Below are 136,430 nucleotides of genomic sequence, written 5' to 3'. Positions count from 1 at the left end.
ATGTGAAGGTCTCTGCTTACAATAGTATGTTCTCTCCGAGTCTACGGAGAGAGGCGGCATACAAACCGAATAAATAAATAAATAAATAAATAAATAAATAAATAAATAAATAAATAAATAAATAAATAAATAAATAAAGAAAGAAAGAAAGAAAGAAAGAAAGAAAGAAAGAAAGAAAGAAAGAAAGAAAGAAAGAAAGAAAGAAAGAAAGAAAGTAACAAACAAACAACAGTAAGAGGTAGAAATATGGGAGTGTTTCTCCTAAAGTCTGCCACCATTTCTACGGTTTTCAGCGTGCTCAGTTTCAGATTGTTTTGGTCATACAACAAGGTTAGCTGTCCAACCTCCCCTATGTATGCGGATTCATCATTGTCTCGAATGAGGTCAATCACTATTGTGTCATCTGCAAACTTCAATAGTTTAACAGATGGATCGTTAGAGATGCAGTCACTGGTATATAGAAAGAAGAGGAGTGGAGGGAGCACACAGCTCTCGAGTCTGGGATGCTAGCCAGAATAGAGTCATAAATCTCCGATACTGATGTCTCTGCTTTAATTAATTACTCACACAGTCCAGAGGTATTTTACAATTCGAGCCAAAACCAGGAATCCAAAATCCAGGGGAACAGGAAAGTCTTTTAGCTCCCAGGCTCTGTCCCCCATTGCTGAATATTGCTTACCTTGCCCCTTTTCCCCATCAACCAGTCTTTATATAGTCCCAAGTTGTGGCCAAATGTCCCATAGATCTAATCAATGCCAAGAACCTCTTCTAGAGAGATATTCATGTCTGGATATCAACCTCCTTATTATTGCATCTAACAGGGGTTCCTGATCTTCCAGGTCACCATCATCCTCTGATTCAGACAATACCCTAACTAGGGGTCCCACAGTCTCCAATTCCCTTTCACTCTCACTCTCAGACTCAGATGTCAAGAACACTGGTCTGTGATGCCAGTATTTCTCCATTTCCTGGTCCTCGAAACCCGTGACCACCTAAGCCATGCGTGGACCACTCACAACAGATAATAGAAACAGAAGCTAGAAATATGGGGACATAAAGAATCAATTCTCAACAAATGAACCAGCAAATATGTGGAAAACTCTCAAAAACATCACCGGTTACAGCAAACCACCTTCCCAAGCTGAAGAAGATCAGCAATTGGCAGATGACCTGAATGTGTTCTACTGCAGGTTTGAAAAGAAACCACAATCACTTATCTCCACAACCTCCATCCCAGACACACCAACAACAGCTAAAACTTCTATGACTGAACCCATCCCATTGGGTTTACAACCCCTAGTGATCACAGAAAAGGAAGTGAAAGATCTGTGAAGTGAAAGGGAGTGAAAGGGTCTGTTCTGGGTCCTATTCTTTTTAATATGTTTGTGAGTGACATAGGGGAAGGTTTGGTAGGGAAAGTTTGCCTATTTGCCGATGACTCTAAAGAGTGCAATAGGATTGATATTCCTGGAGGAGTCTGTAATATGGTAAATGATTTAGCTTTACTAGATAAATGGTCAAAGCAATGGAAACTGCAGTTTAATGTTTCCAAATGTAAAATAATGCACTTGGGGAAAAGGAATCCTCAATCTGAGTATTATATTGGCAGTGCTGTGTTAGCAAAAACTTCAGAAGAGAAGGATTTAGAGGTAGTGATTTCTGACAGTCTCAAAATGGGTGAGCAGTGTGTTCAGGTGGTAGGAAAAGCAAGTAGGATGTTTGGCATCATAGCTAGAGGTATAACAAACAAGAAGAGGGAGATTGTAATCCCGCTATCCCCATGAGGGGATTCCAGGGGTGGGGCTTTGACATCACAGAGACTCCTTCCTCGGCCAGGAAGTAGCTCTGTGATGTCAAAGCCCCGCCCCCGGAATCCCCTCGTGGGATTTCCCACCTCCTTTTGCTTGCAGCGCCACAAGCAAAAGGAGGTGGGAAATCCCACGATGGGATTCCCCACTCTGCTCCCAGGCAGTGGCATTTCACGGTGTTCGGCCAAACGCTGAACCTGAACCCGAACTTTACCTGAACTTTTAAAAAAGTTCGGGGTCAGGTTCGACATGCCGAACTTTGCAAAGTTCGGCACGAACCCAAACTTTGCAAGTTCGGTTCACCCAACACTAATTATTATACATATGCATAGACAAGAAAGTTATAGGTACTACTATGTATTTTGGATTGGAAATGATTAAGTAGTTTTTATAGTAATTGTGTTACAATGAGAATTGTGGTCCGGTAGTTTGTAAGACATCTCAGCAGATGGCAGCTGATAACAATAAAAACAATAATAACAATAAATAACAATAAAATAGATAAAATTAATACCACACTAAAAAAAAAAAGAAAAAAAGAAAAAAAAATCTAGGAAAGAAAAAAGGAAGAAAAATAGAATAGAAAAAATATAATAAATAAAACAAACGTATTGCCTTTTTTGTATTTTTCTTCCTTTTTCTTTTCTGGACTTTCTTTTTTGGTGTTGTATTAATGTTATCATATTTACTGTAATTTTTAATGCAATTACTATAAAAAGATAACTACTCAACCACCTCCAGTCCAAAATAAACCATAGAGCATGCAACTTTCTTTTCTTCTCATTAAAAATAATTGTCTATCCAGAGAATTGACATAACAGAGCTTATTAGTGAGATGTTCCCTTAAAAAGTATACTTTATGTAACAGCACCAAGGGCCTTATTAAAACTTCAAGGAAGTTTCTTACATAAGGTAGGATGGGGAAGAGAAAACTTATTTATAATTTCTCAGGGGAGACCTCTTTGTTTTAAAATAAGCAGACTGGTCCCATGGGTGCTGGAAAAAAAAGGTTTCATTTAATAAACCAGAAAAGAGTTACAATCTGAGATTTCCACATTTAATAAGAAAATCCCATGTTTATGTAGATAAAACTTTTAAGAATAAATAAAATTTCCAATTAGGGTGCACTAATTGGAAGCACTGACAGGATTTTGTTTAGCAATTTCCACTGGTTTACAAAATGTCTAAAACATTCAAGTAGATGTGGCCTAAACTTAAGCATCCTTTCTTTGAAAGATATCTAATTCCAATCCTCTCTTGAAAAATGATAGAAATCTTTTTCACAGGAATTTGTTCCGGCATTTGGCCCTACATTTAAGCACGTTTAACCATGTGTTTAATGAGATTTTTTAAAGGATTGAAAAGAACATAGCTATTCAATTGTGGCTATTGTATCTATCGCATCTATAAAACACAGTGTGGACGGTGGAATACTATGGCTTCCTGCACACCTAAAGTGGGACTAGAACTCATGGCTTCCCACTTTCTAACCTGGTTTCTAATCACTACATCAAGCTTAGCTTTATTAGGGATGAGTTCCTCCCAGTTCAGACCAGATCGCTCAAACCGTTAGTGACCCACTGGTGACTTGATGATGGTGTCACAGATCCTGGTTCATGCAGTGCTGCCATCTTTTTTCAGGATTTCTCCTGAATTTTTCTGTGATTGAATGGCTTTTCCTCTTTTGCTGCTTGAAAAAGAGCTCTCCCACCTGGTCCTGGATTAAAACTAAAGTTTATTTCTTCGCCTGAAGCACAGCTGATCAGCTCCTCAACAGTGTTTCGGACCAAATCCTGAAATTGAGCATGTACAGAAGTGAAATCATGTGAAGGGACGCATGCGCGAAATATTGAGATGCAAACAGATGCCAAAGGTAAGTGGAACCCACTCCCGCTTTACATAAACTGTTAAAAATGTGACCAGTTACGATCTGTTATACTGTACATTGCTATAACAGGATTGCTTCACACTTCTACTTATGAATGTTAAGCTTCAACCGCAACAACACAAGAGCACGCAACAGATTCAAACTTAATACGAACCGCTCCAAACTTGACTGTAAAAAATATGATTTCAACAATCGAGTTATCGAAGCGTGGAACTCATTGCCGGACTCAATTGTGTCAACCCCTAACCCCCAACATTTCTCCCTTAGACTCTCCATGATTGACCTCTCCAGGTTCCTAAGAGGCCAGTAAGGGGCGTACATAAGTGCACTGGTGTGCCTTTCGTCCCCTGTCCAATTGTCTTTCCTTTCTCTCACTTATCATATATATTTTCTTTCTTTCATATATCCTCTCCTCTAAGTTCACTTTACCCTTATATATATATTACTACATGTCTATTTTTCTTCCTATGTATTTGTGTATTGGACAAATGAATAAATAAAATAAAAATAAATAAATAAGTATAATGCCAAATAATGCTAAAATTGGAATGAGTGGATGCTAAAGGATAAGGGTAAGCAATCTGTGATCAAAATGCTGCATGTATGCTTCCTGAGACTTTGGTACAATTCCAGAACAATTTTCCTTCCTCATTTCAGTAATCAATTCCTCAATTCAGCTTGATGGCTAGGTAATGATATTATTGATTAATAATACAAGGGTTATCCGGAAAGCAAGTGTGCCATTCCTCTGTTTTGGGGTCAAAGATTGAGATGAAGATGAGATAAGATGAAGCTTCTTGGATGAGAAACAAAATGTCTTCAAGGAAAAACAAAGAAAGTGTTAAGATATTCATGAACTGGGAGAGCCATGGTAACAAGGTCACCCAATGAATAGGCATAGCAACTCAGTCAGCCAATAGGAGCTAACTACTTCTGAGTCTGTGCAGAGAATCGAAACTGAAATTTAAGCTTAATACTGGGTGTGGCTCCACTCTGCACTCTGTCTCTGTATTCTTCCTCTCAGATCTCTGCTGTAATGAAGCTAACTCTTGTTTGTGTTTATCTGCAACTGACTGAAGAGAAATACTCTGCTAATGATATTGTAGATTCATCTGTTATTATGTTTATAAAGAAGTTATTGAATCCAGCTGAATCAGTCATCTGTGTGAGCTTCTGGTTTTGATTTTGCAACAGACTTTAAGAGAAAGTCCAGTTGCCTTTCGAAAAAGCACCTTTGAGAGAACCACGACCAGGATGACTGAGAATCTCCATAGGCATAAAGAAGTAAGAATTCTTATAACTCATTACCGGACTCCATAGTGTCATCCCCAAACCCCCAACACTTTACCCTTAGATTATCTATGGTTGACCTATCCAGATTCCTAAGAGGTCAGTAAGGGGCGAGTACAAGTGCACTAGAGTGCCTTCCGTCCCCTCTCCTATTGCTCTCCTATATCTCCTATACCTTTCTTCTATTCCTATATCTCTTCTTCTATTCTTTCATTGATATGTTCTATTACTATACCTTCTTTTCTATTATTTCTTAGATATATTTTACTATGAGTATCTCCTCTATAACCTTCATCATGTATTTTACTATGTGTATATAGATATATACCCACTAAAACCCTCATTGTGTATTGGACAAAATAAATAAAATAAATAAATAAACTTGCAAGCCCCCCAAAAAGACCAAGCGAGTGCTGCCATCTGCTGAGATGTCTTACAAACTACCGGACCACTATTCTCATTGTTTCCAGTTGTCATCAGAAATGTTAAGAATGAAGTTCAGCAACATCTGGAAATGCTAGGTTGTGAAAGGCTGCATTGTGGGAAGAAAGAGGAGGAGTCCATGTGGTCCTCTGTATGTGTTCAATTATAACACATAACAGCTGGGCCAGAGGCAGGAGATGCTGGAATATGTGGTTTCAGCAACATCTGGAGGACCATACTTCCTCTTGTATTGTTAGCTTTTCAATTAGAGAGGTTTATTGTTTTCAAGATCAATATGCGGCTGGTGCATTAAAGCTGCTTGTTCTTTGCCTTTCAACTCTGATGGTTTCTTCTTCACTAGCCACTTTGTATTCTGAACCAGAGAGGATCCATCAGAGAAGAGGCATAGGAAGCAAGTGGCTGGTAGCTAAACTTGCCATTTTAGTGGCTGAAAGTTCAGTGTTATGTTTGCAAGTTATTAGAATAAAGGTGATCGCTGATTGGAGCAGGTGCGACCAATGAGAAGCCCGCTAGCGCAACCAATGGGAAGCCAAGGCACGACCAATAAGGAATCGCCGGGCGCAACCAATAGGAAGCCCCGGCGCGAAGTCTTGAAACATTGTCACCAATCCCAGCGCTGGTAATAAAGTATATAAGGTGCTGTTTTGGCCGCTTGTTTTAAGTCACTACCTGCCTGCGAGCTGGTCACTTTAAATGTTCCTGATTATTAAATAAAAGAGCTGTTACCCTCTTCATCGGCCTCAAGCCTCTGATTTAACATTCAGCAAGGAAAAGACTTCTCTGACACAATCTACCAAGGAAACAGGGCTTGGATTGTATACTTTTAACTGAGGATATGAGGTGGGGTGGGATGATGAAAATGTGAAGAAAGCAACTGATAGACTTTACATTGTTATGTATTAATTGGGTTTTTTTAACCACATAGAATAGAATAGAATAGAAATCTTTATTGGCCAAGTGTGATTGGACACTCAAGGAATTTGTACATAAAAGATACAATTGTCATGAATCATGAGGTACAACGCTTAATGATTGTCATAGGGCACAAATAAGCAATAAGGAAACAATCAATATTAATAAAATTCTTAAGGATACAAGCAACAAGTTATAGTCCTACAATCATAAGTGGGAGGAAATGGGTGATAGGAATAATGAGAAAAAACTAGTAGTAATAATAGTGCCAACTTAGAAAATAGTTTGACAGCGTTGAGGGAATTATTTGTTTAGCAGTGATAGCATTCAAGAAAAAACTGTTTTTGTTTCTTGATGTGCAGTGCTCTGCAGCGATGTTTTGAGGGTAGGAATTTAAACAATTTATGTCCAGGATGTGAGGGGTCAGTAAATATTTTCAAAGCCTCTTTTTGACACCTGCAGTATACAGGTCCTCAGTGGAAGGCAGGTTGGCAGCAATGTTTTTTTCTGCAGTTCTGATTATCCACTGAAGTCTGTGTCAGTCTTGTTGGGTTGCAGCACCAAACTAGACAGTTATAGATGTGCAGATGACAGACTCAATGATTCTTCTGTAGAACTGTATCAGCAGCTCCATGGGCAGTTTGAGCTTCCTAAGTTGGCACAGAAAGAACATTCTTTGTTGTTCTTTTTTGATGACGTTTTGATGTTTAGGTGACCATTGTAGGTCTTGAGATATGATAGAACCTAGAAATTTGAAGATCTCTATTCTTGATACTGTGTTGTCTATTTATTATGTTTGCTTCATAACCAACAAACATAAGTTTTGCAAAATGAGCTGCTTCTCTTTGAAATGCCAAGCAAACAGTTTCAGGGATCTTCCAACAGCAACTTTCTTACCTCTTCCTGAAATTCCAACACCTACTCCATTTTCTAAGTTTACATTTATCTGAATTGGAGAATAAATCAAAACCACCACCACCCATCTCTGTGGTTACCCACGGTACTGGAAGACAACTATTATATCATCTTTAATCCTTCTCATTAAGCTAGGCATACTTAATTCCCTTAACCTTAAGGTTCAGGAGGGAAGTGTTTTTAATAGGAAAGTGAACACAAGAACAAGGGGACACAATCTGAAGTTAGTTGGGGAAAAGATCAAAAGCAACGTGAGAAAATATTATTTCACTGAAATAGTAGTAGATCCTTGGAACAAACTTCCAGCAGACGTGGTTGGTAAATCCACAGTAACTTAATTTAAACATGCCTGGGATAAACATATATCCACTGTAAGATAAAATACAGGAAATAGTATAAGGGCAGACTAGATGGACCATGAGGTCTTTTTCTACCATCAGTCTTCTATGTTTCTATGTTTCTATCATCATATGATTTAGCCTCCAGATCCCTTAGCATCGTTGTTGCTCTTCTCTGCACTCTTTTTAGGATCTCGGCATCTTTTTAAAAATTATGGTGACAAGAAGTATATGCGATATTCCAAATATGGCCTCATTAGTGCAGTATTAGAATAGTACTATCACTTCTTGTGATCTTGATGCTATCCCTTTATTGATGCAGCCTAGGATGGTATTGGGTTGTATTTTTGTTTTGCAGCTGCACCATATTTCTGGCTCATACTTGATGATCCACTAGATCGGACACCCAGATCTCTCTGAGTTACCACTATTGAACCAGATACTGTACTGCAAATTCTATACCTGTGCATTGGGGGTTTTTTCTGCCTAAGTACAGGACCTTACTTTTCTTACTGTTAAAGTGCATCTTATTGAATAGGGTTCATTGCTTTAATCTGACATGATCCTTTTAAATCTTAAATTTTCCAAAATGTTACAAATTCCCTCAAGCTTAGTGTTGTGTGCAAAGTTGACTAGCTGCTCTCGTATGCCTTCATCTAGGTCATTTATGAAGATGTCAAAGAGCCTTGGGTTCAAGACAGAATGTGGAGACACCCCACTACATGCTCCTCTCCAGGAAGATGTAGTTCCATTGAAGTTACACACTGAGTCCAGTTGGTCAGCCAACTTCAAATCCATAGGGTGGGAGTACTATCTATTTCAACTAACTTACCAAGAAGTAGGCTGTGGTCCACTTTATCAAATGCCTTACTGAAGTCCAAAGTGGGTGTTGACTATTATTAGTACTATAGAAGAGATGACTACCTTGTTTGCTTTCCTCCTAAGGTGCTCATAGTCCATAGATATTTCCAAGCTCTTGGTTCTATTGTTAATCCAGCATGAAAGATGAGAAAGGGATAATAATCATTGGGCTTGATTATTTTGGGAAGCCTCTTTGGTGCATTTTTTATCTTAGCTCCAGGCAGATAACTTACTTTTTTTACTACCGTAGATTATCTAGTCCAGTGATGGCAAACCTATGGCACATGTGCCATAGGTGGCATGAGGAACCATTACCCTAGCTCACCTGCAACATGCATGTATGTGTCAGCCAGCTGATTTTTGGCTCATATGGAGGCTCTGGGAGGGCATTTTCAGCCTCCAGAGGACCTCGGGGGGGGGGGCAGGAGAAGCAGTTTTTGCCCTTCCCGGGCTCTAGGGAAGCCCATGAAGCCTGGGAAGGGCAACAAATGGGCCTCCAGGGCCACCAGAAGTCGGATAATGGGCTATTTCTGGCCTCCAGGGGGGCAGGGGGGGCATTTTCACCCTTTCCAGGCTCCAAGAAAGCCTCTAGAGCCTGAGAAGGGTGAAAAACAAACTTTGCGGGCCCACCCGAAGTTGGGAAATGGGGGAGCAGGGGGGATCATGTGCACATGCAGTGGGTGGGGCAGCATTGAATTATTGATGTGGACACTCGAGCGTGTGCAATAGTGCACATACACACACTTTCGGCACCCAAGGAAAAAAAGGTTCTCCATTGCTGATCTAGTCTATAGATTTCTAGTTCTGTTCCTCTGAGAAGTGGAGGACACTCTCACCAATATGCACCTTTTTTTTTCTTTGAGGAAGCCTGAGCTACTTGAAGGAGAGCCTTCTCCTGAGGTTTGGATGTTTTCCCCTATGGGGAGGTTATGAAAATTATTGTTCAACTCCAGCAATTGTGGAAACAGTCTTCCAAATTTTTTGTCCCACAAGTGACATGCTGCCAATGGTCCAGCTTTTGGAGTTCACTTTTTCTGATATTTCTTCACTGCTTTGCTTCTTTTGGATACAGACCTCTCGGGGTTCATTTGTCCTAGTAGTTCTTTCTTTATTAGTTTGTTCAGTTTCAGTACAAATATCTGCCTTTACCAGGCGTTCATAAGCACATAATTCATAAGCACATAATAGGTGCTTAGATGCTGAACCACAATTCCAATACTTTGTAGCCTTTGGGCATAACACTGATGAGAGTAGGAGTCTCTTTCTATTGTAGATACACATTCAATTTGTGCCAGGCGATGTTACTGTGCTTTGATGGTGGTGGGGTAATGAAATTGCTCCCATCCTCCTTGCCTTTCGTAAGCTACTTAAAACCCACCTCTGCCGCCAGACATGGGGGAACTGAGATACTCTTTCCCACTAGGCCGTTACAATTTTATGCATGGTGTGTCTGTATGTCTGTTTGGTTTTTATTATAATGGGTTTTTAATTGTTTTTAGTATTGGATTATTATTATATGCTGTCTTATTGTTGCTGTTAGCAGCCCCGAGTCTTCGGAGAGGGGCGGCATACAAATCCAATAAATAAATAAAATGGAACTGACTGTGCATATTCCTATATTGCTACATTAAAAGAATTTGTGGAAAGAAGAACATACATTATCACTCAATTTCTGATTTAAAAAGAACTTCAGATTAATGTGAATCTGAATGTACCAGTGTGGTATAGTGGTTTTGGTGCTGGTTTGACAATCTGGAGACTTGTTAGTTTCCATTCTCACCCCGAGTCATGGAAACTCTGTGTGAGTTTAGGTCAGTCACTGTATCTCACCCTAACCAACTTCACAGGATGTAGTTGGGGGGAAAACACTGGAGGCAAGAATTCCATGCTTGCTATCTTGACATCCTGCAAGAAAGGGAAGATAAAACTAACAAGCAAAGCAGCTCAGTTTGAAAATGTTCAAAGGGGAAGGCATTGGAATCAACAGGTGGGATATAACAATTAAATCAGCCTTCCCTAAACCTACTATGGACCAGATTTATTGGGGCTGCAAATTCTGAATTGTCAACCAGCATGACCAATAATAGCTAGGACTGCTGACAATTGGAGTCTTGATATAGCTGGCAGGTGCCCATTTGTGAAAATATACTAGATGCATGCAACATTTATTTATTTATTTATTTATTTATTCATTCATTCATTCATTCATTCATTCATTTAATTTATTGTCATTGCACCTTGCACAATGAAATTAAATGTCATCTTCAGTGTACTTTATAACTATAAAAATAAAACACAAACACACATCCCTCACATTCTATACAATTGAACTGAAAATATGAATTGAACAATTCTATACAATTGAACTGAAAATATTCCATTAATATTGCACTGTACAGTAGAATATAGTTACTGGCCTGGGATAGAAGCTGTTTTTCAGCCTATTTTGTCCCTTTTTTTATTGTCCTGTATCGTCTGCCAGATGATAATAGTTCAAAACAAAAGGGTGCCCAGGATGAGATGGATCTTTAAGAATGTTTTGAACTTTCTTAAGGCAGCAGGAGCTATAAAGCTCTTCCAAAGAGGGGAGAGGGGAACCATGATCCTCCGGGCAATTACGTTTACCCTCTGGAGTGCTGTCCTATCTGCCACTGTGCAATTGGCAAACCATACACAGGTGCAGTAAGTTAAAATACTCCCTATGGTGCAGCGGTAGAAGGCCACCAGCAGTTTTTCATTCAATTGTTTCCTGAGAGGTCTCAGGTAGTATAATCTCTGCTGAGCTTTTGATCAGTGCCCAAGTCAGGTCCTCTTTTATGGTAACACTTGTTGCAGTATATAGCATGAATGTTAGAATAGGATTATATCATAATTATATATATATGGACCTCTAGCATAAAAATGCTCTGTTACCGTGATTCTATAAGCCAGGATAGGACGGCGCTAACTTGCCTAGTCTGTATTCCTGGTAATTACAACAGGGAAACAAAAGGGCTCAATAAACATCTCACTGATAAACAAGTTTACATCACTCCAGGCAGGATGTTATATGATCAAAGGGGGAGATTTACATTGCCTGAAGCTTACACAGGACGAGAGGGTGATTAAGGAGATTAGTTGTGATAAGGCAGAAGGCTTCAGAGAAATTAGGTGTGAGAAACATCTGCTCTGAGGAAGTGTTTCTAGGAAATTGTTTTGTGATATCTGTGGGAAAGGAAGGACTCAAAAATATGTCATATTTGAAGTTATGTTATTGGATGTTTGTGTATCGCTTGACATGTACGTGTAATTATCCCCATTTCCCTATGCTCCCAAATAAAAAGAGGTACATGGCTCCATACCGTGTCACTTCACCCAGAGAGAAAATGTGTCCAAGTCTTCTTTCTAGGATTCGCGTTCGTGAGTGATCCCACACGGATGGATTGCTCTTAGCCCCATTGAAGACATTGTCTTCATCAGGGACTTTGACAGCATCCACAAACACTGCCTTCTGCTGCATGAATCCCAGTGACCGGTGAGGTCCCACTGAGTCGGCCTTCTCCAGGTCCCGTCAACTAGACAATGTCACTTCTGCTGATGATGTAGGCCTTCCCTCTTCCCCATTACAAAGCACTGTTGAAAATTGACTACAATTACTACCACCACTCGTAAGCTAGTTATTTTTTTTTTTAATAAAATTTGTGGCATCCAATCAATGTAACTACAAGTATCAAAACAAATGTAATCAAAGGCTGCTCCCCAATATATATATTAGACTCATGCATCATTCATTGCTGTACCAAAATATGTGCTGAAAAGAATACTTCTGTTAGACAACAGAGGCAGGGAAAGATGGGTATTTCATTACATTCTTCATATCACAAAGGGGACCAAGTGAGACAAACTAGAGGACTACGAGTTTAGGTGAGAATTTCCCCTCAGACATAAATAGAAAGGAGCTATGAGGCACTTAGTGTGTGTGTGTGTGTATGTGTGTGTATGCACACACGTGCAAGTATATGCATGCATCTTATAAGTAGGATATTCAGAAATTTGAGGCCAGAGGCTTGAAAAATCATGTACAGAACCAATGGCAAGAAAAAATGGAGGGAAAAATCTTTGTGAATTGCAGCACTCACCTGCATGTGAGTGCCATGTCTGAGGAGATTTCTCTTAGATGCCACTGAGCTGTAATATCATCTGCATTTTGGGCTATCCTTCATACAACACTGACCAATCTTGTGACAAAAATATATAATTATAGGAAGAGGCACCACCAAGACCTGACTGAGGCTTGCTAAGTAAAGCAAGCACACCTGTACATGCTGGGGCATTCTGTACCATCTCCAGAAGCTCAGTCCATGGTGGGAACATCAAAATTGTACCTTGCTTTATCCTACATGGTAAAGGAACAGTCAAGCTGCTAGAGATAGATATAGATAGATAGATAGATAGATAGATAGATAGATAGATAGATAGATAGATAGATAGATAGATAGATAGATAGATAGATAGATAGATAGATGGGAAGAGAGAGGGGGGGAGAGAGAGAGAACTTTACATCAATTCTGGATCCTGTGGGACTTCCACATTAAGACAGGTAAGCAGGTACTAGCCAATCGATCAGACATCATAGGTCGTAGACAAGGGCAGCAGTGGCGATAGACGCAGCAGTACCAATTGACAGCATCAGGGAGAAGGAGAAGCTGGAGAAGAGGCAGGGCCTGAAGGAGGAGCTACAGAGGACATGGAAAGTAAGACCGAAGTGGTCCCAGTAGTGATAGACGTACTCCTGACTGCTATGCTGGCTGAGGGGCTCCAACAAATCCCAAGAGGAACATCAGATCTCTCTGTCCAGAAGCGTGCGGTGCAGTGCTAAGATATTATTTAGGACTCTCAAATTATCAGGTCCTAGATCAGTAATGGCGAACCAGGTGCCGAAAGGGTGAATGTGAGTGCCCACATCCATAATGCAATGCCCTCCCCCGTGCGCATGTGCACAATCCCTGCACTATCCCCAGTGAAGGGCTACCAAACTTTTTACTACCACACTGTGGGCGTGGCTTATGCAGGATGCCTTCATGTTCTTTCAACATCTTTCAGTGCAAATTGGGGGCTCTGAGGTGGAGCTCCATTTTCGCTACCCCACTGCATCCCCTCCCACATCCGGGCAGTAGCCCACCCCATGCATTTGCACAACCCCCCTGCACTGCCCCCCACCCATGCGCACAGGCCTCACGCACAGGCTTCATTAAAGCCTTTGGACTTTCAGTAGGCCCATTAGGCCATTTTTCGCCATCCCCAGGGTTCAGGAGGCTTTCCTGAAGCCTGGGGAGAGCGAAAACAGCCAAAAAGAAGGCCAAAAATAAGCTGGCCAGTGTGTGCATGCACGCTAGAGCTGGCATAGGGTAATGCCTTGAGTGCCCTCAGATATGGCACGTGTGTCATAGGTTTGCCATCACTGTCCTAGATAGTAGACTCAGGATTGAGGAAGATGCGTACCACCCATCGGGCTGAGAAGGGGATTTTTAATAAGCTGTACCAAAAGTCAGACCTTCATAGACAATTTACAACATAAATTATATTAAATATTTGAGTTGGTTACCATTCTCTTCTAAACATTTACTTATTTGATTCATGACCTTTGATTAATAAGATCTGACTTTTGGTAACCCATATTTGAGACTTTAATACAACCAAGGGAAGGTGGGGAGAGGTCAAGATTCTTCTGGAAAGAGATATGAAACTGTCATTGGAAGGACATTTATATAAAATTAGCCGAAATATTTTTTTTACTGCCTTAAACCAAGTGGAATGGTTTTGTCTGATACGAAGCATCGTGGCATCGAAACCTGCTAAGCTGAGCTGCCTCTGTTCAACATGTCACACTCCCAACATGGATAATTCATGTGAAAGGCCCATTATTAAGAGAATAAAACTTCTCAAATGAGTACTGCCAGACTGCCTCTGCCCCACATTCGCACACAGAACAGGAGAGCAGGAGATGGTAGAAGATGCCACCATTTCCATATAGGGTTCCTCAGGTTGCAAAGGACTGAAGCTTCCCGTAGGCACTGCCAGGAGGTATGAACGCACCCCACTGTTGACGTCTGAGAGAATCAAACCATCAACCCTGAGATGAAGAGAAAAGCTTCCCCTTGTGCTGTCTCTCTTCTGGTTCCCCTTCTTCAGGCATCCACGCAAGGTCATAGCTCATCCCGGGCTGTCCTGTCAAGTGAGGACTGGAGCACGTCAGAATTCCTGGCCTCATTCCTCAACTCCTGCTGCTCCTTCATCTTCTGGGACTTGGCCCGGTCCCAATCTGTTTTCATGCGCTCATTGTTCCACACCACGGAGGTCTCTGTGTCACTGACGTAACCATCATCCCCTGTATAATGTGTTGGATAAACCAGCAGGGGCTCCACGGAGAAGGCCAGCAAATTCCGGTTGTCAAAATGTTCCATGTATTCGGTGCTGTTGAATAGGAAATGAAAGTCAGGTCAGAAAAGTGCTATCCGTGGATTTGGGATTGCTACAAAATACACAAGAGAGTTAAGAGCAAGTATAGAAAACTACAAAATAAGGTATTTGGGATGGGAGTGGGGATTGGCTGGACAGGAGTCATAGCCCATATTCATTTCAAATTACAACAAGAGCAGAATAACCTCTATCTCCTAGTTTTTGTGTAGAATTATCACCTTTCTAACTATATGTCAACTCAGTCAGAAAGGCCACTGTAACAACATTGCCAAAAAGACACTAAGAGTTACTAATTTAATCTTGCGTAGCTTCTTCTCTGGCAATATTACACTGCTAACCAGAGCATACAAAACATTTGCTAGACCAATTCTCGAATACAGCTCACCTATCTGGAACCTGCACTGCATTTCTGATATCAATACAATTGAGAGAGTCCAGAAATATTTCACAAGAAGAGTCCTCCACACCTCTGCTCACAACAGAATATATTATTATTCCACCAGACTTGAAATTTTGGGCTTAGATAACTTAGAACTTCATCACCTTCAATCTGATCTAAATTTAGTTCATAAAATCATCTTCCACAAGAACTTATCTTTTATTTTATGTACACTGAGCGCATATGGCCACAATTATAAGCAAAAAGAAGTCTTTGAAAGTTCATTGAAATAGGTTTCAAAGCTGCAAGGTTATCAGATAGGCCTCCGGGAAAGACACCAGAGTCAGGGCTAATTGCATTCCAACAAGATAAACCAGGCGTGAATCATAGGTAATACAATTCAGCTCACCACATTCTGACAGGCAGGCAGCTTCTAGATGAGTTTTGCAGGGCAGAAAACAGGTATTTTGGGGAACATTTCTGGAGCCCAGATCTAACACAGCATCCATGAAAGCAACATTGAAACTCCACCCAGAATTACCCAGAAGTCTTGGCTTATATACCTTCTGGGAATGTTCAGCAAACCCCTAGAGTTAAAACTACAAACTACTTCCTTTTACAATACAAGTGTTGTTGTCTGCTTTGTAATCTCCTGAATCAAGCATCTAAGAATGGTTCATTATCTCTAATGTCCCCTTCATCCTCTGAGTCAGACCAGTCCTCATTGACATATCTGACATCTCTGGTGGTCTCTCAGGTTCATGCAGATCTATTTCTCCATCACTATCACTCTCTGCATCAGCAGGCAACCCCACTGGCCCAGGACACTCAGGTGGGCTTAGCTGATCCTCCTCAGAATCTATCATTACCAGAAGTGGACGAGGAGCACTCACAACAACAATCCTAGGGGTTCCCGGAAGGCTGCACAAATAAGGCAAGGAGTGCTGATTGCATGGCCCATCCTGCCCTACTAGATGGAAGTCATAGGAGAATATCTTTTAGTTCCATTGTTAAGAAATACAAAACTTATGCAAACATCCATAAAGTTCCCGTTTTGTTTTTTTTCAACAAAAAGGCAAGCCTTACACAGGGTGTTTGTTAAACATGACTGGAAGAAACTCATCCACTGGTAACATTTTGGAGAGGGGCTCAGCATCCAGCAGTTTCTTGGCCCCTTGGAGGGAGATGACATAGCCCAGGGTCCAGTAGGAGTAGTCAGCTTCCACCAGATTGCGGATGAGGGGCACAGCTTTCTCTGGATGCTCTACCTGCATGCGCTTCCGTCCAATGTAGCTAGAGGGGGATAGAGAACAAAAAGAAGAGGAGGCATAGAGTACATGAAGTCAATGCTTTAAAAGCATAAGTAGATGTCTCCAACAATTGAAAAGTTCCTTTTGAACATTGTCCCTGATTGTTGATAAATATAACAGTGGGATTTAGGATTTCCTGATAATGCATCAAGAAAAGGGAGGGTCTGTTTAGAACCAAAGGTGCTTTTTCAAAAGGCAGCTGGACTTTTCTGGTAGAAAGTCCAGTTGCTTCTTGAAAAAGCACTTTTGGGACAATCATGATCTGGATGACTGAGAATCTCCATAGACAGTCTGTTTAGAACTTAATTGCCACCCTCTCCTTTCCTTTAAGATAGCTATTAGGTTTGAAATTAATACAATTTCATTCATACTTTTCATTAATGTTGTTGTACCTACTCACACTTTATTCTGTTAATTTTTCACAATAAAATTGTTTTAAAATAGTTTTCATTGCTATTTGACTGCTGCAATGACAGCGTAATCATCATGTATGGTGTTACTCTTTAAGCAAAATGTTCTGAAAACTGGTTGTCAACCATCTTATTTTGGTACAACTCCAATTCATATGTTTTGGACTAGTCTATGAAGAATCCCTGAAATTCAACTTATACCATCCTGTACTAGAATTCTTGTTCCAATGTGTGACTGAAACGGCTCTCATTGAGTTTATGCTTTAATTCCAAATTTCAGCCAGAGCTTTCTTAGAAAAAGTGCATTGCTTTGTCCCCACTGTGGTTGATTTTAACATTTAAGGTGCCTATTTTAATCATACTCAACTCCAGGCACCTGCATTTACAGATCACTAGTTCACTCATTTTTTTGCTCCAATGAGGTGGTATATTTGCAGAAGGAAGGAGAAAAAGAAATCTGCCAAGATTTCCTAGCCACCAACAACCTCAGCATGTTTTGCACTCACATTAAATCCCAGTCCAGGCCCTCTTCCTCTAAATCAAACATGAGGTTCATCATGCGCCGTTTGAAGAAGATCTCAAAGCGTAGGTCATCCTCAAACACCACCGACTTCTCCAGGCCTCTCTCAACAACCTGTCAAAGCAACAGGACGATGCTTAGCTCCTTTTCTGAAAATTTCCAAATGTAAAATAATGCACTTGGGGAAAAAGAATCCTCAATCTGAGTATTGTATTGGCAGTTCTGTGTTAGCAAAAACTTCAGAAGAGAAGGATTTAGGGGTAGTGATTTCTGACAGTCTCAAAATGGGTGAGCAGTGTGGTCAGGCAGTAGGAAAAGCAAGTAGGATACTTGGCTGCATAGCTAGAGGTATAACAAGCAGGAAGAGGGAGATTGTGATCCCCTTATATAGAATGCTGGTGAGACCACATTTGGAATACAGTGATCCCCCGTTTATTGCGTCCCCAACCATTGCGAACAGGGTACTTCCCTATTTTTGAACCCGGAAGTCAAAATACCATCTACGCATGCGTGCCCGGGGCACGCATGCGTAGATGGCAACCGGGAGATCAGCTGCTGGGCGGCTTCCCTGAGTCTTCCCCCTCTTGCTGGCGTCAGCGAGGAGTTTCCCCACCGCCCACGCAAACTCCTCGCTGCCGCCCGCCCTTCGCCCGCCCACGCCGTTCATTCTCGCCGCTTTTGAGCTGAGTCCGGAAGCGAATTCGCTCCCGGACTCAGCTCGAAAGCGCCGATAGCAAGCGCCAAGGAACGGCTTGTCCACGCTCGTTCTTGGCTCTTTCGAGCTGAGTCCGGGAGCGAATTCGCTCCCGGACTCAGCTCGAAAGCGCCGATAGCAAGCGTGGACAAGCCGTTCCTTGCTGCTTGCTATCGGCGCTTTTGAGCTGAGTCCGGGAGCGAATTCGCTCCCGGACTCAGCTCGAAAGCGCCGATAGCAAGCGTGGACAAGCCGTTCCTTGCCGCTTGCTATCGGCGCTTTTGAGCTGAGTCCGGGAGCGAATTCGCTCCCGGACTCAGCTCGAAAGCGCCGATAGCAAGCGTGGACAAGCCGTTCCTTGCCGCTTGCTATCGGCGCTTTTGAGCTGAGTCCGGGAGCGAATTCGCTCCCGGACTCAGCTCGAAAGCGCCGATAGCAAGCGTGGACAAGCCGTTCCTTGCCGCTTGCTATCGGCGCTTTTGAGCTGAGTCCGGGAGCGAATTCGCTCCCGGACTCAGCTCGAAAGCGCCGATAGCAAGCGTGGACAAGCCGTTCCTTGCCGCTTGCTATCGGCGCTTTTGAGCTGAGTCCGGGAGCGAATTCGCTCCCGGACTCAGCTCGAAAGCGCCGATAGCAAGCGTGGACAAGCCGTTCCTTGCCGCTTGCTATCGGCACTTTTGAGCTGAGTCCGGGAGCGAATTCGCTCCCGGACTCAGCTCGAAAGCGCCGATAGCAAGCGCCAAGGAACGGCTTGTCCACGCTGGTTCTCGGCGCTTTTGAGCTGAGTCCGGAAGCGAATTCGCTCCCGGACTCAGCTCGAAAGCGCCGAGAGCCAGCGCCCCCCGGACCCCCAACCCGGGTTTGGGGGGCTGCTAGGAAGCCCTCCATGCCGGCGGCAAACAGCCGCGCCGCCCCCAATCTTCGGCTCCTCGCTAGCGCTGTGGGAGTAAAAACGCCATCTGCACATGCGCAGATGGTGTTTTTACTTCCGCAGTGCTACTTCGCGAAAACCCGCTCGTTGCGGGGGGTCCTGGAACGGAACCCTCGCAACGAGCGGGGGATCACTGTACTGTGTTCAGTTCTGGAGACCTCACCTATAAAAAGATATTGACAAAATTGAACGGGTCCAAAGACGGGCTACAAGAATGGTGGAAGGTCTTAAGCATAAAACATATCAGGAAAGACTTAATGAACTCAATCTGTATAGTCTGGAGGACAGAAGGAAAAGGGGGGACATGATCGAAACATTTAAATATGTTAAAGGGTTAAATAAGGTTCAGGAGGGAAGAGTTTTTAATAGGAAAGTGAACACAAGAACAAGGGGACACAATCTGAAGTTAGTTGGGGGAAAGATCAAAAGCAACGTGAGAAAATATTATTTCACTGAAAGAGTAGTAGATCCTTGGAACAAACTTCCAGCAGACATGGTTGGTAAATCCACAGTAACTGAATTTAAACATGCCTGGGATAAACATATATCCATCCTAAGATAAAATACAGGAAATAGCATAAAGGCAGACTAGATCAGTGATTTTCAACCTTTTTTGAGCTGCGGCACATTTTTTACATTTACAAAATTCTGGGGCACACCACCAACCAAATTGACACAAAATGACACTTTAACACAATACATATTATACATATAGTTGATAATATAGTTTCTAAATGTATTTATACTCACTTAGTGTGAAACCTGGGCCTGTTTGGATGAACACAAAAGGGAGATCCTGGCAGGAATGGTAGTTTGGGGACCCATGTTTAATTTCCCCACGGCACACCTGACTATGTCTCACGGCACACTAGTGTGCCACGGCACACTGGTTGAAAAACACTGGACTAGATGGACCATGAGGTCTTTTTCTGCCGTCAGTCTTCTATGTTTCTATGATTTGACGTATTTAACAGAAACATTCTCTTCTTGGCTTTCCCAGCATGTTTAAACCACTCAGCTTTTTTTCCCCTTATTTCCAATTTCAGTTCAATAAACGGGATTGGCCCACCTCGTTCTGACACAAAAAGGGTCTCCCGCAGACCCTGTCTGTCAAGAAATCTCAGGTCAGAAGAGCTTTTCCTGCCACTCATTTGACCTTCTGAAAAGGCCTTCAAGCCAGGCTCTGCCATTGGCTTGTGGCCCTGATGAGGACACTCAATGCTGAAAGTTATTGGGTTGGTGCAGTAACAGAGAAGATGCCACCTTCGCACTATTTGTGCTCTTGGTTTTAAATATTTATTTAACCAACAAAGTAATTTAATTCTTTTTCGATCTTTATGTTTTTATCGTATTGTAATCTGCCCAGTTTGGAAAGCGAAAAGGGTGGCATATGTATTTAATAAATACATAAATAAATAAATCAGGGTTCTATAATCAAGTATTTCATTACATTTCTCGTAAGTCCTAAAGCTACTACCTAAAGTTGAAAGCCTACCAACTAGTTTTATTTAACTTATTAATTCAATTTTTATGCCACCCATATCTAAGTAGCTTATTTATTTATAAATGGATAAGCTGAAAATTAATAAACTGGTTGAGCTTTATGGTATGGAAGTTGGGGAATATTCAGAATAGGGAGGATTAGGGTACCCTCAATCACTACATTCATGCATCTTGCAGTTAAAAAAAACCCATAGGGACTGCTATTTGTCATTGATGCAACAACTTGAGCTGGCCAATAGATGGCAGCCCAAACCAAGAAATGTAATCAGTTTCAGATCCAATGAATTAGTTCCTGAGTCTTCCTGTATTCTTCTTGCTATTTTGGCAGACAGCGAGAAATCCCAACCACAGTTTGGCTTTTCTGCCGAAAAGAGCCAACACCCCAGCAGTGAGAGTACACCATCTGCAAAGTTTCCTTTCAGTGCTTACAATCCTGAGCCTGAAACAGCTTCTTGTTCTGTTAGCTTCTCTCTGCTCAATGAAATACTTGACACAATTTATGTAGAAGGCAACCAGAACATCCTAGATCCGTGATGGCGAACCTATGGCATGCAAACCTATGGCCTCCGTGATGGTGAACCACAGGTAGCATGAGGAGCCATATTGGAGGGCACGTGAAGCATTACCTTATGTCAGCTCCAACGTGCATGCGCCCGCTAGCCAGCTGATCTTTGGGCTTGGGGAAGGCCGTTTCACCCACTTCAAGGAAGCTTCCCTGAAGCCCCAGAGTGCAAAAAACCACCCAACAGGCAAAACGGAAGTTCAGAAAACTGACTTCTGGTTTCCCATTGTGCTGTTTTTTGCTCTCTGGAGGCTTCGAGGAAGCTTCCTGAAGCCCTGGGGTGCAAAAACAACACAATGGGCAAACCGGAAGTTCAGAAAAATATACTTCCGGTTTGCCAGTTGTGCTGTTTTCACACTCCAGGGCTTCAGGAAGCTTCCTTGAAAACTCCGGAGTGCGAAAAATAGCACAACAGGAAAACCAGAAGTCCATTTTTCCAAACTTCAGGTTTGCCGGTTTGGGTGTTTTTTCACCGTCCCAAGCTTCAGTGAGTTCTGTGCCCATACGCGGGGATGGGGTGGGGGGATAAATTGTGTACATGCACAGAGGCAGCGCAGGAGGTGCACATGTAGGGGGGGGAGGGAATAGGTGTGGGCATGGGCGTACGTGTTAGCACACTCACACACACTCTTTTGGCACGCAAACAAAAAAAGGTTTACCATCACTGTCCTGGATCAAAGATTTTGAATAGCTTTCATCCATTTTTAGGCTGGTTTATGACTGTAATAAATACTTCATCCAATTAAATCCATTCATTGAAATCCTGATCCTCACTCCACAACAAAAAGGGCCCTAATTTGGCAAATTGTGTTTGCATCATTTATTCTGTATAATTTCTTTTGTTTTGCTAGACAATTGAACAATACCTGGCTCTGGATCCCCAAACTCTAGTGGAATCCTCTTATTCTAAGGTTTCTTTGTAGGTATTCAGCAAGCATTACTACATAGTGCCTGGCTTAATCATCAAGTCACAGATTGCTTTTTAAAATGAACGATGGAGATTTTGGGGGAATTGGATATAGAGCTATCCCAATGCTCCATAGTTCTCACTGCATGTCTTTGTGTGTCTGTTTGCAGATGTACAACATACCAAATCCATCTTTTTTAAAAAAAAAAAGATAATGTTTTCTGGCTTTTATTTTACAATATAAACATCCTTTACCTCTTTCCAAATTTTATAGTGGCTGAGGAAGCAACCCAATTCTCCCTTTGTGAGTGGACGTCCGTGGTAGGGGTCCTTGTAGCCTGGCAACATCTTGATGCCCATGGCATCCACTTGGCTGCTATTCATTGCCCTAAACCAAAGAGAATTTTAAAATGAAAAAAAAAGTGTAATTGACAGGAAAAGCACTGAGAACTGGATGCAAACCCAGCATAGTTTAAATTTCCACGTCTGTCAAAGACACCTGCTGGTGAAACAAAAGTAATAATTTGCAGAAAAACAATTCTATCTAGATTAGCTTTAGGAAGGTGTCAAGCTGGAGAAGCCCGCATATCTCGCCTTCAGATGGAGCAGAAGCTTCCAAAATAGCAGAGAATTCTTCACCCAAGGAACTGAATCTCAGTGCGAAATTCGAGATAACACAAAAAATGTGGAAGATCATTTGCCAACCACCACCTGCTCATGGGCTAAAGCAACAAGCTTCTGATTCTCTCAATTCAGATGAAGAAAATATGTTGCTGTTCATCAAACGTTTTGCTCTTTATGAACTGTGGCTCTCCAAAAGGAAGCTTTGGCCCAAAAGCCATCACTGACTTAGTGCTTCTAGCAACCCCAGAGAAGCATCTTCCCTGGTGAAAAGAGTAGCTCAGCAACTTCTACATGGCCACCAGTTGCTCACCTATACCACAGTAAGGAAGAGGTGGTCTTCCTATCTGCTGATTGACATAAAAGTGAGGGAATCAGCATAGGGTCTTCAATATATGTAAGCTGGGAATCTCTCCCCTAGATTTGAGCTTGTTCTAATTAGTGCATGGTTAAGAGTTGCATATTCCCATTGAGTGATCTAAGAAGCTTCAATCACTGTGAGGTTGAACCTGAAGCTCCCTATGCTATTCTGCGGACAAAGGCAGCTTTGAATTTTCTAGCGAGGCTTTGTGTGACCGCACTCACTTCCCATCCACGGCTTCAACAATCTTGCAGTCAATCTCCTGCTCGTAGAGGGTTTTCAACATCCGTTCCCGTCGATCGGTCCGACGTTTGAGGTTAATCATGAAGACCTGGGGAAAAGGAAAATGACCACATGGTAAACAGAGCAAAGGACACCCTGGGCAAAACTAACAATTTGGTAATAATTAGGTAGAGGAATTCCACAGGAATAGGCTCCCTACAACTTTCAGCAGCTCTGGCTGGCATTAGAAAGGGATGCTATGAGGTCATAATCACTAAAATGTCACAGCTTTCTCCTTTACATTCTAGAAACCTTCCCAATGCAGCAATTTATTTGCAGGTGTCGCTTTTATGCAGAGATCCTCCACATTCTAATTCAATGTTTATTAACCACAATTAGAGTTGGCAACATTCGTTAAATGAAGCAGTCGCTGAGTGAAACTGTAGCTATGCTTATGATCTTACTTCAGCTTTCCTATGCTTTAGAAATCTTGGTTGTAAGGGCAAGGCAAAGTCGTCTGGTGGGTCCCAGGGGAAGAGCCTTCTCTGTGGCGGCCCCAACCCTCTGGAACCAGCTCCACCCTGAGATTAGAATTGCCCCCACCCTCCTTGCCTTTCGTAAACTCCTTAAAACCCACCTCTGCTGTCAGGCATGGGGAAACTGAAATAACTTCCCCAGGCCTATATTGTTTATGTATGGTGTGTTGTGTGCATGTTTTTAAATTATGGGTTTTTAGTTTAAATTATTAGATTTGTATTACATATTGTTTTGCTACTATTGTTGTGAGCCGCCCCGAGTCTACGGAGAGGGGCGGCATACAAATTTAATAAATAATAATAAAAATAATAATAAAAAGGCTAGACCATATTTTTCATCATAATTGTAAGCGGTCACTAAACAAGAGCTAACCATACTGCATCCTAAGAATGGCAGACCTATATTAAGAGGCATTTTTCACATAAATATTCCCCAATCTGAGATCTAATTATGTAAATTCCAAAATATCTAAAGTAGTCCTTGGCCAATTCTAGCAAAGAGAGAGGAGTCTGATCTCCACTCTGATCTGGCAATACAGCTCAAAAACACAACATAGCACAGAGACATAATTTTAATATTTGATCACAGTTAGGGGAGCTAGATTAGGCAAATTAAGTTCTACTGATTCATTTGTCCCAATTATTGATTTATAATTTCTATAAATGTATCAGAATTTTTTATTTCTTACCTCATCAAATCCCATCTTATCTCGGACTTTGGGAACCACAGACAAATGCCGAGAAAGTTCCACGGGAGGATTCTTAACTGTAGAGAAAGTCGATAGAGTGAGATTCAAGGTTTCTTCCATGGAGACATTTATTTTTTTAAGGAGAAGCTGCTCCTCCCAGATTCTTGGACCAATTTTAGGCATACAGTAAGTACATAAAGCACAGTAAGAAGACCAATTAAATCTTTCTCTATGAATAGCAATGAAGCCAAACAGCCCATGAGGCAAATTCAGATGAGATTTTTAAAAATGGATTTCCTACTCAAAAAATGAATTTTTAATTTTTTGAAGCTTGGGACTCTAGTAGAGTCAGGTTTACACCAGGACCGTAAACAGAATTTTGATGCCTAAATTAAATTATGTACAAATAAAGCAGTGAAATTTTATAGAAAGTAAAATACACGTAACATAAAATTATGTTGATACATTTTTTTTAAAAATCCTGTAATTTGATAATATTTTTATTAGGGCTAATCAAAATGACACAAAAGACAGTATGTACAACTGGGTTTTAAACCAAATATGTTCCTAACTGAACTTCCAGTTTGAACATAGACCTATTCAATTTAGGAAGGCTTTTAATGTGGACTAGAAACATTGATGGACTAGGACAAGGCTTATTTGAAGATATACATTACCAAAAAAGGCTGCCCTCCCATAAAGTGGGAAACCTCAAACTGGATGGAGAGTTTGTCCTTAACCATCATTATACAAATGACAAATTTCCTCAGACTGGAGGTTCTTCCATTTCAAAACAGGTTCCTTTAGCAAAGACTTTCATAAATGTACATCACACCATTTTCTTTCCTTATCTTCCTTGATTCAAACTGTTAGCACCCATTATGGTTTTTTTCCCTCGTCAATGCCTTCCTACCATGAGAAATTGTAATTTTATTCAAACCTGCATAAATAAAAATCTATCCAATATTAAAACTGAACATCATATCTTTGTGGAGATGTATGGACAAAACAATCGAGATGCATTAAGAAAACTGATTCTTTTCAAAGAAAAGGGTTTGAATACATGCTATCCATTCATTCACTGCGTGCTAAATTCTTTCACCTAAAATTAATCCAGGTAGCCCCCCACTTACATGATCACTTAGTGAACATTAGAAGTTACAACAGATTTCCCTAGGATTATTTATGACCTGAATCAAACTTCCAATGGCTACCCTTCCCGAGATTATATGATCATATTTTGGACACCTGGTAACTGGCCTGCATTGATGGCTATTTGTCATATCCTGCAGTCATATGACTAGTATTTACCATAGTTTTTGCCAGAAACTGGCATTTATTTTGGTTTCTGGCAAACACACCTATTATAGACAATGTATTTGCTTAGCAACCACAGCATTTAGTTTACACCGATTAGATCCATTTTATGACTGCCACAAAAATTGGTGCAGTCACATGGTGACCCATTTAATGACTAATTTCCTCTGTAATTTGGATTCAATCATGGTTGTAAATTGGAAAGCACCTATATTGCAGTTTATTGATAAGCACAATAATAAAAAAAGCCTCTACATATTTACATACAGCGGCAACGGAACATTAAAAGCAACCTCCACTGATTGTACAGTGAAGTCTACTGAACTACAGAAATGCTCGAAATAAACAAATAAGGGAATGTCCATTTATCAGTTTTGTTTTTCAAAAGGAACAAGTCTTTGAAAAAAAAAAAATTCCAACATCCCAGAGCTTGATTATTTGCTCCCTGATGGTCTCTCAGGTTTCATGTGCAAGAAAGTCTTGGACATCTGAAAGCTTCTGTGTAGCCTAAGTATATCTTAGGAAACATTTGTTTTATTTATTTATTAATCGGGTTTGTATGCCGCCCCTCTCTGTGGATCCGTCTATTCAAACATCCTTTGAATAGACTCCCTATCTACTGAGCTTCTCATTCAATAGGATGATCTGTTGTGTTTAGATTTCGTGAATTCAATGTAAACGGACAAAGTCAGCCACAAAGGGGGGGGGGAGATATTTGACATACTGAAGCACCCTTTCACTTTGCAAAACAAACAAGTTATCAATGAAAGGTGATTGTCCTTTGAGCTAGCTCCTCTTCCACATTCAACTGTATTTTTTCAAGTGATGGCAAATTCCCCTTTAAGGGCAGTTGAATTTTTATAAAAGGATCATTGTGGAGCTGAGAACATACAAAGAATGACTGTGAGACATCCCCACAAGGAAAATTCAACCAACTCCCTCAGACAGCCAAGATGGCGGGTTGTCTCAGAGGCCTCCCTGGCAACAGAGAAAATTTCCTAGAACAGATCCAGACTGTCCAATGGCTGCCATGCTCTTTGGCCTGTGAATCTGCCAACTGGAGGTGGTAGAGGAACGTGATTGGCCCTTTACAGAAAAAAACTTGCCAAGCCCTTATCTAACCCATCACATCCTTCCGCTGATAAACAGGAGGAGAATTATACAAAACAGGAAAAATGAAAATCTTATTAGTCATATAAGCATGGATAAACAACTCAGCTTTAACAACAACAAACCTGAACTGCAGCAATGCCAGATTATTATTCCTTGATCTGTGCTCCGTGGTACCCATTTCTAGAGCAGAGGTGGGGAATTACGGCCCCTTTAAGACTTGTGGGCCATGCTGCCTCAAGAATTCTGGGAGTTGAAGACCACAGGTCATAAAGGAGTCATTGTTCCCTAGCCCAAGTTCTAGAAGAATCCAGTGGTGATATCACAGTAGCGGCTGGCTATCTTGCTCTTCTTTAGATGAAGTTTCATAACGATCTTTGTCTTGTGGAAAGGTGGTGCTTCATCAAGGATCTGATTTCCGTAACTGCAATTTCCCCCTTTAAGGTAAACTAATATTTTACAGCACACTCACCCATGACCTCCAGCTGCACATGCATGAAGCTCTCAATTTCATCACGCAGGGTGCCGTGAGATCGTAGTGGCACTGGGAGAAAGCCATATTCTTCTTTGTTGCACACATACATCTGAACTTCTAAACAGATTGGGATGGGTGAAAGGGTGAATGCACAAAAGGAGATGACACCATGAGGCAATACAAAATCCCTATGCCCTTTCCCTAGCCAGGACTGATCAACATCATGTCTCATCTCTATTTAATAAACTCGGGCAAATGATTTAAAGTTATTCCCACCACACATTCAAAAATAAAGAAACCTGACTCCGATTTAGGTGGGTAACCAATTAAACCCAAATACAAATGCTACCATATTTCCCACAAAATAAGACCAGGCATTATGTTAATTTTTGCTCCAAAAGACACATTAGAGCTTATTTTCCAATTAGGTCTTGTTTTGGAGGAGATAGGCTAGAGCAGTGTTTCCCAACCGTGGCAACTTGAAGATATCTGGACTTCAACTCCCAGAATTCCCCAGCCAGCACTCACTGGCTGGGGAATTCTGGGAGGTGAAGTCCAAATATCTTCAAGTTGCCAAGGTTGGGAAACACTGGCCTAGAGAACAAGAATTGTTAAAGCTGGACATGAGACGCCATTCTGCAGGAGGTCATCATGCAAAAGGATGAAGGGAGGAAATCCGCTTGAAAACCTATTTCTTTGGGAACTTTTAGCATGGCATACAGAAAATCCCACTGACACCGAGGTGTAAAAATTATAGTCTTTAGCATTTTTTAAATTGCATTAGCAGATTCCTAATCATTTTGGATTGATAGGTATTTTTTAGAGGCTGTCCTAAATTGAATTGAGTCAGGCAGCAGATAAAGCTGGACCACGCTGCCCTTCACATATCATTCTTTGTCCTTGCTGTTACCACTCAAGTCTCATACTATTACAGCTCTTTCTCTCTCTCTCTCACACACACACACACACACACCTTCATCCAGTTAAAGCCAAAAGGGTAACTGAGAAAACATAAAGGTATTTTGGCAACTGCATTTCCTTTCTCTTAGAAGGAGACCTGCAAGGTTTTAGATTTCAAAGCAAGACAAATTAAAGCCATCGCTTGCCAGAAATCTGCTGTTTACAAGTGGGAGAAAACAGTCCAAAACTGCTGAACCATCTCTCCCTTTGACAGCCTTCCATAAGCTGAAAGAGGATGAGAGTTGTGACACCCCAAGAGAATTGGGGAAGACTGGCCAGTTGCAAATGGACGGGATTGAAGCTGAGAAGCCAACTTTAGCTTGGGATGACAATCGTACTGGGATTGGGACCGCCTTCTGCCGCACGAATCCCAGCGACCAGTTAGGTCCCACAGAGTTGGCCTTCTCCGGGTCCCGTCGACAAAACAATGTCGATTGGTGGGACCCAGGGGAAAAGCCTTTTCTGTGGCGGCCCCGGCCCTCTGGAACCAGCTCCCCCCAGAGATCAGAATTGCCCCCACCCTCATCGTCTTTTGTAAGCTCCTTAAAACCCACCTCTGTCGTCAGGCATGGGGGAACTGAGATATCCTTTCCCCCTAGGCCTATACAATTTATATATGGTATGTTTGTGTGTGTGCTTGTTTGGTTTTTAATAAGGTTTTTTTTAGTTATTTTAAATATTAGATTTGTTATATGCTGTTTTTATTATTGTTGTTAGCCGCCCCGAGTCTACAGAGAGGGGTGGCATACAAATCTAATAAATAAAATAAATAAATAAATAAAAGCCCTGTGAGGCAGCCCTCCCAATCAAAGAGATGATCTGCTCTAACAACCAATATCTCTGGCTTAGCTCCCGAAAAAAGGGAGATGCTTGTTGAGTAGATTGACCAACAGGGTTGATTATGTCCTCTTGACCAAGTAAAGGCAGCATTTTGCTCACCTGCCTGTCTGCAGGCAAAGGCAAAGACGATGATATCATCAAAAGCCCAGGTGTAATCTGGGTGGGGAGGGTAGAAAACAAGGTTTTGAGAGGCCTCTTTCTGTAGGTTGATGAGGAAGGTAGAGTGCACCATGGGTACAGCAAAGCAACCACGGCGATCCCGCTTCCGGATGGGGATGTAAGCAGGGGTGCGCTTATAATAGCCCTAAAAGAAGGAGAAAGAAAAATTACAGGTGAGCTTCGCTGCAAAGAAACACACATGGGGACCTCTGCCTAGGACAACTCTTGTTAACAGCAACAGCTGGAAAAGAAATACAAAGCCCCATCATAAATGTAAATAAATAATATTTTAACTCTATCATCTTAAGAGTACATAATCCAGCATAGGAAGAATCAACAGGCCAAGGTAGGCTATAATAATAATAATTATTAATAATAATAATAATAATAATAATAATAATAATAATAATAATAATAATAATTAGATTTGTGTGCCGCCCCTCTCCCAAGACTCGGGGCAGCTCACAACAATAATAAAAAACAATATAACAGTGAACAAATCTAATATTAAAAGAAAAAGATATATAAAACCCCAGCAATTAAAACCATACAACACATACATACTAAACATAAAATATAAAAGCCTGGGGGAGGTGTCTCAGTTCCCCCATGCCTGGCTATGGGATGACAATGTTTCAAAACCATCTCATTAACTATCATTTCAAAGCATCTCAGAAGCCAGGGCTATGTCAAGAAAAGGAGTGATTAGAGTGGAGCACTGCAGGCTACTTCAGCTAACTGCTAGCTGTAGTTCAGCAGTTCAAATCTCACCACTGGCTCAAGGTTGACTCAGCCTTGCGTCCTTCCGAGGTGGGTAAAATGAAAACCCAGATTGTTGGGGGCAATATGCTGATTCTGTAAACTGCTTAGAGAGGGCTGTAAAAACAGTATGAAGTGGTGTATGTGTCTAAATGCTATTGCTATTCAGTCTGGAGTGGCCTACTGACCTTTAGGCAGGTGGCATGTGGAGCCATATCTGCTGGCAGGCGAGCCATTGCCCTAGCTCAGCTCCAGCTGATTTTCAGCTCACTCAGGGGGTGTTTTTAGCCTTTAGAGGGTCTCTGAGGGGGAAGGGGGAGGGTGTTTTCACCTTTCCCAGGCTCCAGGGAAGCCTGTGGAGCTTGGAGAAGGTGAGAAATGTCACGGTTTGTAAGTGATTAATGTCCGTTTGAACATTAACCCCCATGGAGGAGATGGACGGAAGCCCAGTCATTTGTTAAAAACAATATTTCTTTTATTATAAAAGTAGAAAAATAAAACATGTCACGAGGGACCACAAACAAATATGTCTTCCCATGATAGAGGTAAAAAGAAGAATGGAGTTTCAACATGAAGGAGGAGGAAGTGATGTTAGTTTTGGCAGGATATTACATCATAATAGGAGGATCTTAGTAAAACACACAAAGTTAACTTTAATTACTGAATGTCTCTGAGGGCTGGCAATATTTAGCGTGACAAGAAATAGGCCTACCAGGCCCACCAGAAGTCGGGAAACAGAAGGGGGGGGTTCTCATCCGCACATGCACGAGGGTAGAGCTGTGCAGGGGAGAGGGCATCACACACGCATGCGCAGGGAGGCGGGGCACGTGTAGGACATTGAAGTAGGGGGCGAGCATACACTTTTGGCACCCGAGGAAAAAAGGTTTCGCCATCACTGCCTTGAGGCATCACTAAGATCTGCATGAGCAAGGATGGTGGGGTTTAACTGGTACCAATTATCCACAAATTACTTTGCAATGGGACAGCACAATCAATCCTGCAAGGTCTCCTAGCATGGAGAATGACACCCTTGTCCAGTAGTTTTACATGTCTGCAGCTGATATGGAGAGTTCAGAACAGATTAGGGCTCTTAGGGCCTATTGCCAATTCTGCTTCCCTGTTAGTTGGGCTGTAATTCCCTTGAGTAGCAGTGGAGTCCTTAGGACTTAGTGGAACTGGGAATCGGCTATTCATGAATGGCAGATCGATCAAGGAGAATTAATTTTTTGAAAATTCATTGTTGAAATAGCGATATTAGTTAAACAAAGAGAATTAAGAGGCTTCAAAGAAATAAAAACTGCAGCATTGGAAAGCGCTCAAGCGGTAGTGGTATTGGGTTGGAAAGAGCCTAAAAAATGGACATTACAGAACATTGGTACATGGTGGATCACATTCATTTTGAAATCATGGAAATAAGATTAAACAATTTTGATGAAAATAAACTGGAGAAGCTGATGGTACGATGGAATAAGGTGAAAGATTATATGTTGAGTAGAATTTGCGACGAAAATGTGAAAAATAAACTCCAATCACTCTTTGAATAGTAAACAAATGCAAATTAGAGCTAAGGAAATAAAAGAACATAAACCATTAAATATTTGAACCCCCCGCAATTGGTGGTGGTGGTGGTGGGTATTGTCAGTCGGGTGATGGGCACATGCACTGTGCACTGTTTTATGTTTGTTTTATGTTTTTTTCAAATGTGCAAAACCAATAAAAATATTATTAAAAAAAGAAAAAAGAAAATTCATTGTTGTCTCCAGACTGGGGAGAGCATGCATTCATGCTCCATATGTGGGGTAACCACAACAAGAGAATGCTATAGCTCCAGGTCTGGCTGGGAATAGCTCAGAGGTATTTGGCTAGCCATTAGGAGAAACAAAATACTGGATTAAGTGGACCCAGCAAAACTATTCTTGTGTTTCCATCCGGGATCATCCTGAAGAATCCCTGGTAGCCATGAAACCAGGTGAGTCAGTGAGCATTGGCTTGACCTTGCAGGTTGTTGGAAAAAAGGAGAATGCAATCTGATTAGGTCTACATGGCCATCATTGGCTATGTTCTCAGCTACACCCACCCACCCCAAAAAGACTTAGAATTCGGCCATAGCTTCTGAATTTGCATACCTGTGAGGTCATCCCGCACCAGAAGTTTGAATAGGCTGCTCGCGAGTCCAGCATTGGTGCCGCGATAGTCTTGTTCTCAGCTATCAAAAGGCCCAAGGTGTCGGGGTTTGTTAACAGATTGTCTGCATCCACAAACTGCACATTGGAGCATTAAAAAAGAAAGAAAGCAAAGTGAATTCAACATCAACAACTTTCCCCCAGGCTCTTTTATACTTTGTTTTATGTTTGGGATGAATGTGTTGTTTGTTTTTTTAAATAATGATAGGGTTTTATATGTTTTTTAATATTAGATTTATTCTACTATAATATTGTTTTTATTATTGTTGTGAGCCTCCCCGAGTCTCCGGAGAGGGGCGGCATACAAATCTAATAAATTATTATTTTTTATTATTATTATTATTATTATTATTATTATTATTATTATTATTATTATCAGTTATTTCTGTAATAACTGGTTAGTATGCAATCTTAGCTGATTGAGTACAGATCAAGTGGGTGATTAAGACAGAGGTCTTCAAACTTGACAACTTTAAGATTGTTGGACTGCAACTCCCAGAATTCTCCAGCCACCATAGCTGCCAACAGATCCAGATGCAATTACTGTAGGTACTACTGCTTTTCGCGCATTGGCATAGCATAGCTACCATAGCATAGCTGGCTGGAGAATTCTGGAAGTTGAAGTCCACCAGTTTTAAAGTTGCCAAGTTTGAGGACCTTTGGATTAAGACGTTGGGTTAAGAGCAGGGAGACCCAGGTGAAGTCCATCCTTAGTCACCATGTATTTAAACATACGTCAAAGTGTCTTGAACTATATTAAAGACACTACTACTAATACTACTAATACTACATTCTTGTGGACCAGTCATTTTTCTCAGACCAAGTTACCTTATACATAGCTTTTCATAAGGCAGTAACTGGTATGGAAACAAAGGTTTACAAATGCAGAGAAGGATCTCTCTCTTCAAATGTGGAGTAACCGAAAGGCATGATTATGCTGCACTTCAGCTGTAGGGGATACCCTGCACAGCCTGTTCATAAATCTCAGACCATGAAAATTCATTCAAAGATGACGCGATGCAACCGGAGCCCTGGTTCTGCTTCCAGAAGCTGGGTCACCATGTGCACAATGGGAGTTCTATCCAAATAAACCTGCCAGTGTGAATTCTACACACACACAAAAGAAAACCCTCAAAGAAACCTGCTAGCAGATCCAGATACAATTACTATAGGTACTACTGCTTTTCGCGCATTGGCAGAAAAAAAAACATAATCTGTATTTAGCCTCAGTGAGATCCATTTATACAAGTTATCCACTGCCAAACATTTCTGGGCTGGAGACCAAGTCTTCATTCCAGAACGGAAGTATCAGTTATGACCAGCCAAGAAGCCGACCCCATCAAGGCCAGCTGTTCTACTGGCTCCCTCTATATACTCTGAAATTTCAGGGCAGCTGCTCTTGTTGGGAGAGACAACACAGAAAAGGAATGGGAGGGGGGAGGGGAGGGGAAGGGAAGGGAGTACACACAATGGACAGGCTAAGGAAGCTCAATTGCATTCACAGACCATGAAGTATCCGGCCCAGCCAAGCTTGAGTAGGTAATATCCAAACCAAAGGAAAAACAATCAGCCTTCAGCCCTGAGTGATATTAAATTCCGTATATTGTGAAAGTTAATACCGCACAGTACATGCACTTGTCATACTCTACATCTGATTTCTTTGGGATGATTTTGACGGTCTTTCAGAAAACATCAAATGGGCAAAAGGAGTGAAGTTGTAAAAAGCACGATTAATACAGAGGGACCATGACTAACGGACATGAAATGACAAGAGGTTTTTTAAAATTTTATTCCCAAGTTCCACTCTCAGATATTTTCTATCTCCTTCATTCTCTCTTTTTTCTACATGGCAGAGAGAGAGAGAATTCTATCTGTCCGTCCATTACCCTGGGGGGGGGGGAACTATTGACCCCCTCAGAGAGGGTCCGCAACTTGGGCGTCCTCCTCGATCCACAGCTCACATTAGAGAAACACCTTTCAGCTGTGGCAAGGTGGGCGTTTGCCCAGGTTCGCCTGGTGCGCCAGTTGCGGCCCTATTTGGACCGGGAGTCATTGCTCACAGTCACTCATGCCCTCATCACCTCGAGGCTCGACTACTGTAACGCTCTCTACATGGGGCTACCTTTGAAAAGTGTTCGGAAACTTCAGATCGTGCAGAATGCAGCTGCGAGAGCTATTATGGGCTTCTCTAAGTATGCCCATATTACTCCAACACTCCGCAGTCTGCATTGGTTGCTGATCAGTTTCCGGTCACAATTCAAAGTGTTGGTTATGACTTATAAAGCCCTTCATGGCACCGGACCAGAATATCTTCGGGACCGCCTCCTGCCGCAAGAATCCCAGCGACCGGTTAGGTCCCACAGAGTCGGCCTTCTTCGGGTCCCGTCGACTAAACAATGCCGTCTGGCGGGACCCAGGGGAAGAGCCTTCTCTGTGGGGGCCCCGACCCTCTGGAACCAGCTCCCCCCTGAGATTAGGATTGCCCCCACCCTCCTTGCCTTTCGTAAACTCCTTAAGACCCACCTCTGCCGTCAGGCATGGGGGAACTAAAACATCTCCCCCTTGCCCATGTTGTTTTTGCCATTTGACTGATTGACTGTGTGCCTGTTTCTTTTATATTTATTGGGACTTTTTATGAATTTATGAATTTTAAATTGTAATTAGATTGGTGGGCATTGGATTTGTTATTATGTACTGTTTTTTATTATTGTTGTGAGCCGCCCCGAGTTTGCGGAGAGGGGCGGCATATAAATCCAATAAATCTAATCTAATCTAATATCCTGTGATACTTGAGAAACGCACCTGGATGAATTTGGCTTCCCGGCCAGTTAAAGAAAACAGGTAAAATACAATACAAAATAGAAGACTGATTTCAAAAATATCCACCGCATTCCAAGCAAAGATATTTATTCCTCTCCAGAGCCGAGTTCCAGAATTGGTTAGGAAAACCAGTGTCCTCCAATTATTTTGGATAATAATTCTTATAGTCCCCTACTGCTAGCTATACTATTTGCAACTAATAAGAGCTAAGTCCAAGATAATGCAGGCTACTACTTCCTTGCCCCCTACTTAGGCAGAAATTTACAATGCAATAGACTTGAGTACCCAGCTCCTAACAAATCTCTTTCTCAGTTGCCATGTCTTCTGTTCTTTAACTAGGGTCGCATCAAAAGATGCTAAACTGGAAGCAAAGAAGTGAGTGAACACGTATGTGCAACACGCACACATGATGGTTGTATTGCTGAGAACTGCAAATTGGCAAGCATCATCAAGGGAAGCAGACCCAGGAAGAAAGACTTGACAAAACCTTTGCCTCTGACAATGCCCACATGCAAAAAGCAACAAAATGCACTCTTGCACCAGAAATATTTTTTGACCTTATGCAACACCCATCCAATCACCCATCCCCACACACATTTATTTTTTATTATTTTATTTATTTTTATTTTTATTTATTGGATTTGTATGCCGCCCCTCTCCATGGACTCGGGGTGGCTAACAACAGTGACAAAAAACAGAATGTAAAAATCCAATACTACAACAGCTAAAAACCCTTGTTATAAAACCAATCAGACATACAAACATACCATGCATAAATTGTAGAAGCCTAGGGGGAAAGATTATCTTAATTCCCCCATGCCTGATGGCAGAGGTGGGTTTTGAGGAGCTTACGAAAGGCAAGGAGGGTGGGGGCTATTCTAATCTCTGGGGGGGAGTTGGTTCCAGAGGGTCGGGGCCGCCACAGAGAAGGCTCTTCCCCTGGGCCCCGCCAACCGACATTGTTTAGTTGACGGGACCCGGAGAAGGCCCACTCTCTGGGACCTAACTGGTCGCTGGGATTCGTGTGGCAGAAGGCGGTCCCTGAGATAATCTGGGCGGTGCCATGAAGGGCTTTATAGATCATAACCAACACTTTGAATTGTGACCGGAAACTGATCGGCAACCAATGCAGACTGCGGAGTGATGGTAAGATGTGGGCATTTCTTGGAAGGCCCAAGACTGCTCGCGCGGCTGCACTTTGGACAAGTTGAAGTTTCCGAACACTCTTCAGAGGTAGCCCCATGGGCATATTTAGGGAAGCCCATGATTGCTCTCGCAGCTGCACTGATTCAAGGGCTGGGTTTACACGCCTGGCCCAAATTAGGATTTTTTTTTTCATTTTTTAAATTATTTTATTAGAAAAAGTGAATTCATATACAATATGGGTAACCAACAAAAATACACACAAAACTTTAAAAACTAGAGAGATAAACTTGCTCTCTCTTTCCTTACGTATTATCCCTTATATAATTCTACATTGTTGCAGATTTTCATATTGGTATCATTCATGCTGTTCCAGTTTAACTCTATTTCTTATATAAGTAGTACCCTGTTTCCCCGACAGTAAGACACCCCCGATTGTAAGACGTTTCGGGGGTTTCAGGGGGGTCGGCTAATATAAGCCGTACCCCGAAAGTAAGACATATGTCTTACTTTCGGGGAAACACGGGGGGTATTGCCGCCTCCTGCCCACGTCCGCACCGTCCCCCTCTCCATACGTCGCCGCGCCGTCCCCTGCACTTCTCACTGCCGCCTCTGCAAATTTACTCGGGCACGTCCCTACTCCAAAGAAACCTCCCCCCCCGCCCGTCACAGAAGGTAAAATGCATATACACTAAAAAAACACATTTTACAGTTTTTTTAGCTGTCAGTGCCCCTTTAACAATATAAGACATACCCCGAAAGTAAGACATAGTGGGGCTTTTGGGGATAAAAAGAAAGTAAGACACTGTCTTACTTTCGGGGAAACACGGTAGTAGTAACTTAACTTCATAATAAAAACTTGAATATTTATTATAAATAACAATCATTCTAAATCAAATAAGTATATCTTACCAAGTCTTAAAATATCTAACATTTAACTAATTCTTACCTATCTATATTTTTGCATATCTAAAAAAGGTTCCTGTTTTTGTTCTTACAACATCTCCTTGTTGTGATGTAATTTAACTAATTTTCCCCTTTCTTGTTCTTTTTTGCAATCAATTAATAATAATAATAATAATAATAATAATAATAATTATTATTATTATTATTATTATTATTATTATTATTTATTAGATTTGTATGCTGCCCCTCTCCGCAGATTCAGGGCGGCTCACAACAATAAAACAATGTACAATGTGACAAATCTAATGTTTAAAACACATTAAAACCCAACATTTAAAAACCATGCAACACAAGCATACCATACATAAAACTATATAAGCTTGGAGAAGATGTCTCAACTCCCCCATTCCTGGCGATATAGGTAGGTCTTAAGCAATTTATGAAAGACAAGGAGGGTGGGGGCAGTTCTAATCTCCGGGGGGGAGTTGATTCCAGAGGGCCGGGGTCACCACAGAGAAGGCTCTTCCCCTGGGGCCTGCCAGATGACATTGTTTAGTCGACGGGACCCGAAGAAGGCCAACTCTGTGGGACCTTATCGGCCGCTGGGATTCGTGCGGCAGAAGACGGTCCCGGAGTTTATACCATTTGTCCCAAATTTTATAGAAGACTGAGTTTTCTTTCTCCTTTATACGCATACCGTAGTTAGTCTATTCATTTCTGCCAATTCCATTATTTTATTAGGATTTTTTTGTGGCTCAGTGAGTTGTGCAAGCCCAACCTTATTGACATGATGCATGACCCTGGTACTTCAGCTTTAATATTTGACGAACAGTGGGCCGAATCTAAGCAGCTAATGTAACGGAGTGAGCTGGTAAAGTTTAAGCCTTATTTTAAAAGTGGGCAGGTCCCAGTGCCAGATAGGGACAGCCTGGAGTCTCTCAACCTCTCTGCAATCACCTAGCTGAGCAGAGGATCAAATACAAACTCCAGGGCGACAAACACAACCTGTGCTAATGATCCCAGAAAGACAATAATCCAATCAGAGCAATGCACTCAGTCCTGCCACTAAGCTTCCTTTCTAAACTTTCCTTACCAGGATGTAGTCAGCCCAAATGTCTCGGGCGGACTGCAAAGCTGCTTGTCGAAGCTTCATGACATAGTCATAGCGTGAACTGGACCAGTCCTTGGGGCCTTCTTCATCTGGGTAGAACCTGCAAGGAACAATGACGTTTGGGGCTTTGTAAATAATAATTATCTATCTTAGGACAGACGTAAAAGGTAGGATTCATAACCAGTAATAAGTTCTGGTGTGTTTCTAAGAAGAATTCGCTCAATGGTTAAACTGGATTTATTTCTCATTCAGCATTGTTCCTAGTTTTTATGTGAAAATCACAGAAATTAACTTCTGTTCAGAATTATTCCTACCCACAAAGTACACAGAAGAAGCCAGGAGAAAAACAAGACCCAAATCAATATTTGAAAAGGAGTTATTGGGTTTCAAAACCCCTCAATTGGAATACAGTTGTACCTCGAGATACGAGTTTAATTCGTTCCGGACCTGGGCTCTTAAGTCGAGCAGCTCTTATCTCGAACGACTTTTCCCCATAGGAATTAATGTAAATAATTTTAATTGGTTCCAGCCCTCAAAAAACTCACAAAGTTAGTCTAAATTATGCAGAAAGACATGTTTTTAATGAAGAAATGTACATGTACATATAAATGAATAATGAAGTTTCTTTCACTTAACTTGTAAACTTTCTTAAACTTTTAAATTTACATATGTTCAACTTCTCTGCCACCCAATCCTGTAGGACAGAGGTCCCCAACCCTTTTTGCACCAGGGACCGGCTTTAAGCGATCAAGAGAGGAATGGGTGAATGAATGGACGGAGGGTGGGAAGGAAGGAAGGAAAGAGGGAAGGGACAGGAACAGAGGAAGGAAGCAAGGAAACTTATGAAAGGGGAGAGTAAGAGAGGAATGAGTGAAGGGAGGGAGGGAAGAAGGTGGGAAGGAGAAAGAAAAGAAGAAATAGAGGAAGGGAAGGTAAAAGAGAGAAAGAAAAAGAGCAAGAAAGAAAGAAAGAAAGAAAGAAAGAAAGAAAGAAAGAAAGAAAGAAAGAAAGAAAGAAAGAAAGGGGGAAGGGACAGGAACAGAGGAAGGAAGCAAGGAAACTTATGAAAGGGGAGAGTAAGAGAGGAATGAGTGAAAGGAGGGAGGGAGGGAAGAAGGTGGGAAGGAGAAAGAAAAGAAGAAATAGAGGAAGGGAAGGTAAAAGAGAGAAAGAAAAAGAGCAAGAAAGAAAGCTGTAAGCCCCCCCCCCAGGCCGGCTGCAACCTTTTAAAACACGCGCGCCGCTTCGCAGCTGTCTCCTGAAGCCGAACGCGGAAGTTAGCGTTTGGCTTCAGGAGACAGCTCCTTGGCGCTTGTATCTCGAATTTGGGCTTGTAAGTAGAACAAAAATATCTCTCCCCTCCCAGCTCTTATCTCGAGTTGCTCTTAAGTAGAGCAGCTCTTATGTCGGGGTTCCACTGTATCCCAAATTTTGACTTTAGACTTAAACAACTTGCAGTATCGAATGTACAATAGTTCATTCCAGTCTTCTGGGACATGTACATTCACTGTTTGCTGAATTCAGCACTGCCTGAATTATGCAATTACTGATTCATTTGTGGGTTTTTTTCTCCTTCCTTTTCCAAGTTCCTATTTTTCCTTCGTTTCTCCTGGGTTTTTACTTACAGTAATCCTTTGGTAAACCTTTTCTATCTCATGCATTTTAATATTCTGAATGATAAAACTGTAATCTAATACATTTGGAAGACATCGGATTCAGAGAGGTTGGTGGTGGAAACTTTTATCTCTTTTTTAAAAAATGAATATAAAGACCACTACAGCAAAACAAGCACTAAAAATTATATCAGAGAAACAAAACCAATAACTATAAAGCTAAATTTCATCAGAGGAAACTATAGGTTGTCCTTGACTAACCATCAAAGTTGGGACTAAATTTCTGCTCCTAAGTCATTAGGGTCATAAGTCAAGGCATTGATGTGACTAGACCCGATTGTTTTGTAGTGGTTGCAAAGTGAATCAGTGCAGTCCTTAAGCAAATCCATGGTCATTACGTGAATATGATCATGTGACACATACACCCATTCTGTATGGGGTTTTCTTCCAAAACTGGCGAGATAGGTTGCTATGATCTCATGACCAACACGTCACTGTAACAGTTGTAAACTTGAGCCAACTCCCAAGAGTCCTAATGCACTCATGTGATTCCAGGATTGGGTGGGGGGGGGGGGGTTGACATTTTACACCCCACAGTCCATAAAGCCAGTAAAGCATTCTTCTGGATCACTGTAATTTCCAACACTCTTTAAGTGACTGGTTGTAAGTTAAGGATTACTATAACTCCAAAGGGTCGCCTAAATAAAATATTCAAGAGTCAGTCACAGATTAAGTAGAACGGAAGCATCAGGAAACTACTTTGGAAATTATTCTATCTATTTAAAAGTCCTTTCTTACAACCAGATGAAAGGGCATTGAGGAAGCTGAGTTCCTGAATGTCAGAAATTAATGAATGTGGATGAATGCAGAAGATGTACATTTAATTTTATAAAACTTTACGTATTTTTTTAACATTGTGCTTTCAGCTCTCACGACCACATATTCACTTAAAAAAACTAGTAACAGCACCTGCTGAAATCTGAGAAATTAAAAGAATAGTTTAAGGACAATTGGCAATAGCAAATTTGACAGTTAAAACACATTAAGCAAAAGAACACAAATTCCAGGTATATGTGCTAAATAAAATGACCAAGATACATACAAAGTCACTTAATGTATTTCTACAATGGCTTTTTGTGGTGAAAATGCAATTATTTGGCATTTAAATTTATTTATGTGCTTTAGTGCAAGTAGCCTTCAAATAATCTTATGGGATTTGGACACTCTCTTCAATTCACTCAAAGCTATATCAAATAGTTTTTGGATAGGCTAGACGCAGGGGTCCCCAAACTTGGCAACTTTAAGACTTGTGGACTTCAACTCCCAGAATTCTCCAGCCAGCATAGCTGTTTTGAAGACCTCTGGGCTAGAGGTTAATCTCTGCTTTATAATCTTGTATTCCTTGTCCAAAGATCCCTCAGTGAAAAATTGTGCTAATCCCAATCTGACTGATTTACACAATGTTGACATTTCTCCATTCCAACAAGACTGTAAAAATTGAACACATTTGCAATTATTTCAATTTCTCCTTGAGAACTACCATAATTCCATTTTGAATTCCAGCTTCCATTTTCTTTTTGACCTTCCCTGCATGCTAAGGGGCCAATTCCTGCGCCATCCATCCCAAAGCTCACCTGGGATGATCCAGCGGCCGCCACTCCACTGAGTGATACATGCTCTGAACATTCGTAAGCCATTCCCGAAGCACTGCAGTTGTGTTATCAATGTTGTGATCCGTGGCCACCCTAAAGAAAGAGGTTTCGAAAGATGAAATACCGTCCTGCACTGAGCAGTTTTGCAACCTATATCAACTGCCAAGGAAAAGCCCTTCCCCCCCCTTCTCATCTCCATGGGGGTCAGATTTAATATCCGATTTGTTTTGTGCACCTGATGTAGTTTGGAGGGCATGCTGAATCTCAGCTTTGAAAAAAGAGGATGTGCTTTGGAAAAGGGGCAGTCACGCATGTAGCATCCGTTGGCAATACTTCTCTGACATAATGTAGCATCTGCAAAGGTCAGCCATGCAATTCCAGGAAAAGATGTAGCTATTCCTCAATGTACAACTACAAATAAGTCCTTTATGCTAAGTTAGTATTTCTCAATTATTTTCTGTTACGCCCCTGTGCTGTCCCCAGAGACAGAGATAGTTGGACTGTATTTAGGCATGTTTCTTTAAGATATTGCATTAGGGGAAATGTAGTGAAATTGCACTCTGGGTAATGTAGTTTTACATGTGACCACATTTGTGTATTCCTATTGGCTCTGACTCGGGATGAGGGGTAATTGGAGAGAACATTCCAGAGGGTCTTTGTCTTCACTCACTAAGCCAGCCAGCATGTAGATGCTACACCTAGAGCCTGGGTCAATTCAACCTCTTTTTACCTGCACAATAGGAAAGATTATACAGTACTGCAGAAGAATCACATCATAACTATGAGTTATTGTGAGAATGCCTGTAATAAAATTATCTGTTATACCTTATTGTGCTGAGTTATCTGACTGGGAAAAGTTGAGCCTATACCAGAACAGCCCCCCTCCCCCAGAAGAAGTAAACATTTCACAGCCCCCCAACTCTCCACTGGGACGATTGTTTGCAATATTCAGCCCGTTTTCGCTGAAAAAACTCAAGAGGCTTATCTGCGTGGTTGGGATGTAATGTGTTTAAGTAACGTCTTATTTGGCTTCATGCTGTTGTCGGCCAACGTTTTTAGACACAGTAAACATACCGGTCTTTCCTTGTCTCCCACCGTAGTCACAGTGAAGCCAACCGCTATATAGGCTTTGTCATATTTCCTCATCTTAGCTTCCAGGAGACTTACATTTGTCTCATTATCTCCGTCTCTCTCCTCCTTTCTTTTCATCCCTGTTAAATATTTTTCCATGACTTCTCTTAAGGGTTTGTTATGTGCACTTCATATCTCCTGCTCTGTGCTGCATGCTATTGTTCGGTGCAAAAAAAAAAAAACCTTACTCCCTTGCGACCAAAAAAGCACATTCCCTGGGGTCACATACCCCCCCTAGCCTCGCTCCGTGCTCCGTTCAGGGGGACCCGCCACACTATTTGAGAAACATTGTAAGCTAAGTGAAACATTTGTGAAGTGAGTTGCCTTTTGCCATGTTCTTAGGCGACCCCTGTGAAACGTTGTTTGACCCCCAGGTTGAGAACCACTGCAATAGTGAGTTGCTACCGGTACAGTAGAGGGCGGTGCACTGGTAACACACAGTGCGCTATGTGCACAGCTTCACTTCTCTTGCATGCATGTATGTCCTAGCGTATTTTTGATTCGTGTGCATGCACAGGAGCAAAATCTTGCGAGGGGACACATGCGCAAGAAATTTTTTATCAATTTTTTGCCTCTGTGCATGCATCTGTTATACGTTGGCCATCCATCCAGCTTCAGAGAGGGAAGTCTAGGGGCATTGTTTCCCAACCTTGGCCACTTGAAGGTATTTGGACTCCAACTCCCAGAATTCCCCAGCCAGCGAATGCATTCGCTGGCTGGGGAATTCTGGGAGTTGAAGTCCAGATATCTTCAAGTGGCCAAGGTTGGGAAACACTGATCTAGAGGATCCACTGAGGTTTAAACGAGTAGCTAGGGTCTCGCCAGCCAGCAAATCCTTCCCGTCCCCAAGTGGATCGCCTCGATCCAAAGGGAAGAGAGAGAGAGCGCTGGGAAAGCTACACGTGGAAGAAGGTAACGTCATCTGCAAACTCGGGAAAATTCCAGGCTGGGGTGGAAGCCACCACCCAACACCACACACACACACACAAACACACCTTCTTGTTCCCCCACCAAAGCGCAGCCTTCTGGCGCCGCGGCAATGGGCGAGCGGCGAGCGCAGGGTCCGCCCGCCCGCCTGCCAGTCACTCACTCACTCACCAGAGCGCGATGCGGTCCTTGGGATAGCTGAGCCTCTCCAAGCAGCCCAGCGTCGCCGGCAGCGAGTGAGCCGCGTTGCGGGCCAGCAGGGCCAGCAGGACCCGCGGAGGCCGCATCGGAGATTCGGGCACCCAGCGCTCCTCCGGGAAGTAAGCGCCCGACCGGCGGGCGCTCCATGTCGCCAGAGCCAGCAGGCAGAAGCAGAGCCACCGAGGCGTCATAGCCGCCGCCGCCGCTGTTCCCTCGCCTGCCCTCCGACAGGAAACACGGCCTTAAAGGGGCAGAGGAGAAACTCCTCCCAATCCTGCCCTCCGACAGAAACGTGGAAGGAAAAGGCTGTTGCCGAGGGCGGTGGGCAGTTCCTTTGAGGAGGAGTTTTTGTTCGCCCCGGAGCGGCTCGACAGCTTTAGTGTTGGCTTCTGTCCTCAAAGTCAACCGTGCAAACTTTTTTTTTTGAGGCTTATTTGGCTGCAAAAGCCACGCTGGCGAGGGAGGAAGAGAAAAATAGAACAGAGAAAGATGGATAGGTAGACAGATAATAGATGATATAGTTGGAAGGAAGGAAGGAAGGAAAGGCAAGATTAAAGAGATAGATGGATGGATGGATGGATGGATAGAGGGACCTCCAGAACTGTCTTTTCTGAGTTTTAAAAGCTAAGTCCTCTTTAAAAGCACACAGTTAGTGGCTTTCAGCAAGTCTTGATCTTGTGGATTCTATTTTTCAGTCACCTATGATGGAAGTTCTTCAGTTCAAAATCTCCTTTCAATCAACTTCTAGTGGATGGCTGTGACCCTAGGGGTTTTGAGAGATGGAGAGAAATTTCTATTTTCTTACCATCCATATTTTTTTCTCCCTCCCTGTTCATTTCCTCCATGCTGTACAAGGTTTAATTTGCACACTTGGTAAATGTTTTCCCCACAGTTAGTTGTTTTCTGAGCATGAGTGTTCCAAATCTTCAAACTTTTTCTCATCAATAAAGTTCTTCAGCCCGTGATTTACCTTCATGATGAATCCTGACATTGAGTTCAAAACAGGTCTCTAGAGTAGGGGTCCCCAGCATTTTGGATCTTTGGGATCACCAAGATCATACTTTTATCTCCCGTGGACCACCAAATATGATTTTTGAAAAAGATAAATACATTTGTAAAATAATTATCAGAGAACTTCCATTTTATTAATATGAAATGCACCTATTTAACATACCAAAATTATAAATGCTTATTTAATTATAACAAAATCTTTAAAGGTTCTTTAATTGTAACAAAATCATAAAAGGTAATGTAATTATTACAAAATAATTGAAGCTTATTTGATGGTGGCTTGCTGCTGTTGTTGGGAAAGTCAGTCTCATATTCCAGAACTATAACACTGGTCTCTTCCCCTCTCCTCTCCTTTCCTTTCTTCTTCCTGGACTGGATTAATTGCTCTTGGCCATATCTGGCCCAGGGGCCAAGATTTCTCCATCGACCACCAAAATTTTCTTGCAAACCACCAGTGGTCCACGGACCACAGATTGCTGACCTGTGCTCTAGAGCAGTGTTTCCCAACCTTGGCAACTTGAAGATATCTGGACTTCAACTCCCAGAATTCCCCAGCCAGGGAATTCTGGGAATTGAAGTCCAGATATCTTCAAGTTGCCAAGGTTGGGAAACACTGCTCTAGAGGGTCTACAAGCTATAACTGAAATAAAGCAGATCTGAAAACTTCTTATAAAGTCTTTTTCTATGTCCTTCTCAAATCAGAACATTTAATGAGCTTCAGAAGAATTCAGATTGAAGGTCTGTTTCAGACTTCAATCTGAATATCTCTTTGAATCAGCCTGATTTGATTCAGCATCAGGTTAATGTTGTGGTTAGCTCTGGCCCAGCTCCTGCCCCAAGGACTGTGGATGTGGGGGAGACATCCACATGCTGCAGGTCTGTTTTGCTCCTGGTAGAATCTGCTGATGAAGGCTCCTCTGACCAAGAAGACATGAGTGACAGGGAGTGTGGCAGACAGCTCAGAAGGAGATCAATTATCTAGCTCCTCCTTGGATTCAGAACAAGAGTTAATGATACAGCCACGCATGCGGAGAGCGAGGCATAGGCAGCAACAACTGAGAGATTATTATCAAAGAAAATGAGGCCACCTGTGGTTGGGTGGGGCTGTGGTAATTAGTGAGGCTGCTATAAATAGCAGCCTTTGGGTTTGGCCATTGTGGAGGATTATCTGATCATTGTGTTTCATGCCTGCTTTGCTGACTTTGACCTTTGTGTGCTGATGTTTCCCTGCATTGAAACTAAACCAGAGCAAAGTGTGTTTCACTTTGTGAAAGAAGAAGGACTATGAATTGCCTCACAGCTGCAAGCTAAGTATCACAGAACTGATAAGGGACTTGCACAAATTTCCAGTTTGTTTGAAGACGAGTGCTCTTTGCTATACAAAAAGAGGGCTTAGTTTAAGTGAATTTTCATTATAAAGAACATTGTTTTGAATTTTCAAACGTGTGTGTGTGTGAAATTTGTACCTGTGAATTTTCGGGAGGAGTCTACCAGAGAGCCCAACAGAACAGGTTAAATACCATTTTCTCTGATTGGTGAAAGCTGTCCACGTTTCGGGAAGCAAATTATCTTTTTCATCCTCATCCAATCACTTTGGCTGGAAATGTATTTATTTATTCAATTTCTATAGCCACCCACCTCAATTCAATGGACTCTAGAATTGCCAAAAATAAATATGGAATCCAGTGGCTATAAAGATAGGCTCAGTCATTGTGATGATGAATTAATAATTCACAATTCATATATCTCTCTACATATTGGACTGGTTAATATCGAATATTTAACTACTCTACAGATGATCCCCAAATCCAATAATTGTTTAACTTCTGCAAACATGCTAGTAGATTTTGCATCCAAGTCCAGAATCTGGAGAAGTATTCCATTGCTCTAAAATTTTGATGCCAATAGTCTTGTAAAAAACTAACTGGGAAAAAATACAGGATGAATTATTTGAAATTGACCCCAATGTGGACCTTGGGTTTTGGAGCGTTTTAAGATTTCTTGTTGCTTATAAAATCTTTTAACTAAACATTTTTTCCACTTTCCACAACATCTGTATTGTTAGGAACTGTCAGACATTTTCAGCCTCTTGATTCATTTCTTGGAATTGGTGACAGAAGCTGCAGCTGCAACCAGCATTACCATAATAAACCCAACCCCAGTTAATCAGGTGGGTAGCAAAGCCATTGAATCAGATGTTATGAGCAAAACAAAATCATAGTTGGCCCAGTTGAACATCTGAAGTTGCATCAGAACAAATTTGTGTTCCAAGCACACACTCTTCCAGGAGACTCATAACAATTCCCTTATTCATCTCCTAGAACAACAATTTCTTAGTTATACACATCAAAAGGTTGTCCTATCCAGTGCCTCCATGTTTTTTTTTTAAACAGCTTAAAACACAAAAAGTATTTTTAGCCGCAACCAGACATGGATTTCAGCAGGTTCTGACCACTTCTAGAGAATTCATAGCAGAAATTTTGAGTACGGTAGTTTGGAGAACTGGTAAATACCATCTCTGACTGGCTCAGCCCCCTAACCCTATTTTCTGCCTCTCGAGTCTCAGTTGATCAGGAAGAAATGAAGATTTTGCAGTAATCTTCCCTTGGAGTGGGGAGGGAATGGAGATTTTACAGTATCCTTCCCCTGCCATGGCCACCCAGTCACATGCCCACCAAGCCACGCCTACCCAGTCACATGCCCACCAAGCCACGCCTACCCAGTCACATGCCCACCAAGCCACGCCTACCCACCAATCAAGACAGCCATAGAACCGGTAGTAAAAAAAATTGAAACCCACCACTGGGCACAACAAACTATTTATCTTCAGTTAATTATCTTATGTAAAAAATCTGCTCAGAGGGAAACTGCGTTCTTAACACTTTGTCCTATCCCTGATTAATTAAAAGTAAGTACTGCACAATTTAAAGTTGCCTTGTTGTAAATTGAGAACTACCTATAAGTGTATTGTGAAGAACATAATAGATGCATCCTGCAGAATGATGGGGCCTTACTTTGGCCATTCTTGAGGAACCAAAGCCGATTGTCAGGGAAGATTTCAGTTGACCGAACAATGTGATGTAATAGAGCAGACAATCCCTTTCTTTCTCCTGTTCCAGATACATTGGATTACAGTTTGCAGAAATTGGCACCATTTGAGTCAGGATGTCATGCAGAAGAACAAATTTATACAAATTGCACTAGTTGGTGTGATGATACAAAGGACTTAATTTCTGTCATTTGAGTAAATAATATTATTATGCAAATGGCGTAAGTCACAACAGAAATACTTTCCCCTTGTAGTGTCTGTGACACTGAGGTACAGTAGTATCCTTGAGCAAATAATGTAGTTTGACTGAAAATTTTTGCAAAGCCAATGGCGTTAAGTTACACAAAGCATTTCTTAAAAGTAAAGAACTAATGCATCCCTCCTGTAATTTTCCATAAAGTAAAAGACAGAAGAGCAAAGCAGCATAAGAAGGGAATGGAAGAAGGAATTTAGCTTCCTGGTTTGCCCTATTGTTAGGCAACTGACATACTATAGGTCAATGGTTCTCAACCTGGGAGTTGGGACCCCTTTGGAGATCGGATGACCATTTCACAGGGGTCGCCTAAGACCATGGGAAAAGACAAATTTCCCACGATGTTAGGAACTAAAGTGTCTATTCTGTCAACTTGGAACATATATTTTTACAATCTGACCAATCCGGCGTTTACAGTGGGGGTGTCCCTCTGACCTTCCTGCCAATCAGCTTAAAGCTCTATTGGGAGAACTACCACTACTAGATTTGGAGCCAGTTTGATCTAGTGCAGTGATGGCAACCCTTTTTCTTCTTGCCTGCCAAAAATTGGAGTGTGCACCCACGCTAGTGCACATGCATGCCACCACAAAATCACTTCCGCACATACCACACTGCTCATGGGCGCATACACCACCACCCCTGGTTGGGCCATTTTTCAAGCTTCTGGAGTGCAAAAAATAACCCAATGGGCAAACCAGAAGGTCAGAAAAACAGACTTCCGGTTTGCCCATTGGGGCATTTTTAGCACTCCATAGGCCTCCTGAAGCCTGGGGAGAATGAAAACGGCCTCCTGCCACCCTCCAGAAGGCTGAAAATCAGCTAGCTAGCACACGTATGCACACTGGAGCTGACATAGGGAAATACCTCACGTGCCCTCAGACACGGCTCTTCTTGCCACCTGTGGCACACATGGTATAGGTTCACCATCATAGATCTAGTGGTTAAGACACCAGGCTAGAAAGCAATGAAAGCCTTTGGGCTAGTCAGTCTATTTTAGCACAGCCTACCTCACAGATTTGGTGGTTGTAGGGAAAATACTACCTGAAGTTATTTGTAAAATAATAAATAAATAGATAGAAATAAAATAAATAAATGTCTTGGGCTTAGCTCAGTGAAAACTCCTAGTTTGGAAGAAAAAGCATTGTTTGAGCTTCATGCATTTAACATATAATTCTGAGCCACTATTCTGTTCATGGTATCAAAAGTTGATGCCATCTTCTAGAATAACTGTTATTTCCCAGTTTTATGTTCCCACCAAAAGAACCAGCAGGTTCTATTTTTAAATCAGCATGAGGCTATTAAAGGATTAAAGATTATGGGAAACACAGAGGAAGCTTTAGCAATGTTTACAGGTGGGGAAGGCAGGGTACGTTCAGATAAGTCTGGTAATCCACAGTGAGAAACAAAAGGTGAAAACACAAAAAGGTCCCTGTTTCTCTCTTCAAAACATTGGGCCATCTGAACTTGTGTACTTTGCACTTTCAATTAGAAGTCAAGCTCCTTCCAAAGGAATCTTTTTTGAGAAGATTATGGCTCCATAGCTTTCTTTCTTTTTCTGACCAGTTAAACTTACATCCTAGCCAAATTCATCTTTGGCACAATATCATGGCTTTTAAAAACAACAACCATTGAGGTCTTATACAACAGAAAAAACCTTATGCAACAGATAAAACCTGTTAGTAAATCTATATCTTGGACTTCAGATAATTCTGAGTTTACCAGTATTTTTATGCTGATTTTTAATAATAGTGATTAAAACTGTAGTCAAATCAGAATTATAGACAATATTGACACGGTAATTATGGATGGCTTAGGGTTTTTTGGCATCGGGAGGCCTTCTCCAGCTTCAGCCTTTTCAGATATATTTAAGAAGAACATGACTTGGCACTGGAGAAGGCATTTCCTTAACATGTTCCTGCTGGAGGAAAAGCAGTCCTGAAGCAAAATAAAATGAATCTCTTTCTTAAGTCATTTTTTGGAGGGAATAGGTGTCAAACAAACTTCTACTCTTTCTCCACTGAAGGAACAAAAATTATCCTTGGTGTTGTGGTTAGCTCTGGTCCAGCTTCTGCCCCAAGGACTGTGGATGTGGGGGAGACATCCACATGCTGCAGGCCTGTTTTGCTCCCGGTGGAATCTGCTGATGAAGGCTCCTCTGACCAAGAAGACATGTGACAGGGATGAGGAGAGTGTGGCAGACAGCTCAGAAGGAGATCAATTATCTAGCTCCTCCTTGGATTCAGAACAAGAGTTAATGATACAGCCACGCATGCGGAGAGCGATGCATAGGCAACAACAACTGAGAGATAATTATCAAAGAAAATGAGGCCACCTGTGGTTGGGTGGGGCTGTGGTAATTAGTGAGGCTGCTATAAATAGCAGCCTGTGGGTTTGGCCATTGTGGAGGATTATCTGATCCTTGTGTTTCGTGCCTGCTTTGCTGCGTTTGACCTTTTGTGTGCTGATTTTTCCCCGCTTTGAAACTAAACCAGAGCAAAGTGTGTTTCACTTTGTGAAAGAAGAAGGACTGTGAATTGCCTCACAGCTGCAAGCTAAGTATCACAGAACTGATAAGGGACTTGTACCAATTACCAGATTGTTTGGAGACCAGTGCTCTTTGCTATACAAAAAGAGGGCTTAGTTTAATTGAATTTTCATTATAAAGAACATTGTTTTGAATTTTCAAACGTGTGTGTGTCTGAAATTTGTACCTGTGAATTTTCGGGAGGAGTCTACCAGAGAGCCTGACAGAACACTTGGTATGCTTTGGAATATTGTTTCTAAATAATTTTGCTCCAGTAGTGAGTTCCACTTACCTTTGCTATCTGTTCAGAAATGGGAGCGCACAGGCACACATGCAATGCTTCACATGCACAGAGCGTTTTTGATGACGTCCAGGTGGTTGGATGGAGCCTCCACGGCCGCCGCTATCAGTCTGACGAACTGGTAGCAACCCACCACTGTTTTGCTCACTCTGGGCAAATGACATCACTGTCATCTCATTCCCATTGCTACTGTTTAATTTTGCACAGAACAAATAGGTTATAATTGGAAACTGATTAGATGTTTAGGACGTTCCCATTCAGAGGGAAGCACATTGGCGAAGGTGGGTCTAGGTGGCTCCTTAGGAAGAGCCAAAGAGCACCTCAGCCAAACCAGTTGAATGAAACAAGCCATCTTTTTCTGATGTAGCCATATGTTGATGGACATTAAGAGAGATCAGCACTATCACAATGGAGGACTGCTCATAGCTCAACAGAAAAGCATGCTTTGCAGGGACATTGCTGGGGTGAGTTTTAGTCTTTGGTGTGATGGAGACTTTGTAGAGATGCCATGCTGGTCCAGCATTTTGATCAGATCATAGCCTTATAAACATAAATATACCAAACTAGATATCAGATGAAGAAAATGTAGTACTCTCCTGAAAATACAGAATCCTTCGGGAGTTGGGCAGCATATAAATTAAATAAATAAATAAATAAAATTAATAAATACACATTTTCTTTACTTAAATATCACCATCGCCAGAGAACATTTTATTCCAGAAGCTTGCAGCTACGGTTTCAGAAGCAAGTTAATCCACTTGAAGTTTGCCACCTGTTTGGCCAATGGTGAGATGCAGGCCTTCCGTTAGATTCCAGTTATTCTAGACTGGCATTTTGCAATTAGAAATATAATCCTTCCAAATTGTTATACAATGTCATGAAGAACAAACATGTTTCTACAATGATGCACCACATGAGTCAAAAATCACAGAAGAATACACCTGGCTGGCTTACCTGCAAAATATAGAAATGGTTTATATACGGATTGCTTAAAAAGATATAATTTTGTGGTGGTTGCAGAGGTAAACCCTAAACGTGTATCTTGGTAATTTTCAACTTTTATAATCATGCTGAAGTGATTGGTACCAGATGATTCATAATTATATGATGAGTGAGAGAAAATGATTGTTTTCCCCATGTGCCTGAAGCCAAGGTCCAATTTCTGTCAGCTAGAAGTCACACTATCCTATTTTCTATTTCTGTGCCTAAGATAACTTCTGCAACTCAGTGTTCGCTTTTGTTAATATTATTACAGGTGGTCCTTGTCTTACAACACTTCATTTAGTGACTGTTCAAAGTTACAACAGCATAGAAAAAAAGTGACCTAGGACTTTCCCCCCCACAGTTATAACCTTTCCAGCATTCCCTATAGTCATTTGATCTAAATCCAGACTCTTGGAAACTGGTTCGCACTTACGACCGTTGCTGACTCCCAAGATCATGTAATCCCCTTTTACAACTTTCTGAAAAGCAAAGTCAGTGGGGAAGCCAGATTCACTTAACAACTAGGTTACTAACTTATCAGCTGCAGCGTTTCACTTAACAGCCGAGGCCACATTTATAATATCTTAAACCTTAGGGCAGTGCCTCTCAAATAGTTTATTTTTTTTATTTTTTTATTTTGTCCAATACATAATACACATTGAAGAGAAAGATATGTAATAATATAAAGAAAGAAAAGAATAGAAGAAAAGATATAAAAGTATAGGTGAACATATTTGAAAGGAAGAAAAGATAAATGAGACAAGGAGAGACAATTGGACAGGGGACGGAAGGCACACTGGTGCACTTATGCACGCCCCTTACTGATCTCTAAGGAACCTGGAGAGGTCAATCATGGATAGTCTAAGGGGAAAATGTTGGGGGTTAGGGGTTGACACTACTGAGTCAGGTAATGAGTTCCACGCTTCGAAATCAGTTGCTGAAGTCATATTTTTTACATTCAAGTTTGGAGCGGTTAATATTAAGTTTGAATCTGTTGCGTGCTCTTGTGTTGTTGCGGTTGAAGCTGAAGTAGTGGGAGGCACCCTCCTGGAGGGGGGAGAGCGCAGAGCAATGACCTTAGGGAACATGCTTTTTTTTTTTTTGCCACAGGGAATAGGACACGTCTCCTACCAGTTCTTCTGTCGTGCTTTTTGGTGTTGTGTCCAGAGCAGCGCATTCTAAAAGAAAACATCTCATGAGTTCAACCAAACTTCTTGAACTCGCGAGATGTTTTCTTTTAGAACAGGCTGCCCTGGACACAACACTGTAGAACACGATGGAGGTACCGGGATAAGTGTCAGTAGGATGCACTTCTTGCTGTGGGGTGCAATTGGGGAACTATTTACAGTTGTGATGGAGAGTTGAGGGGTGCAAAATGCTTACTTCTTCCTTGGGGGGGGGGGGCGTAACAGAAAACAATACAGAAGCACTGCCTTAGGGGAATGTTTGCCAAGGTCTTGGAAAGATGCTAATGCTATTGTTTGTCATTAACACCAAATGTTAAGGACCAGGGTATCTACGAGACCGCCTTCTGCCGCATGAATCCCAGCGACCGGTTAGATCCCACAGAGTTGGCCTCCTCCGGGTCCGGTCAACAAAACAATGTTGTTTGGCGGGGCCCGGAGGAAAAGCCTTCTCTGTGGCGGCCCCGGCCCTCTGGAACCAACTCCCCCCGGAGATTAGAATTGCCCCCACCCTCCTTGCTTTTTGTAAGCTCTTTAAAACCCACCTCTGCCGTCAGGCATGGTGGAACTGAGATATTCTTTCCCCCTAGGCCTCTACAATTCATGTATGGTATGTTTATATGTATGGATGTTTGGTTTTACAATAAGGGGTTTTTGTTGTTTTAGTATTGGATTTACATGCTGTTTTTTGTTACTGTTGTTAGCCACCCCGAGTCTACGGAGAGGGGCGGCATACAAATCCAATAAATAAATGAATGAATGAATGAATGAATGAATGAATGAATGAATGAATGAATGAATGTAACTGGCCTTTGCAATATTTCATGGCTATGAAACCATTTTTAGTTTAATGTTAAAAGTAGTCAGGACTGCGCTGAAACTTTTTTTAATGCATGAATCTTCTTTCTTCCAGTAGTCACACCTGGAAATAACTTTACCATAGAAGCCATGATGCGTACACTTTTTAGAATATAATTTAATCAGAATTAATAACCCCAGTTTATGGTCTGAAGTGTGTTGTAGTGCCACCAAAGAATAAAAAAAGAGTAAGTCTTGCTTGCAAGATTCACTTAAAACATTCAAAGCAGAATTCCATATTTTGGCCACTAACACCACTACAAGTCAATGCATTAAAATAAGTAAATAAGGACGGTATGGGAGGCAAGCTTCATTTATGATTAAAAATGCATTTTAAAATTTCAAAGCATCCATTAGGAAAAGCTACTTGTATTTCTAATGCAGATTGATACACAAAATTAGCACATTTAATTTTTACAGTTTTAAGATAGGCAAGCATTCAATGAAATGAAATGGCCTCTATTGTGGTTCAGCCTGAGGCTGCTCAGGGACCAGCTGTGTCTCTGCTGGCTCCATGCCCGGAGGAGGATGACAGCGCAGAGGAGGGGGCTGAACAGTCGGACAGGGGAGAGGAGAGTCAGGAATGGGATGAAGGAGAACAGCATGAGAGCCCGAGGGGGGGGGGTGTCTCCCCAGCCAGTAGCTTGGAGTCATTAGGTGATGACGCACAAGCTGTCATTGACATGAGACAGAGACGTTCAGAGCAACGAAAGGAGCAGTTAAAGAAATATTTTCACCCTTGAATTAGAAACAGCTGGGTTTGGGTGTGGTCCTCATCAGCAGGGTTTAAAAGGCAGGCAAGGCCTTGAAGCCATGTGGAGTGTTATCAATTGGAGTTGCGGTGACCTGTTTTGATTCTCAGCGTCTCTGATCTTGGCTTGTGGCCTCACAGTCTGGAAGACTCGTGGGAGGCGTCTGTTTGCTATCTACAGCTTCGTCTTGGCAGCAAGAATCTGGTATTGCTTCATGGACTATTCCCTTCGTGTATATATTTGAAGTTCCAGCGTTTTTCCTGTTTGTTAGGACATTTTCTGTTACCTGTGTTTTCCTTGAATTATATAAACTGCCTTTGCCTTTTACCAGTGTGTCTGGCTTCTCTTTTTGGGTTGGTATTGGCTTCTGGAGTGACCCAGACAGAACAGCCTCCATCCCAAAAATGTATTTTTGTGTACTATAAAAGCAACAAAATTCATCTGACAAATATTTTAATATCCATTGTATCTTTCCATTAATTGAATATCTCCCTTCCAGTTTAAACGAACGTACCCGTTCTGAAATCCATTGATTACAGCTGGCTTGGTGTATTGCTGCTAGTCTCCAACCATTTAGTGTCAAGTGAGTTTAGCTGCTTTGCTCTCCTGTTACAAGATGGAAGAGAAAGCAAAGCCAGAGGAATCCATAAATCTTTTCCTTAGTTTAGCTTGCAATACCAGTAGATGTTTAAGGGCAGGTGTAGGAATGGAGGCAATATAGTTTATGCTGGGAAATTATATTTTTGACACTTTGAACAAGACCCAAATTTTCTTGATGTCCATAATCCTGGCAAAGGTAGAATGAAAGGGAAGAAGAGGCTGACCAGCAAAAGCAATAGGCTCAGTTACAAGCAGGATCCATGTGCACCATTGGAAAACCTGAAGGATCTGATTGGAAACCTCATCTTTAGCAAATCTATCTGTTCACTAAGAACCAATAGCAATTTAATGCATATAATCAAATGGCATTTTAGCGCAGCCCCCTTAAAGAGACTACAATATACTGTAGAGAAATTATGGGAAGCAGAAGGAGATAGATACTGTATGAATTGAATTGAATTAATTGGGTATGATTTGAAAAGAAGGGTGGATAAAGTTAAACAGGAATCTATCCTCCAAAGAATTTAGCAAACATGACGTCTACTAATGGAAAATACTAAACTAAATAAATGTCAACAGTGGATACTGGTGCCAAATCATTACAAACTACAGAAAAATGAAGTAGGATTGCCCAACAGGGCCATCTAGTGGCCAATGGTGGAAATAAACAATTAGAAACTTTTAAGGGGGACAACCTGTACTGTATTTAATATGTTTGAATGAAAACTGCTTTTCCCAGAAAATGGTCCAGAAGTTACTAAAAAAAGTGGAAGTTGGGGGCGAGGAAAACATTCTTTCTGATAAACTATTTATATGCTTTTATCTAACAAAAAATCAGGAGTTTGGTAACACATTTTTGGAAAGGCAACAGCTCAATTCATCAAATTCATAAATCACTAGAATGACATTGTAGGAGATCAATTGGGATGGCATGGGAATAAGAGGGGGGAAAGGGGGAGTTAAGTTAATTGTGTGCATGTAGGTTATATGCAAGATTTACTCTAAATGAAAATCTGTTTACATTTAACATGTTAAATGTGAAACATGTTAAAAACTTGTGTCTCTTGAAATCTGAGATTGCCTGAAAGTTTAGTGAAGTTCCGATTAGTGAAGTCAACAATTCCTTGATTAATTATGTTGTAAGCCCCAATTTTATAAAACAGCCATTTTGCAGTCTGCTGTGGAGGGCCCTAGGAAGTTGAAATGATAATCTGTGTCCTTCTTTTGAGCCCTGATATCAAATTTGTCCATGTATCCTTTTGTACAAAGGGTGTCGCTGAAATTTCACACGCCCCCTTGCGAGATTTTGGTGCGTTTTTGCTTTCTGTGCATGCAAGATGACTGAAGCTGTATGCACACGCACTATAGTGATCGGTAATAGCAATCCGCCCCACTAGGGTCCGCATGCAAAACATTGCAATACGAACCGGTGGAGAAGGGCAGCCTAAAAATTGAATGAATGAATGGAGGGAGGGAGGGAGGAGGAAGGAAGGAAGGAAGGTAAGAAGGAAGGAAGGAAGGAAGGAAGGAAGGAAGGAAGAAAGAAAGAAAGAAAGAAAGAAAGAAAGAAAGAAAGAAAGAAAGAAAGAAAGAAAGAAAGAAAGAAAGAAAGAAAATAAATTAAAGTGGAACCCAATCCTGGTGGTGGGATTCAAATACCATTCAAAGCCAATTTTCATTTAAATTTTGATCAGCTGTAGAAGCTTGTTTGGATCAAATACTAAACTGTTATAGTAATGCATGACATTAATCCAAAAATAAAACCACATTATGGTTTAACACATGATGTGAGCTAGATGAGCGGCATCATGCATTCTTGATTTCACTTTTCACTTAATAGATTTTTAAACATTGGCAGCTGCCAATATTCTTAGCCCACAGAAATAAAGATAAATGATGGATTTTTTTTTACCTCTTCTTTAAGATTTAATTGGATTTGTATGCTGCCCCTCTCCGAGGACTCGGGGCGGCTCACAGCATGTACAAAAAAACAAGAAACAGTAATATTGTTATTGATTCTTCCTGCCACATCAGATGTTTTACCTGTCTGCTGCATTTACAGCTATCCCTTGATTTACAAGTTTGTTTAGTGACTGTTCAAAGTTACAGTGGCGCTGGAAAAAGGTGACTTATGACCATTTTTCAGAGTTACAGCAGTTTGCAGCATCCCCATGGTCATGTGATCAAAATTCAGACACTTAGCAACTGGTTCATATTTATGACTTTTGCTGTCTCTCAGGGTCAACTTTGGGGACTTCTGATGAGCAAAGTCCATAGGGGAAGCCAGATTCATTTAACTGGGTTACTAGCTTATCAACCACAGTAATTCACTTAACAACTGAGGCAAGAAAGATCGTAAAATCGGGTAAAACTCACTTACAAACGTCTCACTTAAAAACAGAAATATGGGCTCCATTGGGATCGTAAATCGAGGACTACCTTTACTTTTAAAATTATATATTTGGGGTGTTAAAATGGTTGTCCACTAGATGACAGCAATGATTTAGGATTTTCTGTATCTCTTTGCCGGTACATAATGGTCCACTGGATTTTCATTGTCCAGATGTGGTAGCCCTTAATTAAAGAGACTTGGCTTCTCTTCAATTTTCCGTCCAAGCCTTCATCTTCCATTCTGCTGTTGATCCTTTGTTGCATTACAAAAGAAGCCTAGGAGACTACCATGCAAATTTACCACAAGAAATATAATTTAAGACATAAATCCTTGGAAATACATAGGTACCAACCATTGGCTACTATATTGTAAATATTTACTTGAGGCCATATATTAACATTTAAGATTTCATTTCCGAGTCTAGTATTTTCTAAACCAGTTGTCTTCAAACTTGACAACTTTACGATTTGTGGACTTCAACTCCCAGAATTCTCCAGCCAGCTATGCTTCTGGGAGTTGAAGTCCACAAGTCTTAAAGCTGCCAAGTTTGGAGACCCCTGTATCTAGACCAGTGATGGCAAACCCATGGCACGGGTGCTACAAGTGGCAGACGGAGCCATATCTGCTGGTATGTGAACTGTTGCCTTGGCTCAGCTCCAACGTGCAAGTGGTACCGGCCAGCTGATTTTTGGCTCGCACAGAGGTTCTGGGAGGACATTTTTGGCTTCCAGAGAACTTCCAGGGGTTGGGGGAGGGTGTTTTTACTCTCCCCTGGCTCCAGGGAAGCCTTTGGAGCCTGGGGAGGGTGAAACACGAGCCTACTTGGCCCACGAGAAGTTGAGAAACAGGCCATTTCTGGCTTCCAGAGGGCCTCTTGGTGGTGGGGGAAGCTGTTTTCGTCATCCCCAGGCATTGAATTATGTGTGTGGGCACTCACGCAATAGCGCGCACACATCCTCTTTCAGCACCCAAGGAAAAAAAGGTTCGTCATCACTGATCTAGGCTTTCCTGTCCAAGCACTAACCAAGTGCACCCCTTCCTATGGAGAAATGTTAGATGTTGCTATGAAATATAGACTGCTGAAAAAAATAAAGGGAACACTCAAATAACACACCCTAGATCTGAATGAATGAAATATTCTCATTGAATACTTTGTTCTGTACAAAGTTGAATGTGCACAACAGCATGTGAAATTGATTGTCAATCAGTGTTGCTTCCTAAGTGGACAGTTTGATTTCATAGACATTTGATTTACTTGGAGTTATATTGTGTTAAGTGTTCCCTTTATTTATTTATTTTTGAGCAGTGTATAATTACAGTATTGCATTGTTTGACTTTTAGCTTCATATATTTTGTACAGTTCCACCAGAGAGCCTATATATCCTCTCTGACTAATGGGTTTATAAGCTAAAAATATGCTTGGTAAGTTCATGACAGTCTGGACTTGTTACATGCACTTTACATGACTTATTTCAGTTTGCTATGAAAATCCAGAAAGTTGGATTAACTCAGGAAACCATGTTTGCAGTTCTGCTTATAGTTTGTAATGCCTAGATTTAAATAAATAGCTCTGTTAATCCGTTGGTTCACAATCACTTTCCTGGGAGTGGAAAGCTGGGATTCTCCAGATTAGTGGGTTTTAAAACTTTTTTAGGCTGTAGAATCAGTACTGTAATTTAAAAAATAAAACAAAACCTTGGAACACCTAATTAAGAGGCAAAATTCTAGTATAGAAAATGGACATTTCAGTTTTATTTTATTGCTCTTTGTCTCTTTCTATTGGAATACCATCAAGTTGTTATAGAAGCCTAAGGGTGTTCTGGAATACTGTCTAAAACAATACATGCTCTGATTGAGAAATTATGGGAGTTGAAGTCCACAAGTCATAAAGTTGCCCAGGTTAGAGACCCCTGGTTCAAAAAACCCTGTTCTACATGCTAGATTAAACACCCAGCATCCTTGGCCATTTGCTCAGCTGCTTCAAGTAGAAATTGAAGTCCATTAGGATTGTAGATATCTGACCAGGGAGGAAGTGGGTAAGTCATAACATAGGGTGGCAACTGGACAAAATTATACTTGGGTTTGAAGCGGGCTCTTCTCCTTTTTGACAGGTAAATACATTTCCTATATTGCTTTCTATTCCAAGTATCTTTTCGGTCTTTTATTTATTGTATGTACTATTTACTGATGTAAGCCGTCCTGAGTCCCATTTAGATTGGGCAGTGAAGAAGTCATTAAATTAAATTAAATTAAATTAAATTAAATTAAATTAAATTAAATTAAATTAAATTAAATTAAATTAAATTAAATTAAATTAAATTAAATTAAATTAAATTAAATTAAATTAAATTAAATTAAATTAAATTAAATTAAATTAAATTAAATTAAATTAAATTAAATTAAATTAAATTAAATTAAATTAAATTAAATTAAATTAAATTAAATTAAATTAAATTAAATTAAATTAAATTAAATTAAATTAAATTAAATTAAATTAAATTAAATTAAATTAAATTAAATTAAATTAAATTAAATTAAATTAAATTAAATTAAATTAAATTAAATTAAATTAAATTAAATTAAATTAAATTAGCTCTTCTTTAACAGACACCAATTTGATGAGATTACTAGTTCAATTTTTTGAAGAAGAAAAAAACCCTACATATATAGTGCAGGGTGAAATGCTCCTAGTTTGCTCGTGCCCGTGAATCATCAGAGAGCCAGTCATGAAGGGACCGCGAAGCTTGGCCCACACTCCTAGATATCGCCATTTCGGTTATTTTACCCTCTGCGCGTGCACAGAACACTTTACGCATACATAGAGGATAAAAGAACCCAAATGGCGGCACCCAGGCAGGTGGGCGGAGCCTCAGCGCTCCCTTCATGACCGATTCTCCGACAACTCATAGACACGAGAGAACTGCGAGCATTTCACTCCGGATAGAAACATAGAAGACAGATGGCAGAAAAAGACTTCATGATCCATCTAGTCTGCCCTTATACTATTTTCTGTATTTTATCTTAGGATGGATATATGTTTATCCCAGGCATGTTTAAATTCAGTTACTGTGGATTTATCAACCATGTCTGCTGGAAGTTTGTTCCAAGGATCTACTACTCTTTCAGTAAAATAATATTTTCTCATGTTGCTTTTGATCTTTCCCCCAACTAACTTCAGATTGTGTCCCCTTGTTCTTGTGTTCACTTTCCTATTAAAAACACTTCCCTCCTGGACCTTATTTAACCCTTTAACATATTTAAATGTTTCAATCATGTCCACCCTTTTCCTTCTGTCCTCCAGACTAGACAGATTGAGTGCATTAAGTCTTTCCTGATACGTTTTATGTTTAAGACCTTCCAGCATTCTTGTAGCCCGTCTTTGGACCCGTTCAATTTTGTCAATATCTTTTTGTAGGTGAGGTCTCCAGAACTGAACACAGTATTCCAAATGTGGTCTCACCAGCACTCTATATATAATCTCCCTCTTCCTGCTTGTTATACCTCTAGCTATGCAGCCAAGCATCCTACTTGCTTTCCCTACCGCCTGACTGATATAGGGCATTCAGAAAGTGTATTGAATCTCCTTTTGTTTTTGTCAATTTTGTTAAGCTGCAGCCTGATTCTACAGTTGCTGAAATTCATTTTCCCCCCTCATTCATCTACACTCAGGCGTCAAGACCCCAAAATGAAACAGAATTTGAGAAATGGCTGTAAATTTATTATATATTAAATTGCCGGTACATTGGCATAATATTCAGACTCTCCATTCAATACTTTGTTGAAGCACCTTTGGCAGCAATTGCAGCACGAGTCTTTTGGGGTGCGACACGCTAGCTTTGCATACCTGGGTTGGAGGATTTTCTGCTATTCTTTCTTGCAAATCCTCTCAAGCTCAGTCAGGTTGGATGGCGACCATCAGTGGACAGCCATTTTCGGGTCTCTCCAGAGATGTTCAATAGGGCAGTGTTTCCCAACCCTGACAACTTGAAGATATCTGGACTTCAACTCCCAGCATTTGCTGGCTGGGGAATTCTGGGAGTTGAAGTCCAGATATCTTCAAGTTGCCAAGATTGGGAAACACTACAATAGGGTACAGGGCTCTGGCTGGGCTACTGTAGGATATTCACAAAGTTGTCCCTAAGCCACTCCTGTGTTGTTTTAGCTGTGTGCTTAGGATCATTGTCATGTTGGCAAGCAGCGGTGGGCTATGAGCCGGAACGCTAAATTGTGCTTGCCGCCGTGGCTCCTAAGTTCTTGCGGAACCAGCGCGATTTTGCTGCTGCACCTGTGGAGGAAACAAAATCTCGCACAGAACCGCAGGTGCGCCCACTCACAAGACCTTATGAGCCGTTGCGGTGAGCGCAATTTAGCATTCTAGCTCGTAGCCCACCGCTGTTGGCAAGTGAACCTTCGGCTCAGTCTGAGGTCCTGAGCACTATGGAACAGGTTTTCATTGAGGATATCCTTGTACTTTATTTTTTGTTTGTTTGTTTGTTTATTTATTCTATTTTTATGCTGACCTCCTTAGACTCAGGGCGGCTTACAACATGTTAGCAATAGCATTTTTTAACAGAGCCAGCATAGAGCTAGCCCCCACAATCCGGGTCCTCATTTTGCCCACCTCGGAAGGATGGAAGGCTGAGTCAACTTTGAACCGCTGATGAGATTTGAACCGCTGACTTACAGATGTACAGTCAGCTTCAGTGGCCTGCGGTACAGCACTCTACCTGCTGCGCCACCTCAGCTCCATTTGCTCCATTCAGCTTTTCCTCAACCCTAATCGGTTCCTGCTGCCCCTCCCCACCCACAGCATGATGTTGCCACCACCCTGCTTCACTGCTGGGATAATATAGGGCAAGTAATGAGTAGTATGTGGATTCTTCCTGATGTAACATTTAGAATTGAGGCCGAACAGTTCAATCTTGATTTCATCAGTTCAGAGGACATAAGAAAAAGAGCCATGCTGAATTGGGCCAAAGCCCGTCGAGTCCAGCATTCTGTGTCACACAGCGGCCCACCAATTGCCCATGGGGATCTTGAGCAGAAAGAGAAGGCAAAACTCTCCCTTTCCCTTGACCCCCAACAAATGGCACCCAAGGGAATCCTGCCTGCCTCAACCAACATAGAGGCGGCACATGGACATCTGTTTCAATAATCACTGATACACTTGGCATCCATGAATCCGTCTAATCCTGCCTTGAAGCTATCCAGGCTGACAGCTGCCACAACCTCTTCTGGAAGTGAATTCCATAAACCAAATACTCTCTGGGTGAAGAAATATTTCCCTTTATTTATCCTCACTTTCTTACCTATGAGCTTTAGGGAGTGCCCCCTTGTCCTGAGTATTGTGTGATAGAGCAATACCACTGTTGACCACAAGTCAACTCCAATCAAGGAGTAGCAACTATCAAGAGACGTGGGAAGCACCGGAGCTAAATTTTAAGTGTAGCTACAAAGAGTCTGAATAGTTACGCCAATGTGATATTTCAGTTTTTTTCTTTTTAATAAATGTAGACATTTATAAAATTCTGTTTTCACTTTGTCATTGTTGGGTAGTGTTGTGATTCAGCCTGAGGCTCCTCAGGGACCGGCTGGATCTCTGCCGGATCCATGCCCAGAGGAGGAGGACAGTGAACAGGAGGGGGAGGACCAGGCAGACGGGGGAGAGGAACGTCAGGAAGAGGAGGGAGAGCAGCCTGAGACCCCCGGGGGGGGGCTCTCCCCAGATAGTAGCCTGGATTCATTGGATGAAGACGCACAGGCTATAATAGACATGAGGCAGCGACGAGCAGCTCAAAGACGGGCCAATTAGAAAGGTATTTCCAACCCTGAATTGGCAACAGCTGGGTTTGGGTGTGGTTCTCCTCAGCAGGGTTGAAAAGGCAGGCCCGCCCTTACAGTCTTGTGGAGAGTTATCAACTGGGAGTCCTGTGACCTTGCTTCGATTCTTGGCGTCTCTGATCTTGGCTTGTGGTCTAGAAGTCTGGAAGACTTGGGGGAGGCGTGGGTTTTATTATCCCTAGCGTTGTTTTTGCCAGCAAGAATCCTGTTTTATTGCTTGGCCTTCGTGAAACCTCTGTGAAGCTTCATAGTGTTCCTGTCTGTAAGAACAGTTTTTGTTACCTGTGTTTGCTTTGAATTATATAAACTGCCTTTGCTTTTTACCAGTGTGTCTGGATACTCTTTTTGGTTGGTGTTGGTGTCTGGGGGGACCCAGACAGAACAGGTAGGCAGTGTAGATTAATGAGGGGGGAAATGAATTTCAACAACTGTAGAATCAGGCTGCAGCATAATAAAATTGACAAAAGTGAAGGCAGTCTGAATACTTTCTGAACGTACTGTGTATATATAGTTTCCTTTATACATGATGTGATGTATAGAATATTTGCTCTATATACAAAAGTAAACACAGCTGTTTTAAATCTGAGACTCATAAACTGTTCTCTACCACAGAAAAAATATGTGCATAAACCAAAGGAAAAAGACCAATTGTAAAGAAATCCTCATTCTTCTTCATCAGCCAAACTTTTGTTAAGTAAGCTTGTTTAGGAAATGTAATGAGCTTTTAAGTACCAGAGTGGGAAATGTCTCCTGAACACTGGACTGGAAGCACCAGCCAACTTGAGTAAACAGCAACAAAAATCTAAGGCAATCTTGAATTAACAATTTGGAAAGACTGGACAAGATTTCATGTGGTTTCTCACAGGAAAATATAGGCTTCCTGCCTCAGAGTAGCAAGTAAAAGCTTCAATCTACTCCTTTATTTCTACCTAGTGCAACTTTTTCTGTATCTTTTCCCTTAACATGCAACATTTCCTATTATTTTCATGATACAAACTCTTTTTACAGAGGAAAAACTAGGAGAGACATAATAAGCAAGAGAGAGAAAAATTCTTTAGCAGAATTACTTGCTTACAAAGGAAGTTGTTGTTGCATTTCTGCATGTTAATAGTCTCATCATGATTCTAGCATCTCAAATAGCACATTCAGGAAAAGTTATTTCATTTACTAAAAGCATCTGAATCTCATTCTTCATCCAAAAACTTCTTGGACAAATCGGACAGTTAGTTAGACTGTCAAAACATACCTTTGACCATGTCTTCATTTCCAAAAGACATTTGAAATAATGGAAGTTAGGATGTGATTCTGCATAAATTGCTTGTTTTCTGCAGCAACTTTCCCTATTGTGGAGGGAAATTACAGATGGTCCTCAGTTTACAACTATTCATTTAGTAACTGTTTAAAGTTAGAGAGGTACTGAAAATAGTGACGAATGACCATTTTTCACACTTGATAGTTGCAGCATTTACCATGGTTCTGTGGTCAAAATTGAGATGCTTGGTTCACATTTATGATGGATGCAGGCTCCTAATATCTCTTTTTGCTACCTTCTGAGAAGCAAAGTGATAGAGAAAGCAGATTCACTTAACAACTAGCAATAATGCCTGGGATAAACATATATCCATTGTAAGATAAAATACAGGAAATAGTATAAGGGCAGACTAGATGGACCATGAGGTCTTTTTCTGCCATCAGTCTTCTATGTTTCTATGTTTTTAACTGTTTTACTAACTTAACAACTGCAATGATTTACTGAACAATGGTGGGAAGAAAAGTCACAAAATGGGGCAAAACTCACTTGACAAATAACTTGCTTAGCAACAAAAACTTTGGGCTCAGTTGTGGTCCTAAATTAAGGACTGCCTATATAAGACTCTTTATATTAAGGATAGGAAACTAGTTCTGCTGAGGTGGTCGGACTGTAAACCACAGCAGTCTTTTCTAATATAACCACTGGTGAGAGATACAACAACTGGGAATTTATTCAGTAACATTTGCAGGGCCTCTAATTTTCACCCCATATGTTCCCCTATGAAAAATTCCATCACTTTCATATTCCACCCCTATACAGCTTATATAGGACCTCATCGTCCTTTGGTAGATTTGACTGAGGGATTGGACTACCATAGTGGCACAATTGTGGTTTTGAACCTAGGTTTCCAGTAATAATACAACAATTAAATTGCCATAGAATTCTTATTTTTAATGCTCAGGTGAGGTATACCTGCCCTATATTAATGACACTATATGCCAGTGATGGCAAACCTTTTCAGCACAAAGTGCCAAAAAGGGAACACTTTGCACATGCTCATCTGGGCCTCGACCAGGAACAGGAGTTGCCCAGAAGGCATGAGCGTGACGAAAAATTTACTTCCTGTTTCCAGCACCCACTTCTCCAGTTACTGCCATGCATGCAGTATTGGACTTAAAGAAAGTGAAGATGGGACTTAATCCTTGGATAGCTAGAGGTATAACAACCAGGAAGATGGAAATTGTGATCCCACTATATAGAGCGCTGGTGAGACCACATTTGGAATACTGTGTTCAGTTCTGGAGACCTCACCTACAAAAAGATATTGACAAAATTGAACGGGTCCAAAGACGGGCTACAAGAATGGTGGAAGGTCTTAAGCCTAAAACGTATCAGGAAAGACTTCATGAACTCCATCTGTATAGTCTGGAGGACTGAAGGAAAAGGGGGGACATGATCGAAACATTTAAATATGTTAAAGGGTTCAGGAGGGAAGTGTTTTTAATAGGAAAGTGAACACAAGAACAAGGGGGCACAATCTGAGGTTAGTTGGGGGAAAGATCAGAAGCAACATGAGAAAATATTATTTTACTGAAAGAGTAGTAGATGCTTGGAACAAACTTCCAGCACACGTGGTTGGTAAATCCACAGTAACTGAATTTAAACATGCCTGGGATATACATAGCTCCATCCTAAAATAAAATACAGGAAATAGTACAAGGGCAGACTAGATGGACCATGAGGTCTTTTTCTGCCGTCAATCTTCTATGTTTCTATGCACATGCCCCGAACAGGTGGCAGTCACACATGCTCTCAGAGCAGCTCTTCGATTTTCCGGCACTGCCACTTGCACAAAGACCAAATGCACACCAAAAACCCGGAAGAGAAGCGGCCAACGCCACACGTACCAGGTGACCTGGCTCTGCGTGCCACTTTGGGCATTGTGCTATAGGTTCGCCATCATGGCTATATGCCGTGAAATATGGTATTCCCCATTACTGTCTTATAAACTAGCAACTATTGGGATTTTAGATTCTAACCTACAAGTCTGAGAAAGATTGACCATGTATTTCTGTGGCCCTCCAAGATTTCTAGTATATGCAAGTTTTCCATCACAACCAAAAACATTTCATCAGCAATGAATAGCTGGACTGTGCTTTTTGTCTAAAAGCCTCACATGTATAAAAAGGAATTGAGCTGGATGGTACTTATTAATTTTCCATTACTCAACTGCTAATGAAATATATGTTCAGCCTCATAATATTCCCAGAAGCTGCCCACCATTTTAATTCATTCTTCCTAGTCTAGTTTAATTAATTCCTTTTGTTAGGAGTCCTTGAAAGCTGCTAAGCAGCTAATGAAAAACACTGATTTCCATGCTCTCTAAAGCCAGCCATTTCCACGCTTCTCAAGAACATTTCAGGAAGTACTGCAACTTGGACTTACAATGAACCAAATCTAGGGCAGCTTTTAATAGACCAGCCTTCCCTACGCAATCACCTACCAGAGATGCTAGATCTGAAATTTACTAGTTGAGTCAGGGAATTGTGGTATTTGATCTAACAAATTTAATGCTGCTGGTGTGAGTCTTAGTGGTCTTTCTTCGCTCCCTTTATCAGCTGCCTGCCCATGTTTTTTTTTTAAAACAAAATCATCCTGCCTGTATTATGTTTATAAATACAGTGTTCCCTCGATTTCCGCGGGTTCGAACTTCGCAAATAGCCTCTACCACGGTTTTTGAAAAAATATTAATTAAAAAATACTTCGCGTTTTTTTCCCTATACCACGGTTTTTCCCACCTGAAGACATCATATGTCATCGCCAAAGTAATAATTTTTGCAAATAAATAACAAAAAAATAATTATTGTTCATAAATAATTATGTTTATAAATATCAGGATCACTAAGTGTCTTATTCAATGGTGAGTACCAGTAATAATGGTGAGTAAATGGTTGTTAAGGGAATGGGAAATGGTAATTTAGGGGGTTTAAAGTGTTAAGGGATGGCTTGTGATACTGTCCATAGCCAAAAATGGTGTATTTACTTCCGCATCTCTACTTCATGGAAATTCGACTTTCGCGGGCGATCTCAGAACGTATCCCCCGCGGAAATCGAGGGAACACTGTAATTCAAGGTGATGAACATACCAAACACTCCTTTCTCCTCTTATTTCCCCCCTCAAAACAACCCTGTGAGGTGTGTTCTGAGAATTGATTGGCCCAAAGTCACCTAGCCAGCTTTAATGCCCAAGGCAGGAATGAAACTCACAGTCCCCTGTTTTCTAAGCTTTGTGCCTTAACTACTAGACAAGAATGGCTTTTAACATTTTCTGGAAAGATTTTGTGTTAGGGACAGCCTCTTAAATATTGGGCCAGCATATATGGGCTTTAAACACCAATCCTACACAGTCAACTAGATGGTAGCAAAAAAGAGGTAGAAAGTCGTAACTTTTTTCTGCCGTTAACTATTATCCAGATTTTTGAAGCCCAGAATAGGATAGCTAGATGGACATATCCAAAACGTAATAAGTACCTGAACTTAGCTTGAGGGAATTTTTATCTTTGCTTTAAACAGAACTTGGCTGAAGCACAATGGATATAAAGAAAACACTGGAAGTTTATGGAAGAATTAATTGGACTGATAGTGTTCAATGAAAAAAAACAGACAAGCTAACAGATATGCTGAAGTTATGAGATACAAGTCACTATGACACAGGACAGTTTCTTCCACATCTCATATTTTTAAAGTCAAAATTTGGAATGGAATATAACTGAAAATGCACAGGCAACCTACAGAAGCATCTGACAGGATTTCTGGAATGTTGACCCATCCTCCAGATATGTTAAAGTGCAATTGTCATGGTTCCTGATCATTGTTCAGATTCAGAAATGGAAGCTGTGTTCTAATCCCTAAGGAGTGCATAGGTGTGGTAAGATGCTAATATGCGAAGTATTAAATACAGTGATACCTTGTCTTACAAACTTAATTGGTTCCCGGGCTACGTTCTTAAGGTGAAAAGTTTGTAAGACGAAACAAGTTTCCCATAGGAATCAATGGAAAAGCGATTAATGTGTGCAAGCCCAAAATTCACCCCTTTTACCAGACAAAGTGCCCGTTTTTGCACTACTGGGATTCCCCTGAGGCTCCCCTCCATGGGAAACCCCACCTCCGGACTTCTGTGTTTTTGCAATGCTACAGGGGAATCCCAGCAGGGGAATCCCAGCATCGCAAAAACAAGCGCTTCACTGGCAACGGAAGTCCGGAGGTGGGGTTTCCCAGCGAAGGGAGCATCAGTGAAATCGCAGCATCGCAAAAACACCGAAGTCCTTGAAACCCCACCTCCGGACTTCTGCATTTTTGCGCTGCTGGGATTCCCCTACTGGGATTCCCCTGTAGCATTGCAAAAACACAGAAGTCTGGAGGTGGGGTTTCCTATGGAGGGGAGCCTCAGGGGAATCCCAGCAGCGCAAAAACGGATGCTTGGCTGGCAACAGAAGTCTGGAGGCGGGGCAACCCAGCGGCAGCGGAGGGTTTGTAAGGCAGTGTTCCCTCTAATTTTTTTTTGGGGGGGGGCGGAAAAGTATAGTGTCTGAGCGGCAGTCCCTTCGGGACTGGGCGGCACAGAAATAATAAATAAATAAATAAATAAATAAATAAATAAATAAACAAACAAACAAACAAACAAACAAACAAACATCCCACCCTGTTTTGCCTCAGAGAATTTCAAAATAAAATACTGTACTGTGTGTCTATAACAGTGAGCTCATAATAGGGCAACTCTATCAATATCAAAATGCCACTTAAATAGTTGAGCTAGTTTCAAACTAGATTTTGATTTTCTTTCTCTCTTCCTTACTCCCATTCTTTTTCTTTCTCTTTTCCTTCCTCTCTTTTTTCTATCTGTTTCTCTCTCTTCCTCTCTTCCTCTCTCTCTCCTTCCCTCTCACTCTTTCCCTCTCGGCTTCTGGGCAGGTTTGAAAAACTTGATGATGATTTTTAAGTGAGCGATTGCTCACTGCTCAGCTTAGAGGGAACTATGTTGTAAGGTGAAAATAGTTTGTAAGATGAGGCAAAAAAATCTTAAACCCGGATTTGTATCTCAAAAAGTTTGTACGACAAGGCGTTTGTAAGACGAGGTATCACTGTATCTACAGATTCAACATTAAAAAAATATATAATCTGCCATGGCAGATACATCCCAAAAAATACAGTAGGCCTCATCACTCCCATTACTTAATAATTAAGAAAAACCACAGAGAGGAACACATTGTGCCAGCATTGAGTGGCTTTAATTTACACCTTTAATTGTGCATCCATTTTACACCACATTAGACCATTCACATGATAAAGACTGTAACCAACTCTCTTGATACCTAGTAGCTGGACCCAAGCATTTCCCATGTCACACTTTGCCCTAGTTAAGCAATAATCATATTTGTTACACCGTGCTCCATAAACTTACACTTCTTAAAATGTAAAAAAATAAAATAAAATTGGGGAGGGAGGAGGAAGTAAAGAAAAAAAAGAAAAAGACAGTGTTAGTTTAGTGCTGCTCCTGAGCGCTACGACCAGACGTGGAGACCGTGACCTGGAATGTTAGAGGGTGGGGCTCTAACCACACCCCCGTACTTGGTGAACCACTCCCAACCCCGGAAGGCTGCAAGACAGGAAGCTCCTACAAGATGGAATGCTTCTCAAAGGGAATGGTCAACTCCTTTGCAGCTGGCTCATCCAGGAACCAGTAAAGCTTCCCAGTATGTGGCTGGACGAGGGCAGCCGGCAGTGGGTTTTCCTCGTTCCCTTCCAAAATACGCTGTGGCAAGAAAGAAAAAGGTCAGGCACCCGTGCTTTCAAAGTCTACAGTTCGCATATGGTATTCACAATGCTAACAGAGCTATTTTAAGTTGTGGGCTGCCCTGGCTCCCTTTGGAGTCAGACAATGTGTAAGAAAATACATACATACATAAAGGTTCTCCCACCCTCGTTCTTTGCTAACAGTCTATTTATTTATTATTTATTAGATTTGTATGCCATATGTCTCTCCGCAGACTCGGGGCGGCTCACAACAGTGATAAAAACCCAGATGAAGTCCCAGGTGAACTACCGTCAAGGGAAGAATCTGGCTCTTTCTTTGGAAAACAGAAAGAAAGGTGCAGCCATCATTAAAAAGCGAATGTGTGCACTGGACAAAGCCACAGTTCAATTGGAAGCCAACCAGTTTGGTTCCTCAGTGTATTAGCTCAGCATGACTAATTACTCTCCAGCTCAGCAAGCCAAGGAGGAATGGACAAAACCTTTGTTAAGAAACTTTACAAGAAAAAACAGGAGTGGCAATCCCTGGCCACAAGCTATATTTATAGCTTCTCTACAGCGGCCCCTAGAAATTTTGTACCATCAACATTTGGGGAATTCAATGGCATGCCATTGTTCTTAAGGAGGGGGGCGGGGGATGCCTGAGAAAATAAAGGAAGGATGAATGATTTCAGGTTTTTTTAATAAATCTTACTCCCTTATAAAAATATACACTTCCAAAAGGCTATTTTGCCCCACCCCCCTATGATGACCTCACTAACATATCACCTGCAGCACTCAAAAGTTGGAGGGAGGGGAGGAAAAACACAGCCCTTCCAAAGGAAATACCTTTATCACTGCAGCCTTGTTGTCCCCCGTGGCAACGAACACCACACTCCTTGCTGCGTTCAGCACAGGTAAAGTCAGTGTGATCCGCTCTGAGGGGGGCTTTGGGGAATCGCTAATGGCAGCCACAATTTTCTCCCGCTCCTGAACCAGGAAAGTAAATATGGACCATAGTGAAGGAAGACAAAGGCAAACTTTGGAAACAGCATGAGCCAGAGCTAGGTTTATACCATCTTTATCCATTTGGGGCTCTCCTGATATGTTGACACTATAACTCCCAGAATTCCCAGGCCAATGCATGAGGACAGCATTAGGTAATGACAGCTAGGCCCAAAGAATCAAAAGCAAACTGACTAGGAACTTGACAATTCACGTGTCTGGGCAAAAACAAAGCATAGTATTTAATTCTTAAGGTCTTTCACACAACAAATTATTGTGACTCAGATAATTTATCAAATGATCTTGACAAGGTTGACTCTATCCTTCCGAGGTCCCAGATTGTTGGGGGCAATGTGCTGACTCTGTAAACTGCTTAGAGAGGGATGTAAAGCAGTACATTAGTACACAAGATATTGCTTATTGCTATCTTGCAAGTGTGCACAGCTCAAAATTAAACAGTTCTTGGAATGTTTTGTTTTCAAATGGTCCTTGATATAGAACATTTCTGGGTTCCCCATGTCCACAAATCTTAAAGTTGGCAAACTTGGAGACTCCTGCTCTAAGAGGATTTCCCCATGGAATATAAGAATAGATTATCAAACACTAAACAAGATTTAAGGAATTAAAATTATTGTTTAACTAATTAATGCTTTAACTGTTTGGAGGTCAGTCTCAACTCTACTACTAGTTAACTACACTCATAATTTATTTATTATTTTTAATTTTTAATTATTATTTAGATTTGTATGCTGCCCCTCTCCGCAGACTTGGGGCGGCTCACAACAAGATACAGCAATTCATGACAAATCCAAATAAATTTAAAATATTTTAAAAGATTTAAAAAGAACCCCATTTACTAGCAAACACACACACAAACATACCATGCATAAATTGTACATGCCCGGGGGAGGTGTTTCAGTTCCCCCATGCCTGACGGCAAAGGTGGGTTTTAAGGAGTTTACGGAAGGCAGGGAGAGTAGGGGCAGTTCTAATCTCTGGGGGGAGTTGGTTCCAGAGAGTCAGGGCCACCACAGAGAAGGCTCTTCCCCTGGGGCCCGCCAACCGACATTGTTTAGTTGACGGGACCCGGAGAAGGCCCACTCTGTGGGACCTAATCGGTCGCTGGGATTCGTGCGGCAGAAGGCGGTCTCGGAGGTATTCTGGTCCAGTGCCATGAAGAAGAAGGCCGTCTCGTGCGGCAGAAGGCAGTCTCGGAGGTATTCTGGTCCAGTGCCATAATACTGGAAGTCACTTTAATTTTACTGTATTATCATATTATGAAACAAACATACATTTCCCTCCTTCTCAAAATCATACTATGACCTTCAATTTGCCCAGTCACCATTTTCTTCAAAGGTACTTACATCGAAGCTCCGGTGTTTACATTTTAATCTAATTTATGTATCATTTATAGGAGTGAAAATTAAGCAGTCCACCTCTAAATTGGTCAGTTCCAAATATTTCCATCTCAATAGAGTCTAAAGGGTTGCTTAAATCAGATGAAGAAAGGGACAGAAATTATAGGAAGAGACAACAAAAGAACAAAAGGAAACAATGGAAATTGATTTTTTTTTATTACTACCCACAAGAGAAGCCTATCCATGTCTATTTCACAAATCTCTATGGCTTCTCCAATGGTTGGATATTCTACTTGTCACTAGATTTGGTCACTTGTATCTTTGAACCATCTGTGAGAGAAGTGCAGGGAATCAATTGTGCTTATTTTCACAAGGTGTTACGTTTTGTCATTATGACTTTCTTGATGGTCCATTAGAATGCTAGAATGGTCAACATTTGAGGTTTGGAGGGCATGATGACTAGGATTTGAACATTAAGTTGTAAGACCTCCTCAAAATGGTCCTCATGGCAGGAGGTCTTCTCTATTCACCAAAGAACTGCTCTGAGCAATGTGGACAAAGGCAATACACTTGTGTAACAGAAAGCAAAATGAGGAAAATGCTCTATTCTGCCCTGATCATCTCTGGCTGTTCTCTGGTTTTTGGTTCCATTGTTCTCTGTTATGGGTTGGAAATTGAACTATGGATAGCAGAGGCAAAGTTGTCTCCTATATCTCTCCAGACAGATCAACCATACTGACAGATATCTTGATACCTCACAATAGCCACTGAAGATTAGCTCTGGCTCAAGACATCTTTAAAAAGCCAGACTCTCAAAATTAAGGATAGCTCTTGTTCTCAATGTTCATTTGTCCAATTAATTATTTCCTGCTGCAGCCCAAGGAAAATCTATTTCAATAGACTGTTACAGCATCACTTTTTAAAAGGATAATCTGTCACAAGTAAATTACAATAGACTTTAATCTGATTATTGTGAGCTTTCTCAAAATAGCCGGCAGGATTTTTGCTCTTTCAATCTGCAACAGCCTTGACTCCCTGACAGGCTCTTCAACCCAAGCAGCAGCAGACAAAAACATTCAATTACAGTTCTTCTCTTTGGCTCACCTGTAGTAGAGGATGATCTGGAAAAAGAGAGCAGGTATGTCCATCTGGTCCTACTCCTAAGATCAAAAGGTCAAATACAGGCATATCTTCACCCTGGAAAGCCTGTGTAACAGAAACACACTTGAAGGTTTAAGTATCATATTCACTTATCTACCTATTCAACTTTTATGCAGCCACTTGGTATATTGTTATTAGCTTTCAAAGAAAAATATATTGTGAATATAAACACGGAGATCACTATCTTTCCTTCCAAACACAATCTTAGAAAAATAAAAATGTCATTGTATTTAAAATGTACTAAAATATGAATCATTCAGCATTATTTTGTTAAAGAGTTTCCATGATCTAGTCATTATGAATTTTAATCCTTCAAGGCAACATGTTTTTCCACAATCTGTCTTCACATTGTAATTGTCCTGAACTTGATCTGAGATTTCAAGCATTTGGAGGAATTATCCTTATTTGCACTTGTTAATTTATCCCAAGTAGTCTGATTGAAAAAGACAGGGCTTACCTTATTCTAACACAGCATCATATGGAAGATGCTATAAGGATTACAGTTTCTGGAACTCAGAGCTAAAGCACTAAACACAGCATAGTTGAATTGTTGTAATAACTTTGTTCAGCATATTTTCATTTTAATCTACCGGTATATTGATCAACTTGCCGCTAACTTTTCAGTTGACCCAAGACCTTTGAAAGGACATCAGCTATAAATTTACAATGAGTGGGTCTGAGCTCAAAACTGTGCCATGAATGTATATTCAAAATTAGTGGCTCATCAACTTTTTGTCAAATATCGGGGGAACTTTTATGAGTCCTGAATGTCAAAACAGCAGATCAAACCAAGGGGAGCTGTTGAAAATAGGGAATTCTTGAGAATAAAATCCAACTTTGCCTTTAAGTTTCTAGTACTCTGCAAGAAAATCTGACTCTCTCTAGCAAATAAAAATACACCAACTCCCAATGCCAATACCTTTTTCAGCTTTTCAGCATAATCTGTCGCTGCCTCTTCTACTGGTAGCGAAGGATTGATAACAACTATTTGGTCATCAGGTATAGCAATTTTAGAAAGGAGGTATGTCTGAAACAAAATACAAATCACTATTACAGAGTGACAAAAGTTAACAGGATTCATAGAAAGGGGAGGCTGCTGTCTATGACGGTCTTGGTATATTCGGGTTTCTTCCCATGTAGGATTTGGAAATTTCTGGCGACGTTTCGATGAGGTCTCACTCATCATCTTCAGGCTGGTGTTTCTGTCCTTCTTCTCAGGCAAACAGTGCGAGACCTGAGCTGCATTCCTTCTATAAATACTGGTGGCTGGGTGTGGTTTGATGGCTCAGCAATTGCCTGCTGTGTAGAAACTTCCTGGTGAGTCAGTGGGGTAACAATTGGAGTCAGTGGGGTAACAATTGGGGTCGTTGATGTAGCTGAGGTATGCTGATTAGTTAATGGTTGTAGATTAGGCGTGATATCCTGAGTAGTTGGAACTTGCAGGCTGCTTGATTGCTTTACAATGTGTGTTCTGAGTCTGGTTTCTATGGCTGGGATATGTTTGAGGGCTGGTTTCCAGATGTCTGGTAAGCGAGAGGTATCATCCCTCTTGTTCATATTTTGGGGATGTTTTTCTATCTCGATTGCTTCCATGATTATTCTTTTGCTGTATTGTTCTGTTTTGGAAATATATATGTCACGTTTTTGCTGAATTTGAAAATTAAGGGAGACTCGGATAGATCTATTCCGGCCTTATTTTGGCGGTTTCTTCCCATGTAGGATTTGGAAATTTCTGGCGACATTTCGACGAGGTCCCACTCGTCATCTTCAGGCTGCTGTTTCTGTCCTTGTTCTAGAACAAGGACAGAAACACCAGTCCTAGAACAAGGATAGAAACACCAGCCTGAAGATGACGAATGGGACCTCGGTGAAACGTCGCCAGAAATTTCCAAATCCTACACGGGAAGAAACCCGAATATACCAAGACCGTCATACCTGTACCCGTGAAAATCTACGAAAACAAATATATATACCGTATATATATATATATATATTTATATGTTTTAAAACTTCAATAGAAATTTTTTAAAAAAGAAATGGGATGAAATAGGATGAAACAGATAGGAGATTCATCTCCATCCACTGCTGAGAGCATTCTGTTTCCTCTGGGTAGAATAAAAGCAGGATCAGATTTATGCAATTATCACCTGACATGCACTTCTTCCTATTTCAGTTCCTATTTTCACTATAAGTAGAAGCTCTGTGAAACTTGAGTTTGATATTTTATTGCTATTTCCTCCCGCTTGCAGGTGCCATTGTTCTAACTCATGTAATAAAAATAAGAAAATAAACACCCCAGGGTGAAATTCAAAATGTTTCCCTACCTGTTCTTGTGGGCATGGCTTGGGGAGTGTGACAAGGGAAGGATACTGCAAAATCTCAATTCCCTCCCCTCTCTGGGGGCCAGCCAGAGAAAGTATTTGCCAGTTCTTCAAACTACTCAAAATTTCCACTACCGGTTCTCCAGAACCTGTCAGAACTGTGAATTTCATCCCTGAAACGCCCCACAAATGAACCTTCCCCCATTATTGTATCTCCATGCTAGCATACATTTCCCTGTGCTAGTGTGATCTTCCATGCACCAATTAAAGATGTAAGATTCCTAACAAGAAAAAAAAAAACAATGGGTAGCTTTGCCATGGTCATCTACAGATAGTCCTTGACTTATAACAATCCATTTAGTGACTTTTTAAAATTACAAAGACACTAAAAAAAACCTGCCTTATGACAATTTTTCACACTAATGACTGTTACAGCACCCCAATGGTCACAAGATTAAAATTCAGATGTTTGGCAACTGATTCATATTTATGACAGTTGCAGTCTCTGGGATGATGCGATCTCCTTGTGCGATCTTGTGGACAAGCAAAGTCAATGGGGGAGCCAGATTCACATAGCAACCATTTTACTCACTTAACAATTGTAAGTGATTCACTTAATAACTGTGGCCAGAAAGATTGTAAAATGGCGCCATGTTCACTTAACAAATGTATTAAGGCTGTAAAGTACTACCTGCTGTACTCCTAAACAGAGCTCTGGGAATCATCATCTACACCTGGAAGTATTGGATTTATGGAAGAAAAAAGCAAATCTTCCAGAATCTGGGAGTGTCTCCTTCAGAACATTATTTAATCCAACTGTTGGATTACTAAAGAACAGAAATGACTTTCTGCTTTTCCACAAAAGCAGACAGAAGATAAACTAAGCACACCATCTTCCCCTTGATCAATATGTTTGACAGCTAATTGAATCCCCAATCTGACAAAAAATCTCGAGGCTATTTAGACTGGAGTCTGACATGAGCATCTATATGCTAAATTTTCTATAGTTTAAACATGTTCCTGCTCTACAAATTGCCTACCTATGAGCATATACTAAAAAAAAAGGAGAAGTCCCTGAGGGAAGTCAACCCACCCTAAAAAGAATTAAGCAACCAGCTGCAGACACTCAATGCAAGCCAGATTGCATCCAGCACCATGCATGGCTTGAGTTGGGCGGCTTTTGTATCGACCCCAAACTCATAGGCATTAATCTGTTCCATCTTTTTACAAATGAAAAGCAACAATTCTATTTAAAGATGGTTGCTGGGGAGGAGGGGGGGCGTCTCAGATAGGATGTTTGAACAAAGGAGATTTCGGTCCGGGCTCCGCAAGGCGGTTGCAGCACACACACAAAAATAGTTCTTATTTATGCATGAAGAAGCAGCCCGGACAGGTATCTCTTTGGTTAAATCGCAATCCGCGGGGACTGCAAGCGTGGGGAGGGGGGTTGAAAGCTCAAAGCCGAAAGCAGCCCATCCCTGCAGTCTTCAGGTTTACCGACCCATCATCACCCGAGAGAGTTCACGCCCAGCCTTCCTGCCGGGAAGGAGAGCCGCGGCCAAGGAAACACGCCTCCCAGCCCCCGCCCAGCCCCACCCCGGGGGATCAGCCCCAGCACCCCGCAACCCGCCTTGGGGTACCCTTTTCGAGAGACACCTTGTAGGCACCGAAGTTGCTCTCGGGGTCATTCAGCGGGACCCGCCGCTCGTCCACGAAAGCCAGGAGCCATCGGGCAGGGCAGGCAGCGACGGCGGGCAGCTCCTGAGCCAAGATCCGCACTAGGCTTCCACCTGACAGGCCCAGGGAGAAGCGCCCACCCGGTCCGGATTGAGCTTCCCGCTGCGCTACCAGCTGGGCCAGCGCCGAGCCCAGCTCTTGCGGCGAAGGGAAGACCGAGATTTGGGGAGCCGGAGACGCCGCAGCGGCCGGTCCGCGCCGTGGCACCGATGAGCCGGGCATGGCGAGCGAGGGGAGGCGGCAGCTGAAAGGGGGAACGAAAAAACCCGGCAGCGAAGCCGAGAGGGACCCATGGTGAGAAGGCGAGGAAGGCCGGGCGGAAGCGGCCGCGGTCGTCGATTGGCACGCGGGCGGAAACGCTCTCCGGAGGAGGAGTTAAAGGGCAAAAAAAGAAAAAAAGCGACGGAAACATATGCCAGAAACCACCGGAAGCCGGTGAAGCCGGCATTCCCCTCCCCAATATTTATGGGCAGGTGGAATTCTGACCTACTGCAGAGAACGCGAAGATAGAATTTACTCCGGACCGAAATATTCCCGTATGGCTGCATTGCGAAATGAAATAATGGACTAAAGTTGGGGCTATATTGGAATTCCTTTAACTTTTCTTCATTAGAGGCCTAATGTGGGGCGGGAAATCAAGGATGAAAGACGGTAAGAAAGGGGGGTTTATTTATTAAGGTTTAGTATAAGACGACTCTCTCTTAGCTTTTCTGACAGCTTTTTAAGACTGAATAGGGTTGAGCGATGGCCCCAAAGTAGGCCTGAACCTAGGTGAGTCCTTCTTTCCTGGCCAACATCTTAACCACTCATCAGAGTGAATGTCCTGGATTTGCTAGGAGGGTTTTCTTATTTTCATTTGGTAACTTTCAGATCTTTGCTTAAATAGGTCTAATAGAAACCCCAGCATTTCCCAGGTATTGCCACATTGGGCACCAGTTACTCAAAACCAAAAATTTAGCAGGGTTGTGCTGTGAAGGAGCAGCTGATTGGGTTTTTTTTTGAGGTTGTCTTGTGGATAGATAGCTTTTAACTCAGACACTGACTGGAGTATTTATTATAGCCCTTTCATCACTAGAAATAATTTATCATGACAAACATCAGGCTATGATTTTGAAGGCTCTAGTAGAACTTTCTATGTCTTTGATATTTATATTTAAGCCTATTGTGTTGTTAAATCTTAGCTTCTGTCCTCAATTTATGATTCTGGGTATTGGTGAAATCCAGAAACTGGATTGAGTAAACTATGGTTTATTTAATCATTGGTAAATAAACAGTATATATAGCCTGCGTTGAAACAGCAGTTCCATAATAGCCACATCAGCACAGAAAATTCAGGGTGACTGATGAAATATTTACATCTTAACTAGAAGAAAGCATACACTTCTTAAGCAAGTAAAATTAGCATACTGCAAAATCATACTGAGGTGTAATGCAGTTTACATATACCCCGAGTCTTCGGAGAGGGGCGGCATACAAATCTAATAAATTATTATTGTTGTTATTGTTATTATTATTATTATTTATATTTGCCTCCAGTTAATAAACTTCAGATATTAGATATTGCTATATTACTTGGATTGAATAGGGAACATACCTGTAAATGCCTTGGGAATAACAAAGAAAATAAAAACAAACTGTCCCCAAGCAAGGGAGTTACATTTTGGAGAATTATAATTCAAAGGTTTTATAAGTTTCAAGTTGCACAGAATCCTATAAACATACTCTTGAGTGACAATTAGTAATTCTCTGTTCTCAAGACCCCTTTTGGACAGAATAGAATATTTTTAAGTGTGGCTGTGTTTCTTTGATGTACTAAACAAGCATCTTTCGTTTCTTCACACAGAAAATCATGTTACCAAATTCAAACAGCTCCCCCAACTAGGTTTATATGGATTTGCCTTTACTCTTAAGATAAGCCGGGGAGGAAGGATTTATGTCTCTAAGTGTGGCAAATTAATTGTGCTCTATTAAAGCAATGTTAGAACCAGATTAACAAAGTAATTGAGATGAATGGAACTTGAGCAGCTCAGAAAAATGCAACATTTCAATAAAATCACTTTCTTGGGGGAAGTCTAGAATAGACATGAACCCTTACTTGGCAAAAAGACTATAGAAAATCCAGTTTGACGGAAGAGTGACATGTTTTGCAAAGGTGCAGCTTACGTTACAGTCATGTCTATTTTTATTTGGAAGCAAGACTTGTTGATTCCAAGAAAGTTTACTCCCAAGAGGGAGGGGCTATTTAGCTGCCAACCAAAAGCTTCTGAAATAGATGTGAACTCTGACGCCAAAGCTGTGATGTTTGCCTTGTATCAATCCATTGTACAAGTTATATTTCTTGGAACTAAAGATTAACTTGGAGATGGACATCTTACCCTTGGAACTGCAACATGAATTGGCCTGGCAAGAATATAGAATTATTGCCTACCCCTGTATTAATGACCTACTGTATGGATTGAGCTAAACCCTTTAGTAAAGTTATATTTTTATGCAAATAAGGGAGACATAAGAGCTATACTTTTTTGCTTGGCCAGGTTAATAAAACTGAGAGAACAAACAGCAGACATTGGAAAATGAAACAACACCCTGAACATATTCATTAACAGAGTAGGTATACACATAACTCAATTATGTTTTTTTAAGGTTCTTTATTTTTATAAGGTTTTTCTCGAATTAATGTTATATTTTGGCAATAGTGACTCCAATAACAAAATTTAACATTGCTTCAAAAAATTTAGTTAGACAATGCATGATTCTTAAAACCAGGAACAAAATTAGTTTTTCCTTGCTTTTTTAAACAAACCTTTTTCTCCAGATCAAATTCAGTTAGCTGTAGGTATGTTTATTTATGCAAGAACTAATACATCTTATGTTCATAACAGAAATGTTAACTTATTTTAACTCGTTCTGAAAATGGAAAAGGCACATTCTGGATCTTATAATTAAAAAAGGAAAATTGATGAATCCCATGGCTTCTGAACTGTTATTTATCAATTGCCTGACTAGTACAATACTTGGTGTGCTTAGAAATACAAAATAACATTGTTCTGTACATGTGTTTGTAAAATACTCTTACATGAAATTCCATTTCTGTCAAAGAGAAAAATATCCTCAAGGAAAATTTATTTGATCTTAAGATTCAGGGTACCTGAAACATTTCATTCACAATCATATTGCAGACCAGTAGTATGTACATTGGTAACAGAATATTTCCATATTACTGTGTCCCAAGAATTACAGCTTATTTGAACAGGCAGGTAATCAATCAAAATTCAAGCAATCCATTTGTATCGTCTTTGTGTAAATTCTTAATGCCATCTACCCAAATGGCACTAATGAAATGAAGCTCAAAGTTAGGAATGTCCAAATCAGATATTGCTGGAAGATCAGTGTGAGAAATGTGTTGCAAATGGTCTTTGATGAGCTGACAGGCTTCCTATGTTGATCACAAGAAAATAGCAAGACCAAAGGCTGAAAAGCATGAGACATCCACTTGTTTCACGGATTAATGGAACTGTTTTTTTCAATATTCTGTAGTAGTCAAATAATTATTTGAAATATTCCATTCCTCCAAACTAACATTTGTTTTAAATGATTTAAAGTAAATTAACAGAACATACATCAATTATTTTCCCACAAAGGTATGTAGTGTGTAACAACCACTTGATTTGCTGTAGGTAAGTGGAATTTGAAGCACCACAATACCTTTCTTCTAAAAGAACATTTCAAGCAGAGTTACAGAACCAACTTATTTTCAATATACTGTATATATATATCTTTTTAAATAATACTGTTATTTCACCTTATTAGTCCTGTTTCCGATTTTTTTCTGTTCAAGTTTCTACACACATAAATTGTTGCATTTTGACTGTCAGTTCCTTAAAGCTACAAATAAAGCTACAAAGAAACAACTGGAGGAATTCTAAATCTGTATGTTTGGAATCTGGAAAGTTTAAAGCAACTGAAGGCTTTATCCTAAACAATTATTCTCTGTTTAACACAGTGAAATCTAGCCAAGCAACACAGAAGAAAATAATTTGATCAGTTTTGCTACAACAGGTTTAGTCATCCTTGGTATACTGAAGACACTGAACATGTAATAATGTAGATCAGAAACCATTTCTGTTTTTATATGGAAATCCCTATCACAATGGTTATAAGGAAGAAAAAGCCTTTCTAAAAACTGAACAATACAAAAAGAGCTATTCCCTTTGCTCTGAAAATGGTTAATGTGCTTTTTAAATAAAAAGGGGGGGGAGGGAGGAAAACCATCTTGCTCTCACACTCTAGTGGGGTTTTTCCCTGTTGCATATTAAAACCTTGCTTTGCTCATTTATTCAAGTCTATTTCCCTACCAAAACAAGACCTTTCGACATCAGGCCCTCTAGGAACCATCTCACCGATTAAATCAAAGCGACATTTTCCCAGTTTGGATCCTCTCAAAAATGCACTCATCTATTGGTAGGTACTTGCCGAGTTTCACATCCAAAAAATATAACCGATCTGATGTCTGGTGTGGATTGTAGCCTTCTCTTTGTAAACGGGTCTTCTGAATCTTGAAAGTGCCTATGGGGAAAAAAGAAAGATGACAGAAACAGATTGTTGGCAATTACATGCAAAAGCAAGGCAAGAGGGGTCTAAGACAACTCGCCACAGCCAACTCACAATTCAACACTATATTAATTGTTTCATTGTTTCAATTACTTTTTATTATTGGTGATCACATTTGCATTGAAATTATTGTAACTCTTTTATTTTTGGATTGACTTTATTATTATGACTGGCCACGGTTCTATTGAAATTCATTTAACTTTTGAATTTGTTGAATTGTCCTGTGGGGAGGTGGCCTTGGAGAGTTGTCCTGCAGCAAGCTGGCCATAAAGAATTGGCTGTGAGGAGTTGTCCTATTTCAAAGAAAGGAGTAACACTTAGTTCAAGGACAATGATCAGACAGAATATATTTTATTTGAAAAACAGGACAATATGTTATAGCAATAGCACTTAGACTTGTGTACTGTCCATAATGCTTTAAAGCACTCTCTGAGTTCTTTACAAGGTCAGCATAATTCCCTCAACAATCCTGGTCCTTATTTTATAGATCTTGAAAGGATGGAAGGCTGAATCAACCTTATTTATTTAGTTATTTATTTAGTTATTTAGTTATTTAGTTAGTTAGTTAGTTAGTTAGTTAGTTAGTTAGTTAGTTAGTTAGTTAGTTAGTTAGTTCAATTTGTATGCCACCCAGCTCCCTAAGGACTCTGGGCAGCTCACAACCAAAAAGAAAAAGACACATAGTATTAATATTAGAACATCTAAAAAGAAAACCTTGAGCCCCATCAACATCGAACACCAGGCTCTGGACAGAATTACCCTGCAATACTGCATTCTAACCGCTGCCCCACAAGGCCTCCTTGTCAAAGCATAGTCAAGAACAAAATTCAGAGGAAGATTATCCAGAGGAAGATTATTTCTGTGAGGTAATAATGACTACTTCCTGAGAAATATATTTTTCTGCTAAGAAGAGGAATAAAAAAAGAGGAGTTGTTAAAAGAAAATGAACAATGAGGCAAAATGCAGTGTTTTAGTCATTTTGCCAACACAGCACAACTGAAAAGCACTGGTTTGGACTATGGAACAGGCACATAACCAATCTTGCAAAGAAGCTGGTGTGAATTGATTGGAGAAATCCATTTCATACATGCAAAGGTTTCATGTTTTTAATGTTTATATACAAATTAAAATGATGTCTCCTTATATAGTTATTTTAAATCAATTACTTTAGCGAAGAAAGAATGGGAATGTTTGTTTAGACTACACAAAGTATTTGTTAGAAACTGGAAGATAACTTAAATCTCACTGGTGGACCTCCTCTTCCAAGGGTTTCCCAATAAAAGAATTATAATATGCTGACACCAGACAGTGAACTTCCTCTCCTATCTTTGTTTCTCTAGCTGAGGAGTCTTTTGCCCTCCTCCCTTCAACCCATCTCTCTGAAAATAGAAGGTGCTTTTAAACTTCTCATCCAAAGCCCAGAACAACTAACTTAATGCCAATTCACAAGAAGTGATTATGCAATTGCATGATCACCAGACTCTCTAGTAAAGTAAGAAATTATCTAGTTCTGAACATACGTTTCTGACTTACTTCAAGGTTTATTTCAAAGACCGGTACAGAGCAAAACAATTAGCAATGTTTAGAAGTAAAACAGAAAGGTTGAACATAAAACAGATGTCAAAAATAGCTATACTGTAGTAGTAATAATAGACTAATAATAGAGCCCACTTTGGCATTTCTTCCCCTCCCATCTTTGAATTATAATTTTGTATTCTTATTGTTATGGTTTTATCACTTTTAATACTGTAAACCAACCAGAATCACCTTGTGGCAACACGGACAACAAATAAATTTAATAAAAATAAATACTCTCAATTATCTTTTTAGTGTATCCCATCTTGGTCTTTTAATTTAAACTTAGGCAACTTTTTTTCGGTTTGTATTACCTGTGGTGTCAACCTCTGGCAGAAATCGGAGGAAGATAGGCCGTGCATATGGAGGTAATGCTTTCTGTATCTCCAAAAACAGAATGTTAGGATTCAATTTTGCTTCTGGGTCAGCAATAGCTGCCATTCCAGCCTTGCCTTCTACTCCTAAAATTGAAAAGGAAATAAGCAAAAAATTTATTATGCTCACAGACCAGCATAAGGCAAAATGATAAAGACTGCCCATTCTAATATGTACATTTTTCACAAAGAAGCCACTGGCAGCTGCAGATCCAATCCAGCTGTGCATTCCAGCTCCATAGCAAAGGAGCCTAGCTGCAGAGAATAAGCGAGAGGGGGGGGGGGTTGCTTTTCTACTTTTTTAAATAACTCTCTTCCATTTGTCAGTGGACCTGTCACTGCAACAGGAAGAGTTATTTATGTAACACTAGCCAGCTATTGCAGCAAACATATGTCAAATGATTTCAACAGGCTGCAAATATATTTATTGCAACTTGTTTCTCTCCTCTTTTCCTACCTGGCTTTTGTATTCTCTCACTTAAGTTCTTAATTGTAAATCACCACAGAAGATCCTGGGACTTCTATTTGTGCATGGTATCTGTTCGCCATTAGCACAGTGTACTAATATTTAACTTAGTGGCTTAGTGGCTAGGAAGTGGGATAAATATTATACCTCAACCAGCTACATCAAATAACTCACTGAGCTGTTCCCTGTCATACATTCTTCATGTGGAAAGTTGAAGCAGCTTTGCAAAACAAAACAAAGAAATCCCTTATGTCGCTGTTTTCTCTAAGACCAAAAGTAGTAACTATTTGTTCAAATAGTGAGCCAACACAAAAAAAGGCTTCTAAAGGAGCAATTGATGCTTGTGACCCAGCAAAGTACAACACCTTGCTATTAAACAGAAGAGGTTCAACTTCTCATTCTACTAATGGCCTGTTTTACATCTTTTCAGACAGCTATTTCTGCTCAAGTCTCAAAATGAATACCAAATAGCTGGCGTTCCTGTAATATTTCTTTCATCATAACACTTTGCACTCTTGTTTCTCTATCACTTTATGGCTACTGCTCAAGATATTTTTTTTCAGCCCTAAGATCAATATAAATGAATGATTTTTCAGGTGTTAATGTAGGTGAATGTTTCGAGTTGCCTTCCTCTTCTTTCTTTTTATTATATCTCCCATCTCCACAGTATCAACGGATTCTGAATTTGACAGACCACCTTGCTGATTCCTTAACTTTTAAATTCTAAATTACCTGGTACCTCTGCTCCATAAACTGCCACGTCTGTCTTGCTGAGAATGTGGCTGAGGATTCCTTCCACTTCAGTGGTGGAAACGTTCTCCCCACGCCAACGGAATGTATCCCCACTGCGGTCTTTGAAGTACATATAGCCAAGATCATCCATCACTAGGACATCTCCTGCGGGAGAATAGGATTTTAGTATGTATCAAGAAGACTGTGCATCTACCAAACTCTTATCTTCCATCTGGGAGTTCAACAAATGAGGGTAAAGATAAAGGTTTCTCTGTCCAATTGTGTCCAAATCTAGGGGACAGTGCTGATCTTTTTTATCCTTTTGCCTGAGGGAGCTAGCATTGTCCAAGAGGCAGTTTTCTGTGGCCATGTGGCCAGCATGAGCCGGGGTGGCGCAGCAGGTAGAGTGCTGTACTGCAGCCCACTGAAGCTGACTTGTAGATCTGAAGTTTAGCGGTTCAAATCTCATCACCGGCTCAAGGTTGACTCAGCCTTCCATCCTTCCGAGGTGGATAAAATGAGGACGCGGATTGTGGGGGCAATAGCCTAGCTCTGTTTAAAAAAGTGCTATTGCTAACATGTTGTAAGCCGCCCTGAGTCTAAGGAGAAGGGCGGCATAAAAATCGAATGAATGAATGAATGAATGAATGAATGAATGAATGAATGAATGAATGAATGAATGAATGAATGAATAAATAAATAAATGGCTACACACCAAACGCACAAGGAACACTGTTACCTTCCCACCAAAGTGATACTTATTCATCTATTAATTTGCATGCTTTCAAACTGCTAGGTAGGCAGGAGCTGGGGCAAGAATGGGAGCTTACCCCATTGTGCGGCACTTGGGTCTTGAACCCGGGCTATCAGCTTTCCAGTTGATAAGCTCAACATCTTTAACTACTGAGGCATTGCCTCCCACCACCCCAACAAATGAGGACTAGAATACAATAAACATATTGTTTACCAATTACTGATACAACAGATGGATCAAGAACAAACATGCACAAATGATTTGGTAAATGGGACAGAAAAATCATATATATTATATATAAATTATATCTCGGGAATGATGGTCAGAACCATCAGTTTTTAAGTTAAGTTAAATGAAGGAATAATATTGGGAGCATGTCTATGTTTACAAAATACTGGTTCCTGAATCATGTATAAGCAGCAACAACTGAACTCATTATAAGTATTAAGTGGTTTATTTGAGATATTATTTGTTGCCAAGTACTTCTACAGATCTATGCTAACAAAGAATTTTGAATATTTGAATATGTCTTTAGTTTCTGAAGAACTTATATTACTATATCATTTTGTAATTTTGACTATAATATATGAATAATTCAAAATTACAAAAATATCCTAGGACACAAAGGGACCAAGACAAGGACATGAAGAATACCTGTAAGATAAGCTTGATCTCCTTTCTGGAAGACATTATAAGCTATTTTCTTGTTAGTTGCATTCTGATTGACATAGCCATCAAATCTCCGCAAGGGGTCTTCTTGGTTTATCCTGCCCACAAGAAGTCCAGGTTCTCCTAAGAAATATAATAATTAATACATTCTATGGTATAGCAGTTGTGAATACCTGGATGGATTTTTTAATATGTGCTATTACCTTTGGCAGAACATCACGATAAAAATTGAGACACAAATACAGTTATTACAATTGACTACTTTTCACCTAGCAATCTGATTCTTATTGAATATTCATTTGATTTAAATTTTGTCTCTTACTATCCCTAAAACATCTTTTAAGTCTTCTGCAGCAATAACTCTAGCTGAAAGTTGCAGGACTGAAATACAATTAAATGCAGGGTTTTTATTTTTAAAGTACATTCAATATAAAGTGTTATTTGATTCCATTGTAAAGTAGAAATTTTTAAAAGGATTATGTATTTGTGTTTTAAAGCCTAAATATCTATTTCTAAGTGTGTCTTGTCCTAAAAATACATTCTCTTGTAATGGTTGTTTTTGAGCTGCCCCCCTCTCCCAAAAAATATTTTTAAAAAACCAGTTATATTCTGAACCTCAATTGGTTATGGAAATTCAGATCAAGATGATCTGCTTCAAATGCAGCCCAAACAAAATCCACGAGTACAGTAGTCCCTCACCTATCGCTGGTGTTACGTTCCAGACCCGGCCGCGATAGGTGAAATCCGCGATGGGGAATTTATCGACTGATAGTACTTATTTAAGTATTTATATTGTAATTGTTTGGTAAGTTTTCATTGTTTTAAGTGTTTATAAACCCTTCCCACACAGTATTTATTTTAGATACAGTATTTAAATACAGTATTTACAATTTTAGATATATTTTTTTTGAAAAACCTGCCGATCAAGTTCGGCGGGCTGGTTAAATCTGCCGATTGACTTCCTCAGAAACCCGCGAACCAGCGAAGATCTGCGCATGATTTTTTTCATTAATATTTCTTGAAAACCCGCAATGAAGTGAAGCCGCAGTAGGTGAAGCGCAGTAAAGCGAGGGACTACTGTATCTGTAACCTGTAAACCAAGGTACAGCTTACATATATAATCTGCAATTAATTAATTTTCTAAACTGAATAGCTGATTATGTATCGTAACCTTTTCTCTAGCATTTTTCCTTAATTGCTTTTATCACTTTTTAATATGATACTCAGCCTGTTTTCTTTAGGCCACTATTAAATATGTTCTTTTTTGTTCTTGACTTTCATATATCAGTGATTAACTTTGTTGTTTTACAAAGGTTCCGTTTGTCATTTGCTTGTCTTCATTTACACATTTGTTTACTTAGTTGTGTGCTACCTCCAACTATTCAGGTAGTTTTAAAACATGATTAAATATTGTTCATGGTGAATGGGCAAGGCTTGTACTCTTGCACAATGCTCTATCATCTCCCCTCTTTAAAATGGCATCCACAGATAGTCCTTAACAAGCACTCACTTAACGACCAAAATTAGAACTGTTATTTGATCAAGATCTGGGAGTTCGGTGACTGGCTTGCAATAATAATATTGCAGTGTCTGTGGTCACACACATAGCCATTTGCAATATTCACAGCTGGCCTCTGCCAAGCAAAGTCAATAGGGAAGCCAGCAAGAGGTTGCAAACAGTGAATCATGTGATGGTATGCTTAACAATCGTGTGGGACGTAATGATAGCAGCCAGACCTGCATGAACTGCCATCATAAGTGGCGTGGTAGTGTGCCATCCAGTGGTGGGATTCAAATTTTTTTTTTTTACTAAGTTCTATGGGCGGGATGAGGCTTGGTGGGCATGGCAGGGGAAGGATACTGCAAAATCCCCAATCTCTCCCCACTCCTGAAGGAAGGATACTGCAAATCTCCATTCCTTCCCCACCCCACTAACTGCTTTCCAGCTCCTTTCTCCTGTGCAGGGCAACAAAATAAGACCCAGCTGATCTGCAGGGACTCTGGAGGTAATGGATAGATGGTGGGGGGGTGGCATCCAGGGATGATATTTGCAGGTTCTCCAAACTACTCAAAATTTCCACTACCGGTTCGTTAGAACCGGTCAGAATTGCCTGCATACCACCTCTGGTGCCATCACACTTTACAACACACCACTGATGAGAGACATTCCAGTGCCAATTACTATTGTTAAGCAAGGACTAGTTAAATTTCTCTAGTCCTGCAAATTCTCCTTGCCCTTGATTAATGTGGACACAACCATTAATAATTAACAATATCCAGATCAGCTTTATTCCTGGAGGATTGACATTGTGTAGGAACCTCTATTCTCCAAGTTACAATTATGGCATAAAGCATTGTCAGACTTATTTACCTGGTTGACAGGAGATACAAAGGCCATTTGTGCCACGTATTAGCTCCATGGTGTCCTCATTAACTTTCACCAAGCGGATAGGATATACATTTGGCAAAATCCGGCTATGGAAGCCACAGGCTCCCACCTGTTGAGAGTAAAAAATATTAATAGCAAAGAAGGCCTCCAAATTTCTCTAAGGAGATTATTATTTGCTAGGAAAATACTTTGTGACTTTCCAGGCTCTATAGAACGGTAAGGTATCACTTGAGGGGAGCAAGCAAACATTGGGACTGGCCCGCCCTGCTTGTGCTGGCAGAAGAGGCGTTCTGCAGACCCCATCGATCAAGGAACTCTGGCTAGCAGAGTCCAGGAGAAGGAACTTTTCTGCCATGGTTCTGGAACATCATCATGCCCCTTGAAGTGAGATCTGTTCCTACCCTCTTGGCCTTCTGTAAGACCCTCAAAACCTGGCTCTGCCAATTGGAGTAAGAGTAGCAAAAAAATTCTAGCTCCAACTAATAGTATTTTTTTAACATTGAATCTCTGTTCATTGTAATATTTAACGTTTTAATATTGTGTAACTTTGTTTTTATGATGTTTGTAAGCCACCCAGATTTTCTCAATAGTGTGATGGGTAGCATATAAATTAATTTTATTTATTACATTTAAATGCTGCCCATCTCATTATTGAGAATTTCCGGGTGGCTTATAGCACCTTAAATAATACAATTACTGTGTTTCCCCAAAAATAAGACCCTGTCTTATATTTCTGAACCCCAAAATAAGCCCTTGGCCTTATTTTTGGGGAAGTCTTATTATTTTGGGGTGCGTGAAGCAAGACGGGGATCCTCTTGCTGTTTTACCTAATCCCCAGCCCTGTCTCCCTAACCTTAACCAGAGGAAGTGGTATTTTGGGGGGAGGGCTTATTTTTAAGGGAGGTCTTATTTTCAGGGAAATATGGTAGAAGATTAAAAAAATACTGAAACAGTGGCCATTAAAATTAAAACATTAAAAATAATAACAAAGTAGATAAAAAGGGCCAATGCATAAACAGGGTAGAAGTGGAATCTCCATCTAATTACTTGCCACCTCCAGAATGGGATGCCCCCACTGGGGCCCCAAGTTAGCCCTGCTCAGGCTCTTGGCAAATTGCATTTAAAATCCAGGAATGGGATTAAAATTTGAAGGAGACAAAAAGTTTTCTCCTTCTTGGATTTTGGGAAAAAATAATGCTTTGCTTTTCATTTTCTGTGTATGAATAAAACATGCAGGGCAAAGTTTCTAGTGCTATATAGTACAGCAGAGGAAAGACTTGAGGTCTGGCATGAGGGGGAAAAGATCTCCATGGTTTCTAGACTTCTAATCAGGAACATTAATGGATAAAATATATTGCAACATGTTACTGCAACCCCAGTTTTTGTAATCTGTAAATTAAACAAATACTGATAAAAGCCCAAAGCATTGGAGAGAGAATGCTATTAGCCCTGAACTGGCAACAAGCAGTACAGAGTAGTAACTGAACTTGCTGAGAGTCAACAAATTGTTGTCATATCTACAATAATAGTGACCTTCTCTGTGGAGGGATTTTCCTACTAATCCAATCACTTCTTCAGTGACTTTAAAAGCCCAGCTGCCTGCCTTCATACAGTCACAGCACTGTAGACCTGATATCCAGCCAAGAGATTTTAAAGGGCATGCTCCTTCATTGCAGATAGATAGCTATGCAAAATATGGTACACTTGTAACTGGATATCCATGCTTTGTTACTATACTATGTGATCGGGCTTGATAAATTGATAATTAAAGCTTGAAAATGAATGAGTAGTTACGACAGGGCTTGATATGTTGACATTTAAAGCTTGAAAATTTATGTAGAAGGTGTAACTCCTTAGCATCAGAGCATGTTAATATAAGGCAACTGGCAGTTGGCACAGAGTTCTTTTCAGGTGGGGAGGGAAAGTAGAACATCTGATTACTTAGCACCAGAGCATGTTAATTAATATATTACTGTATAAGAAATTAATGATCTGATGGTCATTTCAAAAAATCCTTTCTTAGCATGCACCTAGAAACCAAAAGGAACATAAGTGCCAAGTTTCAAATTTGTAGGCTTTGCCGTTCTGGAGATTTCATGAATGGTATTTAGCTTTTATATATATAGACTACCTGATACCATGCTTTACTATGAAACTATATGATGTGGCTTGATAAATTGACACTTAAAGCTTGAAAATTAATGAGTAGTTTAAAAAGTGACTGTATTATTCTGTTAGAGATGGTAAGCTAAGGTTCTGCATTATTTGCATAGCATAGACTTTCAATTCAACCCTCAGATGAATTTATTTATGTATGTATGTATGTATGTATGTATGTACGTACGTACTCATTCAATCATTCATTCATTCATTCATTCATTCATTCATTCATTCATTCAACTTCTATGTCACCCAATCCCGAAGGACTCAGGGCGGCTTACAAAAACAATGCTCAGGACCTCCCTGTAAACAACATTCCTGGTTTTGCTCTCTGGCTGGAGGATGACCAGGCTTCAGGTGAACTGACTCTGGAGCATACCACATAGAACCACCCATGGGAGAAACAAGCAGTTTCCCTTACTTGTATATTCCTAATCACATCTGTAAATATTTTCCTGTATTTTTTGCTTCTTTTCCTTTTAACCGGTGTTACAGTAGAAGGAACAGATTCGTCTGAACTGAGGAAAATAAGAAGAAAAAAAATCTGTCTCTGCCTACTAGCATCCATTGGCATTCATGTGGCTAGTGTCCTGTTAGTGTGTGAGAATTGAGGGGTGTTTAGAAACTCAAACAGTATTTGCCCTGTGAACAAGAAGGAGTCAGGAAAGAATCTGTGCGTGGCTTAGCTCAACTATTCTATAATAAAGCTGCTTGCTCCTGTGAAAGCAAAAGTGAAACTGAAACTCCTCTGCTTGTGTTTTGCATTTAAATCAGATTTATTTTCAGGTTGGGAGAAGGGAGTAGAATTTCTTAGCATCAGAGCTTGTTAATAATAATATAAGAAATAATAGTACTCCGATGGTCATTTTGAAAAATCCTTTCTTATTGAGCACCTAGAAGCTAAGAGGGACATATGTGGCAAATTTCAAGTTTGTAGGCTTTATGGTTCTGGAGATTTCGTGATTAATGTCTGAGTGGTTTTCGCTTTTATGTATACAGATATCCAGGATGCAAAAATGAAGCTGAGAAAGCTCACATGCTACAGATTTTACAAACATTTGCCTCATCCTTGCATGAAGAAGCTAGGTTAAAAAAAGTATCCAAAGTACAAATACACAACTTCTCAATTTACCTTTCCATCTAGATTAGCAATGCTACAGTTGCACTCGGTAGCACCATAGAACTCCCCAATTTGTTTGATTTGGAATCTCTGTGTGAAGTCTTCCCAAATGGTGGGCCTCAAGCCATTTCCAATAGCTAGCCGCACCTGGTGCTGCATTTCTGCCTCTCGCACTGGTTGATTCAGCAGGTATCTGCAAATCTCCCCAATATATTGGATGATCTTTGAAAAGTAAGAAAGGCATGATTTTAAAGAGTAATGAAATATTTGCAACTCATAGATTGAAACCACTGTCTTAGAAACAGGAAAACTTGCTTTTTCTGAGACAGAATTTGTTGATACAGATATATTTATTTAAACATTTTCTTTTTCCAAACTAAATTTCTGTTCATACATCGAAAACTAATGAAAGATAATACAATTCACTATGGAATCATAAAAAATAGTACTGCTAAATGTTCATTATGAATGTATCAATGTTTGCATTCTCCATTTGAAATCCACAATATAGTTATAAGCTGATGAAGATGCCAAGAAGACATTTTTAAAAATGCTTTTTATGTTTTTACTCTTTTATTACTACAGTGAACTGCCTAGGATTATGCTATATAAGGGCAGCAAAATAAACCTTTGAAACAATTTACACAAATTAATTGATTTATAGATATTATTAACTCTGTTTTCTACAATCGGCAATAACAGTGTGGGACTCCAACAGGTTTAAGAATCCCAACTTTTCCAAAGTGCAATAAATGTTTTCTGCTTCTTACTTAAAGGCACTATTTAACTCCACATTAAACAAAATAAATGCTCAAGAATAGCAATTCTTTAATGTAAGCTTTTGTTTGTTTGTTTGTTTTTGGGTTATTGCTCCAAAAAAGCATGCTTAAATTGGCAATTGACAGAATAAGTAAAGACCAGGATTAAAGTACAGTGATACCACGTCTTACGAACCCCTCGTCATGCAAACTTTTCGAGATACAAACCCAGAGTTTAAGATTTCTTTGCCTCGTCGTAAAAACCCTTTTCGTCTTACAAACCTGAGCCCGGGTTAATGGGCTCTCTTTCTGCGCCTGCACTCTCATACTGCGCATGCACTCTCTGACTGCCGAAGGGATTCCCCTGCCTTGTGACTGTCACCACCGGGATTTCCCATTTGCTTGTATGGGAATTCCCCCCCCCCCAGAATTCCCCACCCCCTTTTGCTTGCACCTGAGGCGGGGATCCCCGGAGCTGCCCCATTTCCCTGCCACTTTCCCCTCTAGCCCTCTGCTTCCTGCAGCCGCCCAATCCTGCTGCCAAAATCCCCACTAACCTGCCACTTCCTTCGCCCCATCTCGCTGCTAAAATTGCCTCCCCAAAAGATTCTTATCTGGCCCCAAATTCCTCCAAAAATTTCCACTCCAAAAGCTTTCTATCTTGCCCCAAATTTCTCCAAAAATTGCCACTCCAAAAGCTTTCTATCTTGCCCCACATTCCTCCAAAAATCACCACTCCAAAGCTTCCTATCTTGCCCCAAATTCCTCCAAAAATCACCACTCCAAAGCTTCCTATCTTGCCCCAAATTTCTCCAAAAATCGCTTCCCCAAAAGCTTCCTATCTTGCCCCAAATTCCTCCAAAAATCGCTCCCCCAAAAGCTTCCTATCTTGTCCCAAATTCCTCCAAAAATCGCTCCCCCAAAAGCTTCCTATCTTGTCCCAAATCCTCCAAAAATCGCTTCCCTAAAAGCTTCCTCTCTTGCCCCAAATTTCTCCAAAAATTGCCACTCCAAAAGCTTCCTCTCTTGCCCCAAATTTCTCCAAAAATCGCTTCCCCAAAAGCTTCCTCTCTTGCCCCAAATTCCTCCAAAAATCGCTCCCCTAAAAGCTTCCTATCTTGCCCCAAATTCCTCCAAAAATCGCTCCCCTAAAAGCTTCCTCTCTTGCCCCAAATTTCTCCAAAAATCGCTTCCCCAAAAGCTTCCTCTCTTGCCCCAAATTTCTCCAAAAATCGCTCCCCTAAAAGCTTCCTCTCTTCCCCCAAATTCCTCCAAAAATCGCTCCCCTAAAAGCTTCCTATCTTGCCCCAAATTCCTCCAAAAATCGCTCCCCTAAAAGCTTCCTATCTTGTCCCAAATTCCTCCAAAAATTGCCACTCCAAAAGCTTCCTATCTTGCCCCAAATTCCTCCAAAAACCGCTCCCCCAAAAGCTTCCTCTCTTGCCCCAAATTCCTCCAAAAATCGCTCCCCCAAAAGCTTCCTATCTTGTCCCAAATTCCTCCAAAAATCGCTCCCCCAAAAGCTTCCTATCTTGTCCCAAATCCTCCAAAAATCGCTTCCCCAAAAGCTTCCTCTCTTGCCCCAAATTTCTCCAAAAATCGCTTCCCCAAAAGCTTCCTCTCTTGCCCCAAATTCCTCCAAAAATCGCTCCCCTAAAAGCTTCCTATCTTGCCCCAAATCCTCCAAAAATCGCTCCCCTAAAAGCTTCCTCTCTTGCCCCAAATTTCTCCAAAAATCGCTTCCCCAAAAGCTTCCTATCTTGCCCCAAATTCCTCCAAAAATCGCTCCCCTAAAAGCTTCCTCTCTTCCCCCAAATTCCTCCAAAAATCGCTCCCCTAAAAGCTTCCTATCTTGCCCCAAATTCCTCCAAAAATCGCTCCCCTAAAAGCTTCCTATCTTGTCCCAAATTCCTCCAAAAATTGCCACTCCAAAAGCTTCCTATCTTGCCCCAAATTCCTCCAAAAACCGCTCCCCCAAAAGCTTCCTCTCTTGCCCCAAATTCCTCCAAAAATCGCTCCCCCAAAAGCTTCCTATCTTGTCCCAAATTCCTCCAAAAATCGCTCCCCCAAAAGCTTCCTATCTTGTCCCAAATCCTCCAAAAATCGCTTCCCTAAAAGCTTCCTATCTTGCCCCAAATTCCTCCAAAAATTGCCACTCCAAAAGCTTCCTATCTTGTCCCAAATTCCTCCAAAAACCGCTCCCCCAAAAGCTTCCTATCTTGCCCCAAATTCCTCCAAAAATCGCTCCCCCAAAAGCTTCCTATCTTGTCCCAAATTCCTCCAAAAATCGCTCCCCCAAAAGCTTCCTATCTGGTCCCAAATCCTCCAAAAATCGCTTCCCTAAAAGCTTCCTCTCTTGCCCCAAATTTCTCCAAAAATTGCCACTCCAAAAGCTTCCTCTCTTGCCCCAAATTTCTCCAAAAATCGCTTCCCCAAAAGCTTCCTCTCTTGCCCCAAATTCCTCCAAAAATCGCTCCCCTAAAAGCTTCCTCTCTTGCCCCAAATTCCTCCAAAAATTGCTCCCCTAAAAGCTTCCTCTCTTGCCCCAAATTCCTCCAAAAATTGCCACTCCAAAAGCTTCCTATCTTGTCCCAAATTCCTCCAAAAACCGCTCCCCCAAAAGCTTCCTATCTTGCCCCAAATTCCTCCAAAAATCGCTCCCCTAAAAGCTTCCTATCTTGCCCCAAATTCCTCCAAAAATTGCTCCCCTAAAAGCTTCCTCTCTTGCCCCAAATTCCTCCAAAAATCGCTCCCCTAAAAGCTTCCTCTCTTGCCCCAAATTCCTCCAAAAATCGCTCCCCTAAAAGCTTCCTCTCTTGCCCCAAATTCCTCCAAAAATCGCTCCCCCAAAAGCTTCCTCTCTTGCCCCAAATTCCTCCAAAAATCGCTCCCCTAAAAGCTTCCTCTCTTGCCCCAAATTCCTCCAAAAACCGCACTTCAAAAGCTCCCTAAGCTACCCCAAATCACTTCCAAAGTATTCCAAACTCACCTCTCCTTTCAAAATGCCTCATTTCTCCTTGCTGCCTTTCTTCACTCCATTTACCTTTGTTAGGACCTCAATTTGAGTGGCATGGGAAGCAGCTGGAGGGGCATGTTTTGGAGGAATTTGGGGCAAGTTAGGATCTTTTGGAGTGGCAATTTTTGGAGCAATTTGGGGCAAGATAGGAAGCTTTTGGAGTGGTGATTTTTGGAACAATTTGGGGCAATATATAGGAAGGTTTGGAAGGGGCGATTTTGGGAGAGATTTGGGGTGGCATTATTTATTTATTTTATTTTATTTATTATTTAGATTTGTATGCCGCCCCTTTCTGCAGACTCGGGACGGCATTAGCCTTTGTTAGGACCTCCATTCCTCACTTCTCCTCGCTTTCCGTCTCCACTCCGTTAGCCTTCACTTTATCTGCCTGCCGCTTTTCTTTAAGCCTTAAAGTTTGGTTTTTCTAATGGGTTTGCACACATTATTTGCTTTTACATTGATTCCTATGGGAAACAATGTTTTGTCTTACAAACTTTTCACCTTACGAACCTCATCCCGGAACCAATTAAGTTCGTAAGACAAGGTATCACTGTATTAGAATAGAGGCTACTTCTTGTTTCAAACCTCAAAGCACAAGAAAGGCTAAGTCAGTTTGGTACCTAGAATAGTGACATGCAAGATATTGAGAGGGAGCAGATTGACTTTTTCCCTTCTTAAGCTTATATTATCCAAAATGCACATACTTAGGAAAATATGGCCAAAAAATCAAAGGATTTCCTCTAGCAAGGGTATAAAACTTAATTGCATTGAGGGCCGCATTAGTGTTGTGTTTAACCTGGGGGGGGGGGGACAGTGTGTGTGTGGCCAGCTCAACATTTACGTTGGGGCCACCTGTGGCGGCCTGAGTGCTCTGCCAGCAAAAACAGGCTCCCAAACTCCATTTTTGGATGCAACAGCTTCCTGCAACCCTCTGGCAGCAAAAACGGAGCATAGGAGTGCCTCTTGCGGCCCTCGCAAGCTGCTTTTTTGGCTGCGATGGCCTCCTGCAACTCTCTGGCAGCAAAAACCAAGCTGCATGTAGCCCTCTTCGGCTCCATGTTCACTGGCAGAGACACTGAGGACCAGTTCTTTGCTGCTTCCAGGGCAGCCCAGTGGGCCAGATCTAAGCATCCCGTGGGCTGAATCCATCCCCAGACCTCGAATTTGACAACCCTGTTCCCAGTAGGTCTGCAAATTGAAGTGTACTACCCAAACTACAACAACAATAACAAAAGCTTATTATGACATCTAGCCAGGAAAAGCGGATAAAACTCCGTTATCTCCACTCCAGAAAATGAAGAGTCTCTCAATGCTATGAACTTGCTGGCATCTGAGAGTCCTGCTGAACTGTTCCTGATCTATGATCTACTGAGATTCTGCACCTCTCACTCTGCCACTGGCCATTAATTTGTTTTTGCAGCTGCTGCTGCATTTAGTGCATAGGTTTAGTAGCATTTACTAAAAATGATTTCTGGTTACGCCTCAATTCCACTTCATGCAAGTATCTGAGCAAGAAAGCTTAACAATACAGTAGCTGTGAATGAATGATTTAATAGTGATTACCCTTCCATGATTGCTATTGCTTCTAGCCTTTCTAAATTTTTGGGAAGTGTTGGGAACAAATACACAGTATTGAAGTATTATGTTGAATTGCAAGTGAGATCTAAAGTAGTGATGAGCTTTCAAACTGAGTGGTCATGGTCTAATTCTCTTTCACCCTGACCTTTTGCCAGCACCTGTGGCTGGTCAGGGCAAAGGAAAACTAGTTTACAGCCATTCAGCCTGAAAGCACATGAGTGCTTCATTGATGCCAGCTATGAAAGACTACACCAGTATATCGTAAGGAAAGTATTTTCTCAGTTTGCCCTCATCCCATTACTGTTGCCTTTTCTTGGCTCTTTTTTTAAAATGTACAGTAACTGTCTTGCCAAGCAGCCTTCCCCAAGTTGCATTTGCTCCCATCGACTACTAATAGTGGTGCCTACAAGCAAGAGTTCAGGGATCTCCTTACTGTACACTTGTATTTCACACAGTCATCCCAGAAGCGACTGGCAGAAAATTTCCTCCTAATCACTACCGTCAGGCCATGAACCACACACTGGCCAATACCCATGATGTTCCCTAAGAGACAGAAAGAGAAAGACAGTCAGCAGAATAAGCTTGCCAGGAACCCCGGGGAACATTAGCAGAATGCCCCTAGTAACACGCAGGCCAACCTCCATCCATTCAGCCATAATGCCAGCCTACCTGCTGAGTGATACAGTGGTAGGCAGTTATAGATTATGTCATCTGTGGTCACACGATAAGCATAATAACCAAAAGCAGCAATTCGGTAATATCTGCAATAAAAGTTAAAAAAATAGGTTATCGGTAGAGTTGCACTTAACTGGTACTATATAACACAAAAGATTTGTGAATATTCTCTAGGATCGAAGGACAGTTTCGGTTTGCAGAGAACCAGTGATACAAATACTGGCCTGCACAGTGCTCAGTTGGCACCTGGACTGCACTGCTGGATACATCTCAGAAAAGTATACAGGAGAAACTACAAATCCTCACTTCACAATAGTAACTGAGTCTGCTTGTTTTCAGTGGTGAGCAAACAGAGAGGGCAACTTCCCATTTGCAGTTGGGATTCTGGAGGAGAACCCCCTCGCCAGCCACCAAGAACAAGCAGCGATGCTGCAAGAGCTGAGTCTGCACCAAAAGAGCATCCAGCGCCAGAGTAAGAGACGCGCCGGCCTGAAGGGAGGCTTGCAAGACCAAAAATGGGCAAGGGAGGGATGCAACACACTTGTGCATGTATGTGTGTGTCACGCAAACATGCAACGGGCCGCATGGGGATCGTTAGGGGGGTCACATGTGCATGCATATGGGGACAGTGCGCAGGGAGAGACTGCATTATGGGGGTGGGCACGCACGCAAGCTATCCCCATATGCTTTCCCCCCCCCCCCACTTTTTTTGCCATGCAATAGCAAAAAGGTTTGACATCACTGACCTATACACTCAATGACTCAAACAAAAACAATGGGAAGATTATTTTAGCTCAAGTCACACAAACTGATGTTGCAAGATAGAGGGGAACAGTTTTTGTTTTTTTAAAAAGAGTAACTCTTAAAATATTAATTAAATCTTCTCTTTATTCTTTTAACTCTTCATCTATTTAACTTTGCTATTATTGTTCAATCAGCCCTTTATCTGTTTCTCTCTGTGTAAAGAAATACAGAACCTGAACCAGATCTTGTAAACCAAACAAACTCTATTGAGCCACTTTCCCAAGAAAGTTGCAGTTGTACTTTTACAGGGCAAGAGCAGTTTTTTCCTGTATCCTCCAGTGTCCCGCACTGTGAGTGAATAATTCTTTTACCAACACACACACACACAAACACACACACACACACGTACGCACACACACACGCACACACACACACACACACCATATTTTTTGGAGTATAAGACATACTTTCCCCACCTAAAAGAGGGTGGAAATGTTGGTGCATCTTTTACACAGAATACATCCATTTTTGGCCTCCAAAACCCCTGCCTTGTGCATTCCATTTTTCACAAAAACAGGGTGCGTAGAAGGTTTGGGATCCCCGCAAAGTGCTCCTGGGGGATGGGGAGGGCAAAAAGGGGGCACACATAGAGTTTGGGAGGGCTATAGAGTGATCCTGGGGGCTGGAGGGGCAAAAATGAGCAAAAAACAGGGAGTGCAGAGGGTTTAGGAGGCCTACAGAGTAATCCTGGGGGAGGGCAAAAACTTTTTTTTCTTGGTTTACCTCTTCAAAATCTTGGTGCACTTTATACTCTGGTGCATCTTATGGTCCAAAAACAGTTGTTTTTTTGCTTCTGCAAATGTGCAGAGCCTTTTTTTTTAGTATATAAAGCTTCCTTCAGGAGCTCATGGCTGCACATTAGTGCTATGCATGTTTTAAAAATTAGGGAAATTACATTTTGTGTGAACGTCACATTTTTACTATTCATTAAAATTTTCCTCCTTTTGTAGGCTTTTGGAGAAATTTTGAGACTCTGCTAATTATTATGACTCTCAAGCAGTATACTATTTTTTAAGTCTATGTAGAAACCCAGGGAAGAGGGGAGGAAGGAGAAGGGAGGGGGGGAGCTGTAGCATTAATGAATAGTAGAGTGGTGATGTGCTCATGCTTATGTGAGGTTTGAAATGTTCCTTTAAAATTATTTTTGAATATTGCTGAATTTATTATCCTTGCCACTTGTTTTATCCTCTTAAAAACTTGTGAAAAAGCTAGGCTAATGTAGTGAGTTAGTAATAGTGGTCAGTTATTACAATAACTGTGGGGATTTGAATCTGGGTCTCCTAAAAGTAATCTAATGTTCTAATTGCTACATTGTCTGATCATATTTGAATTCTAAGAGTTCTTGATTCATTTTCAAATAGAGTGTTCCCTCGATTTTCGCGGGGGATGCGTTCTGAGACCGCCCGCGAAAGTCGAATTTCCACGAAGTAGAGATGTGGAAGTAAATACACCATTTTTGGCTATGAACAGTATCACAAGCCTTCCCTTAACACTTTAAACCCTTAAATTACCATTTCCCATTCCTTAACAACCATTTACTCACCATTATATTATATTATATTATTGATGTTTATAAACATAATTATTTATTAACAATAATTATTATTTTTTATTTATTTGCAAAAATTATTAGTTTGGCGATGACGTATGATGTCATCGGGCAGGAAAAACCGTGGTATAGAAAAAAAGCTGCGAAGTATTTTTTAATTAATATTTTTTGAAAAACCGTGGTATAGGCTATCCGCGAAGTTTGAACCCACAAAAATCGAGGGAACACTGTATTAATTTCTTTCAAAAACTTTTGCTTAGATAATAGTTCTTGCATACTTCCATCAAGGCTCTTTTCCTTATTCTCCACAGAAACAAAATGGTAACACTAGGGGCGTTTGCAGGTCACTGTGACTGTGAATGCATGCATCTTCCTTCAATGGGAGAAATAGTTACACCCCAAGGCCTCTTTCATTTGTCCACATAATTAAAATCTCCAGAAATAAAAATGTTGAATATTGATAGGTAACAACCAAGGGCAAGTACTCTTCCTCACCTACTGTGCACCACAATGGCAGCTTTTGGCATTCCAGTTGTTCCAGAGGTGTAAATGTAGAACAGTCGATCTAGGAAGAAAGCACAGCAGCAAGGCTGAGTTCAGTTTCTGTTAGTTATTTCTGCTTGACAGGTTACCCATCCCAGGGAGATGGTTGTTTCAAATGCAGGGCACAGGTTAGGAAATCTCCCCGAAAATAGTTCACAGCTCAGGTTGTCAGAACCTGTTTTGCTCAGCTAAACCAAGCACACGGCCCTAAAGGGGAATTTTATTTTTTACCTCCTCTTCTCTGTGGAACTAAGCCAGGACAACTAATAACACGAATCCAGAGGAAAGGTCATATAAAACCTCTCCCTGTACCACACCTCAACACCCTAGGCCCTTTCTCTCCTCATCAGAATAACGCTGATTGCAAGGAAACATACCATCTAATCCCTTGTTTGAAACATGAGTTGGTGGAGATTTTGAGGTCTGCACCAGCAGAGGGTCCAAGTGCTTGGTATCTGAAGGGCAGGATTCAGGTCTAAAATCTCCAGAACAGAACTTGGTCATATTTTTTCCCAGGATGCCATTCACTTCAGAGATTGCTGCAAGATAAAAATCAGTCCCTTTTATTAAAATTTTAAAATAGAAGGCACCCATTTCTCTAACTGTAAAGAAAAAACCTAATAACAGTATTCAAATTATAAGGACCCCCTCCCAGATTACATCCTGACTTGCAATATCTTACCACCATACCAAACACTACCGTATCATGAAAAGTTTTGTCTTTTTAAAATTGCTAACCTTTTCCAGCATGGATTCAAATTGTCTTGTTTTCAAAAAAACAAAATAAAGGTATTTTTTCATGGTTTTTTATTTCCTTTGAAAACATTTCGCTTCCTATCCAAGAACCTTCTTCAATTCTAACTTGAGTCAGAAATCCAACTTGGATGACTGAGAATCTCCACAGACATGCCCAATAAGTGCAAAGGGGCAATTGATTTTGGCATTTTCTCTAGAGAAATTAATTCTCTTGTTGTTATATATGTTGACAGCAGCAAGACTATTGCATGCACAAAAATGGAAGCACACTTTGATTCCTACTATGGACAAATGGTTGCAGAAGTTGATGGACTTGGCTGAAATGGCAAAACTGACCATTTTTGATTAAAGAACATGGAGACCACTTTTTAACTCCGTGCTTAATATGGAAAAGCATGAAATTTTGACTTTGGGCTTTACATATTTGATTGACAGATCTTTACAGAAATGAGTTGTTCATACTACTATTTCCCTTCCCATTGTCCTCGTTTGCTTTCGTATTTTACAATACCTTATAACTTAATAACGTGATATAGAAATAAATTCTGTTCTCACCAGACTAGAGTCAAGGCAAGGATGAAAACAGTGAAGGTTAGGAAGTCAAACCCAAATCTACATATATTATACCTGCTGACAGCTCCTCGCCAAAGATGATGGCTTTTGCTCCTGAGGTTTTCACACAATAAGTCAATGAGTCAAGTCGCAAGTTGAAGTTGATGAGAGCTGCCTCAATGCCCACTTTGGCCATCCCTAACCAGAAACCTACAAACTCTGGTCGGCTCTCCATAAAGATAGCGATTACATCACCCGCACGAAAGCCCTGCTGGTAAAAGAAGTTGGCCACACTGTTGGAATATTCATCCAGTTGCCGGAATGTCCATTTCTCATCAGTAGCTTCATAAATCAAGGCCACTTTGTCAGGATGTTTCTTGACTATCTTCTGGAATAGCTTGGGAATATTATTTTTGGCTTTCCTGTGATAATACAGTTCATATTTGACCTGCAAAAGCACTGAGAGTCCCCTGAAAAAGGCATAAAGAAATATTAATTATTATAGAATAGTGTTTTTAATTGTTTGAGGCATGGATGCAATGCATGAGACATCTGCTTGGTTAGATCTTCAGCCATCCTGACAAATAATCTGTTTTTATATAATTAATAACTCTTATATTGGCCTACAATCATATCCAGGCCAAAGCTATTACAATGGCGTAAGTTGCAGAATTCTTGTTTTACTCTATTTATTAAAATTTTATTTTACCAAGCCGGAGGGCGGGGGGAGCTCAACAACACATCTATTACTACACAGTTTAAAATACATTGTAGCAATTCAAAGGGAACAAGAGAAATAAGGATGCTCAGAATGATGCAAAACTTACATTCCTGAATGGATGGATTTATTGCTGCATTTTGAAAATAGTTGGGTGTTAAAAGAATGCTAATTGCTTGCAATCTGGGAAATCTTTCCCTGTGATGAAATAGACTATGTTCACAATTAGGAAGGTAGCACTCTACAAATTGATGGGAGACAGACAGCTATAGCAGGTTTGTTTGCTGGTTTGAATTTATAGTATATAATCATTCATCTCATATTTGTGACTTTAAATATATTTCCAATTAAAATATAAATAATGCCAAATAAAAAAAAAAGCAAGTAATAAAACAAATATACCATCCATACAAAATGTTAAAACAATAAAAAGCATAGAATATAATCACGGTAATTCAAGAACCATACAATCATTGTATGGGCTTCACACCACTTTCTTATTCTCAGACCAGATAGAAAAACCCACAGCAGCCACTTCTTGGTAAGATAGAACAATGTGGGATAGATAGATAGATTCACAAATGGCTGACCAACCGCACTCAGCAGGTAGACCTCAATGGAACTACAACTACATGAAGCATGCAGTAGGGTACCTCAAGGTTCTGTCTTAGGCCCAGTATTCTTCAATATCTTCATAAATGATCTAGATGAGGGGATAGAAGGCGAACTTATCAAATTTGCAGACGACAGCAAGCTGAGGGGAATCGCTAACACTTTAGAGCAGGAGTGTAAAACTCAAGGCCCTTGGGCCGGTTGCAGCCCATGGGGTACTTAAATGCGGCCCCTGGGTCCAGCCTGCAGTGCTTCTTCTTGTCCAAACGGGCTGCATGTGGGCTCCCCACACCTTGTTTTAAGCAGGAAGCCATGGACGGTAAAAATGAGCCATCTGTCCTGTCTCCCCCCCACTTCCCACTCCCCCCCCCCCATGCTTGCCAGTCCTCAAAGAAATCCTTTAGAGGATGCTTTAGGGGGTAGACTCAAAATTCAGAAGGACCTTAGCAAATTTCAACACTGGGCCCAATCCAATAAAATGCAATTCAGGAGTGAGAAAAGTAAGGTCCTACACATAGCCAAAAAAAATAAATAAATGCACAAACATAGGTGGTACCTGGCTCAACAGCAGCAACTGGGAGAGAAATCTAGGTGTGCTAGTAGACAACCACTTAGGTAAGAGCCAGCAGTATGCTGCAGCTGCCAAAAAAGCTAATACAATCCTAAATTGAATCCACAGAGGGATGGTTTTAAAATCACCATTTACACTGCACTGATGAGATCATTCTTGGAACAGCGCATTCAATTCTGGCCACCACAATATTTTTTAAAAAGATGTTGAGGCCCTAGAAATAGTGCAGAGAAGAGCAAGAAAGATGATAAGAAATCTGAAGGCTAAAACATAATGAACGATTGAAGGAACTAGGTATGTCTGGTCTAAGAAAGAGAAAGACTGGGTGTGATACGATAGCAGGCTTCCATAACTTGAAAGGCTGTCACAGAAAACAGGGGGGGGGGGGAGGGATTATTCTCCAAAGCACTTGAGGGCAAGACAAGAAGTAATGGTGGAAGATCATCAAAGAGGGATCCAACCGAGAACTAAGGAGAAATTTCTGCCTCTGGAAGTTGTGGGTGGTCCATCACTGGTGGTTTTAAAGAAGAGACTGGATCACCATTTATCTGGAATGGTATAGATAGCCTGCCATGGGCAGCAGGTTCGACTAGAAGATCTCCTAGATCCCTTCCAACTATCTTAGTCTATGTCTTATGTTCCAAATGCAAGACCTTCCAAGAGGTAATCAAGGTCAGGGCCAGCCAGCTCTCAAGGGGAATAATGTACTATAGGTCAAGTGCAGTGGCAGAAAATGTCCTAGGTCTCATCAGGTGACACTTTCTGGTTTTGCTATATGCTCTATTAATACACTTGTAAACAAAATTCATAAGGACAAGATAAAATCTCTGAGGTTCTCTCCCCTAAAGGAATTTAAATTCTAAATACTGCCACTGAAACTACTATCAATATACATGGCATAAATAGACAATCTAACATGTATGCGTACTCAGATTTATGTCAGTATATATATAACTGCACACAGCCGAGGGAAGTTATTAAACAGTTCTTATATTAAAAACACACTCCACAGCTTATCTGTCACTTTCCTTCTTTTAACTACAATTCTGAACTATTGACATATAAAAACAAGCAAAGGAGGGGGGAATAATTCAGTGTTGTGAGCATCGCACTCAAGACTATGTTTAACAATAAACAGCTCCACTGATACAAACTCAGCTAAAAAGAGAGAAATGTTAGGCAGTTTGTGAGAATAAAGAAAGCAACAAAAGTAGGTGTAAGTGAAATGAATTACACAAAGGAGGCATCTGGGTTTGTTTACTTTTTTTTTAATAGTCATCTGCAACAATAAATTTAAGATTTTTTGGAAAATACTTCCAACCAATTATTGCAGTTGTCAGTTAAACTGTGGCCTTCTGCTTGCCAATACTACATGTAGAAAAATCACTAAGTGGCAGATATTATTGGCTTCACTTTTTCTACTTGTTCCAGCCAATCTCCATTAGTTTTGTTCCCTTCTATCGGCATTTATATCTCTGTTCACTGATCAAGCAAAAGGTATGAAATACAATTGAGGAAATGACTTCAGAAGACCTTTCACCCCAAATTGAATAAGATCTCAGATTCAATTCCTTATAAACTATGACTGGTAAAGCCTGTGATCCAGAAACTGTACAATTGTGATTTGTTAGAGAAGGCAATTCTTTATCAAGTGGACCATGACTCATTTGGTATAAGGCCATTTTAGACATTCCCATGGGACTAAAACATACATCTGGTATAACTGAACAAGTGGAAGTAAAGCATATTATAACCAATGCAACATCCACTTCTAAACATCAAGCAATCTATTTACATTCAATATATTTAGGTATCTATAAATAACTTATAGTTTTATCACATTGCACAAAAAAGTCTTAGGTTAATTCCCATTAACAGTTCACAGAAAATCTTATTTTCCTGTCCACATTTTATATTTGTTTTGATTGCTGTGAAATGATGCACTTCAAAAGCTGCATTTTCAATGTCGAGAAAAATATCACAAATACTTCCACAAGGTCAACTAGCTGTACCATACTTAGCACATTTATTTTCCTCAAATGCAGGGTAATAATAGAAGAAGTACTTTTATGATTGGTTAAAGAAGAGAATGGAAGATTCCACAGGGGGACCAAGCAGTAGGAGAGATAAATGACCTCTTAAGCACTCATCTATCCCTCCTCCCTATGAATGTCCTAATCAGGAACTTAGGCAGATGAAGAAAGAGAGGCTGGTTTAGTAACAGGCTCTTGGCAGGATGCCCAGCAAAGCTGGCCTATCATAGTCACCCAAGCTGTGCCAGGAAGGAAACACAGGAGCCTTTTCAAGAATGAATTGCCCTTTCCATATTCTTAAGAGGCGCTTTATTCTCTGCTGTTATTTCTCACTTGCCATGCAACTGGGAGGAAGTAGAGATCCAGAGGGCACTGACTATGGTCACTATAGTCACTATAACAGCCTTTGTAAGAGCAGCAGCCCTAAATCTTTTTAACAAGGAAAAAGACCCTAAGGGTACATGCAAAAAACTAGATGCCAAATTCAGCTACAGAGCAAGAGAAAAGTGAAGTGTCAGACATAGGAAAGGTACTGGGAAGATTCCACAGAGGACCAAACATTAGTAGAGGTAAATGACCTCTTAAAAGTTCCTCTATCCCTCCTCACTGTGAATGTCCTAATCAGGAGCTTAGGCAGACGAGGAGGCACCCCAATTCAAAAAACAAACATCTGTGTAGAAATAGTAAGAAACCAATTTAGTGCACATAGAGTTTAGACACATAGATTTTATTTCCTAGATAAATATTATAGTCAGTTAGTGAAATCCGCTCCCATCTTGACACAGGCATATATTTTCTACAACATATAAATAAGAATTATCTGCTGCTGGCTGAGCACGAATTTCACACTATGAATAATTACAAGATTCTTCAACTGTACACAAGTCTACAGAAAATCAAAGGAAAAGCAGCTGGTAAAGTGTTTGCTTAATCTCCCAGAAAGAAAGCAGATTGAGAATGGTGAATTCAAACAAGACTTAGCATACATAGCATACAAAACTACAATACAGTTTACTTGATTCATATTTAGCATATTGCATATGCTAACATATACCCAGCATATCTAATTTATTCAGTTAGATATGACTAACTGAATAAGCATGACTATGCAAATTGTGGCTTCACATAATGTACAAATTCAGCCCCAAAGGTGTCTCCTGCCCTTCAACTTTCAGCGAATGCTTTTCTTTCTTTCTTTTAAAAAAAGGAAGACAGCTTATCACAATAGGTATGGTCTGGGGATTAGCACTTTATTAATACTACAGTGATCCCTCGATTTTCGCGGTCTCGATTTTCGCGAAACGCTATACCACGGTTTTTCAAAAAATAATAATTTAAAAATACTCCACGGTTTTTTTTCTATTCCACGGTTTTTCCCACCCGATGACGTCATACGTCATCACCAAGAGTCACTTCTCTGTCTCTTTCTCTTTCTTTCCTGTCATTCTCTGCTTCAATCATTTTCTCATTTCTCTTTTTTTCTCCCCTTTTTTCTATCATTTCTCTCTCTCTTCCTTCCACTCTTCTCTCTCTCTCTTTCTTCCTCTCTCTCACTCTCTTCCTTCCTTTCTCATCTCTTTCTTTCTTTCCTTCTCTCTCTTTCTCTATCTCTCCCCCTCTTGCTCTCTCTCTTTTTCTCACTTTCCCTCTCTCGTGCACCCACCAGCCTCCGGAGAATGCCTGTCCCGCCTCTCTTGCAGCAGAGGAGAAAGATAGGTGGAGCGGGCGAGCGAACAGACGAGCGGCAAGCGGGCGAACGGACGAGCGGCGAGCGGCGGGCGGGCAAACGGACGAGCGGCAGGCGGGCAGGCGAACGGACGAGCGGCGAGATGTTTATTTTATTTATTTAGATACTGTAGATGTTTATCTAATATTAGTTGCACTTTCATCGCTCCCCGGCTCCACCATCTGCGCATGCGCGGCCATGGAAAAAAGGGTGCGCATGCGCAGATGGTGTTTTTACTTCCGCGCCGCTATATCACGGATAATCGATTTTCGCGGGAGGTCTTGGAACGTAACCTCCGCGAAAATCGAGGGATCACTGTATTTATATTTTTTAAAATGTGTTTTAACAACCAGCTGTTCTAAATCCCCCAAAAGAGTCTTTTTCTTTAAGATGCATATAAACATAATATTTGGTTTCTGGAACATTCTGGTAAATCCTTCAGATGATGTTTTCTTGCTTATTTTATACCCAAAATAAACAGAAAACTATTACTTGAAGTTCTATCACTCCCAGCCTTTTTCTACTTACCTTATTTTTCAGAGTATAAGACATACCTTTTTCCTCCCTAAAGGAAGCTGAAAATTCAGATGCATCTTATACTATGAATGTACGATAGGGTTTTTTTGAAGCTTTTTTCCCCAGCCCTAACTAGGTGCTAACAATCTTCCTAGATCTAATCTTGCAGGTTCTTTCATTGTTACTCTTTGCGAAGAATGTTTTCCAAGCCGAAGCAGGGTTTTTTCCATTGCTCTAACTTGCCAGATGCTAACGATGTTCCCCGCTCTTATGCACTTGCAAGCTCTTTTATTGTTACACTCACTGAATAAGGTTTTTTTTAAAGTCCTAACCAGGGGATAAAATAATGTGCTGAAGTTGACCACACTAAGGATGCTAGCCAGATGTCTGGTATATCTGGTAAGCAGATTCTTTTCCCTATTTTCCTCCCCAAAAACTAAGGTGTGTCTTATACTCCAGTGCGTCTTATACTCCGAAAAATATGGTAACACTGGCAACAAAGTCTATTTACTATAACCATCCATTTATACTTCTGTGATTTAAAAACTTTCATTTGGGAGGATAGTTGGGAAGAGAAGGACAAAAGTATTTAGAGTAGTATTTTTAAAAAGTAGTTATCAGAGCTCTTGATAGGGGAGAATTTACATCCTTATCCTATGAAAGGACTGAGGTTGATTTATTATTTAGGGCAACAAACATTTTGATGAATACAACAATCCTGATATTAAACCATAAGAAGAAAATGTACTTACAGTAAATCTCTCAGGGCTGTCTTGAAGATGATGCGGAGGAAATTCCACCCACCAGTGCCAATATAAATGCCCAAAGCAGCTGCAATACTCCATGTCCAGGACAGGCCAAAGAATCGCATGAGGCCCAGTGAGCCAAGGGAAGCAGTACAAACCCCAATTGTGTGCATTCTGGAGAAAGAGATAAGCTTCATGTAAGCTACTAGAGTAATTTAATTGTAAAAAAAACAGTTAAAATAAACAGAAGATGATCGTGGGGAGATAGGCAAACTGGCTATATAATACAGATGGGTCAAAGGTGAAAGAAGCAAATGAAAAGAAAGCAAATAAAGTATGTATTTATTTATTTGGTTTATATTCTGCTTTCCTCTAGTACAGGCAATCCTCGACTTATGATAATTGAGCCCGAAATTTCTGTTGATAAGTGAGAAAATTGTTACGTGAGTTATGCCCATTTTACAACCTTTCTTGTCACAGTTGTTAAGTGAATCACTGCAGTTGTTAAAGTTACTAATACGGTTGTTAAGTGAATTGGGCTTCCCCACTGACTTTGCTTGTCAGAAGGTCGCAAAAGGTGATCACATGACTCTGGGACAAAGCAAGTCATAAATACAAGCCAATTGCCCAGAGTCTGAATTGTGATCACGTGACCATGGGAATGCTTCAGTGGTTGTGCAAAAAATGGTCATAAGTCACTTTTTTCAGCGCTGTTGTAACTTTGAATGGTCAGTAAATGAACTGTTATAAGGACTACCTGTATCTCAAAACAGTAGACATAATATACGTTTCCCTCTAATTTTACCCTAATGGTGATCCTATCAGAGAAGCTGAGAGATAATACCTAGCCCAAAGTCACCCCTGAACTTCCATGCCTGAGTGGAGACTTGAACCTGGGAAACACAGGGAAACACAGAGAAGCATTCACCTTTCCTTTGCTGCAGAGTTGATTAGTGAAAGGCTTGCAAGTTCTATTTTGTCTTTTGCCAATTGCAGCTGTACTCAAAATAACACTCAGTTTGTCATACATATGCTGAAAATGAAGGGAAGATACACTTGAGCACATGCTCAGCACAGAAATTAATGGTCCTCCCACAAATGCTTTTATGGAGCATCCACTCCTATTTTTCCAAGCATTGTTCAGTAATCTTCTGGTTAAAAAATGTTTTTTAATTGCAAATGTCACTAAGAGTTCACCTGTAATTACTAATTTCATCAGTAAACAATGCAGAAATACTAGTCTTTCAATTTCAATTTATCCCAAAAGTGATCAATATAATTAGCTTGTCCTTCCTTAAATTTTAATTATTGAATACTATATTTACAAAGTCACGCAATCTGATTTTGATCACCTCCTTAATTTCAGTTTCAGTATACAGTACTGTACTGTAATATGCAACAGGGAAGCTGGGATATTAGCAATAGAAGTGAGAGCTTCCTCAAAGAAAAACCCAGATACAGGTAGTCCTCGATTTACAACAGTTCAGTTTAGTGATGGTTCAAAGTTACAACAGTACCAAAAATTTTGACTTAAGACCATTTTTCATAGTTAAAAGCATTGAAGCATCTCCATGATTACGTGATCAAAATTTAGATGCTTGGCAACTGGTTCATATTTATAACCTATGCTGTGTCCCAGGGTCATGTAATCACCTTTTGCGACCTTCTGATAAGCAAAGTCAATGCGGAAGCCAAATTCCCTTAACAATCCTGTCAGTATCAATACCACTATCAATTGCAGTGGTAAACAATGGTGGCAAGAAGTTGTTAAATGGAGCAAAACTCACTTAACAAATGTCTCACTTAACAACAGAAATTTTTGAGCTCAATTGTGGTGGTTAAGTTGAGAACCACTTGGTTCTCTGAACTACTTAAAATTTCTGCTAACGGTTCTCCAGAACTGGTCAGAACCTGCTGAAACCTACTCTGACTATATTCTAAGCAATGTGATCAAAGTGTTGATTTTAACATTCAAACCTTAAAAGAAACTAGAGACCATTTTATTTTTTTAAAAAGGACACAGACTCTGAGATCATCAAGTGAGTAATTCCTCCGGTGTACAGACTCACATTTTGGGATCAGAAGATAACTGAATAAACAAGAGTCTTTACAGACAGGATTTTCTATAAAATCCCAATTGAGACAAATCTTTTGACAAATAACTTATGGTGTGATTCTATTTGTTCTGTGCAAAAGAATGTTCCACTGAAATAAATATTTGGTCTCAGGTAACTGAGCAAAGAATTGAGGCCAGGCACTATTATTTAGACAATTACTGTCTTTACTGCAAAATCCCTTGTTAAACTGCTAGGAAGGAAATGCATTTTTAAAGAAAATACATTCTATAAGCCAAATCAGCAAAACTACAGGTTAGATAATTGCAGTCATACCACATATTAAATACTAAGAAATTACATCAAAAGCAGCAAAAGTAAATTATCTGGTTCCTTCTAATTTCAAATACCATAAAATTGATGCAGCATGGCCAATCAGGTTGATATAAGGACTGGGATGGCACCCATTTGGCCTACTAATGAGAATTAGCATTATTCTGCTGAGATGTTTCCTGCTGCTTCCAAAACACTTAACTAGGAAAAAAGGGACATTGGCAAAATCTGAGCCAACAAACCAGGTATGTACAAATACTTGAATGAATTTTGAGACTGTCTGTAATATTTTGTCACAATAGCCAAAGAATGATCTGAGAGGATCAAGAAAGTTCACTTAGAATTTTAAAAGGAAAAATTAAATATAGTTTAATGCAGTTCTTTGATTTTTGCCATAAAAATAAATCCTATCAAGTTGATAAATATATAAGGTTTATCAATATTTATTTACAATGTTTGTAAAACATCTGAAGATTCTAGGCAATATACTATTAAGTCCTATTAAGACAACTGGAACTGGCAATTCAGTCATTAAAGGAAACTGTGTGAATATTGGTCAAAGTTACTTCTTATCACCATCATAACTGCAAACCATTGGTGTACAAGATAATCATTAAATAAGAACTACCTGTATAACAAAGCAATTATATAAAACATTCCCCAAGTTGAATGTTCAACATGTATTAGGATTAAAAGGAAAATGGAACACATTTGTTTTATCTATGAAATGCCAAGAAGGAAGATGCTGCAAGAAACTCTTAGGGAAATGAAAACAAAATGATGGGGAACAAAATGGAAAATTGCTGCTTTCTATTTCTCACATGGATGGAGACTCTTACCAGGCCTTCTCCAAATATTTGAACCAGCTATACAAATTCAATCATGGTAAGATGGTCCATGACATATCTAGGTGACATGCCATCCAAGACCTTGGAGGTGATACTCCATACTTTTGAGCTGGATCTGTCTACTGCTAATTAATGCAGGCATACAAATTCGGAGAGGGGCGGCATACAAATCTAATAAATTATTATTATTATTATTATTATTATTATTATTATTATTATTATTATTATTATTATTATTATTTCAAGGAGGGTGTTGCCCGTAGTTACTTTCTCAGTAATTTATGCATCATGCTCTAGTTCAGACATGGATTTTGGGTCACAGCCAAAACTGGTCCAACTGTATCCAACTGTAATTAAGGTATGTGCTAGTGTTGCTAGAACAACTTGGTTCACATTAGGCTATAAGGGGTGTACCATCAAAGTTGTACAAAGGCTCTCCTGGACACACTCACCAGCTATTTGTGAGGCCATAAACCAGAGGTCTTCTAAGCCAGCATAGCCTTCTATAGCTTGCTGGAGAATTCTGGGAGTTGAAGTCCACAAGTCTTAAAGTTGCCAAATTTGAGGAACCCCTTCTATAAACCTACGAATCCAACTGGTTCACAATCAACTTCTCTAGGAGAACTCAACCTTATCAAGAGTAATTACTGCTGTTATCAGATTGCACAGATGTTTACTGGCATAAAACAACACAATTCTTACAGGATTAAATCTCAACTTCTTTTATTCCATTCAATGTGTGCTGCAATTTAAAAAAGAATATCAGACAATCCTAACAGAATAAAACATCAAAAACTTCAGCTTCTTTTCTGTAATCTAAAGATAAACCTTCAGCTTCACAGAAGAATTGTACCAGAATGAACAATATTTCAAACATTCAGATATAACATCTTGGAAAGTAAGTAAATTTCCAAAGGAAGAGAAATAGACAAGTGATCTATACAATTCCCCATAACTTACTATTATTCCCCATAGACCATTCTTAAATCCAGCTTCTTTGTCGCTCTCTTACCATAAAAAACATCAAGGCTGAAAGCAAACAAACTACAAATATGCAAACTTTATGGAATTTATTCTGTAAATATCAAATGCAGATAATGGAAGTCTAAAAGACATGCACAAAAGCCATAGAGTAACTGCTCTGAGAAACTTCATCCACCTTGACTGATCTCAAAAAAGCTGGAGATCAAGAAGCAATGAAGTATGTTCCTCAATGGCTCCTCACTAATCTGAAAAGAAGTAACAAATGGAATAACACAGTGTCCTGCTCTAGGCGCAGTACTGAGCTTTATAGATAATCTGAATAAAGGAGGAAAATGGATGTTCATTAATTCTGCAAAGAGCTCAAAGTGGGCAGGGGAGTTCCATATTAAATAATTAGTTGCATAGATCCCTGATGATTGACCTCTTCCATGACAGCAAAGGGTGTGAAAAAGATCTGGGCCATTTGGTAGAAAACACCATGATGGCGACATGATGGTACACAGAGTCATATCTACCAGCACATGAGCTGTTGCCCTGGCTCAGCTCCACCACACGTGTTCCAGCCAGCTGATTTTTGGCTCACGTAGAGGCTCTGGGAGGGAGTTTCGGCTTCTTGGGGAAGCAGGGGAGGCCACTTTTGCCTTCCCCAGGCTCCAAGAAAGCTGAGGGCAAAAAATAGGCCTACTGGGCCCACTGGAAGATGGGAAACAGGGCCATAGGTGGTTGTGCGTGTATGTAGGGGAAGGGCAGGATGGTGGGGATCGCGCATTCGAGCATGGGGAGGTGTGGCACATGGGGCATTAAATTATAGGTGGGCATGCACACATAGGCAATATCATGCATGCATGCATTTTTGTCACCCAAGGAAAAAAAGGTTCGCCATCACTGACCTATAATGTGCAGTGACTAAACTAAAAGGTTCCATTCATGCTTTGGTTAAATTTTACCTGGAGTACTGTATGTATTTGTGAAGGCTGTAATTTTAAGCAGAATATTGACAAATTGGAACATACCCAATGCAGAGTAACATAAATCGTCAAGGCGAAGTTCTTTGTGGAAAGGTTAAAGAGACTGTTTCAGTGTGGAAAGTACATTTAATTTAGAAAGAGCAGAACTAGGAGACAACATGATACTTATGTCTAAATACCACAAGTCTAGCAAATGTATTTCTTTTCATCCATAGGATAAGATCAGAATTATTAACTTCTAATCACAAGAAAAAGTAAGGTATTTAGATTTTCTCTCCAAATAAGTTTTTCAGATGGTTGAACAAGCTGCATAATGGGAAATAAATTTCTTTGTCAAAATTTAAAGGACCTTGAGAAACATGTAATTAATTGCTTCTACTGCATAAGATGATATATGATATTTCAGGATGGAAATATGGAGCTTCCTTATTCAGAGGCAGCATTCCTATAAATAACAGATGACCGAGCCAAAGACAGCTGTTATCTTAGTACACTGCTCATAACATCTCAGAAGAATTTATCGGAACAGAATGCTAGATCAAATTGGACTTCAATTGAATACAGTAATTTCCTAATAGTTGTAAGAAAACATTAAAATCAGTTCTATAATTATCTAGGATTTTGCTATTTTGGCCATAAGAAACAAGGATTAAATTGATGCCTATATTCCCAATTAGATAGGTTTCTGTCTAGCAAATCAGACTGGTATTTCTGCTTTATTATAGGTACTAGGAGATAAACCAAGTTGAGGGCAAATTTCCCACCAAATATCTTGGAACAGTACAGTACTTGAAAGCAATATTGTATGTTACTCCGGGCAGAACCCAACAAGCACAGACATATATTAAGTTTCAGGCAGAGATATACATCTACCTGAAAAAGACTATCCCTGCGAAGATAGTGAACTGTTCTAAAAACATCAACAACTAGATTTCAAATCCAAATTAGATAAAAATATCACCTCCGATTCAAAAAACCCAAAACACCTTTTGAAAGAGCACAAAGAGCAAATCAAGCCTCCATAGGTTTGTTACTTATGTCAAGGTTTTAAAAAAAGAATCTTAATAGCTTGGGCTTTGGTATCATTTGTGTTCCAAGCCCTTGCCAGAATAGAATAGAATAGAATTCTTTATTGGCCAAGTATGATTGGACATATAAGGAATTTGTCTTTGGTGCATATGCTCTCAGTGTACATAAAAGAAAAGATACATTTGTCAAGAATTATGTGGTACAACACTTGATGATTGTCATAGGGGTCAAATAAGCAATCAGGGAACAATCAATATTAGTATAAATCGCAAGGATACAAGCAACAAGTTACAGTCATAAGTGGGAGGAGATGGGTGGGCAGGAATGATGAAGAAAAAATTAGTAGTAATAATAGTGCAGACTTAGTAAATAGTTTGACAGTGTTGAGGGAATTATTTGTTTAGCAGAGTGATGGCATTTGGGAAAAAATTGTTCTTATTTTGCTCATTACACATAAAATAAATAAGCTGCCCAGAGTCCTCTGGGAGTAGGGTGGCATATAAATCCAATTAATTAATTAATTAATTAATTAATTAATTAATTAATTAATTAATTAAATTTCAGGACCTTATTTTTCTGCTCCGTGAATTAAGGTGACCAATACCTTTCCTTGAGGCTGTACCCATTTTACATTCAGTAGCTGCAGAACACCTTTGTTTAGAAGCAATTTACTATTTTTATTCAGGATGCATTTAGGTTCTAAAGGCAGGACAAGACCTACTCTCTCCCACCACAACAACCCCGTGAGGTCGAAAGCCTCAGGGGCCTTCCCCCGCTATGGTTTCCATAGCATAGAGAGGGCTAGAAGCTTGGTTTCCTTAGGTCCTCATGAAAACTTTCACCATCCCCTTCCCCAGATCCTCCAAGAATCCTCCACGAACACCAACGGATTCCTCAGGTTAATCGGAGAAAAAGCAGCCCTCAGACTGTCTCTATGACAACGGTACAACCACAAGGATGATATTTTACGCGCCGACCCATCCTTTCTAAAGAGGAAGACCGCCAACTAAAGATGAAGACTCACAACCGGGAGCGTCCCAGTAGGTCTTGACCAGCGCCCCCCCACCCCCTCTATTTTTTTTTGGCGCCAACCTGGGCATGAATTTCCATCCCCGCCACATGTTCCCGTTGCCACAGCAACGCTCCAATTCCCCGCTCCCCTCCCGCCGCTACGGTGCTGCGACGTTTAACAGTTTGTTCCCCATCTCGCGGCCGGCCGCCCCGTTCTCAGGTGGCACCGCTTACTCCCGTCTTCTCTCCCTCCCTCCGTCCTCCGCTACCCCCTCATTCCCGTACCTCCTATAGCCTTGACCCTCGAAGATGCCTTCCCTTACACCGTCCGTTGCCCTTCGCCACCAGACCGCTTCTCCTCCTCCTCCTCCCCGCTGTGGCTGCAAGCGCCCCTTCGAAAAAAGCTCGCTGGAGGAGGACCTCGGGCACGGAGAACTCCGCCCTCCCATCATAGAGTCGTGCGGCACGGCTGCCGCAAAAAACCCCAAACCCAACCCACCCCTGTTTACAATAGAGAAGGGCGAAGGGGAGAAAAACAGAAAGAGCACCGAGGCCTCCTGGGAAAGCGCGCGCTTTGCGTGGCTCGGTGACCATGGCAACAAGGCTCATAGCAAGGGAGGGAGGCGTTGGCATTCGGTCGCCGCCGCCGCCGCCGCCTGGCGTTTATTACGAAGTTCCGGGTTTTCTTTCTTTCTTTATTGCCTGCGGTTTCCAACTTTGCATTCTCAGGTCGCCAAGTTCCGAGGTGTCCTCTTGATCCTGTCGGGGTTGTTTGTTTGTTTGTTTGTTTGTTTCCGTTACAGAACTCCATTCAAAATGTCAAAAGGATGTTTTTGGCAGCGGCTTTTCGCAATTCGACAAAATCGCACGTAACGAATTGCATTTGTGGCTAGCTTCGTCGGATGCCGTGGGGTGGCTTAACTGATGTAGGACTTGAATTGGGGTGAGGCGGAAGGGTGTGAGCGAAAGACAAGTTAGTTATGCGGATGCGGGTTACATAAATGTATTAGTGCAGAGGTCTTCAAACTTGGCAACTTTAAGACTTGTGGACTTCAACTCCCAGCATGGCTGGAGAATTCTGGGAGTTGAAGTCCACAAGTCTTAAAGTTGCCAAGTTTGAGGACCCCTGTATTAGGGTATTAGGTTAACTATTAGGTTGATGCCTTTGAATATACATGTATGTGTGACTTCTGCAGCCTCTTATTCAACAGCAATAGCACTTAGACATATACAAAACATTTGCCAAACCAATCCTCGAATACAGCTCACCCGTCTGGAACCTGCACTACATATTGGACATTAAGTGAGAGAGTCCAGAAATATTTCACAAGAAGAGTCCTCCACTCCTCTGCTCACAACATAATATCTTACTCCACCGGACTTGAAAGTTTGGGCTTAGAAAACCTCGAGGTACGTCGCCTTCGATCTGATCTAAATTAGTTGCTAAAATCATCTTCCACAATGTTCTACCAGTCAATGAATACTTCAGCTTCAACCGCAAAAAACACACATGCACAAAATAGATTCAAACTCAATGTAAACCACTCGAAACTCAACTGCAGAAAATAAGAGTTCAGCAACAGAGTGATCTCTGTGGTTTCTTCCCCAAATCCCAAAAACTTTAACCATAGGGATGTTGTGATAGTCAAAAAAGTCAGACTCCTGTTTTGTATTGTTTTTTGCCACTATAGAGTAAGACTTACCTCGTGCTTAAATTGTAGTTTAAGGTAAATTGACTAGCTACAGATACTCCTTATAATTCAATTACTTAACAACTTTTTGAAATTATGACTGATCCTCAAAAGTTACTTACAATCTAATTCCAAAGTTCCAGCAGCTACCCACCTTAGTCATATAAATGCATTTCAGGCATTTGGCAGTCAGCCCACATTTACAGCTATTTGCAACATCCTGTGATCCCAGTTTTGCCAAAAAGTGGTGTTTATTGCCCTTTTTTGACAATAATGCCATGTAACAAATAATAGGTTTACTTAACAACTACAGTGTTCTCTTAATATCCCCAGATTCATTTTACAACAGTGATTCACTTAACTGCTTTTGCAAAAAAAAAGATTGAAAAATTGATCAGTCCTATGATGACCTGCTTTACAAACATCATGACCTATGACCATAACAGGCAGGCTCTATTGAGGTCACAAGTTGAGGACTACCTGTATCACTTTTGCTTGTAAACTCCCCAAAGCCATGTAGACAGTGACTTAGTGAGATGGGTAGTTGGAGCTCTGGTTAGAATGCAGTATTGCAGATATAACTCTCCCTATAGTCTAGATTCTAGAGCAGTGATAGTGAACCTATGACAAAGGTGCCACAGGTGACACGTGAAGCCATATTTGCTGGCACGTGAGCTGTTGCCCTAGCTCAGCTCCAACATGTATGTGTGTGCTAGGTAGCTGATTTTTGGCTTGCACAGAGACTCTGGGAGGGCATTTTTGGCTTCCAGAGAGCATCGGGGGGGGAGGGTGTTTTTACTCTCCCCCAGCTCCAGGGAAGTCTTTGGAACCTGGGGAACCTGGGGAAGGCAAAACATGGCCCACTGGGCCACCAGAAGTTGGGAAACAGACCGTTTCCAGCCTCTAGAGGGGTGGGGGAAGCTGTTTTCACCCCTCCCCAGGCATTGAATTCTAGGTGTTGGCACTTGTGCATGTGCGTGCACGAGTGCCCATGCTCTTGGCACCTGAGGAGAAAAAGGTTCGCCATCATGCTGATCTAGAGTTTGATCCTGACAGATTGAGGTTGACTCAGCCTTCCAACCTTCCGATGTCAGTAAAATAAGCCAGACTATTGGGGGCAATATGGTGATGTTGCAAAGCACTATGAAGCATTATATAAGTCGAAGTGCTATTGCTGTGGGCAGTGTCTAAATTTGATAAATAAAATTCAGTAGAAATCAAACCCATCACAACTGTAAAAGTTCTAAAACTGCAAATATTCTACGTTAAACTGTAGACTTCCTACCCAATTTACTGAGATGGTTAGAGTTGTACTCATCTTCAGTCAAGATCCATAGAATTGCAAGTAATATCTCAATTTTGTTATATTTCTTTATCTGATTGTCCCAGTACTATTTGTTTTATGATTACATGTGCCGCATTTGTTACACTCAAGAGATTGCCCAGCAACAATTATCAGATAGATGTGGCTGAGTAGTGTGGATTTTAAAATTAATTAATCTTAATTGATTAAGCAAAACTTTGTTTATATAATTATTATCAGTTTGGCTGATGTTTGATTATAATTTACCAAATATCATGATTACTAATACCTAGCAGTCTCAAATCTGTTCAGCAATTTAAAACCAAGACATAAGATAGTTTCTGTTATGACATAAGTATACAAACATTTTGGGCCAAGGGTCACATATAGGCCTGGTAGAATTTGTCAAAGCCAGATCAGGGTGAAAAATAGTAAACACTGCATGTTTCTAATGCTATACATTCCAAGCTTAGAAAAAACAACAACAACCTAGAAACATACCTAAGAAACATGCAGTGTTTACTATTTTTCACCCTGATCTGGCTTTGACAAATTCTACCAGGCCTATATGTGACCCTTGGCCCACAGATTATTATAGACCCATTTCCTGTCCATGAGCCACAGTTGTCATACTGTGGCTATTATAATTCATTGTAATTTGAAACACTTGTGATGACCTGCATGTGAACAAGTCTTCTAAATAAAGAATATTTTGAAGAGGCATTTATTTTCAACAGAATGTGCATATTTCTTTGACAGTATATTTGCAGCAATATACTCTTTACCAGAACAATTACAAAACTTTGAAAGAACACAATGTTCAGGTTATCTTTGTTTTCAAGTTAGAATGCAAAGAGCTGATGATATTCCAGTGACCTTTACTCTACTTCACTTCAAAAGTAGTCCTAATTCCTATTAGTATTTATTGTTTCAGGATTCACGATTTGTTAGGGCAAGACTTTTCCCAGTCTTACATTATTAAATTCACAAAGAACTGCACTCTCCTCTTTGTAGTTCAGGACTGTTTAAAAAAAAAAAAAGCAACTGCTAGCCATAATTTATGGATTGTGATCACCTCCACTGTTTAATGCAATCAAGTTTAAAAATAAATTCCCTAATTTTTATGTCACGTTCTCAAGTGCAGGGTTTTATATGACTTATATGCGGTAACTTTCTTGAGGCAGGGGGTTGATTTTCAATTTTTACACAGTGTATATCCTGCCTGGTGTTTTCAGTTACATTGCTCTCCAGGAGGTACCACATGACCAGTGTCATTCTATTGGGATATGTCAGGCATGGGTTAACATCAACAACAATATATTGCACTTCTATTTCGGCTGACTCTAAACAACCTGGGGTAGCTCGCAAAAATCAACCAAGGAAATTAATAAAAGTTATAATATAAAACATGGCAAGCTCGACAAAGTGAAGGGTCTTACTCCCCCTCATCAAAGATTTGGATGAAGAGTCAGATTTTCATAGCTGTTCTAAACAATAGCAAAGTGGGAGCCATCTGGATCTTGGGGCAGGCCCTGATAAAGAGAAGGCATGCTGATAGGGTTTGAGTACGTGATGTTCGTCTATGGAGATTCTCAATCATCCAAGTCATGGTTGTCCCAAATATGCTTTTTCAAGAGACAACTGGACTTTTTGTTATTGTTATATGAGATAAAGGAAAGACAATTGAACAGGGGACGAAAGGCACACTAGTGCACTTATGTACGCCCCTTACTGACCTCTTAGGAACTTGGAGAGGTCAATCGTGGATAGTCTAAAGGAGAAATGTTGGGGGTTAGGAGTTGACACTATTGAGTCCGGTAATGAGTTCCACACTTCGACAACTAGATTTTTAAAGTCATATTTTTTACAGTCAAGTTTAGAGCGGTTAATATTAAGTTTGAATCTGTTGCGTGCTCTTGTGTTGTTGCGGTTGTTTGAAGTTGTTTTGCTTCTTATCCAAGAAGCCTGAGCTGAAGAAGCTTCTTGGATGAGAAGCGAAATATCTTCAAAGAAAAGTCAGAAAGTCCAGTTGCCTCTTGGAAAAAAAGCACCTTTGGGACAATACATGACAGTCAAAGGAACCCGGAGTACCCTAACCCTGCAGGTTTGAATAATCAGGAAATAAGCGGTCCCTCAAGTAACCAGAACCTATGCCATGAAGGCATAGAGATAACAACCAGCAGCTTTTGGGAAAACTGTTGGTTCTCTTGTATGCCAGTCAGAATCACTTTGGGAAATAACAGCCATATAAATTTGATAAATAAATATTTAACTGATGTAACAAAGTTTCAACAAGATGTTGAATAAATCAAAATAGCTAGATTCACATAAGATGCTATAATGTATAGCACAATATTTAAACTTTGTCTTTGCCTCTTTATGTTAGATATAAAGAACAATGTCTGCAGCAGAAATCAAAAGATACAAGATGGCAGGTATAGCACAAAATTCAGGCCCCACCACTGTCATTAAACACACATGCAAAGGGGTAAGGACGAGAACATGATGCCACCTCATTCACATGAATAGCAAAAACCTTGCATTGTGGATGTGATATTACTTCCATCAAGATCAATCCTACAGAATTATGCGGTTCTTGATGCTGCATCACAGTAGCAGTCAGATTAAAGGCCCAACTTCCTGATGGGCTTGTAATCTGGATACCTATTTTCTTGCTTGAGCCTATCAATTAAAATAATAATTGGACGCTATTTTAGGTATACCATATGTAAAGGTAAATTGATTAGAAAGAGAAATATTTGTATGCTTCTTTAAGCTTATCTGCTGCCTTGATCACAGCTACAAATCTAGTCAATTTACGTAATACAGTACATATAATTACTATTAAACCACCACACCCCAAATTCTTTTCTTGGTTATTTTGCACAGTGGGTTAGCAACATTTCCTTTTTTTTTAATGTTCTGGATTTGTTAAATGATCATTTTCTTATTATTATCAGGGACCACAAATATAAGCTGCGTATGTGAATCTGACAGAGCTTTTTAAATTTTTTTCTTGCAGTTTTATATGTTATTTTATCTCTTAGCTTGATTTTATATTGTTAACATTTTAAAAAAGAGCCCTTAATGAATATTAGTTGTTTTTTATGTAAAAGAAATAATTTAATGTTTTAAATTGATGAACTGATTCAATTGTGCAATTGGTTGCCAGTGTTAAGAATAAAAATGCTAATGAATGGCACAATGGCTTGAGTCATTGGCCCATAATCTGTTAGCATGATAAAGAGATTTATGATAAGCAAATTCATTGGTCATATTCTTTCCGAATAGCTACTGTAAGAAGATTAAAGTACTACTGGCTATTTCTTCTATTAATAGGTGGAGAAGTAGGCTCAGTAAGATAGATCGTTAGCATCAGCCATGAAGTATGGGAACAAAATTACTGCATTTTAGACTGTGAAGGACCTTCCCAATGATCTGAAACCTGAAAATAATGACTTATTACCTTCTTGACAATGAAGTGGCTTTAAGGTGAGACAAAACCAAACTGAATTAAAGTGGGAATGACTTGTTAATTTTTGCAGAGACAGTAAGATCCCTATCTTTGCCTAGGAATTTCATTACACAGAATGGAATGGAATGGAACGGAAGAGAACAGAATACTTTATTGGCCAAGTATGATTGGACACTCAAGGAATTTGTCTTTGGTGCATATGTGTGCATAAAAAGACAATACATTTGTCAGTGTACATAAAAAGATAATACATGATGGTCATAGGGAATATTAGTGAATAGTTTGACAGTGGTGAGGGGATTATTGGTTTAGCAGAGTGATGGTGTTTGGGGGAAAAATGTTTTTGTGCCTACTTGACTTGGTGTGCAGTGTTCTATAGCATCATTTTGAGGGTAGGAGTTGAGACAATTTATGTCCAGGATGTGAGGGGTTAGTAAATATTTTTATGGGCTCTTTTTGACTCGTTCAGTGTACAAGTCCTCAATGGAAGGCAGGTTTGCATTAATTTTTTTTCTACAGTTCTGATTATCCTCTGAAGTCTTTGTTTGTCTTGTTGGATTGCAGAACCAAACCAGACATACAGGTGCGGATGACAGACTTAATAATTCCTCTGTAGAACTGTTTGAGCAGCTCCTTGGGCAGTTTGAGTTTCCTGAGTTGGCACAGAAAGAACATTCTTTGTTGTGCTTTTTTTGATGTGACTTTTGATGTTAGGTATCCATTTTAGGTCTTGAGATATGATAGAACAGTCTCTACTGTTGATACTGTGTTGTCTAGTATTATAAGAGGTGATAGTATGGGAAGGTTTCTCCTAAAGGCTACCACCATTTCTACAGTTTTGTATGTGTTCAGTTCCAGATTGTTCTGGTTGTATCACGAGGTTAGTTGTTCAACCTCCCATCCGTATGCAGTTTCATCATTGTCTCAAATGAAACCAGTCACTGTTGTATCATATGCAAACTTCAGTTGTTTAACTTTAACAGATGGATCATTTGAGATGCGGTCATGGTGTATAAAGAGAATAAAAGTGGTGAGTGGTAATTGTACATGTGTCTGATGTGATTTTGACTAGCTTCACCTGCTGCTTCCTGTCTGTTAGGAAGCTTGTGTTCCACTTACAAGTGTGTTCAGGTACCGCTAGCTGTTTTACATTAGTTAGAATAATGTCCAGTATGATGTTATTGAATGCTGAACTAAAATCTACAAAGAGGATCCTTGCATAGGTCTTTGGGGATTCAAGATGTTGTAGGATGTAATGCAGGATCACATTAACGGCATTGTCTGTTGATATGTTTGCTCAGTATGCAAATTTCAGGGGATCTAACAGCGAGTCAGTGGTGGTTTTCAAGTGGGACATTACTAGCCTTTCAAAGGTTTTCATAACTACAGAGCAACTGGTCTGTAGTCATTCAGGTCTTCGGCACTGGGGTGATAGTGGAGCGTTTACAGCAAGAAGAAATATGGCATATTTCTAGCTATTTGTTAAAGATTTGAGTGAAGAGGGGGCCAATTGCTCAGCACAGATTTTTAAGCAAGAGGTCTTCCTATAATTATTTTAAGTAGCGTGTTTACTAAATATTTAAGATGTATTTAAAGATGTAAATATTTGTTTCTCTTATTGATGAGACCTAATAATTTTCAACAGCCTGCCTGTATATCATAGTACCAGCCAAACCATTCTCTCTAGTAGTTGCTATCATACAATAGCTTTTAATAGGGACATTTATAATGATGTACTTTTCCTGACCAAACCATTTTAATTATTGCTAGTGCAAGGCTAGGACAGCAAGGGACCTCCATAGAGCTGTGCTGAGATTGGGTTTTACTGCCCTTTGCATTGAACTTCCTTTTGGGATTAAACTTTGGAGAAATGAAGCCGCTTTATCTAGCTGAACAAAGCAGAAGATTGCCAAGGTGATAGAACAAACTGCCATGTTAACCATTGAAGAAGTAGATTGGCAGAGCAGAAGAGGTTGGAGTTATTTTTTCTTCTTCTACGATGCCTTGTTTCTTTCTTTCTGATGACCAGACAATTTTTAAATTTAAAAACAATGCTGCCTTCCTGTGCAATGGGGCTGGCTGCTGTTTTGTGTCCCCATCCCACCCCACACAGACAATAAAGCCTGTTGATAGTGATAAGGTATGTCACTCATTAGTGTGTACACTGTTGTTTTTGGGGTTTGTCATTGTGCTTTCTGAGCCTTCAGTGCAGGAGACAGGATATACAGTTAAGCTGTTATATAAATGACAGGGAAAATAATTGACAAATGTTGTCTCCCTTTTTTCTTTTCAGTGCTAATCTGGGGCAGAGCCTAAAAATGATTCTTTAAACATTGTAGCCCTCTTGTGGCCATGGCTGCCCTTTTCTTCCACAAGAGCCTTGTTGTGAACAACAAGGATAATGATGAGCTGGAGCTGGAACGGGAGCTCACCCGAACATTAGAGAACAAAGTAATGCTTCTCTATTTTGGCTCTGGCGAATGTCCTCGGTGCCAAGAGTTTGCGCCTATCCTGAAAGATTTTTTTGTGAAGCTCACAGATGAGTTTTATGTGGAGCGAGCATCTCAACTAGTTCTCATCTATGTGTCGCTGGACAACACAGAGGAAAAGCAAGACAAGTTTCTGAAGAAAATGCCAAAACGATGGCTGTTTTTACATTTTCAGGATGAGTTCAAAATGTAAGGATCTGAGAATTTAGTTAGGAAAATGCCAGATCTGGGATTGGGCTCACAGGCATATTAAGCCACAATATGTGTACGCTTGGCTTTGATTCATCCTTTATTGTCTGTTACTAGCTGGATACTCATGCTTTGCTAGGAAACTGAACTCCTTAGCATGGAGCAGAATGTCTAAACTTCCAACCCACAGACCAGATAAGTCAGGTGCTGGCCACGTCTACTGGCAGTTGGAACAGAGTTCTTTTCAGGTGGGGAGTAGAACGTCTAACTCCTTAGCATCAGAGCATGTTAATAATATAAGTAATAACTAATGATCTGGTGCTTATTTTGAAAAATTCTTTCTTAACGAGCACCAAGAGCGCCAAGAGGAACTTAAGTGCCAAGTTTCAAATTTGTAGGCTTTACGGTTCTGGAGAATTTCATGATGATTCATGAGTGGTATTTTGCTTTTATATATATAAAAGCTTCTACATTTTATAATTAGCATTATGTCAGTTGTTTGTTAGTTAACAAATTTTGATGTGAACCTGCTTTAGATGAATTAAGCATATTTTATGTGCATAGTTGATTGATAACTATCCAATCATTGTAATAGCTTTTGGGGATATTAGCACGCAATAGATATCTTTTTTAAAATAAATTTTGTTAAAGGTTTTTAGGATAACAGAACACAGTAGCTAACACAAACCAAAATAGGATAAAGAAAACAAAGAAAAATGCAGAATGAACTAACAAAAAGAAATATAAAAGATTTTGATTTCCTTTGCAGTAAATGCAAGTATAATTGCAAATGTAACTCTTACTTTACAATATAAAAAGGTTTCTTTTTTCTATTTTTTTCCTATCTACAAGTCTACAAACTAACTATAGGCTACACGTGCATTTCTTCTGCTTCAACCAAAAAGTCTACAAATGGTTTCTAGGCAATTATAAATATAGATATTGTCTTTTCTCTGATCAAGAAAATTAAGATAGCCATCTCTGCAAATTCCTTCATTTTCATCAACCATTCCTCCATTGTGGGTAGTCTAGAATATTTCCACTTTTATGCACGTACTAGTCTTGTCGCATTTCTCATATATAAAAACAAGGTTTCTAGTTAGCAATGGATTTTATTTTTAAAAAACCATTTAAACTCTCGAATATGTTGTAAATTTATATTCTTTGAACCACTTATTTTTCATCAATCCATTTATATGTTATAGTCAATATTTAAGTCCATTTTATCATACATACTTTCATTTATTCTTCTGTCTCATTTTTCTATCTATCTATCTATATCTATCTATCTATCTATCTATCTATCTATCTATCTATCTATCTATCTATCTATCTGCAATAATACATTCATCTTTAGTACACAATTCTATTTCAAGCTCAATCTTATTTTGTTCAGAACTCTGCAATCTATTTATTCACTTTAAACTTTCCTGAGAAAAGAAAATAAGAAAATCATTGTCAAGTATATCCTTCCATTATCAAATCTTCTCTTGTTTTTGTTTTGCAATTCCCTTGACATCATGGTACATTATGATTAATTAACCATTTATATTTACTTATCATTTCTCATCTATGTTTCTTATTGAAAAAGCCACAAAGATGCTATCAGACACAAACTAGGTACCGTATTTTTCAGAATATAAGATGCATCTTTTTACCCCCAAAAGAGGGTGAAAACTTGGCTGTGTCTTATACACCGAATGTAGCCCACCCACGCAGCTACTCCCATCCCAGCAATTTACCTCCTTGCAGCACAGAAACAGAGCCTATTAAGCCAAGCAAATAAATATCAGCTTCCTGACCCTCAGCTGATTGACCCTGCAGGCAGGGCCAGGTGCTAAAATGAAAGTTAAAATAAAGCTGCAAAGAGGCAAGTTGCTGGAAGGGAGAGTCAGAATTTTATTTTCTTCTGCTTAGTCAGTTGTTGAAACTGATTTCAGTTGTTGGGTGTATGAAAGTTTCCATTCCGAGGTTTTTGCTTGATTGCCAAAGACTCCATTTATTTAACATGGAAACTAATATTAGATCATTTTTCAGCCCAGGGTTAGGAAAGTTGAGCCTCATCTCTGCTCTGGGCTTCCAAATTATGTTGCAAGGTGCTTTCTAAGTATTTGGAGGATGTGTGGGCCTGAATTAGGAAGAACCAGCCTCAGCTGAACCTTGACAAAAATCCATGGCTGTAGATTTTAGGGTTTAGTAAATTTGATCATTAACTCTGAATGAGGTAACACTACCCCAGGCAGAGTTGGTACATAATCTGTGAGTTGTCCTAGATTCATAACTCCTACCTGAGGTGCAGGTGGTGACATTATATAGGACACCTTTGCACAATTACATCTTCTGAGTCAATTGTACCCATTCCTAAACTGGAAGCCACTGTTCATGGTAACTCATGCCTTGGTCACCTTCCAAATGAACTTTTGTAATATGCTCTTCATGGGGCTATCATTGAAGAGCATTTGCAAGCTTCAGTTGATCCAGAAGGCAGTATTGCTTACAGTATTGGGCACATCATAACATTGCTGCTTACTTGCAAGACCACCTAACCTTGATGGCTTCTGATCATCCCATTAGATCAAGCAGGATGGGCATACTCTGGATCCCATCAATGGAGCAGAGCAATCTGGTGCACTACAAGAAGTGTGCCAACTTTGTCATGGTGCCCATCTTCTGGAACAGCCTCCCTTTCCTTAAATATAAACAGCCTTGACCCTGCTGTTAGTGGAGTTCTGATGTGAATGTCATTTATCTGAAGAGCTAATATTGTGCTTTTTAGGGCCATCCAGCCAGTTTGTTTATGGTTGGTTTTTTATATCTGTTTGCCACTGAAAGTTCCATAAGTAGGTAGATAGAGATAAGTTCAGAATGTTTGTGAAGAAACTCATTAAGCAACCTTCAGAAGCAATCCTATTCTGGATCCTGGCTATGATGACACATAAGGGGTGTCAGCTCTCTCTAGCTGCTGCTCTTTGTTACGCAACATTGCTCAGCTGGAGCCTAGCTATTCCTTAATCAAGAGCTTCATGCTGGATCTCTCCAACTGCTAATCTGAACATTTTCTTTTCACTCTCTTGGTAAAGCAGGATTTAATTTGTACAACAGGGATCCCTATGCTGACTTATCTCAGCCATAATATAATAATAGCATATTTTGCATTTCCCTGTCTCTTGATGCTGGAAGCGGGAAGATTAATTATTTGATTATATCACAGGGCTAAGTAAGAGATCCAACCTGATATTGGGAAAAGGGAAAGAAGTTTACAGATAAATGCTTTAGGGAAGGATCCAAGGGTGAGCTGGACCTTTATCCATGCTAAATTTTGAGAGATTATCAATCTATCATTGTTAAAAATACAGCCTTGTAAATGTAATTTTGAGACGTTGGAAGATGGCAAGGAAAATGTAAAGAGACCTAAAGAAGGTCCTACTCACAGCAGACTGGGGGCATTAATAATGTTTCTTTCTCTAAATTCATTTATTTTCAGAATAGAAAAAAAATGAAAGAAGTAGGATGTCTTTGTTAGACTACGAATAAAGACTTTCCCTCCCCCTCCCTCCCACCTTTGCAAGTGGAAAACCTCTTCTTAATAAATTGACAACACATGTTTGGGATTTGTATATACTGATGATAATGTCCAATTGTAGTGTCCGAGTATAACTATACAAACAAGTGAATAATTGTAACAAACTAAAACCGTTTGGGGTCTGTGATATCTCTTTCAGCTTTCCTCCTATGAAAATCTCACCATGTTCCAATTCAGAACTTTTGAAACTTATTATTTCTTTCTGCAACATTCCTAGGGAGCTGGCATCGAGATTTTCAGTGACCCATCCCCCTGTGGTGGTAGTTTTGAAACCAAATGGTGAAGTCATTGTCCACAATGCTGTGGAAGAAATCAAAGAGCAAGGCACAGATTGCTTCAAGAACTGGCAAGAGGCAGCTGATTTGGTGGACAGAAACTTCCTTCTATCTCAAGACTCTGAGGATGTGACCCTTAGAAGTATCACTGATCCCATTCGGCGGTTCAAGTACAAAGTGGTTAAGAACAAAAGAAAAACACGAAGCAAAGATGGTGATAAGGGTGAAATTTCCTGATGAGATGTTTATTCTTGGAACTTCAGGTTGGGGGATTTGAGTGTTCCCAAACCATTGCCTATGAACATTAGATATTTACTACAACCACACTCTGGTTGGACACAAAAAATGTTAGTTGCAGGTGTATTTCGAGATTTGAAAATCTAAAATATTTTTTCCCTAAAAGAAATCTAAAACATGTAGCTATTAAATTATTAGACATCTATATAGTGTTGTTTTGTAATTGGAACCTGGAATGAATGTATGTCATAATGTATTCAAGGTACTCAAAAGGGCTGTGAACACTGAAAATAATTCTGAAGAGCTTCAGACCTCAAAACCACACAATCTCTCTCTTTTTTAAGACTTTCTGATGAGCCTGGAAAAAAAAACCCTCTTGTCTATTTGAAAGGGTTAAATTATTAAAGACATGGTTACCCTTTAAGAAGCTACAACTTTTTTTAATGTTTTAGGGTTTAAGCAGGTCTGAAATGAGTAGATGTTTTAATGAACAGTAGAAGTGCTGTACTGAGCACATGCCTCAGATCTAAATCACTTCTTCCAAGGCACTGATTTTACAAACATGCATAGCTCTAGGACAGTGATTTTCAACCTTTTTTGAGCTGTAGCACATTTTTTACATCTACAAAATCCTGGGGCACACCACCAACCAAAATGACACTCTAACACAGTACATATTATACATATACAGTAAGACCTCACCTATCGCTGGTGTTACGTTCCAGGCCCGGCCGCGATAGGTGAAATCCGTGATGGGGAATTTATCAACTGATAGTACTTATTTAAGTATTTCTATTGTAATTGTTTGGTAAGTTTTCATTGTTTTAAGTGTTTATAAACCCTTCCCACACAGTATTTATTTTAGATACAGTATTTAAATACAGTATTTACAATTTTAGATATATTTTTTTTGAAAAACCTGCCGATCGAGTTCCGTGGGCTGTTTAAATCTGCCGATCAACTTCCTCAGAAACCCACGAACCAGCGAAGATCTGCGAATGATTTTTCTCATTAATATTTCTTGAAAACCCGCGATGAAGTGAAGCCGCAGTAGGTGAAGCGCGGTATAGCGAGGGACTACTGTAGTTAATAATATACACCATCAGGATAGACATAACCAGCTGAGGCTGAGGCTTCATGTAGTGGTGGCAATATTTACTTCCAGTCCTGACCAGGATTAGAAATCGGGACCATGGGGAAGAGTAGCAGCTTCAACTACTCACCACGGCCACACAATGACAAGTGCGCAGCAGCCCGAGCAGGGACCTTCCTGGGTGTGGATGAGAGACGGCCTGCTATTGGTTCATCGCTAGTGGTCAGAATGATTTCTAGAAGGTGATTGGTCAGTGAGCATTCCTTGTGCCTCCACTCTTCCTGTCACTGATAGCTGGAGGGATTGTGAGGGGAATGTTTATGTTCAGATGGAGGCAGCTGGCGGCGGGCTGGATAAATGGCCTCCGCAAGCTGTATCCAGCATGCGGGCCGTAGTTTAGGGACCCATGTTTAATTTTCCCATGGCACACCTGATCATGTTTCACGACACACTAGTGTGCCACGTCACACTGGTTGAAAAACACTGCTTTAGGAAACCATCGGGGCTACACTGAGCTTTCTTTTTTGGAATAACAACTGAAACCACACAAGATAAAAGTGAAAATAACTTTGTATACTTTATCATAAAACACTTTTGGAGCAGATCTCCCTTCTGAAAGAATCCACTATTATTTTGTTGTCTGCAACAGCTCATTTAATTATACGGGAGGGAAACGGACCCTTTGTCACCAACTCTCAGCATTTATTTTGATTTTCTGGCATCAAACTTTATCCCCTTGCCAGATTAGAGTTCCTCAGGTGATACTGTTCCTAGTAAGCAGTTCTTCTTGGGCAAGCTGCTGCCAACTCTTTTAAGCAGGAAAGGAAGTTTTTCTCCCTGTCTGAACCAGGAAGCCTCTGTTTTAATTCTCAGGATTGAAGTGACTCTAAACTCTAGTTGCTTGCCTTGGTGGTGGGTATCACTTAAGGAACTAGCTCTGCAATGGGCGAAATAGTCAAGCATATAAAGATGCTTTAAAAGAATAAATCCAAATACATGAATCCTTACGGATGACCTAATACCATCCATTCTCTACGATCTTCTCTATTACCTTTTTTAAAAAAAAAATACGAGGACTTTCCCACTTTTTTTTCCAGTCACTCATTGGTCACTCTCAATTTGCAAATAACTCTTTCTCCTAACTGCAAACATCCTTTCTTAGGGACCCGATGAAGGCAGGAAATTTTAATTCTATAGTACCATCACCCATAGCATAGCGATGCTATATTTCAATCAATGTACATTTTACTTTATCTGAAAAGAGAAACTATCCAGAGCAGGGTAGACAGAATTTGGACTGGAGAAGTAAAAATAGTACATTATTGTTTGTTAACAAGCAGAAGTTAAAAAAGAAACATAAATATTAGTTTCATGACCCTTTGGAATAATGAATGAGGATTGTTATTTCAAAGAAATTTAATAAGTGGCATTTGACACTTATTTTTATCAGATTCCTTTGAGAACATATAACCAATCCTTTGAGAGCATACAAACAGAATTAGTTATAATCACGCTGTTGTAGGAAATTTTGAGTTTGTCCTCTTATTGCTATACTGTATTTTGATCTGAGATTCATAGTACTGCTAAGCTAATAAATATTTTTTCTAGCTGTTTCCCTAATAATTGAGATCTATGGAAGTATCAAGAATTATGATAATATATCATCATCACCATCATGAAAACCTACAAGCATTATTTTGTTTAACTTGCTACAGTGATTATTTCTAATTAGTATGGGTCCTGTTGTTTCCTGCAACATGAGGATATAGTAACCTTGTTATTTAATTAAATCAAATTTTAAAAAGGAGCTTTACCTAATTTCTTGTAGTTTTTTCTATCATGATATATTTTCATGTAATTGTCAAAACTTTTTTTTTTACCTAATTCCATATTATTTCATGCATTCTTAAATATTATCTTCCTAACTTAAATCACGTGTTACTGAAGCAATCTAAAACCTTTTGAAATTGATGCTAGGCTGCTCTTTTATTTTAAATTTAATACCGTAAAAAAAGGGGGGAGGACTTTACCTGTTGGTTTCTCCATACTGGACATCTGTTCCAAAAGCAGGAACCAGCTAGACGTTTTAATTTTGTTTTTATCTTTTCCCAAGCTAGTTAACAACTTTTTTGTTTTCTTTTTTGATAATATTTTTGTTCCTGGTTGAATTATTTGCAAACTAGCTCATTAGTTTATTTATCCCAACCTTGTATTAGGCAGGAAAAGGAATGAATTATATCTATAGTGTCAAATCAAAACAATTTTACAGGGTTTTAAAATAATAATAATAATAATAATTAATAATAATAATTTATTAGATTTGTATGCCGCCCCTCTCCGTAGATTATTATAAGGACCTTGTTGAAATCCCAGCTATGGAATCTAGACAGCTAAAGGATTTAGAAGCGCCACCCCCTGCCTCTGCCAGCACCCGTTTTACCATTTCCTCAAACTGGGACTAGAACATACTGGTAAATTCATGAGCTGGCCCATGCTGCACCTCCTCCACCCCTGCTGAAATTGGCTGGGTCTCCCCTCTGGCCTCCATATCTGTTTTGTCTTGGATGGATGATCCAGGGGTGAAATCCAGCAGGTTCTGACAGCTTCTGGAGAACTGGTAGTGGAAAATTTGAGTAGTTTGGAGAACTGGCAAATACCATCTCTATCTGGCCCCAGAGTGGGGTGGGAATGGACATTTTGCAGTATCCTTCCCCTGCCATGCCCACCAAGCCGTATCACACCCATCAAGCCACACCCACAGAACTGGTAGTAGAAAAATTGGATTTCACCACTGGGGTGGTCCTGTTCTTTGCATGATAAATTGGGGAAAAAGATAATCATGGTCCGAAGCTGTGAGGTGGGGGTGGATGATCCGCCTAGGCTGTGGTGCGCTCAATCAAACCCTTCTGTACTAGCCTAATCAGGCTCCCTTTGTTTTGTAAGCCTAATGTGTGAGGGAAGCCTAGGCCTAAGTTGGGGTGAAGGATGATCTTGGGAACACAGGCTGAAGCTGTTCCCTGAGAGATCGGGCCACTGCAATGAAGTGGGGGTGGGCGATCCGCTTAGGCCATGGCACGCTCAATCAAAGGCCTCTGTACTGGCCTAATCAGGCTCCCTTTATAGGCCTACTGTGTGAGGGAGGCCTAGGCCTCTTCAGAAAAACTTTGAGCTATGCTCAGTGTACAAAACACGACCGTTGCTGAGCTAGGCTCAGTGTACAGAACACAACCGTTCTTCCAAAAGGGGTGATAGAGGTGTCTTACCTGTAGCAGTATTTTTCGCCAGATAGTAAATCATATGTATACCAAGTTTGGTTGAAATTGGTTGAGACATTCCAGAGTTATGCTGAGACATATAAAGATGCATGCATACATACATACGTAAGTATGTACATACATACATACATACATACATACATACATACATACATACATACATACATACATACTGTAGATACAGCCATTTTTACATAGAATAGAATAGAATAGAATAAGGAAAGGGAATGCAAAGGAGGAGGAGGAAGAAAGATAGATAGACGGAAGCCTTCTTGAATTTGAATAGCATCTTAATCTTGCAAATTGAGCACATAAGGCACTGTGTTTAGCTTTAGAAAGCTGCTAAATGGATTTAAGTTCAAACAATGGATTGATCATGTGGTCATATCCAGGATCTACTTAACAGGGATTCAGTACACAGAATTTTAATATTGGAAAACAGTTGGCTTTAAGTTGAAAGAGCTTCTCTACCTCAGTATATATTGTTTTAGTCTTGCAACAGCCCTTCAAGGTAGGGACAGATAATCTTGTTAGTTCTGAGGGCCATGTCAGCTGTCAGATCTGGCCACAAAATGTGTGCAGTTTCAGATATTACCCATGCACAAATATTAATTGTGTTTAGAAGGACACACCTGAATTGTCCTTGCAATAAATTATCTCCATTTTGAGGTGTGTGCGGGGGGGGGGCAGTCATAAGATACTTAATGTCATTTTTCTGCTTTCGGGTATTTGGAACTTCAGTTTTCACCTTTTTCATTATTTGTAGCGCTGGATGCAAGGATGCAAAGACCAAGGGAGGCTTCCTTTGTTCTTAATTTGGTTTTTCAACTACCCCCCCCCCTTTCTCACACTAAATTTCTGCACTTTAGCTTGCAAGGACTAATTAAAAAATGCAGAAAGGCCTTCTCTCATTAAATTAAGACTTTTCATTTGGGAAAGTTCTCCTTCCATTTGTGGCCTTGGAACCATACCCTGAAAATGTTTCCTAGGGATTCAGGTAGGAAGTGGTTAATAAGAAAGAGTAAAGGAGGAACGTTGTCTTTCTTTTACATAGTACAGAGATACTGTGGGAAGAAGCCTCTGATTTCATCACCTCTGCAAAAGGAATGTGGACAAGCTGCATCAGCTGTCATTCTTGTGTGTGTAACCCAAAGGGCTCATCCATTCTCCACAGATAGGGGACATGTCCTGGCATTTCCGCATTCAGTTCTCAGATGAAATTGAGAGGAAGAATGGCAGGTCGCAGCTGGACACATTCGGATCTCTAAAGGTGCAACATTTCAAAGAGAAAATGAGCAAGACATTTGCTTTTTGGGAAAGATGAGGCAACCTTCCCCAGAATTAATGTCA

The 136,430-nt window shown here is 40.4% G+C and overlaps 4 protein-coding genes across 12 annotated transcripts; 1 reads left to right on the top strand and 3 right to left on the bottom strand.

The window, feature by feature from the left end:
- Nucleotides 1–13,945: 13,945 nt before the first annotated feature.
- Nucleotides 13,946–44,105, bottom strand: COLGALT1 (collagen beta(1-O)galactosyltransferase 1). Its single transcript, XM_070741094.1, has 12 exons — nucleotides 43,838–44,105; nucleotides 41,591–41,701; nucleotides 38,326–38,443; nucleotides 32,307–32,441; nucleotides 29,362–29,566; nucleotides 27,460–27,579; nucleotides 24,561–24,637; nucleotides 23,338–23,444; nucleotides 22,387–22,519; nucleotides 17,521–17,648; nucleotides 16,381–16,587; nucleotides 13,946–14,909 (listed from the first exon to the last, which is right to left on the bottom strand). The coding sequence occupies exons 1-12, from the start codon at nucleotides 44,056–44,058 to the stop codon at nucleotides 14,642–14,644; spliced, it is 1,830 nt and encodes a 609-aa protein (XP_070597195.1). The 5' UTR covers nucleotides 44,059–44,105; the 3' UTR covers nucleotides 13,946–14,641.
- A 26,029-nt stretch (nucleotides 44,106–70,134) lies between these two features.
- PGLS (6-phosphogluconolactonase) lies at nucleotides 70,135–78,555 on the bottom strand. Its single transcript, XM_070741093.1, has 5 exons — nucleotides 78,160–78,555; nucleotides 75,102–75,209; nucleotides 74,126–74,227; nucleotides 71,508–71,648; nucleotides 70,135–70,680 (listed from the first exon to the last, which is right to left on the bottom strand). Exons 1-5 carry the CDS (start codon nucleotides 78,460–78,462, stop codon nucleotides 70,543–70,545), a joined length of 792 nt encoding a protein of 263 aa, XP_070597194.1. The 5' UTR covers nucleotides 78,463–78,555; the 3' UTR covers nucleotides 70,135–70,542.
- Nucleotides 78,556–81,061: 2,506 nt separating this feature from the next.
- On the bottom strand, nucleotides 81,062–117,925 carry SLC27A1 (solute carrier family 27 member 1). 2 transcript variants are annotated; one of them, XM_070741092.1, is made up of 14 exons: nucleotides 117,756–117,925; nucleotides 110,250–110,417; nucleotides 103,397–103,791; nucleotides 102,391–102,552; nucleotides 101,966–102,035; nucleotides 99,112–99,203; nucleotides 98,876–98,985; nucleotides 93,103–93,312; nucleotides 89,793–89,919; nucleotides 87,407–87,544; nucleotides 85,999–86,163; nucleotides 84,741–84,887; nucleotides 82,714–82,806; nucleotides 81,062–81,771 (listed from the first exon to the last, which is right to left on the bottom strand). In XM_070741092.1, the coding sequence occupies exons 1-14, from the start codon at nucleotides 117,920–117,922 to the stop codon at nucleotides 81,764–81,766; spliced, it is 2,052 nt and encodes a 683-aa protein (XP_070597193.1). In that variant the 5' UTR covers nucleotides 117,923–117,925; the 3' UTR covers nucleotides 81,062–81,763. The 2 variants fall into 2 exon arrangements, with proteins under 2 accessions (XP_070597193.1, XP_070597192.1); XM_070741091.1 differs by having other exon boundaries at nucleotides 81,349–82,806.
- A 177-nt stretch (nucleotides 117,926–118,102) lies between these two features.
- On the top strand, nucleotides 118,103–130,915 carry NXNL1 (nucleoredoxin like 1). Of its 8 annotated transcripts, XM_070736077.1 has the most exons (6): nucleotides 118,103–118,413; nucleotides 120,438–120,506; nucleotides 122,851–122,899; nucleotides 123,804–123,956; nucleotides 126,233–126,617; nucleotides 130,418–130,915. In XM_070736077.1, exons 5-6 carry the CDS (start codon nucleotides 126,292–126,294, stop codon nucleotides 130,710–130,712), a joined length of 621 nt encoding a protein of 206 aa, XP_070592178.1. In that variant the 5' UTR covers nucleotides 118,103–118,413; nucleotides 120,438–120,506; nucleotides 122,851–122,899; nucleotides 123,804–123,956; nucleotides 126,233–126,291; the 3' UTR covers nucleotides 130,713–130,915. The 8 variants fall into 8 exon arrangements, with proteins under 8 accessions (XP_070592178.1, XP_070592177.1, XP_070592176.1 ...); XM_070736080.1 differs by lacking the exons at nucleotides 120,438–120,506; nucleotides 122,851–122,899 and adding an exon at nucleotides 118,682–118,880 and having other exon boundaries at nucleotides 118,119–118,215; XM_070736078.1 differs by lacking the exons at nucleotides 120,438–120,506; nucleotides 122,851–122,899 and adding an exon at nucleotides 118,667–118,880 and having other exon boundaries at nucleotides 118,197–118,215.
- Nucleotides 130,916–136,430: the final 5,515 nt, after the last annotated feature.

This window comes from Erythrolamprus reginae, chromosome 2, assembly GCF_031021105.1.
Source record: "Erythrolamprus reginae isolate rEryReg1 chromosome 2, rEryReg1.hap1, whole genome shotgun sequence".
Taxonomy (NCBI): Eukaryota; Metazoa; Chordata; class Lepidosauria; order Squamata; family Dipsadidae; genus Erythrolamprus; species Erythrolamprus reginae.
Note: the sequence above shows the minus strand (reverse complement) of the source record. Positions and strands in the feature narration are given on the sequence as shown.

Bases quoted from the DNA above. Each gene is read 5' to 3' on its own strand.
- COLGALT1 (XM_070741094.1), bottom strand. From the start codon at position 44,058: ATGACGCCTCGGTGGCTCTGCTTCTGCCTGCTGGCTCTGGCGACATGG. The intron at 38,444-41,590 runs GTGAGCTTTGGG...TGTTCCTTGCAG, and splicing joins CGGCCGCTGGATCATCCCAG to GTTCTACCCAGATGAAGAAG. The intron at 29,567-32,306 runs GTATGCAAATTC...TCCTTCTTTTAG, and splicing joins GGTGCGGGATGACCTCACAG to GGCTATTATAAGCGCACCCC.
- PGLS (XM_070741093.1), bottom strand. From the start codon at position 78,462: ATGCCCGGCTCATCGGTGCCACGGCGCGGACCGGCCGCTGCGGCGTCT. The intron at 75,210-78,159 runs GTGTCTCTCGAA...ATTTTGTTTCAG, and splicing joins GCAACTTCGGTGCCTACAAG to ACATACCTCCTTTCTAAAAT. The intron at 71,649-74,125 runs GTGAGCCAAAGA...TTCCTGGTTCAG, and splicing joins CAGATCATCCTCTACTACAG to GAGCGGGAGAAAATTGTGGC.
- SLC27A1 (XM_070741091.1), bottom strand. From the start codon at position 117,922: ATGATGGGAGGGCGGAGTTCTCCGTGCCCGAGGTCCTCCTCCAGCGAG. The intron at 87,545-89,792 runs GTAAATAAGTCT...TATATTTCTTAG, and splicing joins TTGTATCTCCTGTCAACCAG to GAGAACCTGGACTTCTTGTG. The intron at 86,164-87,406 runs GTATTCTTCATG...ATTCTCCCGCAG, and splicing joins AGATCAAGCTTATCTTACAG to GAGATGTCCTAGTGATGGAT.
- NXNL1 (XM_070736076.1), top strand. From the start codon at position 126,292: ATGGCTGCCCTTTTCTTCCACAAGAGCCTTGTTGTGAACAACAAGGAT. The intron at 126,618-130,417 runs GTAAGGATCTGA...CAACATTCCTAG, and splicing joins TTTCAGGATGAGTTCAAAAT to GGAGCTGGCATCGAGATTTT.